Here is a 128,240-nt window from a genome sequence, read left to right as displayed (position 1 = left end):
GCAACAAAAATCTGATATATCTTAAAATTGCATTTTTTAAATTGACATAAACCTCAGTACATTCAGCACCTTATGATCTCGACATAAGGTTGCTAAACAATCACATTTCTGACAAAGTTTGGTTGCAGCTTGTAAAGCTGGACTAAAAATTGATTCCACGCTCATTCTATACATGTGTGCAGTTCAAAAAAACAGCATCTGTGGTGGCGTGTGGGTGTAGTGCACACGGCACGGGTCACTTCCAAGTGTGGGAAAACTCCATTAATGCTAAAGAACACATTATCCTGCAAGTTTTGGAGGAACAATACGCTGCCATCTGGATGACATCATTCTCAGGGAGCGCTTTGCTTACTTTAAGACAATATCACTAAATAAAGGACAAAAAGGCGTAAATCTGCCCCTACATTTTTGAAATGAGTTGCTGGCTTTCATTTAAAATATTTATTTTCAAAAACCACAAAAACTTTTAGCATATAAAATATTACAAATTCATAATTACAACATAAGGCCCCATTTTTGTAAAGGCTCAAAATTAACAAGGGAAACTGACATGATCTTAAATATAAGAATTGCTTTTAATACTTGGATGGAAATCAATCTAGAACACATGAATATCACAAAATGCCGTGTTTCCTCCCTGGAGATACTCTGTCAGGCACTTACTGCAGCTGCCTTAAATTACTGCTTTTTTGTGGCCAGTTTTATACATAGTAGTCCATTTTCAGAGGATCAGAAATAATTGTAATTAGGCTTACTAGCAGGAATATCAGATTCACTGCTTGTGAGTGATGATGTCATTAGGTTTAAAAACAATAAACCTAAATAAGACACTTTAGGAGATTCCCCAATGATTGTGAATACAGAGGATTTACAGCAAAATACAAACCATTGGTTGCACCAGATTGGGCTTTTCCAGGAGTACCAGCACAGTTCTGGAAATAATTCTTTGGACAGCTCAAACTGAGATGACATTGTGCCAGAATAATGGCAAAAGAAAAAGCTCATGATCTAAAGAGTGCCGCATTATCTTTGAAACATGGTGGAGGTGTTGTCATGGCATGGCTGCCTGTGGAAACCACTGGTGTATACGGCTGTACTCTCTGCTCGGATTCAGACAAACGCTGCAAAACTGACTGATCAGCACTTTACTGTGCAAACGGTTAGCCATCCAAAGCACGCCGCAAAAGCAACCCAAGAGTTTCTTAAGGTGAAGAAATGGGATATTCTTAAATGAGCAAGTCACCTGATCTCAGCCTAATTAAAGGCCAGTTACTCGAGATGAAACAAAAAAATGAAAAACCCATTTTTCACTGATTTAAAATTGACTGTGTTAATGTTTCAGATGAAAAACTATAAAAATTGTGTCTTTGTCCAACAAATTATGGATCTAACTGTAAAATGACCCATAATAAATATCTCTGCGTTACATACTGGATCTGTGTCACCCACAAGAGCGGTCAAAGAGATTGTTTCAGCTTTTGCATTTGGCCCCACTAAAGCAGATACGATCTGTCATTAGGAGCGAAGCATCCAAGCTTGGAACGCAAAAGTGGCACTAACACGCTCTCCTTGTGTTCATTGTCTGGTGGACAAAATGACACTGGATTCCCCTCAAGAACCCCTGCAGCGTTCTGGATACTCCTCCGGGACCGCAGACATCAGACAACATTTTTTTTCTGTGAGGCCTTTCGGCAGGATTATAATTGAAACTGACAATAACAAAAACATTCCCATAACGTGACAGACCAAGCCCTGCTGCGCTGCATTGTGAGGCCTCCGCCACCTTCTGAGGAAGTCACACATTACAGATGAAAGTAGACTTTGATAAAGCCCTGCTTAAAAGGAACCCAACTGGATGATTACTGGTTGGATGGGTCTTCTTTCATGCGTCAGATGTCCAGGCAGTCGAGTTGATGTTAATGGTGTCCTTCTCATCTAACCTAGGCAGATGAGATTATGAGACTATTCATTAGCGGCTCCCAACAACGTTCAGCTGCTGCCCCTAACAGGTTATTCGCTAATTATTCAGTGAACATAACTCGCTATGATCTGCCTGGGTTCTGTGAAAGAGCCTTAGATATTACACCGACTTTTATGTTTTTTCCCTCTTCTTTGCCGAGGCAAAGCTTTGTGTGTGTCTGATACGGTCAAGGACATAACACTCTCAAGTATTGAAGTTACTAAGCAATCCGAGATGGACTTACACAGGCGGGGTGTTTGCTTTCTCGCTTTTTTTATGTTTAGAAACTGAAAATCCTAAAAATCTTTTCTTCGGTGACCTTTAATTGTCTGCATGCTGTGCATGTGATTAGCACTGTTTTGAGCTGTTTGCCTGCATGTTTTAAGGAGGTAATAATATGGGAAGGCATTCCCCTCTTTACTATGCAGCATTCTGCGAGCGTAAAGGAAGGCAGGCGTACAAAAGCCTCTATTAATGACCTTAATATGGACCGAAGCAGGCGAGTGAGCCTGTAACGCAAAGCACGAACTTCTAACTGAAGGAGAGATTTTCAAAGAACATGCTGCTGATGTACAGATAGGATGATGTCTTCTTGTTGCACCCACTCTTTCTGCCTGTACATGGTTAGAACATATTATCCTTCACGGTGATTCAGCGCAAAATTAATATGTAGATCCCTTAAACATGCCCAGAGAGCCACGTCTCTGGTCCCACGACAGCCACCCAGAGCGCACAGGTGATAAGACGCATTCAGCCACACACGTCAAATCCCTGCTGACCCTCCCCTCGGCCTGTTGCTGAACTCCTCCATGCTTATTTTCATCGGGATGACAGGCAGACCAGGCTGAGATTCAGGGCGATCCCTCTGCAGCAGACAGTTAGCTCGCTTCCATCCCACTACAATGGAACCAGCATGTGGCCAAGGGCGTTTACGCCTTAATAAATATGCATCGATGCCTCAGAGAAGATGTAGTTATTTCCATCGTTTTGTGTGGGAGTGTAAATTTATGTGCGTAATCCCAGTGTACTATATCAATGCTCCTGGTCAAAATGAGAATGAATATTCACACATGCGCGCACTTGCACGCATGCAGCTGCTTCTTTTAAAGTCAATAAACACACATACGACGACATTACCATCTCTGCACAGATACAGTGTGCTGCACATGACGCAACCTCTGAGCAGATGATCCAGGACACACATTTTGCATGTGCATGTGTGTGTGTGTGCAGTGTTTGCTGCAGATACCAAATTTATGAATGTATTTGGAATTTCAATATGTTTGGTCCTCACAGACAAGAATAATTCTCCATTTTTAGCATCATATAAACAACTGAATATTTTCCAAATCTGATCATGCAAAGTTAAATAGCTCCCTTTTTGAAGGCAGTTGTACTCCTTTTGTTCTCTCTTTCTCTCTCTTTTTTTAAAAGTTTGGTCTCCATTGGTTTGCAAAAATGTTGTTACTACTTTGTGTAAGATGCTAAAGGCTGGCAGATAATAGATGGAGACCCAGTAAAGTGACTACGGCTGCTGTCAAGGAATCCCAGTGGAGTTGTTCCATTATTCACAGTGTGCAGTGTGGCTTCGGGAGGAGGGGGCTGTGTCTAAATGACATCATCATCATCATCATCAGTAGCGTGGATCAGCAAAAAAAAAAAACCCCAAAAAAAACTCGGTCAAAGCTACAGCACTCTTCTGAAAAGTAGCGCAGAATTAGGGTCTACTTTAGGAGAGATTATCTTTTCAGAGTTTCAATCTCCATAAGAAAGGTCATGTCTAGAATTACTTCTGGCATTAAAATGTTGCCTCCTGCGAACATAATTGGTCGTTCATTTCAAACTTTTGAAATGACACGGTAATAAAACTTTCTGAAATCTAGTTGTGTTAAAAAAAATATTACAATTTTTAATGTAAAATAAAAATACAAAATCAAAGCTCCATATAACACAGCTTTGAAATCAGATGCATGAGAGCTGCATGCGCTTCTTCTGATTGTGGCCTGTTATTGTGATAAAGACTTAAAACTGATTCACATGATTCACCTGCAACCTGCACGCACATGTTCAGTTTTGCTATTTGATTTGCAGCCAGTGCATCTCATACAGAGGCGGCAAATTAAGGTCCAGGTAGCCCCCCATCCCCCACCCTTCTTAGACTGCTTGGTCAGGCACGCTGATGCTAATGCAGAGATGGATTCACGCAGGTTACAACTGTCATAATATTATTGGAGATTTCACACCGACTGTCAAACCTGGTGAGCATCAAAGCCTGAAATTTCAGCATTTACTTTCCCCTCTCAGTGAATAACAGCCTTTAATTTTACATTGGCTCGAATGTCAGAATCACCTCCTGTGGATTGATTTAAACTTTAAACTGTGTTAGGTAGAAACTGGCCATTTTTCATATTTAATTCAGGACGGCCTTTCAGCTGCTTAATGTGATAAAACATTATAAAGTTACAAAAAAACAAAAAAAACAAAAAAATCTTTCAGGGTGTGCTGGCCACTCGTAGTTTACACTACATGTGATCACCTTGTTATTAACTCCATCCTTCATTAAATCACTTTAAATTGAATAAAAAATAATGAACCACACAAAATAATAACAGCTGTATAAATGGGGGCTATCTGCTCAGCCATGAGACCGCTAATATGCTTTTTGTTGGAATATATGCTTCTTTGTGACAGCAATTAAATGAGAACCCTTGATTTACAATCTAGTAATAAAGGGAGATAATCCTGTAGAAAGAACAATGCCACTCTCTGTAAGAAAACACGGAAATAGCATGATGCTCCCACTCCACACCTGTGTAACAAGAGTTTGGACATGTAAAGCTTCCAGCTGTGATGGGCAGCTGTTTGGGCGTTCCATTTAGAGAGCTTGTCAGTGAAGCTGTTTCTCTGAAATACAGAAATACAAATAATATGTCATTCTTCTTCTGGTCCCTACCCATTTTTCTGTGATTTACATCACTGTGTGCTTTTTAAAAAAAAAAAATTCTTTAAAGCTGCTGTCAGCTGTGCGTGCATGCATGTTAAATGTTTGTATGGAGGCTGGTTTCGGAAAGAGGAAATACAAGTTTTTAAATCGGGTGCAGATTCCAGTTCGCTCTTCTTGATCTTCATGTCAAATCTTTGCCATGCACTCAAACACTACATGCACATTTGCACATTGACCAGTGTGCAGCCTTTGGCCTGTCTCACCTGTCTCATGGAATAGATATGTGAAATGTTTCTTTGTGCTCTATGGTATGGGATTATATTGTAATATCCCATATCATCTATGGGGATGCCCTGCAACAGACTGATGACCAATCCAGGATGTACCCCACCTCTCCTCCTGACACCATGGATAGGCTCCAGCTCCTCTTTGACACTGTATGGATGGATCTTTGGTGATCAATATTTATTTCTGCCATCATCGCTGATAAGCCAACATTTTCACGTCCTAATTTAAATGTTTAAATTATACATTATATAATTACATGTTCTTCTGACACTTTTTTAGGTACGCCTTGCAAAAACTATCTTGGACACGCTTTTCCTTTTAGAACAGCCTAATTCAGCACGGCATAGATTCAACAAGGTGCTGGACAGATTCCTCAGAGATTTTAGTTCATACTCACATAAAAGTATCACAGAGTTGTTGCAAATTTATCAGCTGCACATCCATAATGTGAATCTCCAGTTACATCACATCCCAAAGGTGCTCTTTTGGATTTCGATCTGCTGACTGTGGAGTTCATTTGAGGACAGTGAACTCATTGTCATGTTGAAGAAAGCAGTTTGAAAAGCTCTGAGTTTTACCACATAGTGCGTTTTCCTGTCAGAGGATGGTACACTGTGGTCATGAAGCAGCAAAGATACTCAGGTGGGCTGTGGTATTTAAATGTTGCTCAGTGGGTAGCAAAGGGGCTAAAGCGTGCCAAGAAAATATCCCTCACACCATTATACCACCAGCAGCAGCCTGAACCACTGATACAAGGCGGGGTGGATCCATGCCTTCATGTTGCTTAATCCAAATTCTGACTCTACCATCTGAATATTGCAGCACAAGGAAAAATCTTCTACTGTGCAATCTGATGATTTGTCCTTAGCTGACAGTAGTGGCATCTGGTGTGGTCTTCTGCTGCTGAAGCCCATCTTTAACATGCTGTGTGCTCTTCTGAATAGATTGGTTGTAACAAGTGGCTATTTAAGTAACTGTTGCCTTCTGCGAGCTTGAAGCTTACTGGGCATTCTCCTCTGACCTCTGGCAGCCTCTTCGCCCACAGGACTGGATGTTTTCTCTTTTCTCTGCAAACCCTAGAGATGGTTATGTGGGAAAATCAAAGTAGATCATCAGGTTCTGAAATACTCGAACCAGCCCATCTCATACCAACAACAATGCCATATTCAAAGTCAGTTAAATCTCCTTTCCTCCCAATTCTGATGCTACCTTTAAACTTCAGCAGGTCATCTTGTTGATGTCTACATGTGTAAATGCTCTGAGTTGCTTCAATGTGATTGGCTGATTAGAAATCTATGTTAATGAGCAGTTGACCACCTACCTAATACAGCTGTTTTCAGGTGTATTTGTTAGCTGTATGAGCAAAATGTAAGTTTCAACGTGAGTCTTCACAGCTGAGCACATTTTTCACATTAATTCCACTATGGCAGTATTTATTACCTCTGTTTACTGTAAAGACACAAAAAAACTCTAATTATAGAGGAATGAAAACGTTTCTCTCCTGGCAGCTTTGAGTTTAGTTAATAAGCTGTAAGTTAATTTGTCTCTTTCTTAAAACACATCTGTACTGATGTATGCAGTTGGAAAGGTATTTTAAGAAGTATGGGTATAATTTCTGTTACTATGGAGTCACTATGGAGATCATCAGCGCTTGTACTTTACTTCTACAGTGAAAACATAGGTAATCAAATAAATGCTATCTATTTCAAAGGTAATTTGCAGCGTGTGTGTTTGTGTGCGCTCTCTTTGAACGTGTTTCAAAGGGTTATAGATAGACATGGTTATGAGGACGGATCTAAGAGTAATATCAAATATTAAAGAATACCAATCTGTCCTTGTGTGTGACTTCAGTAATAACGTGACTGGACGAATTATATTGGAGACATTACAAATTGATCACACAAGAGGAAATAAACTGTTTAGTTTACAGCTGTTTGCAGACAGACATCGTGCCATAGGATAAGAATCAGCATTTAAATCTAAGCTATCGGGGTGTAATTTTTTAATAACAACCTAAACAGCAGTGTTGCGTCTTGTTAGAATATGGATACAGATTTCATATTTTCCAAATGTAAAGATGATTATCCAAAGCCTGCCATTCCGCAACCAAGTTAGCTTGTTGAGTGCTATGCTAGCATGATCTGTTGAGTTATGACAGGAGCATTTTTTTGTAATGACAGCAGACTGACTAATACGGAAAAACTGAGACATACCGCTGGAACTGAAATTTCTTTGGAGATTGTAAGTTGAATACTACGTATTGTTATGCTTATTTGAAAAAAAAAGAAAGAGTGTTTATAGCCTGTATATGCAGTGTTGGGAAGGTTACTTTTAAAATGTATTCCATTACAGATTACAGAATACATGCCCCAAAATGTATTCTGTAACGTATTCCGTTACGTTACTCAATGAGAGTAACGTATTCTGAATACTTTGGATTACTTAATATATTATCATGCTGTTTACAACTACGTGAATGTACTATTGCTGTGATTTATTACTGTTACTGAAGGTCAGCGGCTCCGAACCGTAGTAAAGGGACCTCTGGCTAATACGGTGGGTTCCGTGTTGGGCTCGTAGCCGAAAAATAGCTTTACTTTGTTGTCTGGGTCAACTTTTCTTGCGAGAGACAGAGAGAGGCGTTGAAAGACTGCTTATTGTTTCGGAGGAAAACACGAACACAGCGTACAGTCGAGTCTTAATAGCTTACTTACAACTGGGCTCGTCAGGCACTCTTTTTGGCTGCAGTGGTTATTATTATATTTACATGCTTCCAGCTCCCGTTTTTGCTCGATGACAGCTCGTACTTTTCCTTTTTCTCCCTCCCTCGCTCACAGACACATAACGGGTATGACAGTCCATTCTCCCTACAGCACGGACTACACTGCCTATGATGCTACATTCTTTAGAGCTATACCTGTAGCATTCTGCCTATTAGCTTAGCACAACAACAACAACAACAACAAAAAGGCGCTCTCTCACCCAGGAAACACGCAGAGAGAGAGAGCGTAACCCTGTAACCATGGCAACCGTAACGCTGCCGCCTGGAACAACAGAACGTAGCTGTCAAACAAAACCCAAACAATCCTGACCCGCCACAATATGAAACAGGGAAGTACCGCCGTGTAATCCATTTATTTCAACAAAGTAACTGTATTCTAAATACCACCTTTTTAAACGGTAACTGTAACGGAATACAGTTACTCATATTTTGTATTTTAAATACGTAACGGCGGTACATGTATTCCGTTACTCCCCAACACTGTGTATATGTAAGGTTGACGTGGCTTTCAAATCTAAGAAGACTGCACTAAATGTCAGACACGCGGGTGGTAGCATCATGCTCTGGGGCTGTTTTCCTGCCAGTGGTACTGGTACATTGTAAACAGTGGGTAAAATAATAAAAGGAGGGTGTTTGGTTGATTTTGGTAATAGTTGACATTATTGTACTTAAATTTGTAAACCTTGTCTTAAACTGCATGTTCAGATATTCTTCTGTTCCTCCCCTACATATGTAGGATGTGGGGGAGGCAATTAGTTATAGTGTTTAACTGTAGGCACATCCCATCTAAAGGTTCTGTGCCCTTATTTAGTAAGGATGTTTACTTCTTGCCATTTATGGCCTCACCTATGCTTGTGTATTCACAGAATAAAAGGCTGCAGAGAAGACTGGGGGTCGAAGTTGGCTGGGAAAAGGTGGAGGAGCGTTCAGTTCCAAGATCCTGATCCGATCGGCTTCTCTTGCGCCGCAAGTTAAAAACTGGTTAAGCTGTTTGTCTTGCTTTGTTCATGGGTGATAAGTCTCTGAACCAGCAGGGCCTGCAAGCGGAGACCCAACAGAGGGCTATCTCAAGATTACTATATTTTTTCAAACGAACAGCTAGCAAGATGATAATTTGGACACAGTCTGTTCCAACAGGAAAATGATCCAAAATGAATTAAAGCTGGTTTTGGAGTGGATAAAGCAGGCTAACAATTAGCTTCTGGAATGACCCTCCCAAAACCTTGACCTCAACCCTATTTAGAATTTGTGGACTATGCTTAAAAGCTGGGTGTGTGCCAGGAAAGTAACCGATTTAAATGAACTCTACAAATTCTACCAAGGAGAGTCGTCAAATATCCTGCCAGAATTACGCCGGAAGCTTGTTGATGGATTCTAAAAGTGTGTGGTTCAGGTAAAACTTGCTAAGGGACATTTAATCAAACATTAGTGGGGGGTGAACGTATGGACTATGGATTAGATGGATGAGAGAAAATTTCAAATATATTAAAAGTCTTATGTCATGTTTGTTAAAGTTATTAATGATATATGCTCTACAATTATTTCACTCTGCAAAAAGAACAGTTCAAAGAAATCATTAAAATTCCAAAATGACCATAACATTCATGGCCATGATGACTATATATAGGCAACAAATAGCTATAGACTGAATACAACAACCTCCTGAGAACTGAAGAAAAAACATTTTTCAGTTTAACTGTTTTGTAATTTCCTGCCTCTTTGGAGCTAAAAGAGGACACCCAAGCATGTGAGATATCTTTGGAAAGGCCAGGATGTCCTCTGTTTAGTACATCAGGACTTAGTAGAGTAGTTGAAATAAGTCAAAAGATATAGACCAAAAACAAATGTCCATAATAATCCACTGTATGTAAAACTGTGACCCAGTTTAGATAAACAGTAATCACTTTATTTGGCTGACAGAATACCTTTTAGTTATAACCTGATTATTCAAGTTTAACCATGTTAAATACGATGGGAAAGACATTTTTAAGCAAGTGAAAAATGAATCAATCGGAGACGTTTTGTTTGTAAAATATTATAAAACAAATAAAAATATCCACCAGAAGTTCTCGAAATCAGACCCTTTATTTTTCAGACTATCATCAAATCATCATATTTCAGGGGCTGAAAGAAGAAATGTTTAGTATTTGTTATTCATTAAACAGTATGAAACCATAATTGTCATTATACCAACCAATTAATTTAATGACTAACTGTTTTACAAACTGACAGCTGACACTTCATGTTTCAGTCCGTTGTGCAAAAATGTTGAACATTTGCTTTTTGCTGCCTTTCCTTGTTGTGCACATCTGATGGAAGTCTTTGTCATTAGCAATAGCAAACTCTAATTTTAGAGAGGCGGATGTGAAACACACAGATTCTAGATACGACCGACAGTCACTGCTATGTGCAAAAAGACCACCTCCAGGGAGAATTTTATTCTATTTTATTAGGCAAACACTACAATCAAAGATTCAACAGATCTGTCTGCAGTATAAAACTGTATATAAAGTTAAAGCAGGGAAGGGTGAGTCCTTTGCCCCACTTGTAAAACTGTCAGAACCCAAAGTCCAAGACTAGAGTCGGCAGTACTGTGGGTCACCTAACCTATTTAGCACGCTGACAACTTGCATAGGGTTTGGCAGTCATCGTCCTACATCTTCCACCCTGTGCAATCACCCGCCTTCAGCCTGAAGCATGTTGTACGCCCTGGCCTGCACAAAGAAACACAGAGGAGTGACAAAATGTGAACAAGTGTTCAGGTGGATCTTAACTGTGCAGCTCACAGACCCTCAAAAGAAATATCTATTATGGAAGTGTTGATTTCTAATAATAATCTAAGCCTGGACGGTGTAACACACATGCACTAAACAGCCCCCTTACCAAAAGAAAAAAAGTGACAGTGTGGAACATAAGTAGACTACAGTAGAAATGCAATCAAATACCGTGGTCTACTGGCTCACAGCAACTGTGTAAGACACGCAGAAAACCACTCCCAAATCAGTGCCACTTACAAATGTGGTTAGTTAATGATGCCTGTCTACCCTGTCACATGTGAAGGATGCACTTTGGCCTCTGAAAAATGAAATCAGGTTGTTGCCACTTTTTAAAATAACATTTTATGTTTTCAGTGTGACAATCGATCAGTATTCAGGGAAATAATTAAATAAAACATTTATTTGTGAACATAAGCTGAAAATTGGACAGTGACATCTAGCCTAATGATTATACCTTATACACACACACACACACACACACACATATAGGATTTTTTTCGTTTTACATCCACCTGTCCACCCGATGACAAAATTACTCTAACATATGTACTTAAATCCATAAAAATACTCCAAAAACATTGTCTCCTCTTGAATAGACATTAATAACACAAAAATAATCATGTACATGCAAAACACGTTTTTTTTTTTTTAAAGTAATGGTTTATTGAGTTTGCTAATCAAATTCATACTGAGAGAGCGAGACAGAGAGAGAGAGAGAGAGGGAGAGACGCTCAAGTCTCCCCAAATATCGCTTCCAGTCCGGTACGCATTGTGAGTGGGCCTATCACACAGCACAGCAAACATGAGTAGCCTATTCATTATTCATGTCATTGCAGTTGCCCTGTTATGATACAGTCCTATTTGGAGTGGGCTATACCTGATTTGCTCAGCGCGTCCGTCAAAGCAGTGCGTGGCCCTGCGTCGGCTGGCTGTGCGCGCTCATAGGTCGGACCAAGAAGAATCGGAGGGGGAGCAAGTAAAGTGCGCGCCTACGAGACTGCGCGTCGCAAGGAGGGGTAGAGGTTCAGCTGAAAAAAAAAAAAAGAAAAAAAAGGAAGGCGAAAAAAAAAAATACACCGTGACAATGGCAACATCAAGCATCTCGTAAAAGGTAGATAACAGGCGAGGGGGCGCCACGAATCGGGAGTTTGAGAGGCGACGGCCCCTGTTGGTCCCGAGAAAAGCGGCGATATTAGGACATGCTGGCTGCCCTATAGCGCGTTTCCTGGAATACGAATTCTTCCGTAATTGAAAATGGAGCGGCGGGGGAGAGGAGAGTCGCGCTGTCTCCATCATTGAGAGGCGCGTCCACCTGCTATTACTGGAGGCCCGGGCTGCTGCTGCTGGTGGTGGTGCTGGTGGTGGCGGCAGGGGAGGGAGGGTTGGGGGACATGCAGGGGAAGTGTTTGTATTTCGGGGGAAAGACGCATCTCTGATACTGTCCAGGGCAGCTGAGAAGGATCCCATTGCGACGGGGGAAAAAACGCAGTTTGGGCGCACACGCTCTGGAGGTAGGCAGAGAAAACGCTATTATGCTGCTATTCAGCGTGCCGTGTGTATTTGAATAGAGAGCGAGCTCTATTTGGTATGCACAGGACAGCCTGATTTATACACATACACACACACACACACACTGATTTATATCCCTGCCTTCTTGATTTGGTCTGATCGGACATTTTATTCAAAGGGGGAACTCACACCATGCATGCGGTGTAGTAGCAGCCCTACCTCCTTGGGACAGCTGTCGTAGCCTACATTCATTCGTCTCTGCTCCATCGATTACCTTCTCCCTGCGAAAAAAAAAATACCCCCACTTACTTAAAGCACAAACTCCGATCTATTCGCTTAAAGCTCACAAATTCAATCCAAATACAGATGCCACGTGTGGTTGTTCGCGTTGATGCCAGTTACCTTGCACTGTTTGCATGTTTTGAAGGCAAACACTGGCCTGTGGACGTCATTTTGAAGCAACGTAATGCATCCCGAGCAGTACACTGGCCCAAAATGAATAAGAAATGAATAAAGGGGGAATAATCTATAGTCCAAACTGATGAATGATTCATGAATGAGCTATTGAAACCTAATGAGATAACACATCATCTCTGTAGGCCCCTCCACTGTGATGGCGAATAAATGATTCATAAACGGTTTATAAGCACAAATCCTTAAAATTGGCCTAAACATGACGATAGCAGAGGCTCACACGCAGGTGCACCAAGGCATGTGTGAATGCCTGCACTGTCGGGTCACTGGATCAGTAGCTTACTGTGTCTGTGCTCCCCTGTAAGGATGCTTCATGACAGATGTTTACTGGATGTCCCAGTCTACCACACTGTCAGCCAGAAGAGCTGCTCTGAGAAATAATGAGCTGCAGCCCAAGATAACAGCCTCTGTGCTTGGTTGTTGTGGAGGTGTAACTTTGTTTTAAATAGGGATTTAATTGGATTAAATTTTAACGAGCTAGAAATGTGCCTGCCTGATATTTATTGGAATGCCTTGTAAGATGGGATTTTCAAATTAAAGAAGAAGAAGAAGAAGAAGAAAAACTTGGCAAATTTATCGCCACAGTTAATGATCTGTTCAGCTCACAGTTATTGACCCGGCATGACTTGGTTTTTGATTTGTGTTTGAAGCCTTTGTAGCCTACTTGACAGGGTGCTTTTGACTTTGCTGCACGTTCTGAGAACATTGTTGGATTATTAGCTTAAAGAAAATATGTAATATGTGATGTTAAACTGCAGATGTCCAAGGGTGGGGAGTGGGGGCAGGTTTAGTGAGCTGTTTGTAAAATGTCTGTCCATCCCCACTCCTCTAATGTGAGGACAGGAGTGGAACCCAGATGGAAGGCCATGCATTGATTGAGTCAAAGAGAGCCTATAAGAGGGCCAAATTGAGTTGACACGTTGATGTGGGTGTCATTATCACGTGTGACGGCACAGTGTGCCATTGGACCCGAGGCTATGTGACGTGTGGAGGGGGAGAGGGCCTTGTTTCAGGATCATAGATACGGAAATGATGATAGCTATCATATCAGCCGTGGCTTCGTTCGGCGGCGTGCCACCGAGCGCGCCGTGGAGATTTGTCTTTTACGGCATTTGCCACTCACATCTCCTTCTGGTCAGCCTCATTGCTGTCACCAAAGTGCCATTTTCCGTTCGGTTGAAATTGGGTGAGAAATTGAGCCCAATGACACATTTCAGCACCGTGGCACGGTTCCACGGCAGCGAGGACGGCACTGGCAGGTTTTCTGAAAATGTGTTTAAAATGCTATCCGAGCGTTATGTTGCAGCAATAAAACCAGCAGCTTGTGTACATAGTCTCTTATCTTCCCCTGTCCATGTGTGCACCGTGGCTTCTCCTCTGCTCAGCCTAAAGGCACGTGTTGGGCCTCTACTCTCATGTCTCTTGAATGGGAAAGAATCTCAATTACACACAATGAATGGCTCCTCATTAGTAATCCTTTTCCCTACAAGTGCTCGCATTCTTCATATCTCAGGGTCATGCTTCTGGTTGACAGTGTGCGTATGTGTGTACCGAGCTGCAAACATTTATTTGTGTTATTGATTATTTTTCCGTAATTCCCCAGTCGCTTATGTTGCATTATCCTGCTAGAGCACAGGTGAGAACATCTCATTAGGCATACAGAAAGGCCATTCCTAGCTCGTATGGAGCCCTGCTGTGTTTTATGCTTGGAGCGCTGTGGTTTTCAGTATAGAAGCACCTTAGCCGAGTCTCGGTCTGTGCAGAAGCACGCTGAGCTCACCGGGGCCGACTGCATGTTTAAGCACACTGTGCTTATGCCAGGCCACTGTGTGCTGAGGCCTGCTGTCTCGACCGCAGCCCTGTGCTGGGGTTGTGACGGGCTGGCTGTGGCCCAGCGGAGGCAGTCTTTCTCTGTGCTGCTGCTGCTGCTGAGTTCTGTAATTAAAGGCAGAGGTAAGTCCAGGGGAGAAAGCTGAGCTCTGATTGCTTTTCATGGCCGCGAGGAGAGAGCTGCAGTCTGTCCTGAGGGACTGAGGCGCTGCTGAGCTCTTTCACCGCCTGCTCCGCTCCCCCCCACCCAGACAGGAGCCGTTCCAGGGAAGACACGCACATTTGTTTTCGCATACTACTTGCGTGCGCACAGACGTAAACATACTCCAATGCAATCTGCAGCACGCACACAAACACACCATGAAATGCACAAATACTGTACACATGCACTGGCTGAGAGAGGGAAACATTTTCCCCTGTAGCTGAAAGTCAAACTGTGCTAAACTGCTTTAAAGAACGCCCCGTTTTAAAGAACTCAAGTGTCAGTGTGAGGCGAAAACTGTTACAGTGCCGTCATGTAATGAATTAGAAACAACGCAATCAGAAAGACATTAAGGAACTCACCTTTTCATTGGCTGCTCTTCAGCATTGACGGAGCAGTTCATGTGTGAGTGGGCTTAGTAAGTGTAGAAGTGAGCCCACCCCTCCCCTCCTCTTTCACTTCCATGGCAGCAGCCAAACCTACTCTGCACTCGGAGGGCAGAGCAAACACAGCCATGCTCACGTATAGGATCTGGGTGGGCCCCAGAGCTTTTAAAAAAGATGAGAAAAATGGCCTCAGTGCTCGCCTCTCCTCTTTCTGTGGACTCATTCATGACAGCTGGCTGGTTAAAGCACACTGAGGGTTTAAAGCATCACATGCCTTACAAGTCGTATCAGAGAGAATCCCATGGAAAGCAAAAGCAGAGTACTTTGAGGATAGGAGCTTTAAAAAGAAAGAGAGAGCGAAGGAGGGAGGGAGCGTTTGGATGCTATTTAAATGCCAAGTCCGGCCACATTTTTTTCTTTTCCTACGTGTTCATGAATTAGTTCTGCCAAGATAATTAAAGTAATGCATCAGGATTTCAGCCATTAACAAATAAAAGTCCAATTAAACTGGGGTCTATTAAACCACTTTCCACATTGCCTACTTGATCTCAATATGTAGGCTGGTGGCCACTGGGACCATGAGCATGCAGGCTTGACGTTCATAGCTCATTTCCTGCTTCCACATCACACTCTTATATTGCAGATAGATAGATAATGTGAAATTTCCCCTGTTCTGCTCACACACTCTCCCGGGCCCCCTTGTATTTTCAGCTCGTGGGATTCTTGAAACAGATAGTGAGATGCGATGCTGGCAAATTTGAGAAGGATACTGAAAGAGGCGGAGATCTAACGCAGTGGACACAGGTGCGCCGTTATGAATGGTGTAAAAATGGCATATTCACAACGTGACTGGAAAGAGAGGAAGGTATATGACAGGGTTGGATTTTAATTGGTTTCACACAATGTGCTCCTATGCATTGTTTCCTTTATAATGGTGCACACAGTGGCAATAGCAGCTCAGTTTTTTGTTATATAATAACAGTAATAGATTCCTCTTGTCTGCAGTGCCCCTGGTCTAATTCAAACATGTTTTTTTTTTTTAAACTAGATTCCTCATGTTTGAGCCGTTTGGAGCTCTACATTCATGGACACGTACTGTCAGTGTCCCGAATACTGGATAATAGGCCACATTTGTTAGCCTTATTTTTGATTTGGTGGTTGAAAAAGGAGTGGATGTGGGCGGGTTGAAAAAAGAAGGACTAATAAGGTGAAAAAAAGGGACCAAAACATTAGGTAGGATGCAAAAAAACAACCCAAAACAAAACAGAGGAGCTGCATAGGAGATGGGGGACGGACATGGTGGGAAGATTAGAGGAAGGGCTGGATGGACAGACGGAGGGAGAGGGGACAGAAACAACAAGAAAGACGTAGTTAGTGTTGGTGGTGGGGGTTCGGGGCACGTCTTTCCAGTACAGCCAGTTGGAACAAACAAACGGTTGCGAGACAGACAGTGTTGTTTCTAATGGGAGAGAAGCTCGCTGTGCCCTGGATGTTTCCCTCCACCTTTCATTTTCTAAATGCTGTTTTGTCTGTTCACCACTTAACAAGCCACCAGTGCCTCAGAAAAGAAAACCACGCTTTATTTGCTGCTGTACATAATTACCAGCCATTCAAGACAGACTTGTTTGCTACTCTAAACGATGTTGTGAATTTATGTACAAATAAGAGACAGGCCATATTTTGCTGTAAATCTTCATCTTCTTCTTTTTCTTTCTCTTTTTTTCGCTCCCCAAGTCGAGTATTTAAAATTGATGGCGTGGCCAGCGTTCGCTCAAAGATCTGCTGTAATTCACTTCAGTTTAATTGTGCTGCTGTTTGTGGAGACTGCGGCATTTGTGCCCTAATCAAACATTAGAGGTAATTGAATCAAATGGCTATTTTTAATCATAAGTTGTGGTTGATGCAGGCGAGCATGATGGGAAGAAGCGAGAAAAAAAAAAGGAGGTCTGTGGAGCAGATGCAACGGTCTTTCTGTCAGATGCAGTCAGCTGACGGATGGCGCTTTACTTTTCATTTACCATAGCGCGCCAGAGGCAAAACATAATCCATGCATACTGCTTCTGAGCAGAAGTCAAATGAGAAATGTTTTTGAATATCTTAACACAGAGGATGTGAATTGCGTTGCATACATGAATTTCAAGTTGGATCTGACCCTGATCTGTTGGATGATGTTGCTGATGATACAACAGCATGACTGCTATTCTACTACGGGTAATAATTATAATCATTCACAGCTAGTGGTCCTTGTCACAGGAGTGGGACACAATGGAAATAATAATTAGGACTTCTCATTTCAGATGCATCGCAGGAGAGTGTATGAAGTGTGTACTTTGACTTCTAGGATGAACAGCTGTGTGTATACTCGCCTGTTTCTCAGTGTGTGTGTGCTTTAGCTCTAGCAAGGCCCAGTAAGATTTCTCAGTCTCCTGGTTCTGGGTTTTCTTCTGCTTCGGGACTCCTTTTGTCTCTCGCACACTCACACTTACTGTATATTTTCCATCATGACAGTGACCCAGTCTCTGCTGTCATAAACAAGCAGCTAATTGTAGCGTAAAGATACTTGAAGGGCCAGGATGTCAGCTTCACATTTATTCTGGGCTCACCCCTGACAGCAGCACTGGGTGACGTACCGAAGCTCTGTCATGCGCAAATAGACATTTTTCAACTCACTATCTCTCGGTGCTCTTCTAACCCATTTCCCCAAGTCATCACTCAGCAACACTGACAGAATACGACCCGCATATATCACAGTTGAGCCAGTAAAATGCTCTCCACGAGGAGTCAAATATGCACCTCAGTGTAGCCGCTGCTGATAAAAGGGCTAATTCATCATTTAGTCACACAAAGCCTCAGAGATTCTTTGTAATATTGGTTCAAATTCAGCATTGCTGCATTTCAATGAATAATATCCAGGTTTTCCGATGTAGGTATTTAGCTGCGATTTTGAATAAAGTGCCGCATTTATTTGTTCCGTTTATGCATCTCTTTGCATTTTGTATTCTCATTATGATTGGTTGTGCTTTTGTATGAATAATCACTGAAATTTGTCCATCGCAACAAGCACCAGAACCAGCCAGAAGGCGGGCACCGAATGCCTGTGCTGTTTACTCTGTCTTTTCTTTTTATATCATATACACTGATTAAAATTGTTCTTTCGCTCATTGTAGAGCGTGTAATTTAATTAAAGTTGCTGTTTGGTGGCTTTGGACTAGGGCTCAAGTAATTAGTGAGTCAATCAATCATTTTCTTGATTGTTAGGAAAATAATCTGCAACTAATTTGATATCTGTTTAAGACATTTTTAAGCAGAAATTATTAAAAGAAAAGAAAGAAAAATCCTGCTTCGAGATAGTCGTCTTAATTGAGCGGATCTGCTGCTTTTCTTTTAATAATTTAAGGGTAAATTGGCGCGTTAGTGGCACAAAAGGGGGAGTCTGTAAATAACAACAAAAAAAATCGGTGGTTGCGGCTTGTTTAAGGCAAAATTAAACTCACAATGTACGAGGATTGCTTTGTTTTTTACAAGTCAGTGGAAGGAACAGTCATTATTGTGTGATACAAGAATACAGTTTTTGAGAAGGGGGGGGGGGGGCTACAGATGTAAATGTAGTCACTAGTGGGGAAGTGAAGTGGAAAAATTACATTTAATAAGATGCTACCAGTGATGTCAAGGACATGCTTGGCCCTCATCGCTGTTATTACTTCCAGTGAAAACACATTTTTGTTGCTCCTGTCGTCGTTCTGTTTCTGTCACTTTCGGCTAAATACTTCGGGAACATCACAAGACCAGGTATCTCCCTTTTATATTCAAATAACTTTGTGTATTACCTGCTCCTTTGAGATCTCCCTTTGAGGCGTGAGTGTGTATATGCACTTGCATGAGTGCACGTTTTTTCCTTTTTGCCTTTTGTGTGCAATATTTGGGATTTGCTTATGGTTTATTTATGTGGGTAAGTCCACTGAGAGAAACTCTTTGTCACGGGAGAGCCGGTGTACAGTCTGTATGCATACTTTATAGCCATATGATCTAATAGGTTTAAAAGCCGCTATCAAAGATGTATGCTGCTGCGGTGTTTTGGCTCGAGTGATGAGGCCTCTGGAGATGCGGTGTCTTCGTGTGCATTGTGCATGCTGTACTGTATGTGCTACGTGCTCAGCGTTCGTGTGTGCGTGTGTATGAGTGTGTGAGTGGGTGGGTATTACTCATGTTGTGGGGACCTAGATCAGTTTACACCGTCATATAATGGGGACTTGTCTTCCTTATGGGGACAAGGCAGGTCCAGTACTTTAAGGTGAAGAGTTGTTTTAAGGATAGGGGGTTTGCAGTTATGATTAAGGTTAAAGTAAGTCTCCAGCAACTGAACTGTAGTCAATATAATGTCATCTAGTTATAGAGGCACAGAGCTGTATATGTGTGTGTGTAGATATATAAATATTGCTTTTTAGGGGCTGCCCGTTCTTTCAGAAGCCCTCTGTGCTGACTCTTAAGACCAGTGTACCGTGAGTCTACCTGGACTTACCTACCCGACTGAAGATTAGGAGTAACAAACAGTGTAACACACTGTCTGTGTTTCTCTCTTGTGCTCTTACAAATCAACCCACCACTATTCAGACTCCACGGTGAATGCAGTGACAGTGTGCCAAGCATTCAAAATATGAATGTGTACATGCACGCATGCGCACATGTGCACATGCTTAGTCTTGGCCCCTGACTTCTATGTGGGCACGGAAGTTTGTTTGTTTTTCTGTTGTATATGCATGAATCGGTCATGTAGTAATAAAATTAGTTATGTTTTTTTTTCATCGCGTGCTGCACAAAACGATAACGGGCGAGCACAGTTATTTACCGAGTGCCTACAAGGAAAGCGTATTCAGAGGACAAGGGCTCCATTGTTGAGAGAAAAGAAAAAAAAAATGGTAACAATTTACACTTTGACTCCATCTCTGGGGGCCTTACCAAATGTTAATTTAAGTTCCCATTATAAAATGTATTTAAGTGAGACTAAGAATTAATTCCATTATTCTTGGAGGCAGCTGGGGCTTCTGGATCCGTTGAGATGGTTTTCTGCTCCCTCCTGAGACCTGTGGGTTTTCCCATCACTTTTAAAATCAATTACCTTTCTACCTCCCTCGCCTCTCCAACTCTCTCTAAGTACTCTTGTCATATTCTTCATTAGAAAACCCACCACTTCACCTATAGCTCACTATGAACACCTCAAGCGGAGCACTGTGTATTTTTAAGCGTTCGTGGCACATGTGAGTGGCTCACTGTGATTTATTAATATGTCTTGCACAGTGGCATATAGGTGTAGGACTGCGCAGCTTCTTTCACAGCATATAGACAGTGTTGCTGCCTCAGATATAAATAGGAAGACAATCTGTGGCTGGGTAAGACCTGTTAGTCCTATTTGACACTAAAGCCACAACAAAGGCATTGCTGTGCTGCTGCTGCTGAGGAGCGTCTGCAGCCCTTGGGAGAGATCATGTTATTTTCCCTTGTGCGCCATCTCACAAACATCTCACTGCACTAACTGAGGGGAATAAGCATGGATGGGCTTGACGGCTGCTTCCTATTTTAGTCATCGGCAGGTAGGCGGATGAGTTGAACTGTGGAGGATCTCTGTGCAGCGAAGTCTTCGTCTAATTAGTTTGTCTAATTATGTCTTTGTGCTGGAAATTTCTCAAATTAGTGGTATCGTGCTGAATGTGAGCATGCTCATTATGGTTGTCATGAGAATTGTTGCGGCAGTTGGAAAAGAGACGAGAAAAGGGAGCGCGCGAAGGAGTGTCACTGGACCCAACAGCTCCCCTTGGTCTAAATCCCTTTATCTAATACAAATATCTGGTAATGGGAGATGCAGCACCCTAGCTTTGTCCCAGGAATTCGCGGGGGGAATGTGACACCCCTCCCTTCCTCCGTGTGCAGGAGCTGCACCTATTTGTGGTAGACCACAGAAAGGTCCCCTTTGATTTCCCTTCCTTGTGTGTCAGCTGCAGGAGTGTCAGGGAGCATCAGGGATGTAAGTGTCTCACATGAAGATGTTTTTTGATTTTCCCTCCTCGTGAGGTGCCACTGCATCAGGAATGAGGACCCCCCTCCCTTTTTTTTCTCCTCGCCATCAGCTACAACACCAGGGTGTTTCTCCTGGTGACCAAGTGGAAGGGGGGGGGGGACGAGCGTCCTGCATCACCTGCCAGCGTGCACGCTATTTTCCCTCTGCATGGCTTCTCCTCTTTCTTTCCTTACTTCATTTTTCTCTCCCTCTCTCTCCTTTTCATACAGTCCCTCTTTCTCTCTCTCATTCACTCTTCCCCCCATCTTGGACCTACAGTAATTGGTATTCCGAGTGGCAGCTGGGATCCATACAAACATAGCAGACAGAGGGAGAGAGCGCGAGCGAGGCAGAGTGTGTGCGAAGAAGAGAAAGACATGCAGGCAGAGAGAAAGAGAAAGCCAGCAAGTCAATACGCTGGTTCATTAGAGCACTGAGTCACAGTGGCCGCTGCCTCGTTTGTTTGTGTTTGTCCAATACTCTGTCTTAAGCAGAACCCACTGCCTCTGTCCGCTCACACTGGCAAACCTGACAGCAACACACCCCGGGCTGCCTGGTCGCCTGTGATATGGGCTTTTCGGTGCCTGTGAGTATTTGGACATATCAGCTTATGAAATAATTACCAAATCAATAGCTCTGAATTAAGCAAAGCCAGGCCTTTTCTCGTGATTCCCAGCAGCCGCCGCGGCCAGGGCTGCAGCGAGGCCATTAAGGCTGGTGGGAGTGATGCTGTAAGTGTTTGCTGTGTGCTCTTTAATAATCACGCTGTGATTGAGTTATGTTTAGCATAACTGATTATGTGTCAGCAGTGCAGATATTTTTGACCGGATTACCCGAGGTGTTGATGAGACTCGAAAAAAAACCCCAAAAACCAAAAAAACCCAAAAGCCTAGCTGATCTTGTTATGGCAGCGAACGTAAAGACGGCGGGCCAGTTCTGTGAAATGGAATTTAGAGATGGGGGAAAAAAGGAGAGGGGCTCCATTAGGAAACAAAAATAGGATTCTGCAGTTATTGAAAATATGAAAGTGGATGTTCCGAAAAAACAAGAGAGAGGAGTGTTCTCTGGTCACGGCGAGCTGAGAGCAGACCACTTGTCAGGATATTGAAAGAGAAAGAGAGAGCGAGAGAGAGGGAGAGGCAGGTTAAGAGAAAGGGCTGAAATGACCTGTTCCTCTCTTCGAGGCCTGTTTATTTTGGAGGAAATAGTAATATGTCGGTGGCTGTGTGTTGTCTGGCTGGGCTGCTAGCTCCCAGGGCCCTCGTGGTGCACAGTGACCTCTCATTACCACTGCTTGAGGGAGCGTGGAACGGAGGAGATCACTCCAAAGGGCAGCTGTGTAGATGCGCCTAACCTTTTAAACCATCAGGATACGTCAACCATACAAATAACTCATTAACCTTATCCATTTAAATGAAAAGCTCCCACTTTTATCCCACACCCCGTCTTCTACTCTGTATTAGATTTGTTTAATTGGCCATTGCACATGATGAAAATGGCAAGTCCCTTTCCAATGTGGTATGGTCAAGAAAGCCTTACAGGAGGCCAATGGGGATTTGTCCTCCTTTGCCCCAACACTTAATGAAGCTGGTTTAAGATTTGGGGCAAACAGAAGAAAAATACGGGGTTGTGAAGGTGAAATCGTGTTAGCATGTGTGTGCGTGTGTTTCTATGTTGCTTAGGAAGCGGCCTCCCGCTCTGTCCAATAGCATAGGAGGGTATTGATTGGAGGAGCTCAATAGCTTGGGCCTTTTAATCACCTCGCTCAGAGGCTGCTTTGTCCCACAAGCTTAAAGAATAAGTGCTGGTAATACCCCTGTGCATATGCACACAGCCACCCTCTCCCAGCTCCTCCCAGACTCACACAGGCTCTAATCAATAGGCCTGATTAACACCGGTTCTCATTTGCCCCCCCACCAAATATTTTGCCAACTTTTGCTTTAATTCAGGCGCAGTCTGGTAACATTTGAAGCCCACAGCCGTGGAGTTTCTGCTATTCTGACGAGAGATTTAACCTGCGGCACCTAGAGCTGGATCTGAGCGCATCAAACGACAAATGCTTGTTCAGTGAGTCTAGAATAATGTGCTGTTCTGACCCAGTTGTAAAGAAAACATTTAGACTTACACATCAGATTTCTAAAAATGGCTTTTCTCTCACTCTCACTCTCTGTTTTGCACTGTCTCCATCCCTCTCCTCCTCTCTCAGTCTGTCTCTCTGCCTTCTTGGCTGTCATTTCTCTTTATACTGTTTAGAAATGCTGTACATTGTGTTACAGGGTTGTGACTGATAGCCTGCCAATTTCAGCTGTGGCACATCAGAGAGGCTACCCCCCCACCCCCCTCACCGAACACAGAGAGACACACATTAAAGCCGTGACAGTATGCTCCTTTTACTGCTCTCGCTGATTCCATACTGCCCGATTAAGTGTTTCGCAAGAAAGCTGGGTTTTTATTTATTATTGAGGACGAACACTGAAAACACACAGTGGCCAAAACTGCAGCGCAGAGAGCGTCTCGATGCAGGAAAAACACAGAAACTCCCTCTTGGCGTGGTTTGCGCTGTAGACGTGCTGCAGCTTTACGGGCAGCAGACAAGAATTATTCTTCTTTCTCATCAGCGATTCCGAGGCCATTAATATTTCCATCTGCGCGGCCTATCAATAAGCCTCTAAGCCGGGTTTCGAAAACTAATAACATCAATGACTTTAAAAGGGAAAACAAATATCAAAGAAAGGAGGCGTATTAGCAGCCAGAGATGGTGAATATCGAGATTTGAGTTTGTAGACGGAGCGGTGTTGTTGTTCTGTCCCGTGCCCTCCTCATTATTAGCCCCAAACACATACAAACACATGACTGACACCCTTCTCTGCATTTTCCTGCCTTGTCTCCCTGGCTCCTTTCCCGCTGCCCTCCCTTTCCCATTGCCTCATTCGCTCTCTTTTTCTCTGTGTATCTCCTTTCTTCTCCTTCTGTCCTCTGCTACCCCCCTCCTCCCACCCCTCCTGCCCCTGTCCTTTGGTTTTGAAGCCAAGTAAAGGAGTCGCTTTCTGAAGCAACGGGGAAATAATTTGTGGCTCCGAGAACAAAGGGAAGTCTTTACTGTGAGAGTAATGGAACGGATTTTTGTGATGTGGATGGAACCGTCTTCATTTTAGCCTCTCATTTTAAAAAACAAAATACTCGTAAAAGATTAATTTACTGAGAACAATAATAACTCTGTTATACAGACAAAACAGATTTTTCTTTTATATCAGGATTATGGTTGGTATATTTAAAAAAAAACCACAAACACATAAATATATATATATATATTTGTGCTACAGTTGCATTTTTGGTGATTTCAGCAGAGTTGTAAAAGTTTGCATCTAAATTCAAGCTGCTGCAATATCACCACAGTTCTAAAAAGGCCATGTGCAACCCATTATCATCACATATTGTCTGCAAATTCCTCAAAGCCCTTAGGAGAGCCCCATACCCACTTATTGAGCTGTTATCAATGAGCTGCTTTTGTCTTGGCTCAGGAGACTGTGGACATATAAGCAGGACATTTATTGTGTTGAAAATAAGGAGTTACGAGGCCAGAGATGCAGTGGATGTCTGCTGAAGGCTTACTTCAGGCTCCTCAATGTGTATTTCCTCTTCATTATTCAGGCTTTTTAATCCAGTAACTGGTTTTTTGCTTTCACAAGCAAACTTGTATCTTTCTAGGATCGTAGATGTGTTGTTTTTTTTTTGCAGTACTCTTTCCTGGAAGTAAAAAAACAATAAGCTAACCGAACACCAGCATGTAAAGGACAGAATAGAAATTTTGTAGCTTTTAAAAAATATGCTGGCATTACTGAAGTGAGGGAATTAGTGACCCTTTTGTATTCAAGATTCTCGCAGTAACCTGAAAATCCACTACTTAATCATTAAAAAAAAATATATATATACATAAATAAGATTTGAAATAATTTCCAAAGAAAGTGAAGTAGTGGGTTTAAGTAGAGCCCTACGATTTAATGACCCTCCTCACCTTATTGCTTTCTGGCTCTCTGGTAGGTGCTGAAAATCTCCTGGACTTTTCATTGAAGGCATAAAGATGTGTAGCTGGGCATTCAAAGCAGATTAATGCTGGTAGAAGACCACAGATTTTGTCATTATAATTGTCGGTCTGCTCTTTCCCTTGGATCTATGCGTATGACACACTCAAATAACTCTATCAGTTAGGACTATCAGATAGCGTACTATTTTAGTACCCTGGATTTTATAGTAGTGTAATGTTTCCATTGTTTGCAGGCTGGACCGTGGCTAAACCTTTTTTTCTTACTGAAACTTAATATATATCTTAGTATACATATCCGTATACACGTACCTCAACTCGCCATATTGTTCAATTGCTTGATAATGTAGATATCGCAAGTTCAAATCGAATAGGGAGAAATTATCCAGTGAGCAGCAGTTCTCTGGGCAACAATGCCTTTTTGCTGCCAGAGGTCAGAGGAGAAGGTGTTGAATGCATTAACCTGATAGGAAGGTAACAGTAACTTCAATGACCACTTGTTACAGCCAAGGTATGCAGAAGAGCATCTCTGAATGCACAACACATATCTTGAAGTAGATGAGCTACAGCAGCAGAAGACCACACCAGCCAGTCAGCTAAGAAAAGGAAACTGAGGGTAGCATTAGGAGACAGCCACTCAGTTCCTACACATTTATAAGTAAATTACTACAGCATGTAAACGTCCTTGTAATCCTGCCGTAAAAGAAGAGAGACAACATCCTATGAACGTTTCCGTCTCCACACCTACTTAGGTTGTCAGTTTTGGGCCATTTGAATTGATAAAATAAACTTTTTTAAGCTAGCCAGTGTCGGCTAATTAGCGCTAACGTTACTTTAAAGATGAAGACTTTTTTCGCCCTGCACTTCTAAGCTCTCTGCAGTTTTGTACATTTTCATCCTGGTAGCATCATAAAGAAAGGGATTCTCCACAAGCTACATCAAAGTTTGGGAAAGATGGGGGTCTGGCAGGGCATAGTGACTGGAATACTGTGCTTGGATGCAGTATTGGAATCCCAAGTGCTCAAAACTGGCAGTTTCTTCACATATTTTTATTTTTTGTTCACTTAAAAGGAGATCTAAATATTTATGGCTTTTTAAAAAAAGGAAGAAGAAGAAAAGTTGACAGGCATGTGCTACAGTTCTATCCAGTGTTTGGCTGGCAAGCTACCCTCCAGCTCTCCGCGCCGGTCACATAACCGAAAGCTATGAGCTTAAGAAGTTGCTATTGTTAAAAAAAATAACCTTCTCTCACATCCTGCAAACAAGGAGCAGCGTGATTGTTCTTTTGGAGTTGAGTTTCTGGCAAGATATGCTGGTGGTTGAATATTCGCTCTTATTTCAGCTTTGTCTGGTTTCGTCTCCACCATCTGGGTCCTTAACATGCTAGATGCTTGACTTTGTTCTTTTGATAGGTGCTAACTTTGTCTGCTGTTTGGTTCTGGGCAGGTACTGAGACATATGTGGTTTTAATGGAGCTTTTTATCTTCAAAAACTATGCCTACAAGGTTTAATGACAGCAGCTGTGGCAAAAGCATAAGGGGGGGAGTGCTAAAACACAAAGGCTTAGAAGGTGTGGTGATAATTCTTGTGATTAAAGCGTTGTCAGGGACCCCTTATGTTACACAGTTTAGATTTATAGTAATTAATAATGCAGGTTTGAAGAAACTGACTGCCAACCTACAATTATAACTTAGAGAGTGATATGAATTGCCATCATGTCTCTTTGAAGACATGTCAGTGATACTTTCAACAGAGCCAGGTTAGCTGTTTTCTTTAGCTTTTAGCCTTTATGCTAAGCTAAGCCAAGCTGATAACTAACTAATACCTGTTTGTTCAGCTCTATTTAAAACACCCTAACATAAATAAACTGCTTGTTTAAAGTCTTCCTGTGATGTTTCAGAAATTACTTTTTCAGCAAAAAACATGTTAAGATAATAACGCAATTAAATATATATGATTAGTAAGATGCTAGCAATGCAGTTTACAGTTTTCCTGATATTGCAGAAATACTTAAAAATAATACTTTTTTTTTCATCTCTAAATGAGGTTAAAATACTAAATGAGCAAAATATGACAATGAAATATTCAAAAACTGAATTTGCAGTCTAGACAGTGAGTGAAAGCGCTGAAATGATTAATGGTTTTAGCCAAACCAATATAACCCCCACAGATAAGGTGTGTTTTTTTAATGTTGTGAAACAGTAAATCCTAGTATGAATACTAATCAGAAAAAAAAGAATTGGCATGATTGGTGCAGCTCACGTCAGGCCACAGAGAAGAGGGAGATGTGTTGTTTTTGTAGCAGCGGCACAGAGTCCTGCATCACTCCTGCAGCCTCCTGCCCCCTCAACACTGAGGAGAGTGACTTAGCTTCCTTTCTGGTAGCTGTTAGAGTCACAGCATTAGTCATCTTTAATTCTCAGCCATCAGCACAGTCTGCAGGGGAACAGACCTTACAGTGACACAACTTTACCATCCCTTTGTCACCAATAATTAGACATAACTGTCTAGTGATGTGCTGTTAGCGCACTGGTAACAATAAAAACATAGTCCAGGTTTGAAATGCAGTCATATTCATTGTGTTTAGCGCTGTTAAAGATTCGATTATTAAAATTACACTTACAAACAGTTAAAACATATTAAAACTGTTATCAAGAAAGCTGCAGGGCACACTTGATGGGGTTTAAATCTCCACTGTAGACAAAAATATGAGTGCTTATAAACCAAAAAAGTCAGTAGATTAATATGTTGCTCTCGATGCAGATACCGGCTCAATACACTGCAGCAGTAAAGACATTTAGCACTGATTCTTCTTATTATTTTAAACGTCTTTGTTTTCTTTTCACACACAGCTCACTCCATATACATATCAGCTGTTCATGTGGAGACTTAATTATTTTGCAGTAGGTGAAAGAGATGTTATGGTCAGATGTACGAGCTGAAATAAAAAGGCTAAATTGCAGTTGTTTATGTAACATATGTGCAAACAGCAGCTTTAAAAAATCGATATAGCCTCTGTTTGTGAAGACCTGTTTTGAAGCCTTGATTTTAGTATAACTGCCAGCTTGAGTTTTTGAGGCCAGAATTGAAGATATTTGTGAAAGTGTGTGGAGAGCTACATTATTCTCTGGTACTGCTAAGTTTGGATAGCAAGCCCCATCCACCGACTTTACAGGTACCTGGTATTACCTGGCTAAGTAGCAGAGAAATCATTTGACTGGCTGTTACAATTAACTACACAGCAAGCCATGTAATTAATTAAGTAACGGCATTAAAAATGTTCTAAAAGATGCCATTAGCACAAACACGGTCAAGAGGTCAAGCTGCATGATTTGTTTAGCGGCCTAGTCGGCACCCACTTGTCAACCAAAGCAGCCACAGTCTAAATAATGTATAACTTTGGCACGTTAAATGAGGGAGTAAAAACCCTCGTGAAGGGTCCTGAAGGGGCTAAACTGTCTTAAAGCTTTTGTACCAAGGTGTAATGACTGGTATTTTAAGATGGAGTAACTCACTTTCAGAGACAGCCTCGAGTGGCAGGTCGGCCTTGGCTTCATTTTTTTTAGTTTGCTGCTTGTTGTTTAGTGGAAGTGCCGACACCCTCCAGTGGCTGTAGTGAGCGTACAAAGGACTTGGTTTTAAAAGATGGATCAGCAAAAAACTTTGGACTTTAGTACAAAAAGTAGTCATAGTACTTGGCTAAAGCTTACTAATTCATTTCTTCTGTTCTTAATCCAAACAGTAATCAGAAACTGGCTTTAGAACTTCCTTTTCAGTGGTTTTCAAGATTCAGACTGATGTGCTCTTGTCCGACTGACAGGTGTTAGATGTATTTGCTTTGCGGGCATGAAAGAACAACAAACTTTGTCATTTGTTTCGTATTGTGCAATTCAAAATGTTCAATTTTATTCAGTTCAATTTTATTTATATAGAAATCACAAGTCACAACAGCAGTTGCACCAAGGTGCTTTATATTGTAAGGACAAGACTACAATAATACAGGGAAAAGCCCAGCTATTAAGTGTCCCCCTTTGAGCAAGCACTTGGCGACATTGGGAAGGAAAAACTCTCTTTTAATAGGAAGAAACCTCCAGCAGAACCAGGTTCAGGGAGGGGGGCCATCTGCCACCACGAATGGTTGGGGGGATTGAGGTGAGGAATACAGGGCGAAAAACACACTGTGGAAAAGAGCCTGAGATTAATAATAACTAATGGTTGACTGCAGAGTGCTGTGTAAGCACATAAAGAGTAAAAAAGGTGAATGAACAAGAAACACTCAGTGCATCATGGGAAGTCTCCCAGTAGACTACACCTACTGCAGTGGAACTAACAGAGGATTTAAGTAGAGAGAGTGTCTGTCTCCTGAATCCAAACTGGGAGCTGGTACCACAGCAGAGGGGTCTAAAAGCTGAAGGCTCTGCCTCCCATTCTACTTTTAAATACTCTAGGCACCACAGGTGACCTCACAGTCTGAGATCGATACGGTACTATATGATCTTTAAAATAAGATGCGAGAGCCATAATTTAAAAGCCAGACGAAAAAGGTGTTTATCCTGCATGACAGTGGCACGCCTAGTGTCGTTGTCACATCAGGTAGTAGCTTCAGGTAGAAAAGCCATGAAATAGTTGCCAGAAATGTCTATTTTACTGAACCAATTTACTGAACCATGTGACAAATTTGTTTTAAAAAATTAATGACATTTTAATTTAATATGTGACTTTTAATTTGTATCGTATTTGCTACATCTGGCATTTAAAAAAATTGCTTAAAAATGTATTGTGTGATTTATTTAGAGTAAAATCACACTGATGATGCAGAAATCTCAAAAACTCACAAAGAGCTCTATGTATCAAATATGATGCACTAGGCTTTAAGGGGTTAAATGGTAATCATGAAAACCCAACAGAATGTTAACTTTGAAATCTAACACACAAAAAATACTACCGTACAAATGAATCATCAATAGAAAACAATGTAAAACAGCCCGTAGGTGTTTGGCTCTCACTGCTGCATCATCATCATTCATTAAGCTGTAAAAACACAGTAATGGTGTTATCACAACAGGGTCGTTGAAGCTTTGCTTCTTGTGGTTTGATGTTCTTAGAAGTTTGGGCGATCGGGCCACATCCTAAAGGATCCTCGAGGAGCATTCAGAAGGATCCTCCATCATCATTCTGTCTGTCATTTTCTCCACATCACCTTTACCATCTTCAAGCGCAGGGAGCGAGCATGTGAAATGGGACGTTGTCCGTGCATACAGCCATTAATCACAGGCGCAGAGGTAGTAAACAGTCTTTGATGGTCATTAGAAAACAGTTCTATTACAGAGGTTACTATGTCTAGCGGTTAACCTTCTCCTCTTTGATGTATAGCAGCATGGGTGTTTTAGAGCAGGAGAGGAGGAGGAGGAGGAGGAGGGGAAAGCATCCTCACCTAAGCTTGGAATGTCCCCCTTCAGCAGCTTTTGAATCGTTGTGCAATCATCGTGCAACCTTTTGTTTCCCTCCCCCCAGTGCTGCTCCTGCTACCCCCCCCCCCCCCCCCCCCCCCCAACCATCATTCCCTGCCACCCCTTGTTCTCCCCTCCCTCCTGTCATCTGAAATGTGCCCTGCATAAGTGGAGGCAGCTGCTTAAGTGCTGAGAAAGGGAGGAGAAGGGGAGAGTGGAAGTGGAAGGAGGGAGGTAAGGGCCGAAGAGAGAGAAAGAGAGAGTCTGACTCACAGTTAGCTTTGCTTTCCCTCCCTGAATGCTGCAGCATCTACTCCTCCCATTGCACTCAAGGTCTCTCTCTCTCTCTCGCTAACACACGCACACATTCACTGACATTCATGTGCACAAACACGCGCACAGACACACGCACATTTGCAAGCATAACTAAGCTCGGTTCAGTATTTTACTTGAGGTTCGGTGGTTGTTGAGAATAATTTTGTATTGTGCTGCCTTGGCGCATTATTGACTTGAGAGGCTTTATTGTCATCTTGTTTTTTGTTATGAAATTTTAATGCGGACCCTCGTAATTAGGGTGGCTGTATTTGATGCAGCTGCCAGCCTTATCTGTGTGCTGGTGGTGGCGGTGGTAGATGCAGGGCTACTGATGCAATACAATAAATATCACATGGTTAGTGACAATTGTCTCTGTCAATAAAATGTCAGATGAAATATCTCTGGAGCTTGAGGGCAATTTGGCAAGGGTTTGTGCCTGTGTCTTTAGTGCTCTTGTGACAGTGGGCTTCATAGCTAAAAGCACACTCCCCTGCAGTGGAATTACATAGTGGCGGTGACGCCAGCAAAAGCTCAGGGCTTTTATCAGCTGTCATTCACACAGGAGAAGCTGGATAGAGGCAAGGCCACCACGGTGTGGAAAAGGACAAAAGCCCAATGCTAGGCTGTTATTGTAAAGGGAAAAAACAGCATCTAACAAGGTCAGAGAGGCACTGTGGTGGAGTTGGTGCATTGTTTCAGTGACATAACAGTACTGTGGCCTTGATTTTGAACCACAAAATGCACTTTGTGAGGAAATGCTGATCTTCACGTCTCTAATCAGCTACTTAATTTGCTTTATAACATTTTGGATGTGTCACCTGTAAGGTAACATGTTGCACAGTTTTGCATATGCAGCAATTAAAACAAGGTAAGGTATTTGTTAAAGAATAAAACTGGACACTTGCCATGATTATTTTGATATTTAAAAGATGATCAATGCTCTGCATTTATATGTACTTTAAGCTAATGCAAAGATTTTACTTGAAAAAAATAACACCACTCAGTTTCTATTATATTTATATAGCACCAAATCACAACAACACTCACCTCGAGGCACTTTATAATGTAAGATATGGACTGTTTAACAAAGCTTACAGTAGCTGCATTCTCAGGCAGTCTCCCATCCAAGAATTAACCAGGACCGAACCTGTGTAGCTTCTGAAATCGGGCGTGCTCAGGGTGGTGCAGCTGTAAGAGAAACTCATTTTGACTTTGACTGCAGTAGATTTTGTAATTGGTTTTTCACAATGTGACCCTCATTTGTTAGCTCCTGTATAAAAAGAAAGAGAGAGAGAAAAAAAATCACACAAAAGGTGTTAATTTTTTTTTATTCAATATTTTTTTGAGAAAATGAAAATTTGAAATGCACATGGAGGCAGTCAGCTTCACTGACCTTGGGCTTGATGAAGTAAACTGCCAGTGCTGTTATTGTAAGCTATGACTTCTAGTGTTTGGGTAAAGTGAATGTATGACAGTATCCCCTCAGACATAAAAGCGTCCATTGGCATTTAACTACTGCTGTCCACATTGGTCATAATTTGCATATATATTCAATGCAAAAAATACACTTGATGATCACAGTGTCCATTCAGTAATTATCAAACTGTGTGTCATTAAAACGGAATAGTTCATTAAAAGTTATTGTAGGAAGCTACATACAGTACTGTGCAAAAGTCTTGAGCCATCCCTGTTTCCTTTACATGTCAACCAAATCAAGACTTTTTTGGTCATTTTTTGAGCAGTACTTCCCTAGGCTTTCTGAAGAACTTTCAAAGTTTGTCTTTGGGCAGTGGCTACTTTTTCACTGTCTTTTTTCAGTTCACTCCTTATACCAGACCATTTTCAGACAAACTCTTTTTGTTTGTTTAAATAAATAATTTCAGCATTTTAAAAAAATGCATCTAACTGGTAAAAAGGAGTGTTTTATTTACACATTACAGAAAACGTAGCGAGGGACCATTTTTAATTTGTGTCTTTAGGCACTTTGTTACTAACAACTTGTTGTTAAAACACATAATATTTCCCATTTCTTCTCAAATTTATGAAAAATGTCAAAGATAACAGTATTTTTGCACCAACAAAATGATCCCCAAACGGCTATTTGCAAAACAAACTGCACATCTCAGCATGGTGTGCAGTGTGTCCTTAAAAAAATTGAGGAAACTACAGTGTCAGGCCTAAAACCATCTAAAACAGATGAAAGTCAGAACTATCAAAGGTAAATGAACTGGACTGAACATCAGCGTCAACGGGTTTTATGGCATGATGAATCCAGATTTGAAATGTTTGGTTCTATAGATATGTAGAGAGGAGGTCAGGGGAGAGGTACGACAGTGAGTGTTGAGAACTTGGTGGATGATCTGTCATGGTTTGACGCAACATATCAGTGGTGGTGGCGATCTTGTTAAATTGATGAAATTATGAACGCAGAAATGTAAGGTCAGATTTTGTAATAACACCTAAAAAGCATCTGTTTGGCAACAGCTTCATTTTTCACCATGAAAAAAAATTTAAAAGCATACCTGGACAGGAAAAACAGAATGGACGACCATCAGTCGTGGATTGGTCTCCCCAGATCTGTGATCAAGAATAAGGTGGTGATACCAAATACTGACTTTTGAGCTTGTTAAAATTATCCAAATGATTTTCCCTTATATAATAAATCTGATCCTAGCAAAAAATACAGAAATAAGAGATGGCTCAAGACTTTTGCACAGTACTGTATGCAGCAGTGACAGTGCTCCTGCATTTTTGCTTGTTTTCTACCTGTGATCTAAAATCTTGTGAAAGAAGAAGAGCAAACGTTCGGTTGAGGGGGCTTTACATCTAGAATTACACAGTTCTTTAATCATATGAAAAGCTTGTATTATTATAATTATGTGCTTGAAGCCCGTGTTCATCCTTTCACAACACTGTTAATCCTGATTTGGGAACAATGTTGTGGATGTGGAGCTATTTGGACTTTTGGCAAAGAGGTTTTATCCCAAATCAGTGGATCCTCTTGACCAGGGGAAGAAAACACTAAAAGAAATGAGTGAATGTTGCACAAAGTATGTAAAGCTGATTTTTTAGAAGTTACTTCAATGATAGAGTAGAATGGAAAACAACAGATAGCAACTTACCACCATAATAAGAAGCACAGTATTAAATGCCTTTACTGCTGCTTTATGTGGTTGGAGATGAATTCAGATCCTACATTAGCATTAATTGTTTGACCCAAGATAGTTAGAGTCAAAATTTCTGACTCTTAAAAACCGAACTGAGAAAAAGTTAACGGTCTATGTGATATTATTAGAGTTGTCTTAAATATTCATGACCAGGGGCGGACCCACAGGTCGCTGTAGGTTGCGAGGTTCCCTTGTCAGATCACTTGGACTTAGAAAGAGGAAGCGGAAAATATTCCTTCCTTATTATTCATACATCCCAATGATTATGACACATGCAGAAATGTGGCTTTCAAATACTACACCGGCTTTTCCACCCAACAACTCTGTTTTCATGAAATTGCTTAGAAACAAGTGCAAGCCTCAGGTAGCCATGGGAGCAGTGGAAATAAACGATAGAGTGACCATTAGGTCAGCTGCGCTCCATCTTAAGAGGGTGGGGTGCAATGTCAGATCAGCTCCTGTCACGATCGTCTGTGTTGGGGTTGTTGAGTCTAAATATACACTCAATAATCATTCCTCTTTGTTTGCGAGCATGTACACTAAGCAGTTTTTCAAAGAGAGGGATTCCTGCGCAAGTTTCTGTGTGTAGTTGAAAAGAGTGTTTGGCAGTCAGTGTTCAGTTTTGTCCAATCAAAATACTGTGTTTAGACTCCCATTAGGTTTTGGATCACAACAACTATTCTTCCTGGGCTGCATGTAAAAATATACATTGTGACAATACAAAGCAGCAGCACTTGGGCACAATTACATAATGACAACACAGCTCTCAACATCCACATCCTGTGTGAAAGCAATCGCCTGTTTTACTATAGCAATTTACATGATTGTATTTCTGCTACGCCCTATAACAATCTCATTCTCCTGTTAGAAAAATATTATTTTGGTATCCAAAAAAAAAAAGAGAGAAGCGTCATTGGTTTGAAGAAAAAAAATGCCCTGAGATTTTTTGCTGGGTGAATTTGAGGAATGACTTATTGCTCTGGTCTGCAGAAATAAAATGCATAGATTTATGTTTTTGTTAATTCTGCTCCCACCTGAATACTGCAGTAACCGCAAACCTCCCCAGAGTCTGCCTTCGTCTAATTAAAATTAAGCATGCAAGAGGTTAAAGAGTAAAAGCTTAACACACGTAAGTGTATATGCGAGTAGGATAGGTTAGCATGTGCACAAGTTATACCAGTGAATGCCAAATAGCTTTGATAGCCTTGTGCTAACTTTAGTAAGACAGAGCAGGGAGAAACACATGCAGATTAATGCACAGTTCTCCAGTTCGTATATACATACATATATATATATATAAGTCGATCTAGCAAAAGTCCTGAAACAATAACACATGTCCTACTCAGTATAAATGGCAGGTAACAGTTTTCTGAAGTGTTGATTTTTTTTTTTATAAGTAAATAATTGCAACAGGGTAATTAGTTCCTCTTATGTGCTATTTGGCTTTGAGCCTGCGCCTCACTAGAGTAGATGTGAATTTGTGATGTGACGGTTTTGTCATACAAAGTGAAGCGAGAATAGAAGGTACAAAAGAGGCAAATTACCAAAGACAAGTATAACATTTGTTTGTACAAGTGCAAAATTCACAGGACATATTTTGATATCGCTGCTATGGAGAAAAACAGCGTTCATGTCTTACCTTTTATTACCACATAGTGCATTTTCCTCAAATTGACAAACACAACATTTGACAACAACGGTTCTGCCTTTGTTTTTTGGGGTTTTTTTTTTTTCTTCACTGCTTGCTATATTCAAAATGCCTACAATGACAGACAGACTGCGTTTACACCGGTGTTGCTCAGTAAATATGACTGATGTGACTTTAATTATTTTTAATAATCAGAATTATTAGTGCAAAGGCTAGCTGAAGGAATCAGGACGAGTTGTTGTTTATTGTTTTTGGTGAATTATGTGTAGAAAGATGCTTTTTTTTCATTATCGTTTGGAGAATCAGAGCATAGACAGAAGTTAGGCTAAGCTCTATACACGTCACAGTAATTGACAGGTAAGCCAGGGTAATCAGATTATTTCCACCTTAATTTGACTAACATGAGCCTGGATGTTTACGTGGCAGTTGATATAATTGTAGTAACACCTTAATCTGGATGTAATGATAATGGAAGGAGGCTTACCTACTGCCCTGCATTTTAACATTGAGATCATTGCAAATTATAAAAGCAAAAAAAATTTGCATAAATAATAGAAGCTAGAGATGCTCTTTGAAGGGCTAGGTACTGGGGGGGGGGATGTGTGCTTTCTTGAATTTCTGTGCTTTGGGTGTTTTTCAAAAGGCTCATCAACAACAGTGCCGTTCTGTCGTTATTTGGGATATGAAAGTCTATCCGTGCTGCTACTCGGGGAGCGTCTCTGAATGGCTGCCCTGGGCATTGAGCAGAACAAGGCACAGAGCGAGCTGCAGCAAGCAGCTCTGGAGAAACAGCAACACTCTGTTATTCAGCCCTTGGCCTGCGCTCTAGAACATTGTGTGTACATCTGTAATCTTACCTACCCCCTGGGCTCGCGCAGACCCCCACCACCACCTCTACCGCCATTTTTTTTCCTTTATTCCTTCTCATTCACACTCATTCCTTCTGTCCATATTCTCTCTCTCTCAGTCTCCTTCTTACTCAGTCGCTCACATCATCGCGTCATTCCCTTTTTCTCTTACACAAAGATATAGTCAAGCAAACACACCCACACGCTTTCTCACACTGACACCCATACACACAAAAAACACCAAGGGCCTTGAAGATACGCCACGTGTGAGATCACAGTCTTAATGTGTCTGGGCCACTACAGCCTGCTCGATTTTTCTACTGATTTTTAAAATGACATAAAGACTTTTGGTGTGTTTTAAGGGCCGTCAGCAGCTTATATGTAAGGCTGATAAATATATTATTTAAATGTAAAGTATGTGCTAGAAAAAAAAGTTTTTTTTAGCTGAAATTGAGCTGGAGCTGCGAGTGTTTAAATATACATGAAGGAGAGGGCTACATGAATACGATCCTGTCCTGGATGGTGAGCAGTTATGAGCTGTGTCATGTGTCTGCGCTTTCAACTGCTCTGTGCAGGGCTTTCATCAGCCTTTGCCTCTGTCACTGAGACATTCCTCACTCCCTCCATGCTCCCGGCTCCACTTCACAAACTGCAATAAGGCATCGGTACGCTCTCTCTCCATTGCCTCGGCTGTTTTTGGTGCACCGCTGCATTGCAATGCATGTAAACGTACACTGTAGGTGCGCGAGAACGGCTCTTTTCTCATCACTTCTGTCCTTTTCTGTGACAATGCAATGCTGCACAAAGTGATCAGCTTGTTGAAACAAGGCTATCTTGCGCATTGACAATCCGTGTGATATATTGTCATCGTCTGCCGGTTAATATGTACCGCTGTTTCCTTGGGGATTAGATGTGGCTGTCATGCTCGGGCTTGAAGACATCATATCGTGGTCCTGGCGGCACTTTAATAAATCTTTATTGCTTTCATTGCATTAACAATCAGCCATCATCTGACGCAATTACACGTCTTTACTCCAGCATACACTAAGTCTACCCTTAACTTTTTTTTTTTTTTATTATTTCTTTTTCCTAATGGGAGGCATTATAAAACACATCTTTTAAGCTCCCACAGAGTTCAAAACAACAAGAGTGTATTTTTCCCTCATGTCTTTTTCTTTCCTCAGACAGTAGCAGCTTTCACAATTGAATTTGAATGCCATGCTTTTAGTGCCAGGGTTGTTTGATTATCCACAGACAGGGAGCTGTGCTGGATTCCATTCCTTTCATCATGCTTTAACCAGTGTGAGCTGGCTCCCCTGTCGTATTTTATGAGAGGTGATTTTAGTGCCTCTCCTTTATGCAGATGATTTTGGCTGCTGCTCCCCAGTCTAGTCTTCAAGAGGTGGATATAGGTTTTGACAAGAGAGCTAACCTTGCTACCTTCGCTCTCACCGGGCTGTCTTCCTGACTGCCTCGCCACACTGTGTATTCTGGGCCATATGCTAATGCGAATTACACTTAGTGAAAAGGAGGATGCTGGATGCATCTACAGGTGTTTGCAGAATGAGGCTCAGTGACAGGAATATTACACCGGGCTGGAACCCTCATTGACCCTTTGCACTCCCACGGGGATGACAGCGTTTTTATTTATTGCCACTGGGCCATATATTCTCTTTATGTGCAGTAATGCTCCCAGTTAATAATCACATCAGATGACAGGGATCCACATGAGCGCATTCACTCATATATGTGGGTTACGGTGGATGCGGAGCTTGTAGACGCGATCATGAGCTGTCATATGCAGGATTTGCTCTCTTATCAATCCACTGATAAGTGTGCATGCTTCTTTTCCCTAAAGTAATGAAATGTGTGCAGGTAAGCTAAGCAGGGGTTACCCCTATTCAGTAAAGTTCCCCGGTAAGCTGCTCATCCTCTTCATGCCTTTAAAGAGGCACAGAAGGTTGCAAATGTAGTCAGTGGGGATAATGAGCGATCGGATAAGTCTGGTATATGCAGCCATATATACATATCTGTACAGACACGCAGATGCACTGCACTTTGACACGGTGACTGAACTTTTATTTTGTAGTCGTGCTTGCCTAATTCGGCTTTGTTGAGGGAAACGGAGCAGTCACACAGGATCATGCTTATGTGATACTGAAGCTTGAACTAAGTCAGCCATGCAGTGGGTGATAATCATGTATCTCTCTCACTCTCCATTTTCCTGTTTCACTGACTAAGTAGAGAACTTTGCATGATTGCCTGGATGAGTGTTTCCCCTCAATGCCGCGCCGCTATTGTCCACTTGCCCCTCCTTCATCTGTGTAATTGTATGCGTGAAGTTTCAACTGTAAATCCCAGCTGTTGGCTGATTGTCTGCTCTGTAGTGCTACGTATTCTGGGAAGCCACTGGCTGAGGGGTATTGGTTTTTTCTTAAGCTGGAAAACATAATGAAAGATAACACAACGATGAGCTAGGTAGTTTGTTTTTTCCTTTTTTTGCCTGATTCTCCAGTCGAATAGATTGCAGGGGAAAAAAAGACAGCATTTGTCCCCCCACCCCTTTCTCTCTCCCTTGCTCTGCTGAAACAGATAGAGTAACTGTGTGGAATAAAGGAGATGCTTTTCTCTCTATCACACTCCATCAGCATTATTTACCAGACCTGCCAGTTGCTTTCTACAGCACCTCTCCCTGCCAAGTAGGCGACTGGCGTACGACCAGGGGCTAGTGACAACAGGCTACAGTGGAAAGCAAGGAGAGCTGTGTGGACGAGCCAAGTCTATTCATTCCCCTAGGCCGCTGAGTGAAGCGCAGAACTCTATCTGCTCTCACTGAGGAGAACATAGCACTTTATGGATTTTTTTAAATTTTATTTTATCAGACACTATGCTGGAAATTATCATAAACTCAGCCATCTCTTTGAATCAGACTAGACATACCGGTGGAGTGTGGTGGTATTAGTAGGTTTGTAACGGCTGTGAATAACCACATTTGTTAACCCTGATCTAAAAGTTAAAGGCTCAGGAAAAAAAACTGCGAGGCTATGAAATTGTTGCGTGTGCTGTGTGTGCTGAAAGTGAATCACGCGTGTCAGAGAGGCTGTAATAAACGCATGTTTCCTTTGTCATTCCCAGCCACAGTCCCATCAGCCCTCCCTGCAGAACCTATGGAAACATCAGCAGTCGGGGCTTGGAAACAGAAAAGTGATTTTTTTCTTCTTCCACAGTGTGTCACAGATGGTGGGAAAGCCTTTGTAATGCTAATATAATATCACACTGTGTCGGCCTAGCTCTGCAGTTCGCTCTGTGTACCAAGCAGCCTGGCTGTGGAGTGATTTACCAGTATGGAGAGAAAAAGACCTCCCTCGGTTCACACTGAAAAGGCTGTGTGGTTGGCGGGTCCTGCTGCGACTGGGCCCGCCTTGACTTTATTGATTCCTTGGTCCATCTAGCGCTGCGTACTGTTAATTAACTGTGTTTCTGAATGTTTGTAACATTGTCTGTGCTTATGAGAAAGGATTTTACAAAGAGGGTCCGGGCATTAACAACAGTTGAAAAGGCTATACAAGGTGATTTTTCATAATCATCGGAGACAAGCTGCTTATTAAGGCCAGTTATTTTAATGCACATGGTAGCACAATAAAAGCTTAAATGTTTGCATCTGGCATTCTTTCAGCAAGTATTTGTAGTAAAAATCAACCTATTATCTAATATAGTGCCTCTTACTACCAATGTTATGCCACCTCCCAACAGCTAGCCAATGGCAGGCCACTTCCTCAGATAGTAACCAATGACTCTGTGGCAGTGAGTCAGCTGCTGGAGAGGAGGAGACAGGGACATTGATGTCTCTCTCTAGCTGTGCCACGTCACACTGTTGTCGATTCGATTTCCAGCCCTCATCCCTGGTATTTGAATCACAAGGGGGAGCGTTTCATATCCTTGCTGGGAGAAGAAGGGGGATCTTGTCTATCTGAAAGAGCATGTTGGATTAAGGGGGTTATTTCCCCAGAGGGGGGGATATGAGAGTGAGTGTCACTCAAGACAGCACTCATTCTCACACAGCCTCTGCCTCTGCATGTTGCCAGGGAGCTCTAGCTTTGACTTCTTCCCCTCTCCCCCTTTCCTCATGTAATCCTTAGCGTTTGCTTTTACCCCCCCAACAACTACTCTTCCTCTGTCTTGTATGCACCCTCTTCCTCATCATCGCGACAATCCCTTCACGCTCCCTTCCTTCTTCCCCTGCTGGTTCAGTGCTGCCCTACAGGGAATGGAGAATTGCGTGGTTCGGTGGATGGTTGTTATTCCAATCACACCTCTGATGTAGCGAGGGTCCAGTAAAGTAGAGAATAATTGGCAGGTTCCAGCAGCCTTTCCATTCTAGTAGCGTGCACGTGTATTTGTGTGTGTGTGTGGCAGGGATGAGAGGGGCTTGCTTTGGGTGCAGCCTTCAGAGGTCATTTCATTAATTATTAGCTCCTGTGATGGGTGCATATTCTGTTCTCAGCCTGCGCGGTGATTGTCATGCACGCGTTGACAAAACACCTTGCTTTTAACGATGAAGATAAAAAAGAAAAAGAGCGATGGTCAGTTATGCAAAAATAAACCCACATTTTCTTCAAAGCGCCCAATAACGTGTGTTGGATAGCTGAAATTTGGCTGCAGTCTTTTGTCTCTTAGCTAGCTTGCTCAATATTCAATCCTCCCCTGCATCATAAATCATCAACAGTATTTGTGTCTGTGATTTTGTATTTTAGATAAAAGAGTGGTTTTGGAAGTGGAGCAGGTGTTGGGTAAACACGCAACTAATTAAATGAGGGTCATTCGGGGTCAGGGGGGCAGAGGGCAGAGGTCACAGGTCGCATGTCGAGAGTCACTGACTGATAGGACTCCGAAGGTGATCACTGATACACATCAATGGAGCCAAACAGGGCAGCTAATCAAGCATGTGGGGTATGGGGATGGGGACAAGCATCAGGGAAAATAAACCTGTGCTATCTGCTGGCAAACACATTGACCCACAGACTTAATGGAACATGTCTCCCATAGGTGCACTGCTCTATTGATTAGCCATTCTTGGCAGTTGTAGCCAACACTGATATTGAGTGTGATTTTTGCTTTTTTCCACCATCTCTGCTGTAGGCAGGTCTGTTCTTGCAGAGCTTGAATTAAAATGGTACAGTATATTTTTGTGTTGCTACATGTGCTCCCCCCCCCTTTCCTTGTGATCCAGCCTCACCTTTAAGGGCTTCTCATTATGAGGGACTCTAAGTTCTTACATGAGGAGACGTGCACACTTATGTGCACAGTATAAATGTTAGTACACACACACAGACATATACACACCTGTAGGCAATACATAGCCATAGACAAAGACTAGTGCGTGTTTGTTCATAGCAAGGAGCACACAGACACACACGCAGATCTATTAGCATGGCACACATTTGCTCGAATGCAAAGAAAGAGTAGGTAGTGACCATGAAAACTGCATAAATGTCCATTATTCCAGCGCGCATGTGAGAAAGGTTGAATAAAGTGGTGGTAATAAAAAATATCGATCACTCAGCCCACAGCGTGCCTGACAGGAATCGTTGTGGCAGAAACAGGCATTGACAGAGGGCCTTTGCAGGAATGTAAACCTGCAGGACATTATGTCATTGCGTCAGCGCTGAAGTAACAGCCCCCAGTCTGCAGAGCCTGATTTAGATTCAGCAAAGCAAATGAAGCGTAGCTCTAATAAATGCAGCTGTTGGAAATAAGATAATTGCATCTCCGTTGCTGTTGCAGCAAAGATTATTTGATGCATGCTCTCTGTGCAAGCGTGAGAGCGCTCGGGTTTGTGTGTGTCAGTCAGGAGATCGAAGTGATGGTCATGATTGTTAGTTTTGGCTCCGTGTTTCTGGGGGGTGGAAGCATCTTCTGTATTTATCAGCAGTTACTCATACATCAGCATCTTTTTAACTGTACTGAGTGGGAGCACTGCGTACATAATGAGTGTGTATGGGAATGTGTATGTGTGTGTTTGAGCTCGTGCACAGAGTTGCTTGTATGCAGAGCCTCATTAAATACGCAATTGTTTCATAAGACTGACCCTTCAAGAGCGGTGGGTGGACCAAACGCAGATTTGCTCAAATGAGCAAATGCATCTGTAATGTGGAAGTTTATGGTTTACCGTGTGTGTGTGTGTGTGTGTGTGTGTGTGTGTGTGTGTGTGTGTGTGTGTGTGTGTGTGTGTGTGTGTGTGTGCACGCTTTGTGTGTATAAGCATGTTCAAACATACCATACATTTCTAGTTTCAGTGATCAAATAATTTAACATTACACGCCTCACACAGCCTTCCTCTGTGCTCTGTACTAGGCTTGTTATAACAGCCTCAGGCTGGTCGACATTTTTTTTTTGTTAATGTCATCACATTAACTCGGTACTGCTACGCGCTTATATACCATAAGGAGAAGAGTACATGGAAGCAGGATATATCCATATGTTAGTGAGGATGCCATCGCTTCTGTCTCATTAGCAGCAGTGCTGAGGCCCTGAGCTGCTTCTTGTGCTCCATTGGGACAGCTGATGAGGCCTGACTATATGACCTTTAACAACCTAATCAACTTTTAACACCTCGCCTACTGCCTGCCTTATTGCCATTCTTCTCTCTGCCATTCACCGGGCGCTGCCCCATCCCATATTTCTTCTTCTTCTTTTTTTTGGTAAGCAGTAACCTTGTTTTAACTGATCAGCGGTCCATGTATGAATGAAACAGCATTGTAAACACATGCTGCTGCAGTCTCTGGAGGCACGTAGGGATTTATTGTAATAGGCTGTCTCCCTCCTCACTCTTGACCTTCCCTCTACTTATTTTTCTCCTTTCCTTATCTCTTACTGTCTTCTTCACCCCACTGTTGGAGAGCTCGGGATGTATAGAAAATAAAAGAGAAATATCAAACCATGCAAAATTAATGTACCATGTGGTAGGTAGTTAACTGTGTCGCGTAATTAAACTACAAAGGAGAGGTAATTACAATCTGTTACAGTTACTCAGAAAAATGAAATTACAGCTATGAGTGAAAATGATGATTACACATGCGTATATAAATATTTTTCTCAGTGTATTTTTTGTTAATGCTTGTGAACAAAGCGGGTCGACGCCATCAAGGGCAGGATAGCTTATAAGGAGATGGCTTTACGTCTAGACACGCTCCATTTATCTGGCAGCATGCTCTTAGAGTTTGAGTTTTGTTTTTGAAAGCAAGCAGCCTGCCATGCCTGTAACCAGTCGACCACACGGCAGGCGGTCATGTCATCAGACGAGAACACCTTTCAGTGCTGAAAAGTCAACAGTATTTTCTTTCAGGAATAAGGAAAATGCCAGGGGTGTCAAACATAAGCCCCGGGGACCAGAATGGGCCTCACACAGACTCCAATCCGGTCCACTGGAAGGCTTTGGAAAATGCAGACAAGGTTATAAAGGTTAAAGTTTAAACTGTATTTTCATAAGTTTTGCAGCTTTCCTCCTGATAAAACCCTCACCCATGGTATTTCATATTAAGTAATAGATAAACAATGAAATGACAGTAAAAGTCTTGTTTTATTTATTTTTTTTACAATGGGTGCAAATTTCTTTTTTTTAAAAAAGAGTATTTTCTGTGAATGAACAAAAAAATTCCTGCCTTATAATTACAGGACAATCTGGTCAATGTGCTACCTGAAAATCTAATATAATTTTACAGACTTTTACAGTCAAAGACTCATGCTGCCAGATCTCTTTCTTTAATGTTGCAGAATTTCTATATTATGTAGGAAAACTGAGATGTAATGTTGAAAATGGACTTCTTTTTCTCATATTGAGATATTTTAGGGATTAAATGTTGAATGTGTAAACAGTTAAACTCCTTTACACTGACAGAAAGGATGGGTTTCACTGGTCTGGTCCACTTAAGATAAAAGTGGGCTCCATGTGGGGCATGATGTAAACTGAGCTTGACATCCCTGCTCTGTGGGTACTGCAGAGTAAAGCGTGCTAATAGAGGTGAAATGCTTTCAGCATCAAAATGCTCAAACCTGGGAATCATCGACAGCTCGCAGAGAACTTTTTCAGCTTTGCTGCTCCGTTTAAACATTTGCAGTTTGTTAACAAGTCGCATAACTCTGTCAAGTCTTCAAGTTGTATTTTTTACAGCGTAGCAGTTCTATGCAATCTGTCATATTTTGCATTTGAAAAGTAGCCTCAGTCCATTCCTGTTTCTGCACTTTATAGGAAAACAAACTAAATGTGTTTTTTTTATTGTTAAATGCTGCGTATCTAAGTCATTTAATAGTCCACTTATCTGCAATCTCCGCCTGTTACAAAGTGTATACGTTTCCATAATCATTTTAAATAGGAAAAATCACTTTGCTGCGTCCAGGGTAGAACACCTCCATTAATCTGCAGCAATTTCCTGTATATCGATCATTTTCGCACATATAAATGATCCCATTGTCAGGAGCTTGTATTAAAATAACCTGCAATTATTTTAAATAAATCCTCGAGAACACACGATGATATAAAAGAAATTATGTTTCTATCTGTTTAATATTTAAAAAAACACACCCTGAAACCTGACATGGGGGATTAATGTTGCAATAACAGGCACAATTCGCTCAAGTCATTTAATGGAGTAGTTACTGCGTGTGATTATTACGGCATTTGTGAAAACAGAGCAGCAAACAACTTGAAATGAAATGCAATAGTAACAACAGTAAAACAATAAGGCCTTAATGCTTCTGTATTGTGTCCACAGCGGCTAGAAGTGAATGAACGCTTACTTAAACAATTTATCGAGCTGCGACTTTAACAGAAATTAAAGCGGTATTATGCTGCATTGAATTATATTTCGGCGGCTTTTCCAACAAGAGACCAGAGATTTTACTTAGCTATTCCTGAAGACACGGAAAGCATTTTATCCAGGGTTAGCTAAAGAAAGATTAAAAGCACAGGTTTGGAAGTATGAGCCCTTATTACCTTAATAACTAAATAAGTAAACATTAACTGTAATCAAAGATATTTAAAACGGTGACGGTGCACGCTAAGGCCACGCAGGCTTGGATTAAATCCCATCATCAGTGTCACTCATACTATATTTCAGCAGGCTTGCAGTCATTTTAATAGAAAGATAGCATTAATGGTTTGAGCATTCTCCTGCCATACACTCCTGAGCCTGCACCTTTATTTTGGAGCATGCAGAGGCCTGAGGGGGTAACAGTAGCTACAATTGTCCAGATCTGTCTCTGCAGGTTGTGCTGCGTTGATAAAGATCCAACTCTATAATCCTGATTCATAGTGAATCTTTACCTATCAGATGCTTCCTGGGCTCTCCAGCAGCCCGTGATTGACAGTGATTATCTCAAACGCAGGCCGTATCTCTGCCATCACCGTGGCCGTGTCAGGGGGGTTTTAGGTGTTGGATCAAATACAAATACAGCAGCAAACAGCTGACAAGGAAGGTGCACAGTAGCAGAGGCGCGTGTAGGAAACACCATCGAATTAAGATTTGCAGATAAGGAATCTTTTTTTTCCCTCCCTTTCCATGTGTCAGAGACAAAATCATTGAGATTTCTCCTCAGCAGCAGCAGCAGCAACAGCAGCACCGGCCTAACCTGCAGAGCACGCTCATGACACGAGTTAGCCGGTGTGAGCTTTGTGTTGAAGAGGCAGCTGAAACACAAACAGCAGCACAACACGGGAAGCATATGGTGCTAGCGATGCAGCAGTTGTTGCTGTCAAAAACATAAATGCTGCTGAACACTGTTACTGCAGGTGCAAATTAGCAACACTGCTAATGTGTTCACCGTATTCGATGTCAGTCTTGTATTTCCTGGTCTAATTGTATGAGGGTTTGCATAATGGCCTTTGTTACAGCACGGCATTAAAAGAAAGATTAATACTGTGCCGCCATATCGACCAGCTATAATTGCAAACACCGATGGCTCACTCGTTTAACATGTTGGCATTCAGCAGGCGGTCATCTGCAGCAGTCTTTGCAATGTGTTCATTTGGAGCATTTATCAGAAGACGTGGCAACACGAGTTGATGCAAATGGTTCGATGAAAAAGGGTTTTCTGAGGTTCGCTTGGCCCTCGAAAGCGGAGAGCTCTGACATATGAGCTGCGAGGAGGCCCGCTGACCATTTGACAGAACAAAGCTCGCGTTTGTGAGACAGAAATGGAAGGAAGGGTTGGAAGGGAGTACCTACTTCTTTGTCGTCCTGTTCACAATCGCAGGGCAGGTCCACGTGTGTTAAAAAGCTACCTAAATTCTCAGTGTCGATCACGGTGTGGCTCTAAGCACTAAGGTTTTCTTCCCAAATTTAGAAAACCTGAAAGACGGGTCCAAACTGCTTTTACTCTGTGGGTCTGTGAATACAGAATGTGATATTTTTAAAATTCATGATGTGTGTACAATTGTGTGTGTGTATTGGATTTGTGCTTCTCTGTAGTCCTACCACGTAGTGCTCCAAGCTCACGAGCTCGGGAGTATTACCGTGAGTTGCGTGTGAGGCAGGTTACTCAGCCTGTCTGCAACCAGTGAACCTGCTCTGAAACCGTATACCTGCGCTGAAAACAGGAGTCGCCATTTCAGCGCTGTCTGTTTGGATCAGTGTTCCCTGTGGCACTATGCCCTCTTTGAGAGCTCCTCTGTTGGGGATCTATTCCTTAGCCCCTGACTCTATCCCTCTGTTGGCACAATGGACCCTTTGTACCTACATATACTACTGCTGTGGGACCTTGCCTCGTAGTTTTTGGCAATTATACACAATCCCACTCCATCTATCCCCCTCGTTGCCGCTTCATTGACGAGAAATGCAATTGGATCGAGGAGAAATGCGGTGAAACGGAGACCCGGGAAGAGGCTTGCAGGAATTAGATTGTGGCGCTGATAAGTTCCATATAGAGCAAGTAAACATGTTCTTATCTTGTTATCCAGCTTACACATTAACACATGGCGCGTGTGGAGGAGGGTTTAAAAGGATAAATCAAATTCTAATCATTCTGTTTGGCTTTTTCCGCTTGCTGCTCTTTGTCTCTATTTCAGTTTCTCATCGTGCAAAGGACCCCAGCCCACATGCAAGAACAATGGAGGGGGGTCAGAAGTGCTAGCTATTTTCCTACACCTGCTGAATGCTACAGAAATGAGTGCACAGTCATTATGTGCCCTAATGTGTGGTGTTTAAAGAGTGGTTTCCCGCAGCAGAGTTAAATGGTGGTGCCCTCTGTGAAGTATTAATGATGTGGATGGATGAATCAGGTCGGCAGAAACCTGTTGACGGCAGCCGTGGCGCTCTCTTAAAGCTGCACCCAGACATCAGGCTTAACCGCTTGGCAAATTGGACATGCTTGTTGGCTGTAGCTCCAATTTATGTGCACTCTCTATTGCAGTTAGTCCATCTTCATTATTGAAATGGCCTCTCGTCAGGTCTTGACAGAGTGGTGGAGATGGTAAAGGGTGGAGTGCGCGTGTGGTGGTGGTGGGGGCACATACAGAAGAATCATGAATAATGTGGAAAATAAACACATTTGAAGCACTGGCGCTGGCTGGCAGAAGGGGTGTTGGGAGTGTTGTTAAATGCCTGGCTTTCATTTTCTCTCTGCTCCTCTCTCCCTCTCTCCATGTGATTGTATGTGCAGCCTCTGCCAGTGGATGTTGATGCTGTGGATCCTCAGCCTTGGGGCTTTATCTAACACACATGCAACCGAGCATAAACATAGACACACACACACAAGCAGCTCTCAGTGCTGAACTCTAGCAGCACCTCTGTGGCTTGACCAGCATCCCAGCTGTGTGTTGTGTCACAGCCATGCTGGAGACACATTGCTCGGTGGCCACAGCCTATATTTAATAGGTTGCTGTTGTGGCTTCGCTATTCACCTCGGGATCGTTGCATTGGTGATGGCCGATAAAGCTGAGCCCAGCTCAACCGCGTCATCCCGTTTGGTGGCGATATCCGGTTCCAACTCGCGCATTGTTGCAGGCGACACGTTTATTGCCGGATGTCAAATTTCAGCTCCTCGGTGAGGCGAATTGATAGGAGATGGCCTCAAAACCATTTCATAGCTCTGTAAATGTACACTTAAGCCCAGGCTTTGGGTATAACAGTGCTTCTCTTTGAAGAGAAGAACAGGATCTAACTGAGTCTACCTACAGGGTCCCTGTACCTGCTGCACACATGAGTAGATGTGATGGCTCATGAGGTAATTACCCACTGAGCTGGTCTGTAAGCTGAAGCAGGGGTTCCCTTCAGGTAGCGCTCTCACTCAGGTCAGTGAACAGCTAATGACATTTAGAAGAAATAGGATGAAAGAGGTGGCAGTTGGTTGTAGTCAGCCACACACTACCTTTGTCTTATTGTCTGCCGTCTGTCTTAATCTCCCAGCCACCCTTTTCACACCACAAGGAGATCGTGTTATTAGATCCCCTCCCTGGGCTCATTTGTCATCCTGCAGCACCACTCCTCTAGAGGAGGACTGGAGGAGAGGAAAAAAGAAAACAATATAAGCAGGCAGGAGGCCACAACATCAAATGTTCATCATTTACCAGCCCAGAGTCTCTCTTATCGCCATTATTCTTTCACAATCACAGCAGATTAATATGCTTTCTTTTTGTTGCCCCTCTTACTGTGTCTATTTTTAAAAGGCAGACAAACTTCAACCTCTCTTCTCTCCTCTACCCTTTAACATGTTATTTTGTATTACGCCGTACCCGGCCCTCGCACGCGTGTACTCTCAATCATCCCCCACCCCCACTTTTCACCATCACTTGCTACAATAAAAAGTATTGTCAGTGTTCACAGTTTGCTGTCACCGCCTCAGTCACATCTCTTTAATCTCTCCTCTTTGAGCTCCTTCAGATTTCTTGCTGCTGAGGCGCACCGGAGGGAGGGAGTCAGCTAATTACAATAAACAAATATGCTCAGAGCCGCCTATGTAAGGTTGGCATAGGTTAACAACTCTGCTATAAATGTTAAATGAAGCTTAAAATAGGATCGTATGGCATACAGTTGCCATAGCGATCCAAGCTGCGATTCTTTGTGTACTTTCGTGGTTGGCAAAGTTTAAATTAATCTTAGACACGAATCTGTGATACGGAGAAGAAATGAGTGATTGTTTGATGCCCCAAGGGCCTGTTTGATGCCTCTATCACGTTTGGAGCTTTTTCTTGAACCGCCACAACTTTGTTTGTCTGTGCTTAGCATCGGTCTTTTGTTGTAATGAAATCTAATGCACTGCCGTTAATGCCTTTCTGCCTCAGACGCATGGCGGTCGCCCTTTTTTACCGATTGCCTTCTTACTCACGTCTCTTTCTGTTTCTCTTTGTCTTTCAACAGGTGGGACAGTCAAAATGATGCGTGGGTGGTGCAGCGTTGAGCCGTATTGATGGATGTGTTAACAGACAGCAGTCTCACATTGATTGTGAAGACTTCAGAACCCGAGAATCCAAATGCAGTGGAGAGCACAGGTAACTATTCAGGTATAGCTCGTTAACACCATGTTTTTTGTGTTTTTTTTTTAAGTAACTCACATGAATGCTAATTTTGCTCTTTATTTCTCAGCTTTAAACATTTAGAGAAACTTGGTTGCAGAAGAGAGTTTTTTTTAATTTGCCCAAGAATATTTTAGCACTCATTAAAATAAACGAAAGCTTATTAACAACAGTTTCTCTCACAACACATTTAAAACTTTGAAAAGACAATTAGTATTAGCACATAGCACAGAATTAGCTTTTCTTGAATTAGCTTTTCACCCTCAGTTTTAAGCTCTTTTACAAGATATGGGGAGCGTGAAACACATCCTGTGTGTGTTTTTTTTTTTTTAATGAAAAGTGGAAAAGAATTATTAATTGAAGCTTTTTAAGCTGTTGTTAATCCTCTCTGCTTATGCTTCCACAACTCAGAAATATAAATCTATCTTTTCTCATAAAAAGCTGCAAATATAAAAGTGGGTGGAGCCATTAATTCTCTCACACACATTTATTAGCATCGTGAACACAAAAGGTCTGCATCATTGTTTTAATAATAACTGTATTGTTATTGTATTTTTTTGTTATATTTCAGTTTTGGGCTTCTGTTTTTCTTTCTCTGCAAAATCTCAGAAACCGAAACCTTGATTAGTAATTATATATTTGCAGGAAAAAAGGTTGCAAATGCTTTGAAACTGCTAAGATTTCTACACTGCGCATTGTCGTCTGAACTTCATTTACTCTACATAGTTTCACTTAACTCTTTACCCCTTGAAAGCCTACGAGGAGTAACCCTTGAAGTTCCTGTCTGACCTGAGTGGTTTCTGTCATATTTCAGGCCTGCCTGTATAATGCAATGACTTGTTGGTTCCTAAGAAGTTAGTGAAGGTGGTCCCTGCCTATGCAGCTACCCTTGAAAAAACGGTCTTCAAACCACATCTTTATTGCGGAGTGCACTTCTCGCCCTTATGGAGGATAGTCAGATGAGAGTCAAATGTTGTGATTAAGGAACACCTGACTCCAAAGACCGTCTGCAATTTGATGTTGGAGTGCGAGATGGAATCGAGCCTGTCTCCAAATAAAGACAAACATCTGGTTAGTGCCAAATTCTGCCCTCATGAAGAAAGAACCAACTTTCACAGGACTTTAAGAGGACTTTAGGAGGAGTGTTATGAAGATGGGCATAACTGTGTCCAAGTCGAGGAATTTTAGGACTTTTGTAGCTTTCCTTGCAAAGATCATACCAATGGCACCAGAAGAGAGACAGCAAAACACCTTCGGAAAGTTATACAATTTGCTAAATTCACTTGTTCCCTGTCCACTATGAAAAACACACACAATTATTTATGAATTAGTCCAGTTGGATTTTGTTTTTTTTACTTTATGCAACCACATATCGATTTAGAAATCCTGGTATCTCCAAAGGGTTTACAAATGTTTTCTTCTAAAAGGTATATGAGCTACTTTTTGCTGCTGCCTTATTCACAAGGGGTCTCCACAGTTGCTAGCTCCACATGTTTGATTTGGCAGAATTTTTATTTTTGTTTTACACCAGATGCCTTTTCTGATGGAACCCAAAGGGATCTGCGTCTCTTTCCTGGATCATACTGGAGAGCTTTCAGTGCTAGGCGAATGTGTAAACCATTACAATATGGGGTCACTTTTCTTTTAGCTGAATAAATGGTTTTTAAAACCAAATCTAACTCAAAAGAAATCAGGTAGCAGTGCAATCTCTTCCTTTTTACTGGACAATAAGCCCTACTGCTGCTGTGCATATTCAGTCATTCACCCACCGCCTACTTCTCCCCATAGTTTCTATCTACCAAGCACCACTGATCCTTCGATGAGGTTTATCTCGGTGTTTCAGTTCTGGTCAGCCTCAGTTGGAACTGAGACAGATTATCCCCAGCACTTGCCTGCTCCTTGAGAGGCAGCAAGAGGAAAAGAGAGCAAGAGAGACGAGGAGAGGTGGAATGAGAGCATTAAAAAAAATACAGGAGAGAGTAAAAGCAGCTCCATTGAGCAGGAATACGGCAGTTCTTTGAGGAGGATGGCCATGAATCATGCCGCAGTTACTCACCACTTATTACGAACATCCTGTACTGGCCGGATTGATCCCCCCCCCCCCCCCCCCCCCCCCACCACCACCACCACAACCCCCACTACCATTCACAAAATGTCATATAGTGAAGATGGAGCAAGCGGCTTCTGTGGCTGGCCTACCAGCTGGATGACTGAACGCCCCGGGTGGCTGAGCTGCAGAATGGCTAGCTCTGCATTTTACGATTGTAAAATCCTCCATGTAATGGGGATAAGAAGCAGGAAGTTGGAAGGAAAAAAGGGTGGAAGAAGAGATGAAAAGGGGGATGGGAAAAGGAATGCTTTCTAAAAGCCATCGCAAAAGGGGAAAAGGCCATGTCAGCTGTTTTCATTTGCATTGTGTGTCGTATTGTGATAGCTGAAAAATGTGTTCCTTTGGCCATTCCTTTGGAGAAGATGCATGAATTTAATTTAATGTCAGTGACAGGTGTTTCTGTTGTTCTTAGGCTTTTCTGTTTTCTTTGCTTTATAAAGTAGCTCTAATTGGAATGTAATTAAAGAGAAAAAAGGCATACATGTGTATGCGCACGTGTGGCATCTGACACACTAATAGATAGGCACACAGGCGCCAACTAGTCTCTCCCCTCATGTCCATGACCGTGTCCCTCGGCATGGGCTTGTTACCGTGCAGAGCTGCCTGGCACAAAGCAGCCTGGGCCTACCTCAGGTGGACGAAGCCCCGAATGTTATGGCTAGAAAAAGAGATGTGTCTCGGAGAGCTCCGAGCGCTAACTGGTCTGGTCTGGTCTGGTCTGGTCTAGTTTGGCAGTGATCGGGCTGTCTAGCATGGCTGGGCTTGGCAGTGTTGGGAATCAGAAGATCACCACCACCTGCCAGCAGCCGGGGTCCTTCCATATGCTCAGTGGTGAATGTCCACGCCAGATTGCATGAGCCATGTCACATCCAGCCTCAGTTTCTATTCGAAGAGCTTCTCTCCCGATAACACCATTAGAAAAGTACAGCCGTGCTTGGAGGATCTCAGAGTGTATAAAGCTTGTTTTTTTATTTTTTGCTACTCTTTCTGTAAGCTAAATATTGGATTCTGGCAGCAGCGACTATTTTGGATGTGTATCTTGTTTACATTTGCCAGCTCAGATATTGTAGTAACATTATGCTGTACCATATCAGTGAATAGGAAGCTGCCGATCCCCCCTTTGACCCCAAATGTCAAACTCGATTTGTCAGCTACAGTCATCGCTGTAAGACCCAGTGTGTGTGTGTGTGTGTGTGTGTGTGTTTGTATACCTGTCTGACTGACTGATCTGTGGCACATTCTGAACAGCTGAAGAGCTAATGGTCCAGCTGGAGACAGATGGCCTCTCGATAACACTATACCCCCAAGCCAATACTCACACTCTATCACTCTCCCTCTCATACACACACACACACACACACACACTTTCTGCCCCGCTCAGCACATACAACACACACACACATTGGACAGGATAGATTGTTAATCCATTATAAACCCCGAGGAAACACATTTCTCAATATGAGTTTAATGTTTCACGGCAATTTTGACCAATCTTTCGGCGATATTTGGTGGCAGCTTAAGTTACACGTGAGCACAGAGGGATGAAGGAAGTTAATAACCTCTTTCCCTTTTCCTGTAACTTCCTCATTTTGGTGGCTTCACACCTTTGTAGGGCCAGCGATAACTAATCTCTGCTTTATATTTGTCTTGTCTCCGCGTGCTGGAAATCTGCTCTGTTTACATGTAATTCAAGATGAAGTGTGCTCACGAATAAAAAGCGTTTCCTTTTGTAGTCCTCCTCTTTACAGTAAGCGACCGTGTAAATTTGCTAGTATTCTATCTTAAATATACAAAAAGGGTATCTGTCATGACTCTCCGCAGAGAACATGTGTCAGTCCCATGCTTTAGCTCTGAGGTCATTTTGGCTCACAGACTGAGAGGACCTGATGGCAAACGCCTCGCTATGATGCTTCTGCAGCCTCTGACGAGTTGCTGCTATAACAGTTCTCTGATGATGAGAGGGAAAGAGAGGATGGATATTTCTCTAGAGGCTTTCTTCATTAAGAGTGACAGTACCGTAGTCGCATGCTTTTAGTAAGCACTGTGGCTGCTCCGGTGTGTCTGCAGGCCGCAGACCCGTAGAGACCAGCTCTCAGAAATTTCATTACCTCATTAAATCACTCTCAAATCATATCCATATTCAAAGATTTACTCACCGCCAATACAGCAACGTTGAATACGGTTTGCTAAGCAGTCTTCCCCTCAAGCATTTATCACTACCTCAATAATGATTAGGCGCATCCATTCTAAAATGGGGGTTGTTGCTAGTTAACCTCTGTGAACACATTAATTGCTGTGCTAGGGTTTTCAATTTTATTTATTTTTTTCTCTCCCTGGCATCGTTTTAAAGAATATCTGGAAGGCAGCAGCTTGGGATTGGAGAGGGAGGCAGGTGTGGATGGTATTGGTTATACAGTCTCCAACATATGGGCCTGTCGTGTCCCATGTGTACATACCTGCCTCCGCTGCTGTCATCTAATTATGCAGAGCAAACACAGCGATCTGCCTGCTGCTGCAAGCCACTCCTGCGAGTTTTGATTGTTACTCATCAGATGGATGTCTTCAACTGATTAAGACATTGTCACAAGTGACCTGTGGAAAATCACCAAAATCTACTTTCATTTGAGTCATTGTTTCGGTCGGTCTGTGTAATTTAATGGTATCTTGTTACTTAAAAGCTAGTAGATCTGCGTCTGCACAGAAACACTGCAGGGTGGGGGACATAAAGCAAGGTGGCTGCATTAATTTGATCTCGTATATACTGCTCGGGCAGGAACGACAACAGGCTCTTTGCATTGTCACCTGCAAGCATGTGATACAATTGCTCATTTTGTTCTGTCAAATAAGCCAATTAAAATTCTTGCAGCTCTGTATAGCTTTCACTTTTGCCAGCATGCTAACATTACATAAAGGTGACTCCATTTCATCTTTGATCTTCTTTTTGTTTTAAGTGCTCTCAGAGTTTGGTGGGATTTCTTTATGGCTGTGTTGCTACTTGCCGAGTCTCGGCTTTCACATTTGAACATCAAGCAAGTAATGAGTAAGGAATTGTCCAACTTGACATTGCTAATACCTCTTATTGAATCTGGAACCAAAACTGAATTATTAATGTTTAAGGCTGGCATCATGAAATGACATTTTGAGCTCTAGGGGGTTAATTGACACTAATTGCGTCTGAGCAGCTTAGAAGAACGTCGGAGTAACTAAAAGAATAAAAACAATGTAATTTAACTTCACGCTTACATTTCAAAGAGCTGAAATCTTTTTTCTTTTTTTCCCCCTGCAGGGCTATGTGAGCAGAGTAGCGATCTGAGTCTGTGCGGGCTCGTCGATGCTGCTCTCCCTCCGTCCTCGCCTCCACCTGCCGCAGAGACTTCACAACAGGCCTGCCCAGCGCATCAGAGGACCACTCCTACATCGCCAGCCCTCCCCTTGCCCCTTGGGACTGAGCCCTCTCTGGGCCTAACAGTAGCCCCTTCCTCCAATGACCCTCCAACTGTGGTTCCCCATCTTCACCACACGCCCGCTCCCTCATCACTCTCTAGCCCAGCTGTAAGCTCCTGGGCGCCGACAGGAGACAACCAGAAAACGTCCCTTCCATTACCCGTGGCCCTCCCTCTATCAGCGACAATGATGGAGCCTGGCACTGTGTCTGGCCTGACGGAGGAGTGTCTTCTTCAGCCTAACCGAACTTGCCTCGGCTGCTTCATTGAAACACGTGATGCCACTGACCCTAACACCATCCAGAACACACCCCACGACCCTACCGCCAACCCTGACACGGAGACTGGTCTAAGTGTAAGGATAGGGGATGTGAGCCGAGAGGATTTCTCTGACATCAACAACATCAGCATTCAGTGCCTGAGCCACGCGGGGGAGGCAGTGAGTCACTATGGAGAACAGCTCCTCTCTGACCAGCTACTTAGCTTTCCTCTGCCAAAAGCCCCAGGTGAGGGCAAGAGAGGGGATGCAAACAAAACAACAGGGGACTGCGATGACCCCGAAGATGATGCAACAGCTAAGAATTTGTATGAAGGACTGTTACTAGACAAGGTTAGTGGAGAAGAAGTTCTCCTGGCTAACGCCAGCCAGGACTGGGGCTACTTTGAGTCTTTTATCAGTGAGAGTAAGATGGAACTGCTGGACCTTTGTTCTAAGAATGAACTGTCGGTCAACCTCTTCTCAGAGGAAGATGTCGACAATCTGTTTGACGACGAAGACGACGATTCGACATTAAGCAGTGATGTCTGTTCGCTCAAGATTCGTTATGAGTCTTTCCAGGACAACATGAGGGAAAAAACAAATGTTCTGCAGGAGGAGACGCAGTTCAACTTCTTCCCCAGCGTCCTGGCCAACTGTGCCAAGAAAGAGGAAGGAGCAGCAGTCTTGAGGAGAACCGCGGAGGATCTTCAGCCCAAAACTGATGAACTGATCCTGGAGGGAGCACAGGAAGGAAAGGCCGGGGACTGCAGTGCTAGGAGTCCACTTGATGGTTCCCACGGCTCGCCTATGTCCACTCCCAAAGTCAGCTACCTAATGGACTTCAATTCCACAGAGGAGTCAGGGGAGTTCAGTGATGACAGCTCCTGCACTGGCTCGTCCTCAGACACCCTGCAGGAGGGAAAGTTTAAAAAGAGCCACTCAAAGAGATTCCTCAGTCCCTCGAACCCTCTCAACTATGGCTTGCGTTCCAAAAGAAAGGTTCGATACAGCGATGATTACTTATATGATGTCGACTCGCTTGAGAGTGAGAAAAATGCGGAGAAAAAGGAGAAAGCCCCTGCTGGTCAGAAAGAAGAGGAGGATGTAGACTGGTGCCCCAAAAAACGCCGGAAATCCTGCCGCAAAGAGCCACCTGTGGTCATCAAGTACATCATCATCAACAGGTTTAAAGGAGAGAGACTCATGTCAGTGAAACTGGGCAAGCTGGACCCTGTGGATGCGACTGTGAGCTTAAATGCCGACACAGTAAGCAAATATGAGACACTGGCTCCTCTGAAGCATTTCTGGCAGGAGAAGCAAAGAGAGAGACAGGAACAGCTTAAGCTGGCTGCCAGAGATAAACAGCAACGCGGTTTTCATCTAAACGGACGCCACCATCGCCCTTTTAATTCTAGTCATCCCAAAAGGAAATACAAGATTGCAAACCGGCTTAAGGTTCAGAGGATTCACACTGTGGAGCAATCAGCAACAGTACAGTCCTCCCCTCTCTCTGATCGGGGCCAGGGAGGTGTCACTAAAGAAGAGGCCACCCCCACGGTAGGAGGAATAATAGCAGCCCCAGGCCTCCCAGTCACATTAGACACAAACTCCATCACACACACAGTCACAGCCAAGAGCCGCTCCCAGGAGAGGGAGGAGAGGGAGGGGAGGAGATTGGGAGGAAATAAAACAGTCAGGATAAGGAAATTCAAAAGCGAAGCCAGGCTGAGGAGCAAGAAAATAAAAGAGGCAGAAGGAGAGGAGGGGAGGAGCGTGACGAATGAAACGGATGCCTGTGTCACTGCGGCACAGATTGAGGACCCCACTGCTGGGTTAGAAGAGGCAGGCATTAGCTCAACTACAGCCAAACCACATTTCTCTGACAATACCGCCACCGCTCAAGCCGCTGAGGAGAAATTCCCCTTTGTTTCATCCACCTGCTCTCCTGACAAAGCTGCCTCCTCCTCAGAGGAGGTGGAGACGGGTGTCCCTGTCATCCCGGGGGGCTACCTGCAGACCCTGTTAGATGCCACAGACTCCTCAGGTGGAGCAACTATCTCTTATTTCCCCCAGCAGTCCTCTAGGCAGCAGTATTCTCTTGGGCTGTCCCTGGAGGAGAAACAGTTTTCTTCTCTGCAGCTCGCTCAGAGCTGCGTCCTCTCGCCTCCCTCTGAGTCCGAGCTCCAGCAGTCTCCTCAGAACTGCCCCAGCTTCCCCCAGATGTGGCACCCACAGCTCTGTGCAAGTCACAGCCAGAGCTTTGGGTCTGAGACGCCCGAGACTCCCATCTTACCCAACAACTTCCCAGCTGCTGTTCCCCTGAATGACAGCCTGCCAGTGTCTAACTACAGCCAGCTGAGCCCTGAGGCTGACAGGCTGCTTTATGAGAAGAGCTACCTGAGTGAGTCTGGGCTGCAGCCCGGGGCAGATCTGCAAGTGTGTCAGTCTGCCTGCGTGGAGGGCCAGGTGCAATACCAGCGAGGGTCCCTGTGCACAGACAATGGCAGGCTCATCAGCTATGACTCAGTGGGCTCTCTGTCAGCCTCCTCCAGCAATTACAGCTCACTCAGCCTCAAGTCTTGTGAGCGAGAGGGTGAGGAGGAGGGCCGAGACAGCTTCTTAGCTCATTGCAGTCCTAAAGTGGTGATTCAGCAGAGTGTGGATGCCCTTACCCCACTCAGGGAGTCCTCAGACCTGCTGGATATCTCTAACTTCACCCCTGACAAGTTTAGGCACTCATCACTCTCAGAGCTTTCCCCTCCTGAGACCCCAAATCTGTCCCCTCAGGTTGTTGGGCGTGAGATGAAGATGGCAGGGAATGTTGGAGAATACCAGGATGTGAATGATATAAGCATGGACTGCAATAGGGAGGTAAAGTGGAACTGTGACGTCATACAGCAACAGGAGCGCACGGCAAGCGCATACCCGGTGGAGGACAACCAGTTTCCGCTACACAACTTCAACAATCAAGATGTCTTAGGTTTAGATAAAAAAGAGATGGCAGCTACAGAATTTGATGAACAGAATGGCGCGAAAAGCATAAAGTCAAAAAGGAAAGGCAGCTGCAAACAAACAGCAGGAGGACAGAGCCCGAAGAAGGTCCGGGCTCCGAGAGCCCCCAAGTCAGAGAAGGTCAAGACTCCCAAACAGAACTCTCGTTCCACCAAAAAGATAAAGGCCATGTTAGAGGGTAAAGCAGCAAAGAACCAGGCAGGTGGCACAGGCCTGACTGACAGTAGCAGCACTGGGGACTGGCCCGGCACCGGATGGTCGGAGAGTAACAGCCTGGTGGGGGATGACCAGAGAGAATTTGAGGAGCCCTCCAATATTCTGTCCAACATTGTCTCTGGCATGGCTGAGGTCCAAAGGTTCATGATGGCCTCCATTGAGCCACTGTGGAACCCCATGTCGGAGGCCTGCATGCCCTCTGAGGCCAACAGTCTCAACCTAAAGACCCTCAAAATCTTGGCAGGTACTGAGGCTGACCTGAAGAAAAAAGGAGCTGTGCTCACAGGGGCTGGGAGAGGCAGAAAGGCAGGGGGGAAAGGAGGCAAAAACCAGGCCAAATTCAACCCCTCTCATCCTTTATTCCCTCAACTTGCTCTAGGCTGTAACATGTTTGATAAACCCAACTTTATTAACCCTGGGCCTGCTCACAAAAAGCTGTACCGCCACAAGACGAGTGCAAAGTTCCCTCGGATTGAGACACTGAAGGGGAAGCGAGCTGAGAGAGACCCAAATAAGGACATAGCACTGATGACCTCTTTTGAGAAACTGAGGTAATATTTTGTTATCAGCTGCTGTTGTACCCCCTCCCCTCCCCCTCTCACTTTCCCCCACTACCTGCTCAGCCCTCCCTCCCAAACATACCTACACTGACGCTATGCCAGAGCTGCATGAGTTCTACGTTTCCCCCCTGACTACTCCCACTTCCTTTTAACCCCCTGAAGAGGAAATTAATATCTGCATGAGAAACTTCTTGTACTTTGCAAACTACCTATTGAGTGATTGTGTCAAGCTTGATTGAGATTTGAAACGACCATGGCTGCATTTTTCTTGCTTTTGTTGTTTCTGCTTTGTTTGTTCTTCTTATAGTCGTTTTTTTTTCTTTCCTTTTTTGTTTGATTTTTGTCTGAAAAAGAGAAATAAGCCTTGAAAAAAGTTCTGTCGCCTTTTTGAGGAACTTTGTTTTTGAATTTTCTCAGCAGAACTAGCTTCCCTGAATTACATATTTATTTCCCTTTTCCCTAAAGATGTAGCTATATACATAAATGCATTGAGTGACATCTACGCACCCCTCCTCCTCATCTGTTTTTGTATGCAGAATATGGATGTCCTGTTGTTGCTGTCCGTCATACACTGCCTGGCTCATTTCAAGAGGGAAACCTTCAATAAATGAGCCCAATTTAAGCCCGAGACATCTTAAACACGAGATGGGACCATTTTGTATTGATGACATATCAGACATTGTCTTTTTTTCCTCCCCTCAAAGTTGGAATGGCTCCCCCTTTCCTTTTGTCAAGTTTTTGTTTTCTTCTTCTGGAGTTTAGAGGAACTGGTTATCTAAATTAACATTTTTACGCCTTGCAAATTCATAAAAGCTCCACCCTCAGAGTATTTTTGTCAATGTTGTTGTACAGGGACATGCAATATTTGCAAAAAAGAAAAAAAAAAAAAAAAGAAAAAAAGATAATTATAATCTTAAAATCATTGTGCCAAAAGTAACAATGCTGTGTAAATGACCTCTTATATATGTGTGAATATTGGCTGTTCCTCTTTTCTATCCATTGGGATATTGGCTGCTCGGGTTGGAGACTCCTTACAGAGACTTGCAACTACAGGAATTCTTTATTTGAGACTTTTCTCTCTCTTCTCTGATGAAAGGCACCAACAGCTGGCAGTGGTACACCACCACTCACTAAACCAAATCAGAAAGACTCTGAATTCTCCTCGTTTCCCCCCACTTTGTTTGCCAAATTCAATTTACCTCAACATCGCCTGGCACTGAGAAGCAACAAAAGAGAGGCAAAGGGGAGATCTGCTCTGAAGGCTACTGTAGAGGAAGGAGATGAAAAAAAAAAGAGAGAGAGATGTTCAAATGAGCTTTCTCTGGACCAAGAAGAGTGTAGCGCAGATGTCTGAGGGTAAGGAAGAAGATGATTTGTCATTTGGGGCTGTGCCTCACCGAAAAGCTGTTTGTACTGGAAATTTAAGGCAGTAGAGATTCTGATGCGCACATCAGTCGCCAATGGACATTATTGCAGTCAATGTGAACGTGAAAGCAGTTTTCAGTACAAATAGAAACAGTAATCTTGTAAATGAAGGAAAGCATGTCTTTGCATTCACTCCATGTGGAATTTTTACTTCTATCTTACCTGAAAAAAAAATGGTAATTTAAACAGTAACTTTTCTTGACATTCTCATGTAATTTATTTCATGGCGCTGCTGTATTTCAGTCTGATTATTTAGCTCAAATTTCCCATAATGTCCATAATGTTTCTTTCTTTTCATTCTACTTCATTTTACATCATTGACTGTCCTGATTCATGGGTCAGAATTCTGGCAGAAAATATTGTGACCAGAAATTTAAGGCTAAATACAGGCACAAATTGAAAAGAAATATATATTATATACATTGCGTCTATCTGATCCAGCGTATTCACAGGCCATTGCTTTTAATTACTTTGGGCTCATTCACTACCTCACAGCTCTGAAATAAACATCTAGAAAGCCACTTAAAAATGAACCATACAATCACGCTTAATCAGTAATAAAATCGCTTTGATTTTATACACTAAACGAATTTCAGGAGAAATGCAGATCCAATCAAACACTTAGTATATTGTGTAGAAATATGTGAAATTATTTTCACTGTCTTTTAAACAACGTTATCATTTTTAGCAGTAATTACATGAGACTGCATGGAGATGTACGGACAAACTGATTGACTGATTGATTGATTTTAAAACAGGCCTTGTCACAGTGGATATGGCAGTTCTGACACACAGGTTATATTAATTGATTGCTTGCATACGGCAAGAATCGTAATCAATCTTTCTGTGTCTCTTTTTTTTTCTCTCTCTCCTCTCTGCCATGATCCTTTGTTTCTTTTCTATAGTGTATCAGGGTTAGGACCAAGACAAGCTGCTGATGGGAAGCTCCACATGGGCTGCAAGCCCATTTAGTCTGCCTTCTCTCATTTCTGCCTATTGTCAAATTGAATGTACTTCTCTGAGTTCATAATTTTCTTTCTTTCTTTCTTTTTCAGTTTGTTTTTAAAATGTGCCACTGTTGAGCTGCCTCATGTCAATGGTGCTAAGAAAGCTGACAATTGTTTTCTTTTCTTTACCGTTCAGTTTCGATTTTTTTATTTTCATTTTTCGGTATGTTTCATTTCACCAGTGTTAATGAAAAAAAAAAGAAATGCAAAATAGATTAGGTTCCTAACCCTCTTTATGAATGTATATTATAATGTTATGTTTGATGTATTCACTTCATGATTCTTTGACACTGATTGGAATTACTTTTGCTCTTTTCATTAAAAGATTACCGAGCTTTATATATACTGTCTAGAGTTGTTACCAGAAGGAATCTTAATGAACTCTTGACACTACAAAATCTTGTATATTTTTTGTGTGCCAATTTGTAACATATTTTGTAAGTGTATATTTTTCTTAGAAAGTGCTGTGAAGTATTTGTGTGTGTGAGTAACCTTTTATGCGCCTCTATGGGCAGTGGAAAGGATATACAATGACAAGTTTCTGGTTTTAAAAACCAAAATATGAAAGTATCAACAGAAAACTAGAAATATTTACATTTTGTTGGGAGTTTTGTAATAAGACCATGATCTTGTTGTGAGAGTGTTGTGTTACTGTGCAAAACACAAATAAGCAAAGAAAAAAAATGAAAACTTGGAAAAAAATATAATTTGTGAACAATTTGCTGTTTTATAGATTTTCATGTAAATTATTTGAGTATTATTTTGTTTTTTTTGTTTTGTTGTAACTGTTGCAAAGGTTTTAAATATTTGTGATCAAGCCTGTATGGTGATAATGTAATATTGGTAACTTGCTGAGTTTTGTAATAATGTTTATGGAGTAAATATACAAATTAAAATAAGATTTTGAATGCTGCTTTCTGAAGAGAGTTGGGTTGTGTTTTTTACCACCCACTTATTGCTTTTAAAAATGAGCTACGTTATATGGAGTAAATTTACAATTCTCTGTTAGCTTCTCTAGCTTATCTGCTAGGTTTTACTAGCTTCGCTAGCTACTCTTCACTCCAGTAGGTTATTTAAATCTTATTTTAATTGAAATTAAGATTTTGAATGCTGCTTTCTAAAGACAGTTGGGTTGTGTGTGTTTTTTACCACCCACCCATCGCTTTAACCAGGAACTACATCACATTAGAGTAATAAAGTAGTAGTCGTACAAATCTCGATTCTGCTGGCTTCTCTGTTAGCTTCTAACGGCATCTTTAGATTATCTTCACTCTACTAGCTTTTAATTTAATTTAAATAAAATTTAAATGTATAACTTAAAACAGTATTTTTTTGAGAGTTGGGCTGTCTTTTGTTTTGTTTTTTTACCACCCACCCATTGCTTTCAAAAGGAACTACATCACATTGGAGTAAATTTACAAATCTCTAATAGCTTCTCTCCTGGCTTCTACTAGCTTAGCTTCACTCTAGTAGCTTATTTAAAGCTGATTTGAATATAGTACCCATCCATTGCTTTAACCAGGAACTACTATCACGCTGGAGTACATTTACAAATATTCACTCTACCAGCATATCTGCAAACAGCTTCACTCCATTCAAAACACAATTAGTAAAGGTTGTGATGTGGAGTATTGTGGAAAATAAAACTAATATTGCAGACACTACATGAAGATGTCAAGAGTAAAGGCCACGTAGCATCTCTTCTAAGTAAATATTCCACCTTTCTCTGTGATACTACTAAAATAACAGTAATGTGGATAAATGTGATCAATTCCATTCAGTTTGTTCGTGCCGCAAAACGTGTAAGTGTAAAAACAACCTTAATAATTCCAATTAGTCTTTCCCTGGTTGTTATATTGGAGGATTCTTAGACGAAAGTTGTTTTAATTTCTGCACAAGTCTGGCTTTGGCTCATGTTATTTTAATGTCATATCTAATTAGCACTCAGGGTCAGGCATTGCTAGAGTGACTGCTCATCCATAACTCTGAGCTGGGCTGCTGTGGTCCACACTGCAACTCATTCTGGCATGCTTAATTGGAGCTGGAGATACAGTCTGAGACCATAAACAGATCCTGTGATGTATGCCTCCAAAATTGTCAGCTGGTATTAGCATTGTTTTTGTTCTTTAGTCACCCGTAGCAGATAAGGGAGCGAGCAAATTATAAGATGGAATGTCTAATGCAATGGATCAGGTACACCTGTGGCTATTAAATGAGATGCTAGTTGTTTTGTCAGTATGTGCTTATGCTGCATAGACAGCCATAAGCCAGCTTTGTCATTAGGACAACTGTTTTTATCTTTAAAAAAAAAATTATAGAGCTATAAAGCAACATTTTAAAGGGATCGGCATGTTTTCATAGTTCAGGTTTATTGAGTGCAATCATGGGAACCAAAAAAACAAAATAATTACGCAACACATTGTTATACATTTTGGCAGATTTGCTGTAAAACAAAGGGAGTTCTTTTAGTAGAACGCTTTACGGGCTAATCTGATGTGCGGAGTTCATTAAAAATGACACAGTACTTCTGCTGGGTAATCCATTCTCTGTGTTAGAACAATGAAGCTGAAGCCATTTCAGAGGCTTTCAATAGCTGCCCAGTGGGTTTTCTTGATGGTATTTCCAGGTAATTTTCACAAATTTGTGTCTTGTTAGTTTGTGAGCAATTTTTCCCCACGCTGGTTTACAAATTACCTGTAAGCACTACTACCAAACAATCATCACTGGGTTTCTTCTGGTATGCTGTAGCAATAATGCTCCCTCCTGGCCTTAAAAATATATACAGGGACTGATATAAGTCTCTGGTGTTTCTTCCTCAACCCTTACACTTGGGTTGTTTCAGGACTTTAAATGCTTTGACTGTCTTTTAGACCCATTTTTTGTTTGTAGTAGGAAGCCATTTGAAGTGGTACTACAAAAGCTTTATTTCATTTATTACAAAACACATCTTCAAAGACACAACAAATGAAGACATGGCTATTACTTAAAGCAAAGAATCAAACTATAGACACTGTAGTTTTGTGGTGTCTTAACTGGTAGGCCACATCAACGTAATGGCATAATGAAGTCACCCTACAAGATAATAACTAACTGGTTTGATAAAATGACATTTTCCTGGCAAAAGGTAGGTAGAGTAAATCTTTCATCTGATGAGACTATGAGATGAAAAATACTTTATTTATCCCAAAAGACTTTATGCATTTATGTCTTTGGTTACAGCAGTTGAAATTTTGAACTATAAACTTGCATCATTCAGTCCCCACATTATTATTACATTAAATGCATTCTATCTTGTTTTTATGTACAACATCCACAGGGCGTATAATTGTAAAAGATGTAAACAATACGAACTATACTGTATGAAACTAATGTTTCATAAATTCTCAAAAAAGATTTTTCTTTTGTCCGCCAAAGAGCTAAATCTCATTTGAGAATTTATGCAAAAACACAGAGATTTTTTTCATTGTTTTAATGTATTAATTTCTAACTTTCCTAAAAAAACAGCTGTATTATGCTGGCCATTTAAAAATTCAAAACTCTACCTATTATTTTGAATTAGCGACCGCACAGCGACGCTACAGCTCACCAGCGGAGCCCCCTCGTCAACAAACATCCTTGTTCGTCTTTTTTTTTTTTATCCAAAAATATTTATCGCCCTGATTTCAGTCTCTCAGGAACGCTGCGCCTGTCTCACCCGACCTCCATCGCTACGCCTAAACGCGAGACATTTGCCAGTGCCTGTAAGGAATCACTCGGGGTAAAACCTAAATGTTTCGTCCGTTTCCGGAAAATCATTTTAGGCTTCCTACAAGAAAGAAAATGGAATCTGGCAGTCGCACTTAGCTAAACAGTGTATCGTTTCTGGGAGAATATTAAAAGGGCAGCTGGGTTGTACGATAACGCTGCCGTTAACATCGCCAAGCAGGTAATTATTAGTGGTTTGGTGACAGATGGTGTATCCGTTCTAATTAACTTTACTCTCTTTAGCTAGCTAATTTTAGCTGGATCGCTTTGGTTAGGTTATGGCTATTAACGTCACTGGTTGACGTCGTTAGCTTGCGGTGATACTAATGGTAGTTCAATGTATTTTTAATGAAACCGTGATGTTTATAGTCAATGTCCAGTAACGGTAAACAAGAATAATATCAAGTTCAAAAGACGATTCCAGCTTCAGCTTTGTTTTGCCTCATATATTCACATGGGGCTGATGTAAAAGCGAGCACTAGCACAAAGTTAAAAGCTAATGTTGGGTAAGACGTTTGTAACGCTTCTAACTCGGCTAGTTGACGTGGAAGCTAACTAGTGTTAGCGCAGCATAACCCGGATTGCTTTGTCATTGAATAATCTTGTTTGGATGATGTTGCAGTCACTACACAGCGAGTTGCTTGTTGTTTGATTTACAGGTCATTAGACACACGATGGGTCCTCTTTTATGGTTGAAAATGATGGAAGTAGCCGGCGTTAGCACCTATGTAGCATGCTAATTGGTCGCTAGCCAGCGTAAGCTAAGCTAGATGATGCCATTTTGTTTTTATCTCGACTTTGACTTTGAGCAACATACGGCTTCATCGTACGACTTACAGTCACATAGATCATTATATTATTTGCGTTATTTATACGACTTTAAAATACATGTGACATTTTCGAGGAAATCGTATTTTGCGTTTCGATATGGGCTCAACTTACAAGTGTGGCTCCATGTTATGCTTTGAAGACGTTACCGGTGCTAACATTTGCTAATGTGTCGTTATTCTTATTTGATGCTGCGTGGTGCCTGGTTATGCCTAATTTTGATGCCCAGTTGCCTCTCTTCTTAACTGTCATCACTACAATACCTGCTATACTTTGTGAAAATACTTGATGTATCAAATAATACATTTCATGAGTGGTTGGTAATGAATCCCAGTTGCAGGAGGGCATGCTCATGTCTTTTAGATCAACACCTAATCCTTTGTTTACTTTTTTCTGAAGCAACTGGATCTTGCTGAATATTGGATCATCTCTAGTCCGCCCTCCCTTCTGAACCAATGGAGGGGTCTGACAGCGTGGAGCAGAATGGCAGTGACCTGCCAGAGTCACAGCGCAGGAGGCAGCTGGACCGCCTGGACAGGGAGGAGGCCTTTTACCAGTTTGTCAACAATCTCAGTGATGAGGACTACCGTCTCATGAGAGACAACAACCTTTTGGGCACTCCAGGTAGTAAATCTTTAACCTGTCTATTCTTTAGTCTTGTTAAAACCTCCCAATTAAAGTAATCTTTACCTGTGTAAATCATTTTCTTTTCTGCGCTCCCTTTCCATGTTCTCTGCTGAACTCGCACCTCTCTTTAAAAGTTTTCAGCTGTTTAACTGGGAGGAAGTTAGGAATATGCTATTGATATGAAGAAAGTTAAATAATTTCACACACAAGGCACCATGATTGAGCAGTAAGCATTGAAAATCACACTGACAGTGCAGTATTTTTCACATACAGGCTTTCTTTTTGTTTTTTGTTTTCAAACCCAGATTTCTTGGTGGATAAATCTCTTGGCCGTTTGTGGAAAGTAGAGTTAGTTTGTCTTTGAACAATCTTTTGTAGTAATTGTAGTTGGAATGTGTTTTGCTTTTGTTTTTTTTTAACAGTAGCTTTACCTCTAATGCTGGGCTTACACTGTGCAATTTATTTATTTATTTTTTTCCCCCAGTCGCGTTATTCAGCTTCTGCTCAAACTGCACGATTGACTCGCAGGGGTTAGAAGTTTGTAGGTCACGATGCAGGGTCTCACACTATACGGCCCGATGCTCTGATGCGACCTGAGTGCTCACACTGTGCGGCCATAAAAATGAAGGTTATAACAGAAATTCTGTCGCTCTCTCTCCCTCTCTCTTTCACTCACACAGACACGCACACCACCACCATCAACTTTGCTAAATTGCTAATGAAAAACACTGATCAGGCAGCTGTGATTGAGCAGCAGTGTAGATCCAACTATTTTCACAGTTGTTGTGGTTGTGATAATTTTGTGAGGCCACATCGAAAAGGCTCGGATGAGCTTGCCATAGTTCTACAAGTTGTGCCTCCATCGCTTGTGTCCAGATCACACGCTGCACTGCCGTGCTGCGCCGTCTATTTCGCTGACATTTGTGTTTGCGCGTGCGCAGTGTGAGAAGCTGCGGTGACAGCCTCACGGCGGTCGCGAGGATTTCAAACCTGTTTGAAATCCTCACGACCAAGCGATTGATGATCGGGAGCTGGTCGTGAGGTGTTAATAGCTTTTCGTTACCCCACGTATACTACACAATGCACGACGCACGATGAAGGCCAAAATCGGCTCAAAATGGGCCAAAAATCGCACAGTGTAAGCCCAGCATTAGTTAACTAAAACACGAACTGTCAACAGGCATTTCTTATAAAACACTATTCATCAACCACACAGTTTAAAGTGTACAACTTTCTAGCTATATTTTATTGCCTTTACCAAACTATGTGAAATAGTCTGATGCCCCAAATTATGTTTTGAAAATAAAATCTGATGTAATGGAATTTCCTGTACTAAACTATATGCTGATGTCAATATGGTTTTCCGCATCATACATATCATGTGTAGTTTCTATTTTCAGTTGTCCTGTCACTGAGTAATTTTCTCCTACTTTGTCATGAGAGAAAAAGATGGTCCTTCTCGAAAGCCCCTCTTTTGGTTCATCTCATTTTAGCTGTCTTCTGCCAGTTTTATTGATATAAAAATTTATGACCTGTTGGTCTAATCTCTGTCCTCCCATCTTTACATAGCTCCTGCTTGTCAGTAGAAGTTAAAGTAAATGTTAAGCTTAAGTACCTACAGCTAGTTTTGGATTTGCCGCTATCCTTGAAATTTCACCTCCTATGGACTATTGAAGACGTCCAATCCATTTCTGTCCCAGGAGAGTGGGAGTGGGAAAGTAAGTTTGGAGCGTGTAGTGGAGCACCCTACAAGGAGAGGGCTATGACTGGAGAGTGTCGTGCCCTGGTAAGTCTAGAGGTTTTGAGTATTGTCCTGTTGCTGTGATCAAAGAAAAATTAACAATCAAAATATATGTAATGATTATTATTAATAATATATTTTTAATGTATTTATTTTAGGTTGCTAGCTGAAAGATATGTAGTTCTATGTAGCTTGTTCTTCTGTCAGCTTCCCCTCTTTAGTTGCATTAAATCCAATATTTGTTTTTATTGTAGGGAGTTAAGTTGGCACTTTCTACCAGCTGCTTGAGAAGAGGAAGCGAACTTAACCCTTAAGGAGCAGATGGACTGCTGATGATTTATTTATTTATTTTTTCTTTGTTAATAACAGAATGTTATTTTGTGATGTTTCTTCCAGGTGAGGTAACACAAGATGAGTTATTCAATAGACTTCAGCAAATCAAAGATGGTCCTGAGCAACAGAATAACACCGCTGGTACTGAAAGTGTAGAAGATCCAGTTGGTACGTTTGATATTTCTCTATATATTGTTTTTTTTTTTTTCCTCATTCTTTGACTGTGCTTTTATGTCAGAATATGATTTCTCACTTGCTAATTCTGCTCATTTTCAGAACAACCGGAAAGCTCAGAGGATCCTGCCAGTGGTGATAGTCTGCTTGACTGGCTGAACACTGTGAGGCGCACAGGCAACACAACTAGAACTGGTCATCGTGGGAATCAGTCATGGCGGGCTGTGAGCCAGACCAACCCGAACAGTGGCGATTTTCGCTTCAGTCTAGAAATCAGTGTGAACCGCAATCTGGCTGAGCAGCAGGCAGCTATTGAGGGAGAGCAGGAATCTACAGAGCAACCTCCAGAAGAATCATCAGAGCAACCTCCAGAAGAATCGCAATCGCCAGAAGAATCGTCAGAGCAATCGCCAGAAGAAAGGTCAGAGCAACCTCCAGAAGAATTGCCAGAACAGTCTCCAGAACAAGCTCCAGAGGGTCAAGAAATAGTGGCAAATGCTGAACCACCAGTTCCCATGGAGACAGAAGTGGTAGAAGAACCAGTTGTAGATGAGTTGGCGGTCATAGTGGAACCAGAGCCTGAACTAGAAGAGGTTGTTTCACAAGAGCTTGTAAGTGAATCTCCCACCTCACCTTCTCCCCTGCCAGTGCAGCCACCACTCTGTCCTTCTCCACGCAGAGGGCAAAGGAGACCCCGCAGCCGAAGTCCAGAACCACGCAGGACTCGGGCCCGTTTAGCCAGGAGCCGCTCCCCTCTCAACTTGGATCAACTTGATGGACTCCCTAATCCACGGCATTCTTACATCTCTCAAAGTGGCAGTTCTTCCAGCAGTGCTCCCCCTCTACCTCAAGTGGAGGGTAGCTCACGGACTCGACAGCATGTTCTTTCAAGACCAAGCCACACTGATGGAGATGCGCAGCAGTCTAGGGCAGTTGCAGAATCCATTCCAGAGGCCCACAATGTTGCCTCTCAGGAGGTAGAAGCCTCTGGGGGCGAAGGGGGCGCAGCAGGGCGCCGCCCCCCTACTATTATGCTTGATCTTCAGGTGCGCCGTGTGCGTCCAGGTGAATATCGGCAAAGAGACAGCATTGCCAGTCGTACTCGCTCGCGCTCCCAGAACTCAAACAACACATTTATGTATGAGAGTGAACGTGGTGGATTTCGTAGGACTTTCTCGCGCTCTGAGCGTGCTGGTGTGAGGACCTACGTCAGCACTATTCGCATCCCCATCCGAAGAATCTCCGATGCAGGTTTGGGAGAGGCAACTTCAATGGCTCTCCAGTCTATGATACGGCAGATCATGACTGGGTTTGGTGAGCTTGGCTACCTCATGGACTCGGACTCTGACTCTTCAGATTCAAACCGTGGAGCCAATGCTCCTGCAGAAATAGAAGCCCTCCATAATCCAGATGCTACACCTGCCGATGCTCCTGCTGCTGATGTTGACGAGCAACCGGTTGCTGCTGGAGGCAGAGGAAGGACGGTTGAGACTGATATGGATGAAGGCCTTGCCACTGGTCCGCCTCCCCCTGGTGGCAGGGCTCGACCAAGACCACCTATCGGCCTGGAGGAGCCCAGCTCCCTGCCCTTCCTGCGACTTGCTCACTTCTTCCTACTAAATGATGATGATGAAGACCAGCCCCAGGGGCTGACCAAAGAACAGATTGACAACCTCTCCATGCGCAACTTTGGAGAGAGTGATGCCTTGAAGACTTGCAGTGTGTGCATAACAGAGTATGCAGAAGGGAACAAGCTACGTAAGCTTCCCTGCTCTCACGAGTACCATGTGCACTGCATAGACCGCTGGCTCTCCGAAAACTCCACATGCCCCATTTGCCGCAGGGCTGTCCTAGTGTCAGCCAACAGAGAGAGTGTGGTGTAATGCTTTGACAGACTGAAGGCCTTTTGTCTCAGCCGAAGTAATCCAATATCTCCCAAGTCTGTAAGAGGCTGTGAGAAAACGTGTTTCCGCTGTTGAAATGTATTTCCTTCATACTATTTGTGAGTTTGATCGTATCGCAGACAACAGGTTTTATTTGGGGTGCTCCTTACAGTGACGATGGAGAATATTTAGTTTTTAGTTAGACATTTATTATTATTATTGCAGTCCAAAGTGGGGCACAAGCGATGCATGCTGTCTATCAACCCGTAGTGGCTGTGCAGTGTTGCGTTGCATCAAGCCATGCGCACAAGTAGACTGATATCTCATAAAAATAAATCCTCTGATTATAAATGCTGCACACTTGCAGGTAGTTAAGGCACTTCAAATCTGTTCTGTTCTCTCAACTCCCGAATGGCCCCTTGTATAACATTAGCTGGGTGTAGGTACAGTTGCTAGTTACACCAGTTCAAAGTATTAGCTGTAAATAAGCTTGTAAAATAATTTTGAATCATACATTGTATCACTGAATTGGTTTCGGATTGTAAATGAACTCATTTGAAGATCTGGGTCATGATGGTCTGCAATTATTCTCTGAATTTGATTTTAAATGTTTAGGTGCTAACAATGTATACAGCAGAATTATTTACAGATTGTGATGTCCAAAGGATGGAGGACAAAGTGTTTTGCAATTTACAGTGTGACTTGTGCTCTCCATTTTTGTTCACCCTAAATAAACAAACACTTTTTTTTTTTTTTGAGCGGGATATACCATAAACTCGCAGAGGAAAAACCCCCAGAATGTTGAACTTTTTAGGTTTGTTTTTTGTTTTGTTTTGTTTTTTCAAAGTTAAAGTCTGTTTTGGATTAATATTGTATTGTTACTTTCTTGATTATTGTAATGCCAGACGTAATCGTATGAGAAAAGGAAAGCTTTTTCAATATGGGTAATGGAGGCTTTGTCGGTATCAAGTTGTGAGTTCCCCACCTCTAAAATATTAGCAGGCATGACACAGATGCAAAAGGACATTTACTTTTAATACTAAATGATGTCACAGTTGTGATCCTTTTGTGTGTTATTATTCTTCTCGATTCTTTTTTTTCTACTAACAATTGGATTAATTAAATATGAAATAAGTTGTGGTCTTGGCAGAGTGAAATAATCACAGATTGAATAAAATGGCAATCCAGACTTGCCTCCTCAGCTCAAGCCACAACAGATCTCTTTACCTGTCAGTCCACCTTCATGTTTAAGTTGCAGCTTAAGTTATTACCCCAAAGGTTTGATATATACCAAGTCTGGGGTGGGAAAGTTTCCATTATTGTTCATTGGGTTTTGCTTCATAAGAAAGTCAAGGTTCTTGACCACTGTGCCCTCCTGCCTCACGAGCAAATGCTCCATATCTGTGTGCAATACATGCAATTGTAAAAGTAAGGAAATGAAGACTTATTACCCATTATGTGTTGAATTTATTTTATTTAGAAGTTCTGTAGGTTTTAATAGCACTGTTGATGAACAGGGACACTGGCTAAAGGAAAAAAAAAAAAAGCAGCACTCTTAAAGCCATCCTGTCACATTTCTTATTTTATTGTTTGATGTCTTAGCCACAACTATTACTTCCCTGTGTGGAGCATAAAGGTTTGAATGCAAGATGATGTTGAATACCATTAACATGTAAACAATGTATGTTCCCTCATAGGCCGTGCTTTAGTTTTGGCCTTGTTCTGTGATCCACCCAGTGCAGTATGTTAACTGGGTGTTAAATGAAAACTAACCGCTGAATTAAACAAGTTGTTATGCTATGAAATGCTTTGCCAGTATGCATTCTCTACACTTACTGGGCTGTCTGATCAAATGAACACGTCCACAGCTGTAGTCACTGGCCACTTCACTAGTTACACCTTGATGGACCCCCACCCCAATTTGACTCCCGAACTGCCTTACATCTTCATGGCACAGATTCAATAAGGTGCTAGAAACATCTCTCAAGAGATTTTGGCATCGTCATTGACATGACAGCGAGACTCAGCTGCTGCACATCCATGATGCAAATCTCCCATTCCACCACATCCAAAAAAATGCTCTGTTGGATTATGATCTAGTGACTGCGGATGCCATCTGAGTAAGGCGAACAGTTTATGATGATCTGAGCTTTGTGACACGGTACTTACCCTGCTGGAAGCAGTCCTCTGAAGATTGGTACATCGTGGTCATAAAGGGACGGACATGGTCAAGTGAAACAACGTTCAGTTGGCACTGAGGGGTTCTAAGTGTGTTAAGAAAATATTCCCCACACCATTACAGCAGCAGCCTGAACTGTTGATGTGAGGCAGTTAAACTGTTGATACATGCTTTGATGGCATTTATGCCATATTCTCATCCTACTATTTGACTATCGTAGGAGAAATCGAGACTTATCAGACCAGGCAACATGTTTGAAATCTATTGTCCAATTTTGGTGAGGTTGTGTGACTTATAGCCTCCGTTTCCTCATCCTCTTCCTATTGGCTTTATCAGTCTAAAGCAGCCTAGCCATTCTCCCCTGACCTGTGACATTAACTATGTATTTTTCACCCAGAAAACTGTGGCTTACTGGACATTTTCTCTTTTTCAGACCATTATCAGAAACACTCAGATCAGCCCATCTGGTACAAAGAGCAATGCAACTTTCCATGTCACTTATACACCTTTCTTCCTGATTATGATGCTTGGCTTGAACTTCAGCATGTGATCTTGACCATATCCACATGCCTAACTGCACTGCAAAGCTGCCATGTGATTGCCTGATTAGATATTTGCATTAACAAGCACTTGAACAGGTGTACATAATGAAATGGCCAGAAAGTGCACTTTATTTGTACTTTGCCAGTCATTTATTAACGGTACTCTGAGCAGATCCTTAAAGCACCCTGTGATCAGAACAAGTAGATGGATCATGAGCCTGCCTGTCAGCAGGCTCTATATCACCCCTTTGTTTGAAATTCAATACTGCAAATGTTATAAAGGTGGAATAGTGTGAGCATTGTAATGTGTGCATTAAATGATGGGCTTAGTGTACTTAGTAGTTTACCCTGAGCACCGTCCTTATTTAAATAGAGGAAAGCAGTACAGCAATATGACCTCAATAACAATAACAAAACTCAGACTATTATTTACATTAAACGCATGATTACACTTTACGGCAGGGCAGCCGTACCTGCACAGGTGTACCTGTCAAACGATTAGTGTTGTTATTACCCCTCAGAATCCCAGCCGACAGACAAAAAACAATGGTCCTTGTTTATGCCCATGCACTCTGTATAAACTGCATGTTTCGACAAGCAAATAAACCTACGGCCATTGTGCTGTGGTAAATGTTTCACAGGACACGAGTGGAAAAAACGAGGAAGTAGCCTACCGCTGTCACATCACGGCAGGATGGCGCTCCGGGCAGCTGGAGGTCGTTTATGGCATTTTCAGAAGAGCTGTCGGAAGGTAAAATGCGCTATTATCTGGCTAAAGGGCTAACAGTGCACACCTATCACCACTCTTTTCCCGTAAACTTTGGCAGGCTGCAGATGTTTAGACGTAAAAACAGTTTAGACTTCCGTTTTTAGGGAAGCGACGGAACCGAGTTGTGAAGTTGGTTAATGGTGTAAGTGGCTCGAGTTTATATTGACGAGCTAAGGATATGAGCTAACAAGCTACGAGAGCTAAATCGATTTTTTTAAACCAGTATATACGGCTTCCTTTCACCTCTCACACGTCTACGGGCTGAAGCACACACTCACCACGGAGTGTCGCTGTTCGCACTCAGCTCAACTACAGCCACTTCGATTCATGGCGACAACTCCTAAATCAAAGTTTGTTCTCTTTTCTCTTGTAGATTACCAGCTTTCAAACACTAGGAACTGTCAAATACAAAAGAAGCTGTCCCGTTGAAGTGAGCCATCTGGATCATTTGGTGCTTACAGTGAAAAGTGTGCCAGATACCATCAGTTTTTACAGCTCAGTTCTTGGCATGGAGGTGGTCACTTTTAAGGTATGCACAGTAAAAACCCATTGCTTTTATTATTAATTCTGTTGAGCATGTTTCTATTAAATACGCTTGTTTATTATAATGACAAATCATTGCATTGCAGTAGAAAAAGTGAACTGCCATGGTTTTTAAAAAAATGTCCACTAGGTGGCATGCTTTGATTGTGAGTCTTGAGCCTGGAGTCTTCTGTACACCCACTCACATCTTATCTGCATTTTCAAGGGAAACCGCAAGGCTCTGAGCTTTGGGCAGCAGAAGTTTAACCTTCACCAGCGGGGGCAGGAGTTTGAACCAAAAGCTAAGCATCCAACCTCTGGCTCTGCAGACTTGTGCCTCATAACCAAAACCCCTCTAGCTGAAGTAGCTGCTCATCTTAAGGTAGTTCACACAATTCCTTAAGTGGTTTTGATTTTACAGGTCACATTATGTAACCATTTTGAGGAAAGGAAGTTAGGAAAAAAAATCAGGGCTTGTTAAAATGGTCTGTGTCCTTTTCTCCTCTTGCAGGCTTGTGAAGTCAAGATTGAAGAGGGTCCCGTGGAGAGGACGGGGGCTGTGGGGACCATCACCTCGCTGTACTTTAGAGATCCTGACCAAAATCTTATTGAAGTGTCAAACTATAACCAGTCAACAGCAAAGGACTCTTCTTGATACTTCTTTGGCCTTGGTTACTGACATGTCAAACAACTCACCAGCCCACCAAACTCATTCTAGTCTGGTATACAACGCAAAATTATTGCTTTTACTATAATTGTATTTAGTTTAAACTGTTATTTTAGAGTCTGTTATGAGTCATTAGGACAGGGTGTGGGTGTTCAGCTCTGCTTAAGTTTCTGTTTTAGTTGTGTTTGGACAAGGCAGTGCAGGCACAGTTTAGCAGAAAAAGTGAAGAATACTACCAGAGGATGTTTATCCACAAGTTTAAATGGGCACTTGTGAAGGTTTTTATATAACTCTGTCTGTGACATTACTTTGCAGAGGAAAATAAAAGGTTATAATGTGCACCAAAGGCTCTGTTGGATTTCTGCTTCTTTTTTTAAATAAAATATTTGGAAACAAGATAAATATCTGCTCCTTCTGTTACCATTTCTTGTGTTGTTTTTGTCACTATGAGTTCTTAAGCCATTTATTAATGGAGCACTACAGTTGCGTTACTCAGCAATACAGCGTTTAGCTGCACATTAGTTTAAGAGTGAAAAATAAAATCCTGGGATTTAAGTTATTTACATGCAAGAGTAGTACTAAAACCATTTTATAAGTGTGCTGTGGTAGAGGCTGTTAGTTAGATAGTTACGGCACACTAACATAAGGCATCTAATCAGATGAATTTGTTGGAGAAGAATTACAAAAAGGTCTGATGTCGACATTATGTAGTCAGTGTTGATTTATCGAAGAGCCAAAACACTGAAATGGCCAAAACATTTGAAAAACCCTACCTAAAAAAGCGCTGTATGAACTAAAGTACTGTGCCACTTTCACGTTGCATCTGCAGTAGCTGCTTGGCCACGGAAATCCACGCCATGAAGCTCCCGGAGTGCTGTGTTTGTGCTGATGTTAATGCCAGAAGAGTTTTGGAGCTCTTCTGGCAGCTTATATTGAATTGCTAAAATTACTGCTGTATACTGAACTGTATATAATAATAATACATTTTATTTAAAAATAGCGCCTTTCAAAGCACCCAAGGACACTGTACAACAGATAAAAACACAGAAACTGGAAATATACACAATAATAAAAATAACAGATAAAAGTTAAGAGCATACAGAGGATATAACATAATATTGAAGCCTTTTCATGAACAGATAAGCCCTTTCTCTAGCTTCTCAACCCCACAGTGAGACCATTTTTTGGCTCACATATGTTATATAACAATAAAGAATATGTTATATTCTTTATTGTTGCTTCAGACATACACAATGTCCCATTTAAACATGGCACATGAGCTACAGTTATGGCCCAGAGTTTTGGCAGTGGCACAAAGTACATTTTTCATGCACTTTGCCTCTTTAGCTTTTGTTTAGATTATTATTTTTATTTAATTTTTTTTACACATTTCTATGATTTAGTGAAGAACAATCACAAGGATGTTATAAGTTAAAAAAAAAAAACTTTATTAACAAATAAATACAAATTTAGTTCTGGTAGTGGTGCCACAGCTATTGTCATCTTTTATATTCTCATTTTTTTCCCCATTCAAAGCATTCAAACGTGTGTGATTTCTTTTCATGTCTGAAACAAGACACTACAGATGACACTACAGTTGCTGCAACCCAAAACTGCACACCAGTAATTCACGCTTAGAGTTCATGGAGTAGTAAATATACAAGGGCTGTGTTACATTTCAGTTTTACAGGGAAGTTTGCCTTTAGTTATAGTAATTCACCTTGTTCCTGAAAATCTTCTTGACTACCTTAGGGACCTCAACCATCCATATTAGTGAAGGGCCATTGAGTCTTCAGATGCCTAACAATATCCCCCAGCTCAGGTTAGCGGTTTCTCTTTAGTCCTGAGCATGAAGGCCTTCATTCACTTCCTGAGTCATCATCTTGTGTGTCAAGGTTCGGTCACCAAACACTCAATGGTCAAGTCTCTTTCCAAAAGGAAGCCTTGAATTCATTTTTCCAGGGAATACATTACAGCTACTTCCTTGCAGATTTGTTTAGATTTTGAATTTCACATAGTCTTTATGCTTTAAGCTACAGGCTATTTGACTCAAGTTTTTACTCATGAAAAACTGAAACGAAGTCTTATATAACCTGATTTCTTTCTCCAGAGCTCTCAGTCAGTTTGCAATTCTCCCATTCAGGACTTCCCCTTAAAGTTAAAGTGACGTTTGCATAACAAACATACCTTTTATTGTCTTCCACTGATTTTTAACCCTTTAGCATGAATGCTCATTGTTCTAGTTTTTTGTTTTGTTGTCAAGGAAAAGGCCCACTGATGACACAGATAACCCCCTTTAAACACCCCCTCTGCTACCTGACAACAGAAGCAGTATCGATGAGCGTGGGGAGGGTTGATGTTGCATCACCGTTATATTGTCTGTTTTGATGTGGGTGTAAAAAGTATAATAGCTGAACCTGTGGTATTCGTGCTTATTGTGTTTGAGTTCTCGGACTTGTTGATCTGTGTGTCCCAATACAAAAGGATTCATGTTGCATCATATTAAGGGTTTTCCTCATCGTAGATGATATTTTTAGCTGTAATCCTTTTCATGATGAAACAGTGTAGTGTCCATAGGAATGGAATTATAATGAATGATGTGTGATACAATGGAGCCTATCCCAGCTGTCATAGTGCGAGAGGCGGGGTACACCCTGGACAGGTCGCCAGTCTGTCGCAGGGCTCCTTCCTTCTATCATTTCCTTATTATTGTTATTGCTCATGTCAGTAATATTGTCTTTATAAGCGCAAGGACCAGGTATGAGGAAAAAAAACGATATTTCCCAGGACTATTTCGTGTTTTATAACATCTTTTTATGATCTTTATTCCACATGATAACCCCCTCAAACACACAAATTCTCTGTTAATATTTGTGTGTAGTTTTCTAACTTTGTCTGGCTTTTATCCACTTCAACAGCTAGACTGGATTGTAGTTATATAAGAATGATTCATCAACAAACTTTTTTTTTTCAGTTGCAAAAGGCCAGCACAGCAGTTAAGAATGTAACAAGTCTTTATCTGTTAAACCCAAAGTCTTTCCTATCTCACTAATAGTTCTTTTTTTTTGGCAATTATTTGCTTGCATCAGCACATTTTATGACCTTTACTTCAACTGATAGTGTTAGTTAAAGTACACAAGCATATTTGTTTTTATAATCAAATCAGATACTAAAACATGCATTTGGCTTTTAAATTCTCTAATGGGTGCGATTAATTTATTGACAAACCAGTTAGGCTCTACTTTATTGCATTACTAGCTGGCGGACTGTTTAAGCACCTCTGGGATATGTAACACAGAACATGTCAGACAATTCTTTTTTTTTTTTTTTTTTTTGCGTTTTTTGTAATTATATTTAGATGAAAACACACAAACAGAAATACTGAAATTATCTTCTTTGAATGACAATAGAAACAGATATATAGATTAAAACCAACAAACTTTTACACTGTTTAGCAATCCATTGCTCGGAAATGCACAAAGCATTGTTAACTCTTAATACACTGTATATACAGCAGCAATACAGGAAAGCATTCGTTAGATAGAACCCACTTATGTTCCCTTTGTAATGAAACTTATTATCTCAAAATATTGATTTCTTCATGAATCAAGATAATAATAACATACATCTATATTACAAATATTAAAAATAGTGAAATGGCTCAAAATTTATTTTGCTATATTTGAGCTCTGCAATATGCAAAATGTAGATTTTTTTTTCATATTTTGGTTTGAATATATTTATGTGCAAGAATATTTGTGTTGTTCTTATGCTTATGTGTTACTATAAAATAAATGTATCCAGCAGTTCATAATATCAGCTCCTACAAGTGTTAGCAAACTCTCACCTTTTTTTTTTTTTCCGTTGTGAAAGGCCAACACAGCAGTTAGGAATGTAAGTCTTTATCTGCCAATCTCAAAGTTTTTCCCACCTCACTAATAGTTCTTTTTGTTGGCAATTATTTGCTTGCATCAGCACATTTTTGGACACACGTTTAGACCTCACATTAATAGCTACTAAAGGGAAAAAATAGAAGAGCATTATCCAGCCTTCGTCTTATAAAGGAAAAATGTTAAAAATTCTGTTGCGTGCCCACAGTTAAAGAAAAATTTACATAAATAAAACACAGTTGTCTGTTATGAAACTGTTTATCAGCGATATAAGACCCTATTGAACCGAAAAACAGAACAGACATTGTGTTTTAATGATGTTATTATTATAACTGAAATCAAAACGCTCTTCTTTCTGCTAAACAGTGGACCACATCTGCCCATAACACTATTTATTACTTCATTTACTTAAATTATTACTTTTGAGCCCTTGGTGATAGAGGGACATTTTTTTTGGAATTATTGTAATTTTTAAATGGTTCATCAAATATGTTTCTTAAATATTGTGTATTAAGGTTCAAAGTTTACATTTATGTCATACCTGGATTGGTTCCTTTCAAATCCATTGCACTGGGGTACAGAGGGAAAATGACAAAAACTGTCTTTATCAAATACTTATTAAAGACATACCTTTTATGATCAGATAATACACCATAGTTTTTCAGTTTTACATAGTTATATAGTTAAATGTTTCCATGTGAAATAAGACACTTAATGAACTGACAACCTGTTCAGGTGTCCCTTCTTGCCCTATGATAGATAGGTGGGACCCCCCCCCAACACAACCCTGAACTGGATAAGTGAAAGAGAATGGATAAATAAATGAATAAGAGGTTGAATAAGAGACAAAGGTTTATGAGATCGGGGAAACCACTGAAATTGCACCAAATGTTATTCATTAACGATCCAAACACAGACACCTTTGTCTATTGCAGTTCACTGTGTAAGACTGAAGTGGACACATCACACACATAAGCTCAAGGAGCAGGAACAAGGAAACCAGCCTACATTCCCCAGCACTATTTTGCATTTTATCACATCTTTATGTTTGCACTCCAAATAAACACACTTGAAACATAAAACCAGCTATCAACTTTTTCTTTCACTCTGTAGATGTTCTGATGGTGTCAGTTGAAGTATATGTGCATATTTCTTCTTATAATCAAATCAGATACTACAACATGTATTTGAACTATCTAATGGGTGTGATTCATTTATTGACAAACCAGTAAGGCTCTACTTTATTGCATCATTAGCTATCTAACTCTTTAAGCACCTCTGGGATATGTAACACAGAACATGTCAGACAATGCTTTTTTTTTTTTTTTTTTTGCGTTTTTTGTAATTATATTTAGATGAAAACACACAAACAGAAATACTGAAATTATCTTCTTTGAATGACAATAGAAACAGTTATATAGATTAAAACCAACAAACTTTTACACTGTTTAGCAATCCATTGCTCGGAACTGCACAAAGCATTGTTAACTCTTAATACACTGTATATACAGCAGCAATACTGGAAAGCATTCGTTAGATAGAACCCACTTATGTTCCCTTTGTAATGAAACTTATTATCTCAAAATATTGATTTCTTCATGAATCAAGATAATAATAACATACATCTATATTACAAATATTAAAAATAGTGAAATGGCTCAAAATTTATTTTGCTATATTTGAGCTCTGCAATATGCAAAATGTAGATTTTTTTTCATATTTTGGTTTGTATATATTTATCTGCAAGAATATTTGTGTTGTTCTTATGCTTATGTGTTACTATAAAATAAATGTATCCAGCAGTTCATAATATCAGCTCCTACAAGTGTTAGCAAACTCTTAACTTTTTTTTTTTTTTCAGTTGTGAAAGGCCAACACAGCAGTTAGGAATGTAAGTCTTTATCTGCCAATCTCAAAGTCTTTCCCACCTCACTAATAGTTCTTTTTGTTGGCAATTATTTGCTTGCATCAGCACATTTTTGGACACATGTTTAGACCTCACATTAATAGCTACTAAAGGGAAAAAATAGAAGAGCATTATCCAGCCTTCGTCTTATAAAGGAAAAATGTTAAAAATTCTGTTGCGTGCCCACAGTTAAAGAAAAATTTACATAAATAAAACACAGTTGTCTGTTATGAAACTGTTTATCAGCGATATAAGACCCTATTGAACCGAAAAACAGAACAGACATTGTGTTTTAATGATGTTATTATTATAACTGAAATCAAAACGCTCTTCTTTCTGCTAAACAGTGGACCACATCTGCCCATAACACTATTTATTACTTCAGTTACTTAAATTATTACTTTTGAGCCCTTGGTGATAGAGGGACATTTTTTTTGGAATTATTGTAATTTTTAAATGGTTCATCAAATATGTTTCTTAAATATTGTGTATTAAGGTTCAAAGTTTACATTTATGTCATACCTGGATTGGTTCCTTTCAAATCCATTGCACTGGGGTACAGAGGGAAAATGACAAAAACTGTCTTTATCAAATACTTATTAAAGACATACCTTTTATGATCAGATAATACACCATAGTTTTTCAGTTTTACATAGTTATATAGTTAAATGTTTCCATGTGAAATAAGACACTTAATGAACTGACAACCTGTTCAGGTGTCCCTTCTTGCCCTATGATAGATAGGTGGGACCCCCCCCCCCAACACAACCCTGAACTGGATAAGTGAAAGAGAATGGATGAATAAATGAATAAGAGGTTGAATAAGAGACAAAGGTTTATGAGATCGGGGAAACCACTGAAATTGCACCAAATGTTATTCTTTAACGATCCAAACACAGACACCTTTGTCTATTGCAGTTCACTGTGTAAGACTGAAGTGGACACATCACACACATAAGCTCAAGGAGCAGGAACAAGGAAACCAGCCTACATTCCCCAGCACTATTTTGCATTTTATCACATCTTTATGTTTGCACTCCAAATAAACACACTTGAAACATAAAACCAGCTATCAACTTTTTCTTTCACTCTGTAGATGTTCTGATGGTGTCAGTTGAAGTATATGTGCATATTTCTTCTTATAATCAAATCAGATACTACAACATGTATTTGAACTATGTAATGGGTGTGATTCATTTATTGACAAACCAGTAAGGCTCTACTTTATTGCATCATTAGCTATCTAACTCTTTAAGCACCTCTGGGATATGTAACACAGAACATGTCAGACAATGCCTTTTTGCATTTTTTGTAATTTTATTTAGATGAAAACACACAAACAGAAATACTGAAATTATCTTCTTTGAATGACAATAGAAGCAGACATATATATTAAAAGCAACAATCTTTTACCCCGTTTAGGAATCCATTGTTTGGAAAAGCACAACTCTTAATGCATTGTATATACAGCAGCAATACTGGAAAGCATTCAGTAGATAGAACCCACCTAATGTTCCCTTTGTAATGCAACTTCTTATCTCAAAATACTGATTTTATTATTTTATTTTATTTTATTATTATTTAATATTATTATATTATGTACATATTTTGATTTGCATATTTTTATGTGCAAGAATATTTGTGTTGCTGTTAGGCTACTGTGTAACTCCAACAAAACCAAAGTCTATTGCAGTTGTGAGAGAAGGTTCCTGCAGTCCCTGAGCTGGTCCAGGTCCTCCACCACTTCAATCAGCCGCTCGACCTTCTCTGAGGGAAGCACCACCTCTGCGTTGCTCCTGAACTTCTTCCTCAGGCTGTCGTTGGACAGTGGATTGCGCCAGTGACCGTAGAAGGTGTTGCAGCGTCCCTTCACAGTGTCGCCCCCAACCAGGGTTAGCTGGACTTCACCGTACATGCGGTTGAAATTAGCGGGGTTGTCATTGGGATGCTCCAGGCGAACACGGCTCAGCAGAGCGTGCAGGTCAGGGCGGCTCATGGCAACGGGGGTGAAGGACTGCACAGTCACTTCTCCATCCAGGAGAGCAGTGCAAGCATTGAACTGGAAGGAGTGGCGTGCCTCGTGCTCAGACTCTGGGAAAGGTCTGTTTATGTACTTCGATTTGGGGACTCTGAGCAGGATGTCCTCCACCTGAGCTGGGGAGACAGTGCCAGGGCCAACTCCAACGAGAACCTTATGGACTGAGGCTGCAGCATCTGCCACCCAGTGCATCCCCAGATGAGCAGGGAAGCGTTTGAAGCCAATGTCCTGTTCCTCCAGCAGGAACATATGGCTGTCATTACCGGGTGATTGTAAAGGCTGTGGTACATAATCTTCATAAAAAGCACTGAAGCCGGCTACCCCTGCAACAGCATCTAGGACCAAAGGACTTGCCTCTAAGCCTCTGGAGGCCAGCAGAGCTGCTTCTAGGCCCAAACGGGAGGCATTGCCAATGTGGAGGGGTTTGGACTGAGTGGCAGCATTAGCCATTGGGGCTCCTGCTAGAGAAGCAGCTATAGCCAATGCATGACTGCTCTGGATGGGGTCCAGAGATAAGAGGCGTGCACACGCAGCAGCACTTCCCATGGTGCCTACCACACTAGGAGGGTGGAACCTGTTGGAAAATTCATCAGAAAGAAACAGAAACTTTGGTTAGATGTTTTTAAATTTTAAATGGGTGCTACATATCGTAATGGTCATAATAGAGCTCCTGTGTGAAAGATTGTTTTTCCAAACAGCCTCTCACTTGTGTAACTCAGCTCATTTCATGAGTGGTAAGAGATTTTTAGTCATTTTAGTAATCAACAAGCACATAATGTGGTGACACATTTGAGGGTGTAAGCACATGGCAAAAAGAGTCCTCTGTCATATTCTGCTCCACATGGCTAAGCAGTGCTAAAACTACACACAGAGTCTCAGCTGTCCACGCATGAGCATGAAAAGACGCCTTTTAGAGCTTGTTGACACAATTCATAGAGCGTGCATTACACCTCCGCAGCCTGCTTGGAAACTGCAGGGTAGAGATCAGCAGAGCCAGAGTCATTTATGCAGAATCAATGATACAATCAGTTAAGGATAGCATAGTGTAATGTAGCTATAGAGCTCTAAAGCACTCACCTCTTGGGGATATTGTGGGCTTCATTAGAGAACCTCAGTAGTCGGCCTTGAATCTCAATGCCAACATTGAAAGCCAGTAAGAAGTCCAGGCCACTGGGCTTATTGTTAGCTGGCATCATGTCACTGAGAGCTAACACAGCAGGAAGGACAGCTCCGGAGGGGTGAGTGGCAGGGTGCCACGTATCATCAAAGTCCATGGAGTGAGTCTGAACCAAAAAGATTTTAATGATCAAATGATAGGACATCAAAACCCAGCACAGCATTAGTTTAATGTTAAAATGAATTAGATGGCTACTGATACATTTCCTGAGCTGATGGCAAAAACAGGTTCTTGCTGTAAGAGATATAACCCAGTACCAAGCATCATGTTTGTGCTTAAATGATGTAATTTAGCTCTCTACACCCAAATTATTATTTTTAGTGCGCACACTCTTCCTGGCTAAACTCAGTCACAGGCGGTTTTTCATTAGAAAATCCTCTCACTTTACAATCTTTTACTGTCTGAGACTAACACAGGCAATAGAAATGAGTTTGGCACCCTGATGGCATCTTTAAAAAGCAATGTTTGCAGATGTCCTGATGTAATGATGGAAATTTTTGGGCTTTTCCACCAAGTCCTGCTTTTGTTTACCGTCCAGGATTGGACCAAAAACTGAGCACACACACATGCAACTTTTTAGGAGTGGTACGGGTTTCTGTGCACGTGAAATTGTCTGGTGCACGCTGACACATCTGTTCCACTTATTCATACTCACCGCCACTCCGTTGACAAAAGCTGCCAGTATCGGGGAGAGTCTGATGCCCCTGTGTCCATACACAGAGCTGGTGTCACCAGGAGCGTACATGTTCTGAGGGGAAGCGACGGAGACAGGTAAGCACAATGCAACATTTGACACTCTCAGTGTACACAGTCACACACACAAACACACACAAACTAAATGTTTAAAAGCTTTAAATAACGATGGGACCTCAACAGGTTTCTTTGTAAGTTATATGACAAACACCTAAACTAAAAAAATCATCAGAAAGAAAATTAAAAAAAATAAAATAAAAGGTGAGGCTTCTGCTTTCACCTGTCTCACTGCCTTATATGGGAGGAAACATTAATAAGAAACCTTTATTTTTAATTCCTTTCCCCAACTCACCTGGCAGTGCTGGAGGGCCAGTTCAAACACATCTGTTGTGCTTCCGATCAGCCCAACTCCAATGCTGTCCAGCACCATTCTTTTACTGCGGTGCAGCACTACAGGGGATAGATGCTGGGGCTTAATTTCACTGATAAACTTCCCAAAACTGGCTGTGACTGTGTCCTCGGGCGCTGGCTGCTTCAAGACTGCAGGGAGGAATGAATGAATGAAAGAAGAATGCAATGGGGGGGAAAAAAAACACGGTCTGGACTAAGCAAAAGGAAAATGTGAAACAGAGAAATGTGTTTCCTGGTGAACTGACACAACAAAGGTTTTACCTTCCACTGCAGATTTATGGATTGCTCTGGCAGCCCACACAGGTCTAATGGCTTTCTACAGGACAAAGAGCGCAGAATATTATTAGCAACACCCATGCTGAAATTAACACGCATTGTACTTTCTTTTTAAAACATCTCAGATCTATTACGCGCTCTAGAGACAGTTATTTTCTACTCTGGCTTTGTTAAAGTCTCAGTGGACATCGGCATTACTGCAATGAGTAGAACTCAGCCCGTGTGACTTTTTTTGAAAGAGCTGTTGTGCTGACACGATGCTGCTGTAACAGGTGTAAGACAGCATGACTAACCTGCTGAAAATTTACCAAGAGCTCATTTAAGTATCACTCTGCTGTCTACTCAGAGAAACAACTACTCACTGCAAAAATATGATATTAGGATTTATGTTTTTCTTATTTACTAGACTGAATTAAGTCTGCCAGACAATTTTAAATTAAGACTTAACTTAATTAAATTAAGTTGATTGGACTTATGAATATAATGTTCTCTACTAAAAATAGTAATACAAAAATAACTTTAACTTTTACCTTTACAGTTGAAATCATGGTTCCAGTCTGGTGTTTCTGTCAAGTTGACTGTCCTTCTTTCTCTTTCTTCTCAATGCAGCAGTTTTACCAGCAGCACTTTGTCAGGGATGCTGATGCTTCTAAGTGTGAGACGATACCTGCCTTATATAGTCTAATCTTATACCTGACTCAAAGGAACAGGGAAGGGCAGGCATATCCATAACAAAGACTTATCATTTAAAAAAAAGGAATTTCCACTGTGGGCAACGTCTTCAACATCACCATCGTCACAGCAGGAGGAGGAGGAAAGATTTACTTTACTGTCCAAAGTGCAAAGATGATGTCACATCTAAGGGCTTTGGGACAGGGGAAATTACAGCAACTCCTCCTACATGTAGCAAAGCCTTATTTATGTCAAACTGTCATTCCTGCTTCACAAGAGTTTGCCTGTTCATCTTTCTAAAGATTCTCTGCCAGGTATGACTTTATTTTCACTTTCTTTATTACTTTATTATTTAGAGGAACATGTAACCCAGCTACAACTTAAAAAGCTGTGCTGATTAAGATGATGTTTTTACATGAGCTAAATAGCTTTACTTGGTTAAAAATATGTAACCATTTAAAGTTAAATATGAGCTAAATGACTCTATCTAATTGATCTAACAGATCCTGTTTTCTGTTAAATATTCAGTAAATGTTTTTCATTAGATATGAATAAAATTCCCTGTTAGTGCTCAGTGACAACTTTCCAGATACTGGAGCAGGAAAGTTGAATACGAGTTCTCTGTGTGTCTCTGCTGCCTTTAGGAGAGCTTGTAATGACAGCCCCTCAGCCTTAAATGTTTAGTGAGTTACATATTGTTTTAGCCTAACTATAGTTAATTAACAAGATGTAAGTGAAGTTGTGTGATTCAGTATGCTTTATAGTGTATTTTTGGAATATTTCTAATCATTATAATTTACTTTTCTTTCTATTTTTATAAATGTGAAAATGACTCATGAATCTATAAATAATTATTTAGAATTTTTATTCATTTATTTGTGTATTTTTCCACAATGTTTAAGTTGTTTTAACACTACATTACATTAGCCAGATAAAAAGAAGATTAAGACAGATTCTGAAATGTATTTTGAATGATTTGCATTGTTTGCCTCGTTTGCTTCGTTGCACATCTGTAGATTGACAGCAAAAATATCATGGCAACACTAGAAGGGTTTCCTGCCAGTTTCTATGGGGAACCAGGAGTACTGGGCATGCTATCCAATGGGATCAGTGCATTCCTTGTACTTCTGCAGAATTTCAATACAGCCCACACTGGCAAAGAAGCATATGGGGTGGAGAACATACTTGCAGGTACATATTTTTGACAATCAGCTATAATAATGTAAAAAAGAAAAAAGAAAAAAGGAAGAGTTAGCTAAGTCATTTTTATTTTATTTAACAGGTGTTCATCTCATCCTGATTGGAGGTATATGCCAACTTATTGCCGGGCTACTTTCCTTTAGAAAATACGATCACCTGAGTGGCACTGCCTTTATTGGCTATGCTGCTCTTTGGGCTAGTTATGGGGTGACCCGAATCTACTCTGGTGTCTCTGACAATCAAACAACAAATCAGACAAGCAATTTGTCTCTGTCCACTGACCTCATGACCAACATATCTCTGAATGGCTCCGCAGAGATACCAGGTGGCTATTTCTTCCTGTCCATAAAAGAGTCAGCCATTGCGGGTCTGATCCCCTACATTTTACTGTCCTTTCTCCTGGCATTTTGCTCTGCCACAGTCAACTACATCATGCCTTTTGTTTTTGGGGCCATCACTGCCACTTTAATCTTTGAAGCAGTGGGTATAGTAGCAAGCTCCTGGGCTCTCGTAGTATCCGGGGTCCTGGAGTTGCTCATTTTGATCTTTGCCATCTACGGTTCAGCTGTACTGCTCCTCAAAGGTTTGACCCAACGTCTAGCCCTCAAAGGCTTTGGGACCCCCCTCTTTAATGTTCTTCTCTTAGGAATCGGAAACTCAGCAAGTGCCCAGAGCATTGGCCAAGAGAAGAAGAAAAACACCAAATATGCTGAACCCATGGCGTTGGGTTTCTTCTGTGACTCTATAGCTCCTTTCATCTTTGCTTTCTACAGCTTCGGGTACATGAAGTCATTTGGTTTAGGAGCTGCCTGGGTCTCAATCATCTCATTCGCCCAATTGTTCTCTAGCTACTATGCCCATCTGCGCCAAGACTGCTACCACACTACAAAGTTTGGATTTCATGCCACATATTGGCTGATTAAGGCTTGGGGTGAGTTTGTGGCGTCTACTCTGATCGGAAATAAGAGCGAAGTAGGCTCTGCTAGAGAAGCAATGGTGGGAAACTGGTTCTTTGTGGTGGCAGGCTTGATTCTGTGTGTGGGAAGTCTGAATATGGACATCCTAGAACTGATCCACAACATGCTTTTTGTCCTAGTCACAGTTTCAACAGTACCCCAGATTCCACTTGAGGGTTACTACATCTTCTTTGGTGTAGCTTGCGCTCTGTTTACCGCAGTCTCCATCTATGGCACCTTTGCACGTCTCGTCAACAGTATAGCAGAAAAGTTACTAATCCCTGTAGGGAAGCAGCCTGTCTCCACTGCAAATATGAAGAGGGCTTTGAAGTGGGGCAAGTCCCAACAAGTAGGCAGCGAGATGGTGCCCCACACTGACCAGACCTCCGATGTTCTGTTTTACCTTTTAAATGGGGTCGCAGCTCTGTCAGCTATTCATTCTAAGGTGTCCAGTATGAATCCCACGTTCCTTCATCTGACCATCCCTTGGGTCCTGATCTCTGGAGCGATCATCCAGGCTTACGTCAGCAGGTTGCAAGTCACAGGTGGTGGTCGGTTTGGGTCAGTCATCTCGTCCATCTATGTGGGAGTATGGGCGACATGGACCTGGTTTCGATTCGCAAGTATGCCAGTACAAACACTAGTGTGGACATTTCTCTTTCTGATTTAGAAAAGATTCTTAACCCAAGTTATTTTTTTTCTAGGTACCCTGCTTCAGCTCTCCACAGGGGCAGCTTATGCTTTCACAGCAGGAGCCATTGCCCTCCTGGTCATTAATAGTTTCCTCATATTGATTGGTAAGATTAAAATTCACTGTTAGTCTCAATAGAAGATTTGTTGATTGGATTATTTGTTTCAAGAAGGATTTTTTTATGTGTCTGTGTGTGTTAGCTGCCTATAAGAACCTGGTTTTGCTGCTTCTGACGACTGTGATGGAAGTTGCTCTTGTCTGTTTCCTGCTCTCCACCCTCCAGCGACTGCCATATAGGCTGGAAAGTAAGTATAGATAAAGCCTCATTTTTAAACATAGGATTGACTTTTGATTAAAAATGATATAAAATGTTATAGAGACTGTCAAGCTGATTATTTCTAAAACTCTGGCTTTTTTTTTTTTTTTACAGTTGCCATGCTTGCACTGGTGGCAATAATTTGTGTATATGGCATTCTGGCAACACTGGTGAGCGGCATCTTCTCAGAGAGACTCATACCTATGGGTCCTCCCTTACTAAAGGTAAGCAAAGATGAAACTGACTTTGTGCTCCTTCTCAAAGTCAGTTTTTCAAACATGCCCTCTCCACTGTGTCCTGTCTTAGGAGGTAAAGAAACAGGAAACATCACCAGAGCTGCCATGTCCGATAGCCAGCTCACGACTTACCAGCGGTCTCTTGAAGATCGCTGGAATTCTGGAGGAAGGAGGAGTATGCGGCATTCCGACAGACACCGTGTACGCCCTAGCTGCATCCTGCAAAAATCCTCAGGCCATTGAAAAAATATACAATATTAAAGTAAGAGTCATTAAAAGATTGGCAAATTAATTCAATATTCATGTGTCTGTAATGTATAAAGCTTATTAATCTGCAATCTATAACCTGTTCCAGGACAGACCAGCCGAGAAGCCCATATGTGTTTGCATTTCTAGCGTGGAACAGCTGGTGGCAGCCAAGCCTCCTTTCAGTCCTCTGCTCTGGGAGTTTATGAGGAATGTGTATCCTGGAGGCATCAGCTGCATTGTCAAGAAAGGAGACTGGCTGTTCCAACTCGGTAAACTGTGTAGTGCAGCGTAAATATGGTGTTACTGGAATCTGTGTCATTTATCAGCACTCACCTCAGCTCAATCTGTCTGTGTAGGAGTGGGACCAGCTTATGACCGTGTTGGGACTCGGGACAGCATCATGATTCGTGTCCCTGACCACACGGTTACCGGCCACTTGTGTAATATTACTGGACCGCTTGCTATCACCTCAGCCAATCCAAGTGGAGAGGCAGACAGCACCCACCACAGCATGGTCATTGAGTAAGAGCTTGCAAACAGCTTACAAAGTAGTAGACTGATCTAACCTGTGACAGTATGTGCAGCCCTTTTACAGCAAATGTTTCTGTAGAAGAGTGACAAATTATTTATTTTACGATGTGGAGTATTAGTAATAGATGATTGCTAACCGCTCATTTACCCTCCCTTTTCTGGCACAGTCGACTCGGACACAAGATCCAAGGAGTTCTGTGTGATGGAGACTCTAATGAAGTTGTTGCTTCCACTGTGGTTAACTGCTTGAAGATTGATGAAGGTGAACGCAAAAGAAGTCACATAAAATTCAAATTTGGGTGTTTTATGAAGCACCATCTAACTTATCTCACTCTTTCTGCAGGCACCATCACCCTTGTGAGAGAAGGCTGTGTCCCTGCAGTTAAAGTTTACCAGATCTTTGAGCGAATAAAAAGCACTATGTTGTGATTGTTACGATTCTTTTCTTTAAGGGAGCACATACTTGAATGGTTGCCTTCAGGATCAGCAGCTTTATCTGTCATTCTGTCTCTTTCTTTTTAATACTCTCAGGAACTCTCAATGCTCTTATTCATGCTTTTTTTTATGTAGTTGTAATTGTGGATGTAGGGGTATATGTTACAATAAAAACTCCATCTGTACCATCTATTAGCTGTAGTAGGAACTTTATCTTGAAATTGTATGAAAATTGTATGTATGGATGAAGAATCTGCTGTGATACTACAGCTTCATGAAGATAACATGTCTCGGATGTGCCATTATAAAAAATTTTTTTATGCTAACTACAGTTATAGTAACACACATATATGTAAAATTGTTATTGTTTGCCTAATAATTTTAAACCTGTATATATGTATTTAAATTATATTATTTTCTTGGGTATGTATATGTATTTAAGTTCTTTATGTTTAATTAATTATGCTGAAATAAATAAATACATAAACTGATGTTGTCTTCATGCTGTTGTTAATATTCCATAGTCATATATTATTATATATATATTTAAAGCATTTTGACCTGTTTTTATTATTCAGCATTAAGAGAAAACAAACAGATTTTTAGAAAGATCCTTTAGTGAAGCAGAGACTGAACCGATATGCACCAAGTTTTACTTCTTGATACAGAAATAGTCATGAATATAAATGAACACTTTGCAAAAGTCTTGAGCCACCCTTCATTTCCTTATATTTTGCTTCCAATGAGCAAAGCTTTCCGGCCACTGTTTTTAAAGCGGTCCTAAGTGACCAGTTTTTAGTTCTCCAGCCTGTCTGAAGGTCTTCCAGTGTTTTTCTTTGGACATTAGCTGCCTTTTCACTCATTTTCAGTTCAGCTCTTGTACCTGACCATGTTCAAAGGAATGACCTTTTTTCTGTGAATGAATCACTCCAGCATTTAAAAAGTCATCTAACTGGATGAACCAGTGTTGCGTCTACACATAACAGACAACTTTCCAAAGAAGCCATTCTACTTTGGGCAGTTTGTTGCTAGAGTAGCAGTTGGAAATTAGTTGGAAAAACATATCATTAGCCCTCTTTTTTTTCAGGTAAATGCTATGAAAAATGCTAATGATAACATAGCCTAGAAGGCAGGAAATTGTATCTTATGTGTCAATAAAGTGATTTCTAAAGAGCTATTAGTAGAAAACTTCAACAGATGAGCAACATCTGAAAATTACATCCTTAAAAAATAGGAAAGAAAATCCAGCAATGACCTGACACAGGACCTGAGATATAGATCTGGCCCTGCAGTGGATCCATCTAACGTTGACTGAAGCCTCATCAGTAATGGTACAACGGTGTCATTTGAAAGGAGGCTGAAAAGAAACCATTCAAGCGTTCAACAAGCTGACAGTTTTCCAAAAACATGTCAAGACAGCTTGTGTAAAACATTTGGGCACTTGTCTATAGAATATACATTATTAGGTTCATTGCTTCAAGCAAGCTGTCACTTTTTGCTTTCTCTTGATCAAAAACATGAATTGTGCAGCTATGGTAGTGTGCGCAAAAGCCTCATTTTCTTATCTCTTTATATTTTGCTCCCAAAGAGAGAAAATTTATTGTCATTTTTTAAAGTGCTCTTGAGCAATATTTTTTTTTTTGAAGGTATTTCAAAGTTTGTCTTTGTACATTGCCTGGTTTTTCCGAGGTTAGAGGTTAGGAGGCTTTTGTACTTGACCATTTACAGAGGAATATTTTCTTTTATTCGTTAAGCCACTTAACACTGACCTGTGAATCATATGTCACCATGCAGTCTTATTGGAAGATTGGCTTTCAGGAAGTCATTTTTTAAAAAGGGAAGGAGGAGAATAGGCTGAGGTATGCCAAATTACACAAGAACTGGACTGAAAATCAGTAGTACCAGGTCTGGGGTGATGAGTCATTTGATCACTATGTACAGATGGAAAGAGGAGAGAGCTACAACATTGAGTGTCTACAGTCACCTGTTAAACACAGTGGAGGCCGTATCATGATGGTTGTCAGTTGGAGATCTTTGTCAGTGATCCACAACACACTGCAGTAAAAACATACCTGGACAGAACACACACCACATAACTATTAGTCATAGACTGGCCTCCCCAGTGCCCAGACCCCAACATTATTGAAGAAGTGTGGGATCATCTTGACAGAGAAGGGACAAAAAGACTGCCAGCATCCAGAGAAGAGCTTTGAATGTCCTTCAAGAAGCCCAGAGAACTATTCCTGAAGACAACGTAAAGATAGCAAGAAACAAGAGAGCCTGCCTGAGTGAGTTCAGGCTTTGCTGAACAATAAAGATGTTCAAAGCAAATATTGACTTTCAAGCTTGTTCAAATTTTACAAACTCTATTTTTGGCTTACATACTACATTTCCATTTATTTTTCAATAAATTGCTGCACCTGCTGCTTATTTTTCAGAAAAAATAAAAATAAATGAAGGCTAGTTCATGACACAGTAGTACAAACACAAACATGTTTAAAATTGAAACCAGAAAACACAAATACCCTAAGAATAATGCCCCAACTAAGGTCCACACAAACATAATATGATATAATTATGTATAAAATTATATATTATAATAATATAAAAACATAGTACAAAGTTGCTTTAATTGTATACAATGTAGGGAAGGGAAGAGGGTAACACTACCTGGGTCTGGGTGCAGTTTCCACCCCAGGGGCAAGGGTACCTAGACCTGGGACTTAGAGTACGCCTGGGGAGTGTGATTGTGTGTACGGTGTCTCTTTATGTCTTTCTCCACGTTGGGTGAGTGCTGAGTAACTGCATATGAGAGCATGAGGGTGGGAATTGATGTTGTGTGTGCCTGTTTTTCTGTGTCTATATGTCAGGTCGGGTATCAGACGCCACCTCTCTGGGGACATCTCAGGCCCTCCAAGGTATGGAGGCCTATCTACCCCCACCACTCCCCCTGCCAGTGGCAGATGCCCTCAGACATCGGTGCATTGGTGGTCCTTGGTGTCCGGGGATGGGCGTCCAGGTATGCACCGGCTCACTCCTGGTGGCTGTTTGTCGGGGCCTGGAGCCTGGGGCTCACTCGGGCAACTTCGGGGGGTGGGGTACCCTCGGCCTCTCGGCCTGGGACTCGGTCACTCTGGCGCAGCTGGCTGCCCGTGGAGCTCACGGGCACGTCACTGCAGCCCCCCCTGGCTTCTGCTCCGCGGCTGCTGAGTGACCCCTCATCTGGGGCTCTCCTCAGTTCTTTCTGGGATAGTGGCACGGCTGCCCCTCTGTTGGTCTTCCTTGGTCTCTTGTGTTCTGAGGGCCTCTGGATGTCTGGAGCCTGGATCTCCTCCATACCTGCTTCATGCCCTGGAGGACGGGGCTATGGCCCCCCACACCCTCCAGCAGATCGTTATATGAAGGAACCTTTTAAATACAAGCGCGTTCACGCTCACAGGTGTACACACGGGTGCTCACAGACACAAACTACACTCTTTTTGGCTCCTACCTCAAAGCACACTGTGTGCTGTCGATCCTGTGCTGCACAATAATATTCAATATTTAGTATTTACTGTTATATTCACATAGATCATCGTAATGATGTTGTTTATTATATTGCTCTTTTTTTTTGCTTGTTTTCTCTTTTTTCTTTTTCAACAGGTGATCCAGGTGATTGATATATGTATTTTTTGTCTGTAAAAAAAAAAGGTATACTATCCACACAAACATAATATAATATAATTATGTATAAAATTATATATTATATATTATAATAATATAATTGTATACAATGTAAGGCCAGAAAAGACAAATACATTAAACCAACCTTAATGACAGGTTGGAAACGCGACACTGTCCAAATAAAGGGTCAATATCTTTGTTAAAGATGCAAAGAAAATAAAAGAAATATAAGTCGAAATATGCCAAAGAAAATGTAATTAACACCATAAATCCTAGCAATCCAAAGAAAAGCATTTTAAATCTATTTTTTTCTTCAAATTTTTTTCTTCACTATTTTATTAATGAAGTGTGTTATACTTTTACTGTAGGTTCACTAGAGTTTAAGCTGAGAACAAAGGCATCGAGTCATTTTCGGATGCACGTTATGTAAGCGATGCCTTCATGCATGCAGTCATTGTACACTTTTCTTGTCTTTCATGGAAGCTCATTTTTCAGAAATTCCCTTGAAGGTATGCACGTGCTGAAGATTGGATACCACACATCTATCACACCTTGTTTTACAACACAATTCTTCTTTTGTTCACTGTATTGTGCGAACTTCCTTGTGGGTAGTTGAACAGCTTCAGTTACTTAAATTTTCCTCACCTGTTGCTTAATGAAGGCTGAATAACAATTTAAATTTAGGTGACTGAAAATAGCTTTTACCTATTATCAGTAAACGTCATGTAATTTCTTAATTTAATCAAAAATTTATTTATGTAATATTTGGCTTTGTGCTCTTTAAAAGAACACAAAGGTGCATTGTGCAGTCCCACAGTTTTCCTCTAAAGGAAATTTAGACCCTTGTTTTTGTTGAAGTAAAGTGTTGTTTTTATTCACGTCAAAGAATCTTTCGGATACCGTGTCTCATCTTTGTATCTACGAGGAAACACTTGTCAAGGAAGGAGTGTACATACTCATGTCATCTCCTCTATCATTATCTCAAACATACATTGAACAAAGCATCTTTTTGTTTAGAAAAAGAATGCAGACTAACAAAGAACAAAGACACTGTTGTACTAAATGAGTAAATTTGTTACCAGGAACAGTTACTGTGAAATTCTTTCACAGCTGTCACATCGCCATGGCCTGCAGTCCATCCGAACAGTATTCACGGCACTTCACTTGTTGTCAATTGTGTTTGTTATACATCTTCTCAAAGTCCTTGGGCCACAGGGATATCAGTGACAGTAAAGAACATCACTGGATTTCCTGATGTCAGCATATACTCACCAGCCAGTTCATTAGGTACACCAGTACAGTTATAATAATAATAATGGATTGCATTTATATAGCGCTTTTCGAGACCCTCAAAGCGCTTTACAATTCATTCACTCTCACGTACTGGTGGAGGCAAGCTACAGTTGTAGCCACAGCTGCCCTGGGGGAGACTGACAGAAGCGAGGCTGCCATATCGCGCCATCAGCCCCTCTGGCAATCACCAGTAGGCCATCACAAGACGAATTGCCAACTCTTGAGCCACGATCGCCTGATAGGCTGGTCTGAGTATTTCAGAAAGTGCTGATTTAGTGGGATTTTCACACACAGTCACCTTTAATGCTAACAGGGAGCAGTCTGAAAAAGAAAAATATCCAGAGGCGAACAGAAAAACAAATAATCACTTTCACAATCATATATATATATATATATATATATATATATATATATATATACACACACATATATACATATATACATATATACACACACACATATATATATATATATGTGTGTGTGTGTATATATATATATATATATGTATATATATATATATATATATATATATATATATATATATATATATATACACACACACACATATATATATATATATACACATATACATATATACATATATACACACACACACATATATATATATATATATACACACACACACATATATATACCACATATCACCATGGCCTGCAGTGCATCCGAAAGCTATTCACTGCGCTTCACTTTGTTGCACTTTTTGTTAAAAATGTGACATCAAATTCATTCTACAAACAATACTACATAATCGTGAACTGAAATGAGTTTTTTTGCATCAAATTCTTTCCCATAACCTATACATTATTATATTGCATTGCATTGCACAGGATTGTTTGTAGTTTTAGGTGAAAAATGACTTTAATCCAATTTGGAATAAGGCTGTTACATGACATGACATGACATTAGAATACAGCTTAAAAAACAGAAAAGCTGGTAAGGCAGTGAAACAAAGATACATATTGAGCAGAATATTACGAATGTTTGCACATGCACATATAAATAGTTTGACACTATTACTGCTGTGTCCACACCTAGAGATTTCTGAGACTTTGGGTGGGAGCTTGCTCTCACTCTGCACTACAAATTTCCCATCATAAAATGAGTCAAGAGGGACTGTTGCTGCTCAGAGAAGGAGGAAAGTACTGTACGTTTCCTGCTTCCTTACCCCAAATTAGGTAACTGGTTGATTATACAGTCACAAAGTTCCTATAAAGAGTAGATCACCGAGTATCGCTTGAGTTATTGTGCTAGGTAATTATTTGCAAGTAAGGAAGTATTTAAAACAATTCTGATTTTATCTAAGTTGCTTAGAAGCATTCAGGAAACAGCTGTGTTTTCCTCTAAATAACTACAACAGCTTGTTTCATTTCGTCATGTTTTTTCTTTGTGCTTCTTCTTCGAGCACTTTCTTAGCTACATAATTTATGTTTTCATCTACATGACATAACAAAGGCGTTGCTAATCATAATAACCAAATTGCTGAATTTCCCACCAAACCTTAGCTTAACATTTTCTTCATTCCCAGGGCATCAAAGGTTATTGCAGAGCATCCAGAAATCATTTGTAACACTTCCCTTATTCTACATTTGATCATCTTACAGCCTTATTCGAAAACATGATTAGTCATAATATTATTCATTTTTTTACATCAAAATTCTACAAAAGATTGCTTGACATTTTTTCAAATGCATTAAAAAAAAAAAAGGACACTTATGACACTCAGAACCAAGCTCAGGTGCAGCCTGTTTCTGCTGAACATCTATCAGATGTTTCTACAGGGGATTGGAGTCCACCTGTGGTAAATTCATTGGATACAACATGATTTGAAAAGGCACACATCTGTCTATGTTAGGTCTCATAGTTGACAGTACATGTCAAAGAATAAAGCCCAAGAAAGTCCAAGGAATATGAACTCTTTGGCCCGAAAGGCAAGTGTCATGGCTGAAACCAGGCACCACTCATCACCTGGCTAATACCATCCCTACAGTGAAGCATGGTGGTGGCACCATCATGCTGTGGAGATGTTGTTTAGCAGAAGGACCTGGTAGACCTGTCAGGGTCGAGGGAAAGACAAATGCTGCAACATACAGAGACATCCTTGTTGATAACCTGCACCAGAAAACGCTGGACCTCAGACTGGTGAGAAGGTTTATCTTCCTAAAGGACGATGCCCCTAAACAATCAGCCAAGATAACAAAGGAGTGGCTTCAGGACCACTCTGTGAATATCTTTGAGTGTCCCAGCCAGAACCCAGTCTTGAACCTGATTGAACATCTCTGGAGAGATCTGAAAATGGGGGGAAATGGACGTACGCCATCCACCCGTTGAAGCTCGAGAGGTTCTTCAAAGAAGAATAGGAGAAACTGTCCAAAAATATGTGTGCCAGGCTTGTAGCATCATACTCAGAAAAAAAATGCAATTGCTGCCAAAGGTTCCCCTCAAAATATTGAGTAAATGTTTTCACTACATGTTTTTATATAAATGTTTTTATTTTATAATAATAAATAATAAACTTGGAAGAATTTCAAGAAAACTGTTTTTGTTTTTCATTTTGTCATTATGGGGTATTGTGTGTAGAAAAATGAAAGTAATGCATTATGGATGAAGGCTGTAACACCATTTTACGTCAGTGGTGTTACTCATGAGGATATGGAAATAATGCTTTACAACAGCTACTGCTCTCAGCTTGCCATACTGAGTGTGACAAAGTATGCACGGTTGCTTATTCATGGAAGAGTATCACTTGAGTTATTGCACAAGTCAGGAAGTATTAAAACATCATATTGCCTCTAAACAAAACAAAATAGAACAAAAGGCTTTTGTTTCTTCATGTTTCTTCTTCGTGCATTTTCTTAGTTACATAATTTATGTTTTCTTTTATCTACATGACATAACAAATGCATTGTTAATCATAATAGCGAAACTGCTGAATTTCCCGCCAAACCTTAGCTTAACATTTTCCTCATTCCCAGGGCATCAAAGGTTATTGCAGAGCATCCAGAAATCATTTACAGCACTCACCTTATTCTACATTTTATCACGTTACAGCCTTATTGAAAAACTGATTAGTCATAGTATTATTATTATTTTTTTTTTACATCAAAACTCTACAAAAGATTGCTTGACATTCTTTCAAATGCATTAAAAATAAAAAAAAATGACACTCATGACACTCAGAACTGAGCTCAGGTGCAGGCGATTCGATTCCGCCTGTGTTAAAATCATTGGATACATTATGATTCGAAAAGGCACACACCTGTCTATGTTAGGTCTCATAGTTGACAGTACATGTCACATTTTTATTTTTATTTTGTCATTGTAGGGTGTGTAGAAAAATGAACGGAGAGGAGTCACGGGAGCTGTGTGCCACAAGGTATTAATGTTTGGAAAGGAGTCACTGCGTGTGTTTTTCACTTCACGACCACGAGCACTGCTAGGAAGAGAAGGAGGAGACCACACCTGTGCACCCACCACTATATACAGACGTGGACAAAATTGTTGGTACCCTTTGGTCAATGAAAGAAAAACTCACAACGGTCACAGAAATAACTTTAATCTGACAAAAGTAATAATAAATAAAAATTCTATAAATCTTAACCAATGAAAGTCAGACATTGCTTTTCAACCAAGCTTCAACTAAATTATTTAAAAAATAAATGCATGAAACAGGCCTGGACAAAAATGATGGTACCCACAACTTAATATTTTGTTGCAATCACTGCAATCAAACGATTCCTGTAACTGTCAGTGAGACTTCTGCTCCGCTCATCAAGTATTTTGGCCCACTCCTCATGGCCCAGTTGTTTCCGGTTTGAAGGGCGCCTTTTCCAGACTGCATGTTTCAGCTCCTTCCAAAAATGCTCAATAGGATTGAGGTCAGGGCTCATAGAAGGCCACTTTAAAATAGTCCAATGTTTCCCTCTTAGCCATCCTTTGGTGTTTTTCGCTGTGTGTTTTGCGTCATTGTCCTGTTGTAAGACCCATAACCTGCGACTTAGACCAAGCTTTCTGACACTGGCCAGCACATTTCTCTCTAGAATCCCTTGATAGTCTTGAGATTTCATTGTACCCCAATTTTTGTCTCATCTGTCCACAGGACATTTTCCCAGAAGCTTTGTTGCTTGTCAACATGTAGTTTGGCATATTCCAGTCTGGCTTTTTTATGATTTGTTTTCAACAATAGTGTTCTTGGTCGTCTCCCATGTAGGCCACTTTGGCTCAAACAACGACGGATGGTGCGATCTGACACTGATGTTCCTTGAGCATGAAGTTCAGCTTGGATTTCTTTAGATGTCTTTCTGGGCTCTTTTGTTACCATTCGGAATATCCGTCTCTTTGATCTGTCGTCAATTTTCCTCCTGCAGCCACATCCAGGGTGGTTGGCTACAGTCCCATGGATCTTAAATTTCTGAATGACATGTGCAACTGTAGTCACAGGAACATCTAGCTGCTTGGAGATGGTCTTATAGCCTTTACTTTCAACATGCTTGTCTATGATTTTCTTTCTAATCTCCTGAGACAACTCTTTCCTTTGCTTCCTCTGGTCCATGTTGAGTGTGGTACACACCATGTCACCAAACAACACAGTGACTACCTGGAGTCCTATATAGGCCCACTGACTGATTACAAGATTGCAAACACCTGTACACAACTTGGATTGACACGTCCCTTTGGTCACATTATTTTCATTCTTTTCTAGGGGTACCATCATTTTTGTCCAGGCCTGTTTCATGCATTTACTTTTGAAATAATTCAGTTGAAGCATGGTTGGAAAGGAATGTCTGACTTTCATTGGTTAAGATTGGAATTTTTATTTATTATTACTTTTGTCAGATTAAAGTTATTTCTGTGACCATTGTGAGTTTTTCTTTCATTGACTGAAGGGTACCAACAATTTTGTCCACATCTGTATATATTGAACTGTTGTTGTTGTTGTTGTTACCTTTGCTTCACTGTAAATAAATCCACTGTCTTCTTCAAAGGAGCCCTGCATACGAGTCCTGTCTTTCCAAATCAGCCCTGACAATCAGCTTAACATTTTTCCCATTCTCAGAGGACTCCTCAAAGGCTACTATTTCCTCTCGTACATGCAATATGTTTCTTTGGTTTCTTTTGTGTCAGTGATGTTAGTCACCAGATACAGAAACACTATAAAGTCACTGCATTAAATTTAAATCATTAGAATTATGTTGCAAAACGACATATTTAACCCAAAACACAAAACTTCCTAAACCTAACAAAGCAGTTTTCAGTGACTAAATGAGGCCATCACTTGATCTTTTTTTTTTTTTTTTTTTTTTTTTTAAACAAAGTAAAAGACTTTGAGTGTCCGAGCCGGAGGCCAGAAAATGGATGAAAAGCTTTGCTCCCCATCCACCTGTTGGAGTTCGAGTTTTCTGAGACTTTGGGTGGGAGCTTGTGCTCACTCTGAGCTACAAAATTTCCCATCATAAAATGAGTCCAGGGGGAGTGTTGCTGCTCAAACAAGGAGGAAAGTGTAGTGAGGGAAAAGCCCGCTGACACCTGTACGTTTCCTGGTTCTTTTTTGGTAACTCGTTGATTATTCAGTCACAAAGTTCACATAAATATTAGATCACTGAGTATCACTTGAGTTAGTGTGCTAGTTAATTATTCGCAATTAAGGAAGTATTTAAAACAATTCTGACTGTATCTAAATTGCTTAGAAACATTCAGGAAACAGCCGTGTTTTGAAGCACCTGAGCTTCAAAACTGAGCTCAGGTTCACCCTGTTTCCACTGATCGTCTATCAGATGTTTCTACGGGGGACTGGAGTCCATTTGTGCTAAATTCAGTGGATACGACATGATTTGAAAAGGCACACACCTGTCTATGTAAGTTCTCATAGCTGACAGTGTATGTCAAAGCACAAACCAAGCCATGACGTCCAAGGAATTGTCTGTAGACCTCCGAGACAGGATTGTAAGGATTGTATTGAGGCACCGATCTAGAGAAAGGTACAGAAATACCAATCTGAGCAATCAGGGTAGAAGGGTCTAAGTCAGGGAGGTAACCAAGAACCCAGTGGTCACTCTGACAGCTCCTGCACTGCTCTGTGGACAAAGGAGAACCTTCCAGAAGGACAACCATTTCTGGAACGCTCAGGCCTGTATGGTAAAGTGGCCAGACGAAGCCACTCCTCAGTAAAAAGCACATGACAGCCCACGTAGACTTTGCCAAAGGGCACCATGAGAAACAAAGACTGAACTCTTTGGCCCAAAAGGCAAGCGCCATGTCTGGATGAAACCAGGCACCACTCATCACCTGGCCAATACCACCCCGACAGTGATGGTGGCAGCACCATGCTGTGGGGATGTTTCTGACATATTTAACCAAAAACACAATACTTTCTACTTCCACAAATTTCACCAGCAGGGCACAACCTGCTGTCTCGTGATTGATAATCTATGCACTCCTAATGCAGTTTTATATGATGAGTGTCTTTTAGTGTCACAATATTACTGCTGCATCATAGCATTGAGGGTTTTTTTTTTTTTTTGAGACTTTAGGGCCATCCACTCACTGTGTTTAAAAAGCCGTCCATCATCAAATAAATCCAGAGTGCCTGTTGATGCTCAGAAAAAGTGACCTGTATATTTCCTGGTTCCAGTATCAGGTAATAGGCTGTTTACATGGTGACAAAGTATGTATAAAGAGTTGCTTATTAATACACAAGTATCACTTGAATTGCATTGCACTATTCTGAAAGTATTTTTAAAAGAGATTTTATCTAGAATTTGCTTAGAAACAGGAGTGAGCTGTGTTTGCCTCTAAACAACAACAAAAAACGGTTTAGTTTCTTCACGCTTCTTCTCGTAAGACTATATTAGATACATCATGACATTTTTTCCATTCCCAGGTTGACAAAGAGTATTGTTTTGTTTCTTTCATGCAAGGCATTCTTTTGTGTCAGTGATGTTTTTCAGCTACTGTCACCTTGTTATGCTTATGAAAGACTGCTTGGCATTAAATATATAAATCATTAAGTTAATGTGAAACATTAGTATTGGGAAGGGAAATATTTGAACCAAAACTACAAAATCTTTGTAGTTTTTAGTGCCTAAATGTAACCAGGTAGATTGTGATGCCTTGACTTGATCGAGTTTGCGAAAAGACAAACATTCCTCATGCAGAATACAGTCTGCTGTCTCCTGACTGATAACCTGGTGACTATGCACCCTTAATACCTTTTTAAATATTTAAATATTTCTAATATTGTGTCCAGCTTTTAATTAAGGAGTAAAAACAGTGGTATACTTGGAACAGTTAACACGTTGATATGTTTTCATTGACAGGATAAAATCAGCTTTCACAGACAGAAAACAATTTCACAAATGGTTGGATCCTCTGTTTTTTGAATGTCTGAAATCCGTCCACATACTCTAACTTGCCAGATGTTTGCTGATTATATATATTTATCTGTATACATTTAGATGCTAAAACAAAGAAGCTGCAGAATAACTTTAGGCACAATCGCAAAGTCACAATTTGTATTTAAAATACAAATCAAGTAAGCTGTGCCTTGAGTCAAAGCTTGTTTGGTAGATTTTAGACATATTAAGTGCAAGTTAACTACAGGTTAACTACAAGTTGTACCAAATTAAGATCTGAGGACTCTCTTTATACCTTTAAAGATAAGCTTAAACAGAAGACCTACCTGTGCAGGCTTGCTTCTGTTTAGTTTTATCCATTCATGCCATTTTATTTGTTGTATTTTATTTTATTTTGTAATTTACTTTGTGACTTTTAGTCTTCAAAACTGCAATGTAAATGAACTTTACATGTATCAAGCTTATTTTATCATCACAAACAAAAAATCTGGCTTGTGTGGCGTTCCATATATGTGATTCTGTGTTTGGTGACTCTCAAGGTTATTATAATTAATTAAAACTGTCCCCTGCTAAAGACTAAAATTAGCACTGAAATTAATAAAAACAAAAGTATAACTATACATTTTCAAACAATAAAAACTAAACTGAAACAAGCAAACTGCTCTGGAAACTGATAGTAAACCAACTTGAAAACAAAAAGCCAAAACTAAATAAAAATTAAAGCTGATTAGAAGTTTAAAACTATAATAATTCTGATGGCTTCAACTAAATTCTCCCTTGGAAAAAACATTTGGTGACTGTTATACGTTATGTAGTTATAAGTTATGTACGCTGCAGATGTAATAAATGCAAACAAACGTAACATCGCATTTGCAGGGGAATTGTGAAATGCATGGAATTTATATAAAAATCCACAGTATTCAGATTAGCCCTGTTAAGGACATACAGACATGCATACATGGCATATACATCATTATAGTAAGATTAGATATTTGTTACTAATTTCATTACTTATTGTTATGCTTATTGTTATTTTTAATAATGCACATTAAAAATAGAATATTGATGAAATCTCATGACACAATCAGCTACTTTCACTATGAGCAAAAACCTACATGTCATTTTGAACATTATGACTTTTCAAAGAATAAAAGAAAACACAACTTTTTTCAAATAGTATTTTATGAATAGGGACATATGCATTTAGAATCAATCAAATGCAGTTTTATATTTCAACATGAAAAGTTAAAAGGTGCATTATTGTAATTTTGTAATTTTCAGACAAAAGGGAAACATCATAAATAACACTTTATTAAGTACATTACAAATCACCCAGTTAGTTCCACAATGTGATTTCCCTCATTTAATAACAGCTTTACACATCAGGTTTATTAGAAATGGCAGCATATTTTAAGCAAATGCATAGAAACTACGATCCATTCCCGAGGACTGGATTTTCTTCAAGTGAAGGCGGGGAGGGTGTTGAGTTTTCAGACTCTCTTCCCGAATCTTCGGTGCTTCCCACTTCTGAAATGTCTCTTTCTGTAAGTGGTAGCTCCATATCATACTGAAAGGCAGGATTGGTCTGCCCTTGTCTGTGCCGCCTCTGAACCTCCTCAAAGATTTGAAGAACCTTGAAAGCAGACAGAAATAGCAGGTTTCAAAGTAAACAACCACCAAATTACTACAACAGAGAGAATGACTGTGTGATCTTTATATTACCTTTGATTTTGGAATGAGACCGACTCTAAAGAAACCGATTTGTCCAGTTTCAATCTTGGTGCAGTCAACCACAGTAGATGCAATGTTCTCTGGGGAGGGTCCATCACATAACACTCCATCCACCTAAAAAACAAAACCACGACCAGTTCAGTAAAAACAAAACAAAACAAAAACTTTAGGAATCAGCACTTCCTTTAGTCTTTATTAACTAAATTATCATGATTACCTTGTTTCCCAGTTTGGCATACACTTGGTTGTGGTGAGTTGTATCGGCTTCACCTGTGGGGTTGGCTGATGTTACTGCAATGGGCCCCACCTGTAGGAATAAGTATTAGAAGTTTATATTCACTGATTTTGGTTCATTTTTGGACATGCAATGATCAATATTGCTTTCCCTTACCAAACCAATGAGATGTGTGGCTACAGAACAGTCGGGGTTTCTGATAGCAATGCTTTGTGGAGTCCCAATGTGTTTGGCAGCATCTCCCAAACCAAAGATTTCCATCCACGGGCCTGTGTGAGAAAGCAAGAAACAAAAAATGATGATAATAAGAAAAATCCCACCAGCACACAGTCACACCCACACACAGTCTTACACTCACCTCTTGGTATAACCATGCTAATGGAAGATGGCCACGCAGCCTCCATGAAGTCCAGAAGCAGAGGGCTCAGCAGGTGTCGCACCGGCTCCAGCTGCTTGACAGAGGAGATCCACATGGACATGGGACGGTCCTCTGCCTGCTTCTTCACCCTGAAGCCAAACAAAATAGCGAGATTTAACAGGAATTAGACAGCTATAAATACACTTAGGGACAAGTGAAATACATGAAATAGGAAACTCACTTGTAAGCTTTGATTACAGCATCAGGTCTGTTGCAAGCGGCCACCAGCACATAGACGGTGTCAGTAGGCATTCCACATATGCCGCCATTTTTCATGATTTCTGCATGAAGAAAGAAGAGGGGGTGATAGTAAAATGAAACCCACATCCAGCACACTAACATCTGCTTATTTGAGAACTCAGCATCAATGTATCCTATGTCTTACCTGCAATCTGTAGGACAGATGTGGCTTTACGGGCTGGTAAATGTGGACAGACAGCTGCCCCTCCCCCTGCTCCAGTCAGCTTGATAATAGGGTTTCCTAAGGGGATCTGAGGAGACTTGAAGGTGCTGTTGAAAATGTGTGCCAAGAAAAAATAAAAACTGACAAGGCCAAAGATGATTGTGACTCCTATGTCATAGCCATAAGGCAGCGAGCCCATGGCATCCAGCAGGAAGCTGATGAGTATGAGATGGAAGGTAAATGCGTAGACAAACCATGCGACGTTCATAAACAGCGCTGCAGCTGTCACTAAAATGTTGAACATAAGGAAGGTAATGATCCCAACAGCAATGTTAAGACCTCTGGTCTCCCCATACAGGCCGCCATATCGTGTCAGCCCCCACACCGTCCACATCACCCCATAGAGAATAAAGACTGTGCTCTCAAAGGTTTTACCCCGAGCAAAGGCTACTGCGCCGCACAGCAGCTCCAGTGCTCCGCCAGCCATGACCACCCAGGGTAGAATCAGCACAAAGAGAGGATTTTGGCTACCTACTGTGGCTGTGATTGCGAAAGTAGCCAGCACGTTGGATGCATGGCCTAACACCTCTGCATCTGCATATTTAGAGTAGCCCAGGTAAGGTGTGTGCAATTCTTTGTCATGTGCCCTGAGAGTAACGCTCTGCATCCTGCCAACTAAAGCCTTGAAACAGCTCTGCCCTGTGGGAATCTTGGTACTAGAGGCCATGTTAAAGGTGGTAATCAAAAGCATGCAAGCAGAAGCCACAAATATAGCTGCCTGGACACCTTGAGTGCCTGCTTGGAAAAAGCCTTGAGGCTGGGCTGCAAGAGCAATAGAATAGGCGACAAAGAATAGCTGGTAGAAGCCCTCCAGCAGGTCCTTCTGAGTACTGAACAGAGCCAGTATGAAGAAAAGAACTGAGAAGACAACAGGAAAGGGAACAGGTGAGTAAGGCCGAATGGAATAAAATGACAGCAGGGCGCTGTAACCCTCTGCAAACGCAAACAGGGAAGTGAAGCCATAAAAAGTGGCAGCAAGCATGTCCATACCTCTGTAAAAGAGGATACACATGCCGAGCTGGAACACGCCAGCTGTCCACAGCCAGGGGACATGACCGACAGAGAGCTCAGGGACCACACCTAGCAGGGGACAAGCTAATACAGACGCAGATAATAAATTCATCGCCAAACTCACTGACACGGCATCATTACACCCCTGGTTCTGCTCTGCTTTCAGCTCAGCTTTCTTCTTCGCACCTGTTCCAGGAAGTTCCACTTTACCGTGAGTGATCACAGACAGCAGACGTCCAGAACCAAAGTAAAGACACACCAGACAGACAAGGAAGTAGTTAGCAGCTGTGGCATACAGGCCAAAACCTACCACTGACAGACCTGCGATCTGATGGGCGGAAGCTAAGGAGATACCAACAGCTATGAGAAAGAGAACTGCTTTCTTTGCTACAACAGCAGCAATGCCTATGATGAGCAAGGCCAAGATAAATGCCGCAAGGCCTGGGACAAATGCGAATCTCAGCTGTGTGGGCTGTATGACCCTCTGCCCTCCCAGGATATACACCAGACCAGAGCCACACCACAGAGCCGAAACAGTGAGACACAGGGTGGAAAACAGGCGGCCGTGGGACAGACTGTGACGGATTCCTAAGAAAAAACAAGGCAGGGTCAGGAGAAACACTTACAGCTACATGACAGCATGCAATAATAAAACTCAAACCTAAACAAACCTGAGTAAGCCAGAAGCGCTGCAGTGATGAGAAGCAGAATTCCCAGTGCAGTGTGGGGGACCAAGTCTTTTTCAGGAGTGCTGCCATAACCATTCACCAAAAGCAGGAGTGAACCTGTAGGATAAAATCACTGGCTTTATCTTTATTTCTCATCTTTACCTTTTTACTTAAAAAAAAAAAATCTGTTCATTTTTGGTTAACTAAAAATTTTTTTCACATCTATTTTTAGTTTGTTTTTTTAAGTTAACTTAACAACCTTAAAAGGATCATCATTAAATATTGTTTCATTATTATTTATATTATTCTTTAATTATTAAATCATAATTAATAATTAATTAGTTTTTTATTATTATGAACTCTTATTTATTTACAGCAGACTGGATAGTTTAAAAAATAATGCTAAAAGTGATTTTCAGCTTTTCTAAGTGTGTGTAGTTGTTATTTCATCTAATATTTTTACTTATTTTGGTAAATAGGCTGTATTCAACAAGATTCTCAAAGAGGTTATAGAATATAAAGACATAACATCTTTGCAAGTATCCTTGTGACTGGATTATTGTACCTACCTACTCTGTCTTCTGCACTATATTAACACTACTCCTTTTTCAGCCGTTCTTTCTGGCTTAAAATGTCTTGATATCGTTCACGACAGGCGGCTGTTGGAGGTCACTTACAGCAGTTTAAATAAATCACTTTATTAAAATATACTTTATTATTTTCACCACATGTTAATGTGACAATATGAGTTATGATTAATATGAGCGCACATTTCGCCATGATAGTCTACATGAAAAAAACAAAAACAAAACAAACACAAAGCTGGTAACACTTCGGAAAGCAAACCACAAGCTTACCACCGGCGATGCTCAGGATGCCGACGGATATGTGCAGAGAGCCGCTTTGAGCCATGGCTGTAGTGTCTCCCTCTGTCGACGTGAGGCTGTTTTATACCTGTGGGCGTAACATCAGCAGACACTTGAGAGGGCGAACCGTGTCTCACCGGGAAATAACACGGGCAGCGCCCATGGAATATCCAACAGACATCTGTTGTGTGTCTAAAATGAATCACTTAGGTTACATTGCATAAAAATATAAACATGTCATTATTTGGAAGTTTGCACATGCAAAATACACAGATAAATACATAAAAGTTAACCTGAATCATCGAAATGAGTATTATTAATAAATTAATAATTATTAAGCATCCCCCCGCTGCAAAAAAATCCAAATCAGGATAAGACAGATATTCCTATCACAACTCACACACTTCTTCCATTCCCGGTGGATTTAATATGCCACTTTTTTCAAAAGTTAGCTTTAATGTCAATGCGGTAGCTTTGTGGCTTATCTTAATGTTTTCTTTTCATAGCTCAACATTTTATTACAATTTTATAGCAACGCGGAATGACTCGGCGTTTTCCTCGTTATCGGTAACGCGGATGATGTCAGTCTGTCGGGTTACAGAGTTATTGGGGGAGGAGACAGCGGGAGGGATTATAAAGAGTCTGCTTCTGTGTTCAGTCGTCACACCTCTATTGGAAAACTCTACTCCGCACAGCTGAAGAACTAGCCGACCGAGAGCCGTTCAAGGTGAGAAAATCCATCCGCATTGTCTTTGCTTGTACTGCCTAAGTTGCGTTTTAGAGACAAACATTGATGAATGAAGGATAATTCCAACTGATAGATTTTGTTTTGTCAGCCATTTGCTTTCAGTTTTCTTTGCAGACAATAAAGGCATTCATTCATTCATTCATGACATGCAAAAAAGAAAAACTGTGTACAGACGAAATTAGCCTTTGATACAGCTTCATTATTCATCAGATTAAACACCTGATTCTGTAACTCCAGTTTACTGGTGTCAAAAGTGTTACCTGGCAGCAGCAGCACACCTGGGACTTATGTCTCACCTGCTCATGTAAATATTTTATGTTAAGGCAGAACAGGTGGCACAGAAGCAGTAATTAGCCAACTACTTGGTTATCATATCAGACTGGGAAAGAAATAGTCCATGCTGGCTGGTGTTCAGTTAAAGGAAGATTGTTTTGTGTGTGTTTTTATAGGAATCATGGCCAAGCGTGTTGCAGTCATTCTGTCAGGCTGTGGAGTGTATGACGGCACAGAGGTCCACGAGGCCTCTGCCGTCCTTGTCCACCTGAGTCGTGCAGGAGCAAAAGTAAGGGCGAAAAAAAGGCTTGTTACACATTCATCTGTGTGCTTATCTGAACCCTGTCACATTTGGAAGTATTTGAACTCCTACAACATCCCTCAATCTTGCAGAGGCTAACCTCTTATTTCATGTGTATGCAGGTGCAGATGTTTGCTCCAAATGCAGATCAGATGCATGTTGTAAACCACTGTGAGGGGAAACCCACAGAAGAGAAGAGAAACATCCTGCAGGAGAGCGCCCGTATCGCCAGGGGTGAGGTGACTGATCTGGCAGAGCTAGATGTCTCAGCATTTGATGCTGCCATCATCCCAGGTGAGACACCACAGAATAAAACACACAAGCTGTTTCTTTCTGTTGTGCTAGTTGCACTTTTGTGACATTCTCTTGTACCCATTTAGGGGGCTTCGGTGTGGCTAAGAACCTGAGTGACTGGGCAGTGAAGAATAAGGACTGTGCCATCCAGCCAAATGTAGAGAAGGTCATCAAGGCCTTCCACAAAGCTGGAAAGCCGCTGGGCATGTGCTGCATCGCGCCCATCCTGGCTGCAAAAATCCTGCCGGGCTGTGAGCTCACCGTGGGGCAGGACAAAGAGTGTGACAAGTGGGTGAAGTATTTTATTATCAGATGTTAATGTGGGTACAAAACTATATCAGTCAGCCGCTCTGACAGTCCCTTTTCTTCCTGTCATCAGGTGGCCATATGCTCAGACAGCAGGCGTCCTGAAGGATTTGGGCTGCAAACACGTGAACAAAGATGTGGAAGAAGTTCATGTTGATGCCAAAAATAAGCTGGTGACCACCTCTGCCTTCATGTGCAACGCTCCCATTCACAAAGTCTATGATGGAATAGGTGTCATGGTCAAAGAGACACTCAAACTGGCTTAACAAGAGTTTAATCACATTATTGATTTATGAGGGGCTTTTTTCTTTCCTTTTTTCTATCAAGCTTATCAAGTTTTGACCTGATGTGAAACTTTGAATGCAATAAAATTTCAATAAAAGATTATCTAACAAAGACAACACAATTCAGTTGTTTTTCCTTATTTATACGTCATTCAATAATGTCCTGACATACCCATAATACAAAAATCTATAATGTTCAAACCTATCATGTTAGAAACTGTCTGGTTTATTACACCAAGGGGTTTACTGGATGAACACACTGGAGATTTGCATTTGTAGGCAAAAGTCTGTCCGTACCCTTAAGCAAAATAACAGATTAGTAACTATTTTTGTGGCCAGCTAAACCTTTTTTTATTTTGTTGGAATTATTCACGCACTTTTTCTGTGTTGTTTCAATTGGCTTGTTTGCTCGAGGTTCCCCATGCAACCCTTTTCATACGACTACAAATGGAGTAACAAATATGTGTACCTACTAAAATCCTTAATGATGATTTAGTTAATGGAAAGGAGCCCTCTGTCACCAGTAACATTTTAACAGTATTGTCTCACTGCCTGTCAAATATCCGGTTCAACTGTTGTCGCTGGGAAACACTGGGGAACTGAAATGGGGTGTAATGGGTTAAATGCTGGCGGGTGTGTAGACTGCCACCTGCCATCTTTCCTAGAGTGAGTTAGACTGCTTTACACACTTGTCTATTTGCTTCTGGGTCTGGCAAACTAACTGGACCTTTATCATTTATTGTTCATTCAATCCATTTTCCTAATCTCTCATTATACTTTGCATCTCCAGGAGCTGGAGCTCATGTGAGCAGATATGTGAGAAAAGACAGTTTGCACCCTGGACAGGTTGCCAGGGAAACTTCATGTGTCAACATGGTTATTTAAAGTGCCCTGACTTCCTCATGCAGAACCACAGTTCCTCTCTTGATATCCTATTGTATGCTTTCTCTAGATCTATAAAGACTTCTCATTCTCTAAGATTGCATAAAACAGTCTGGTTAAAACGCCATTACCTCCACAGGTATCATCTGGACCAGCCACCTTTCCACTCTTTATCCTCTTCATAGCTGCTTTAATTCCTCATTATCAGTCCTCTGCACTTCCTGATTCACTGTCTTCCACTTGTCCTCCTCTCTCTATCATTTACTTCATTCGTGAGCTGCTCAAAGCCCTCCTCTGATCTTCTCAACACACTCTCTTCACCTGCAATGAGGTTTTACCTGTAACTGGTAACTGTGTGTTGTTGTCACTGCAGTGTCAAATATTCTGACAGATCTCCAAAAATATCTCAGAACGACTTGTGTGGAACATTTAGGAAAACAATTAAACACTTCCTTACAATATTTACAATATTAGCATCAGTTCTTGTCATTTTAAGAAGAGGATATTTCATGCAAGAATGTTGATAAAGGCAAAGTTAGCGGTCTACACTGTCATCGTGATCTCTCAGGGTGATCTCATTTAGTAGCTAACGGTCTGCGCCGAGCATGAGCTGCTGTCTGAGTTTACCAGAGAGACACAGGGTCTTGTCTGTCACTGAAAGCTGTGTGGCAAATTAGCGAGATGATGCGTTGGCAAAAATGGGCTCATGGGAATGAAAAGTTCTTTGGGTGCTCTAACAGTGCCCCAATGTATAAACGAGGATGCAGTAGGTTCAGTTCGAGTTACCTACCAAGAACGGCACAAATTAGCGGCTCAGAAACGAGCACTGAGCGAGGGAGGGAAAGGATGGGATTGATGTCGTAACTAAAATAATACAGCGTAAGCCCGTGATTCTATCAGACAGATGAACGAGATGAGGATGGAGAAGAGTCAACGTGTCGTCTGTTAGAAACTGCTCGGGACTGTGAGACTGCGGGCTAGCGCAGAATTTATCCAAATTTATCCTTCATTACAAATTATTTCACCTTGTATACTTGAAATCTGTGTTTACCAGTGACTTGCATTTTGTAAGAGCAGCAAATTATTATTTGCTGTCAGATCTCAACCCATCCTTGTGTTAATAAAGATTACTGTGCCACCTGCGTAAATGCGCGCATTGCTCGTTTTTTCGGCGAGGTTGCAGGTACTTATTAAACTCGGACACACTAACAAAGTCACATTCATTTATGTGCTTTAGAAATGTTAGTATGGTGTTAGTGTGTGGCTCTGATAGAAATGAAACCACGAAAATCGAGAAAAGACGCACAAACACGTTGTAATTATGCACCGATTTCCGAGCGGACATGCAACTCGAAAAACTGCAAATGTTTAGTTTTGTTCAGTTGTGCTCGGCAGTAGTAAAACAGTATCAACACTGAGAAAGGGACTCAGCTCTAAACACTCTGTGAAGAGTTACAGGACAGAGTCAAGGTTTTAGCACTGCGCTCACAGCTTCGAGCCATCCACCCATCACGTTACCCACTTTTTTTGGAAACATGTCCTCGTCTCCTTCCAAATAAATACATTTTAACACTATATATATATATATATATAAATTTGGACCACATTAGGGAAAAAATTGAAATATGTAGTGATCACGTTGTGTAGATGAGTCAGAGAAATAACTCGATCTGCTGGTTTATTGTGTCATTGTGTTGTATTGTGTCACAACATACCCTCCCTTTACTGCAAGAGGGTGTAGTGTAACCATCGGTATAATTGCGCGGGTGGTGCCAACTCTTCCAGCTCTGCCCGAAGCTTCGTAAAACAGCTTCAACAGGGAATGGGGGGGGTTACGCAGTCAACACAATTACAGTCTAACTTCGATACGAGGAAGGGTCAGGAGCTGACGGTATACTGGTCAGGTCAACTGTTACACTGTTACACAGATTTCACGGTGGTATGGTTTGTAACAAAACTATTCTGGATGAATCCTGCGCTGGACCTGCGTTGTCAGATATTTCTCTAACTCTGACATTAACTCTGTGAAAAGCGCTACAAAACAGAATTCACCAAGAAGAGAGAGACAGTATCAGACTTAGAGAGAGCTGAGTTCCACCCCACAGGAAAGAATAAAAAAGCAAGATTCATGCAGGGAGGAGTGAGGTGTAATGTACGAAGATGGTCAGATAGACCACTTTATGCACAGCTGTAGTTAATAATGTGAACTACTGTAGTGAAATAGTGTTTGAAACAAATTAAAACTCAAACATACAGTACCTGCTCACAAACAACACTGCACCTCTGCAGATTACACAAGAACTGGACTGAGCATCAACCACTACAGGTGCAGTGATGAGTCCGAATTTGAAGTTTTGGATAAAGCTGTCATTAATGTGTACAGAGGAGGTTATGAAAGAGGTACAACAGTGAGTGTCTACAGCCATCTGTAAAACACGGTGGAGGCTCTGTCATGGTTTGGGTTGCATTTCAGCCAGTAGTGCTGGAGATCTTGCAAATCACTGATTCATTTTTCAGTATGAAAATTATCCCAAATACACAGCTGTAAAAGGGTACCCGGAAAAGCCCTATGCAACACTATCATCAGCCATGGATTGGCCTCCCCAGAGTCCAGACCTCAACAAGCAGTGTGGGATTATAATGACAGAGAATGGAACAAAAAGGCAGCCGACATTCAAAGAAGAGCTTTGAGTGTCCTTCAAGAAATCTAGAGAGCAATTCCTGAAAACTACTTAAAGAAATTACAAGAAATCTGCCTAAAAGAGTTCAGGCTGTTTTGAAGAATAAAGGTGATCACACCAAATATTTAGTTTCAAGCTTGTTAGAATATAAAATCTAATTCCATTTGTATTACCTATTAGCCATTTTGCTAGGAAAATATACAGAACCGAGGGTTGGCTCAAGCATTTTGCACAGTACTGTTTATAATAACAGCTGTATGAGCATCTCTGTTTATGATGAGAATTGAACAGGAAAATGCAAAAATTTAAGAGTTAATAAGTTTAATTTCACAAAGTAGACTTCACTCTGCTTTGTGCATTAAATAAGAATGTAACAGCGCTTTGTGTAAAAAAAAAGAAGTTTTTACTGTTGAACTCGGTCTAAATTTATAACAAATCTGTTACACCAAGCAAACATCCTGAATTGGCTTTTGGCATATTGTAGATTTTTCGTCATTAATATGATATAAAGATTTTAGTTGGAAAGCAGAATCGCTGTGAGTCTCTTTTGTTTGTATGCAATTTGTCATTTATTTAAAATTTTACAAACCAGTTTATGGCACAAAACAGTTTCTACACATTCAATTATTTAATTAATTCATGATATAGTCTTAAAGGAATTTAAACACAGCAAATTATGTCAAAAAATTACGGAAATGTGATAAATTTATCAATAATCTGAAATTTGATTTGATTATAAAAACTTAAACATTTGCTTTAACAACACATATTTCTGTAACATATATTAACTCCTGGTCTTGCAAATTGGACTGTAGTCACATGAATACTTATATTCATGTGCTTTTGTTGGAGAAATGATTGAATGCGTCTGTCCCGCTGACCAACTTTGTTGCATGAAACTTCCTTGGACGATCAGGATCCTAAGAAACAGAAGTAAAATAAGTAAGTAAAACAGTAAAACAGAAAAATACAAGATGAAACTCTGATTCTTTCAAAACAGGGAAAAACGTCGGCCTTACCTCTGTGGGGTAAGCACAGGTGGGAACGTAACGGATCACAAACCCACAGCGTCTCTTTTGTGATGTGTTGGCATCACTTGCATGCACAAGGAGTCCATCATGAATCTATATGTTAAAGAAACAAAAGGTCATTCATTCAACATACAATGTCTTTATCCTCATTTACAACCTTTTAAGTTAAGAATAAAACCGAACTCACAGACATCTGTCCAGCTAACAGAGGGCATAACACAGCTTCCTCCACTTGCACCAGCTCCTCTGGGATCTCCTGGTTCACTGACAGCATGTTCCCAGGGCGGAGGGCTTGGCGATGGGGCAACATGCCTGAGCAGTGGCTGCCTACAGAAGGCAAAGCTCAACACTGTGAGTAAGACTGCTGATTTTAGAAAGCACATTTTATAGCAAGTTGTATAAAAGAAAAACAAAACACTAAAGCCGATGAAATACCTGGGATAATCCGCAGGGCACCGTTTTCTTTTAGTGAGTCATCCAAAGCAAGCCACACAGAAAGAACAGGGCCGCCAGTGATACCCCAGTACCTGAACAAACAATTAGAGTTAGGCATAGGAAAGCAAAACAAACACGTGTTTGCTTCTTTGTCTGTTGAGTAAAATTGACCTCATGTCCTGATGCCAGGCCACGTATGGAAGTTCATCTTTTTCAGCATGCCCATTGCTTTGGGCAATCTTTTCCTCCTTGGCTGGTTTGACCGATGCTGGGTATTTGCAGATGAAACGGGAATCCAGCAGGATCACATCTGGGCCCAAGACGGCTGTGATCACTTGCAGGATGTGAGGGTGTTTGGTCAGGTTCATCACCCATGGATACTGGAGGTGAGCATTGTGAAGGCTGTACTGCGTGTACTCTGTACCTGGATATATGTATAAACATAACACAGCTTTCCTTAGAAAAAACAGGGCAACATTTAGTCTACTAGTTTTAATTACTTTTATGCATATTCATACTTTTAGAAGATAAATTCAACTCATTAATGATCTGTTGCTACTTTTTCCTGTCTTTTCTGCACTAGCATTGTCTTGTTACCCATCTCTCTTCATCGCTGTGTGCTACTTACCAAATTCCATCTCCAACTTAGAAAAGGCATCTCTTGCTTCCCTCAGCTCTGTCTCATTCAGCACAGGCAGTGCAGAGAGGAAGCCCTGCTGGTTGTAGCTCTCTCGCAGTGTCTCTGTGGATGCAGTCATCTCTGCAGGACTTGTCTCACAGACGATGGCTAAGGCTTTTTCAGAATTTATAATGTAGAAGCTGTTTGTTGAGGTGGTATTTAAGGGGTAGAGAAGATATAGAAAAGTTGGTAAGGCAAAACAGTTCCTGTTTTCCTTCGTGTTTTCAGCGACATAAAAATAAAAAAGTCCTGCCCACTTGGTGAAAATAAACCATATAAACAATGTTTGTTCTGTGGACTAAAGCAGATTAAGAAAACACCTTCAGAGATACAAAACTGACTTATTTTTCTGGAGTGGCAAAACCACAGTAAAAAAAACAAGTAAAATAAGAAATGTATAACTTGGTGAAATGTGGAGAATGTACCACAGGGAATACAGCTGTTATTATTAACCATAACTGCTGGAGTAAATGTGTTAATAGCATCATACCTGTGCACTGTTCAGTCTTCAGTCAGTGTCTCTCCGAGTTTGGATCCTGGATGCTCTCCAATGCTTCTGCTGCACAGGTTTATATAGTGTACAACCCACCTTTCAAGGAACTCCTCTCTGTGTCGTTGTAAAACTTCTTTGCTTTGAAATTGTGCCACACAATGATTGTCACATTCCATCCTTTTGAAGTCAATGAATACCAGAGCAGTGAATGATTTTACCAACCAGGAAAAAGAAATTGTATCTTAAAGGTGTGTCATGCTGTGAAACAATAATATTTCAAAGCAACATGAACTCATTGACTAAATTCCACCGCTCATTACAACCTTTTATTCAACATGTTCTCTTCCTTGTCAGGAATTTACAGAATGACGAATCGATGAGACAAAGACATACTTCATATTGTGCATAATGATGGTGTGAAGACGTTTTATTTTTCTCTGTTCTTTCCTATTATATACGTGCTGCTGTGTAAAAGTTTTGAACCAAGCGTCTTCTGTCCTTAAACAATAGGTAAAAATCCATGAAAGACTTGAGACAAGATTTCAAGAATACATCTGGTGCTTCAGTTAAACCATCTACTCTTCACTGAAGCCTCATCAGAAATGGTCTCTGTGAAGGGTGGCTGTCAAGAAGCTATTCATAATGAAGGGAAAGAGGGAGAAAAGGGTAAGGTATCCCGAATTATATAAGAAGTGGACTGACAGCTATGCCCATATGTAAACTTCTGAGCACATCTGTGGGCAGCAGGTCAAGATAGACGTAAAACAGTGAGTTTCTACAGCAATCTGTAACACACGGTGAAGGCTCCGTCATGGTTTGGGGCTGCATTTCAGCCACTGGTGTTTGGGCTCTTGTCCAGATTGATGTCACTGATGTCAGTACCTCTTTTGATCCACCGTAAAACACCATCTGGAAAGCGCCTGGTTGCGAACGGCTTAATTTTTCACCATGGCAAAAATCCCAAACACAGTGCCAATGCAATAAAAGCATAACCTTGTAACCATAAACATAACTTATGTCATTTTATTTCAATGATAAAAGCTGATAAAAAGACCAAACTAGATTCAACAAAAGGTCTTGTGGGAAAATTAATAACAATATATTTTATTCATAAACTGGAAAACAGGGATAAATAAGCAGCGTAGAAGCAACCCATCAGTTTGAGGATGCAGATCGGTTTCAGTGTGACAAAGAGCAGCTTCCACAGTGACTTCCTTCTATCACTTTGGTGCTGACAAGCAATTGTCCTTTTAAATATACCTGTGAAAATTAATGAATCAATGACCGAATAAACGTAACAACCCTTTAATACAAAGACAGGCAACCTTTCACAGTCTGTTACAAAAACCTAGAAGTATGCAGTGGAAAATCTAGTTTAGGAAAACCCCTCCAGTCACTCTTTGGTGACCTCTGGTTTCAGTGACGACAAAGACCACTTAGCAGTAAAAAGGCGCAGCAGCCCTAACTGCTTCCTTCAGACTGCAAAGATATTAATCTCTGAGGAAAAAAACCCACTCAACCTTCCTTGTACAACTTTCTGAAATTGCAAATAGGTTTGATGGTTCAGTGCAATGCGTCCACTGAAGAACCACATAAACGGCACAGCTGTGTTGGTATTCTGAATCAATGTGAATACATGTATTAAAATTGATCATCAAATCGTGCTTTATTTTATAATGTTTACTAATTGGCTAATAACTGCTTTGTATATTAGCCAATTAGTATCTATGAACATTACACAGATAGTTTAATAAAGCCACAACTGTCATTTATGAATCCATATGAGAATAAATAATTTGTAATGCATATATAAGCATTATTATGATGACTAGTATGACGCTAAACCTTATGTTAATAACATAACATAACACCTTGTCTGTGTTTGTGAGATGTCAGGAATGATCATTGATCAGTAAAAGCATGAATGTACTACAAAATATCCATAGTTACAACACCATGGTATATACAACATATGCCATTTAAACAATCTTTAATTACACAAACTAATGAAAATATAATTGTTAGTGATATTAATTATCTGTATCTTTAATTAAACATTATAGATATTAAATGACCTTTTACAAAAAAGGGTTACACAAAAGTGTTGCAATGAAGTGAACGATTCAAAAGGCGACTTAAATATGTTAATCCTAATAAAAGCATATTTACACTTTATCGGAAACATGAAACGATGCAAGTGTGATGAATTACACTCGTAAATCATGCCTGATTTTGACTAAACTATCTACACAGGCACATCTTCAACCAATATCAGTCCCGCATTGCTAAATTATTAAGTTATAAGTTAAGTTATGTGGGTAAGTGATCGAGTTAGCACAGCTGAAAACTGTCATGTTAAGTAACGACGTCATTATAGTTTCAAAATATTCCTTAAAAATAAAAGAAAGAACCTTCTTCTGAAACTTGTCTGGTTATGTTTGTTCTAAGTGATGATGTCATACGTACAGCAGTGTGTAACTACTTCCTTTCACAAACCAGCACATTCGTGCACAAACAGTGAAGCTGTCAGCTGAGGATCTGTGAGGTGTTTGTTTAGCTCAAACTACAGTTTTTGGTTCACTCATCTTCTCAGTTCTGGTCTCCTACTTTTCTTTCTGTTCTTTTTGTTTCAGTTTCTCTTTGACTGTGAAGGGAATATTTCATAAGGTTGTTCTTTTTACACTATAAGGAAATTTCAAACTTGCAGCAGTGAGAGTTATGTACACACTGGCAAATGTTTACATAAAGAGTTTTACTTTGTCTAATGATGCTTTTCCAGACGAGACTTAGTACTCAAGATCCTTTGAGAGCTGCTGACACATTTAGTCATTTTCTGTAAACATGGCTCACTTTCCCTCTAAGTGTCACACTGACTCTTTGTCCCTGTTTGGGTGCTTTGGGCAGAGTGGGTGGTGCTGTTTCCTTTTCTCTCCATTTTGTGGTCTCTTGTCGCCCCCTAGCAGCTGCTGCTCATTATTACAGCGGTGGATGAGCACAGGGTTTTTGTTTTCAGACGTCTTCTGTAACAGCAGCCTCTGCAGCATCTGTTTGTCCGACCGCTCCCGTCTGAAGTCATCCTCATATATCTTAAGCTGATGAGAAAAACACACGAGATTCCAGCGACAAACACATCTTTAAGACATTCAGGTCGAAGCTGAAAGGGGTTTAATCCGTATATTTTTTTATTTGGAGCAGCTGTGGATTAATCATATATGCCTACTACAATATGAATTTTCTGTTGCTTCACATTTATTTTGCAAGGTTTGGATCAAGATCAGATAGCAGGCAGGTTTCATAATCTTTGCTTAAGGGATTTAAGTATGAATGTGGGTGTGTTCGCCTGTGTGAGTGTGTACTCTTGTGCATAGACAAAAACACTACCTGTTCTTGCAGTAGTGCCACCTGTTGGCGCATCTCCTCTCTCTTCTTCCTCAGCCTTCGGTTCTCCTGCAGCGTGTGCTTGTGGTCGTTGTGCTCAGTCTGATATTCTGCCTCATATATCTCAGTCTGCTGACACAAGACAAAAACATGGCAGCGAGCCATCGTTAAAGCCGTATCTTGCAATCTGCGGACGCTTATTATTATGAATGTCTGCGCGGCACAGAGCCACCACTTGGTGGTGCCGTTCACCGCTTCATTGAAGTCTCTTTCAGCATTAAGCAAATCTTTCCCTGGCAACAGTGAGTCGACATCAATTCTGCTCTCCTCTCATTAGAAACAGACACATTTCTGGAAGCTGTGCAGAAGAGAGCAGCCCACCTGACATCTCAGTGCCTCCAGCTGCTCTTTTAAATCATGCACTTCTTGCTTGGAGTTTTCCAGCACTCCCAGTGGGGAACTGCTGGCCTGGCCTTTTCGCTGATACTCAGCCTCTGGGCTGGTAGAAGCTGGGAAAAAGGAGGGTGAAGGGTTTTGCGCAGAACCGCAAGACAGGTCAGGATGACTTCCGGGGCCCAGAGCGGGACCTCGCATCACAGTAGTAAAGCTTCCCTTTGATGGAAAAAAAAAGACAAAGAGATGAGCAACACTGTGATCATACAACTGAAAAAAAAGAAAAGAAAATGCACAATGCGATCAGGTACAGGTGAGACCCTCTGACAGGAGCAATACCGGTTTGGCAGGTGTGAAGTCTCTCCCTGGGTGGTGCAACCTGCTCTCCAGCAGCCTGATATATTCTTGCAGCTCTTGGTTCTTCTTTAGCTCCTGCATCAATGCTTGCTCATAGTACTCCTTTGCACTCTGCAATCCCAAATATAGCAATAAATATCACACATGCAAACCACATCTATTATCGAACTGTTTAGGAATCCCCTCGTCTGCGACACCCACTTCTCAGTATATAAGCAAATGCCCGGAATAAGTCGTGCGGTGGTGTGTTAGCGCTTAAAGTATTGTTGCATTTACCTGCTGATGTTCAACTTTGAGGAGCAGTCTGTTGTTTAGCTGTTTGATTGCGCTGTTCTCCAGCTCCAAAGCCTCCAGCCTGTGCTGCAGACGCAGCGTGGCACTGCGGTACACCTGGTCCCAGTCCTCGTTCAGCTTCATCAGCTGTGACACATCATCATGACCATCATCATCACACAACAGTCATCACTGCCAAGGCCTCCACTGCAGTAATCAATAGCTTCGTTCATTTAATCTTTACTGCCGTCACTCTGTCTGTCGTCACAACAATGCTGGCATCACAAACTGAAGCCGGGCACTTCATTCTTACTCTAAATGCATTAGAGTTACACCCCTGGTTTCCTTTTTTATTAAGAAGCAACTAATTAAAATCAGGAAGCCCTGGTTGTATAATAGTGAAAAATTGAACTCAAATGATGGTTCTTCACAGCTTTGCAGCAATTTTAACACAACACCCACAGTTCTCCTCTGGTTTTCAGAGAGAACTAAATGTAATTGCCAACATCAGCAATAAAATGCGATGCTGTACCTCCTTGTTGACTCTGCGGAGCTCAGTGTTCTTGTTGAGCAGCAGCAGCTTTTCCTGGTCAGTCGAGGTGACTGTCAGACTCTCTGTGATCAGAGTCACCTGCTCCTCTGTGGACAGCAGCCTGTCAGCCACGGGACTCTCCTCCTGCACCCTGCACACCGACACACAGATGCTGTTTACACATGCATACATACCAGACGAGGATATGGAGTTTGCCTTAAATAAAATCACGATGAAGAACATCAGAAAAGGATTTCCATTAATAAGCCAGCACATGTACACTTAAAAAAAAGTCAAGGTACTTCTGAACGCCCACTCCCGTAGAGTGCACTTACAGTGAATCGAATAGGAGCCATTATGCACACCCACGCACACACACACACACACACACACACACACACACACACACACACACACACACACACACACACACAAATGCATAGTCACATTATGTACTCAAAATACTCAGGCGCACACACACACACACACAGAGCGATGTTCTTCTCAGTGTCTCTCCTGGCATATCAAAGTTTGTTTACTATCCGATGTATCTGCGCATTGATAGCCCATGGAAACAACGTGGGTGATGATCCCTGGAAAATGCACTTTTCTATTGAACTGCGCGCAGGAACGAAAAATATTTGCAAGGTCTAATTAGTCAAACTATCTTCCTTTCTACCAGCTCTGATAAGAGCTCTACTTAAAAAGAAACAGCTAAGGGAGAGGCAGTCAAAAGGGGGAGAAGAAGGGTGGGGAGGTGGGGTATCTGCTCACAGAGGAACACACAAAACAGTGAACGCAGGCCGCAGGGCTTCTTAACACAAAAATACTGCCGCAACCTCACAGAGCTAAGTACTACAAAGAATAACAATTTGCGATCATACCTCATTCCCCTCAAGGCTAAACTCCTCCGCAAACACATGCTTTCATCCACTTATGTTCAGTGTCCTGCTATGTGAAAATCTGTGTTACACAATTTCAGAAAGCAGCAAGGCAATAGCCACAAATAGGAACATGGAAGTCTAATCATGAGCAAAATGGCACAATGGGTTAACTTTTGAAGCTATTACTATTATTACTATTGCTACCAAGACTCTTTTTATATATAAATGTGATGTGATCTGTTAAAATGAATAAATCTAACCATACATCCATTTTCTTCCATTATCCATTTCAGGGTTGCTGAAGCTAGTGCTGTGCTGCACACATGGTATCAATCTGATACCAAGTAAATACAGGGCCAGTGTTGCTGATACAGTACTGATACCTGTGAAGACGGCGTATGCAGGAGAGAGCAGTGTATGTTAGTTCTCTTCTCGTGTCTAGTCTCTTCCTTGGTTTCGTCTCTGCCTTGTCATCAGTGTCTCTTGTTTTAGTCTGTCTAGTCTCTGAGTTTTGTTATCCTTTCCCATATGGAAAAGAAATAGTAAAAACACATATGATTTACTCATGAAAGTGGCCACTTTCATGAGTAAATCATATATAAATCATATAAGGCTTACATGATTTACTCATGAAAGTGGCCACTTTCTCATTACTTTCATATATTTTTTTAGTAAGTATCCAAAACATACAAGTTTCATTATATAATTTTTCAAGGGATCTTATATGTGTTTTCACTCTTGTATGCTTTTCATACAAGTTTCATACAAGACAGATACAAACTTTATAAGATTTATATATATCTTTTCCATATGGGTTATCTCCCTGGTCATGTCCCCATGTTTGTCTGATTTCCCTCTACTTTCATGTTTATTCATCTGTGGTCCAGTACTATGTGAAATCCATGTGTCTCGGTCTTGATCGAGTGTGCTGTTTCCTGTTTTACTTTGGTAGCCTCCTGCCTGTGTACCCCAGGTGTGTCCATTCTTGCTTCTGCTGTGCATCTATTGTCTCCCTTTGTTCTTTGTCGTGTTCTCCCTCATGATGTATGAGTTTACATCCATGCGTACATCCCTACAGTAGTTTAGTTAGTTGTTGTTCTCTGTTGTTTTTTAAGTGTTGAGTAAAACTGTGATTTTTACTTTACTTTTGTCTTCCTAGTTCTGCATTTGGGTGACAGAAACTGGGATTTTTGGAGATTTTGGTGATCTGGAATGCAAATGTACCTTTCTCTAAAGCACTTTGGGTTGGCTTCTCTTGTTTAAATGTGTAAATCTGCTATAGGCTATAAATAACATATGTTATGTTTGTGGTATATTTCTTTTAATTTCCAAAGAATTATTATCTGGTTCGATCTGCCCACCTCTAGCTGAAGCCTATCTCAGCTGTCAGAGGTTGAGAGGGCGTAGTCAGGGCTGATAGAGATAGGACAGTGGGAATCCCCCCAAACCTGGCTACCAGGAAGTCAAAGTACATGTAAAAAGGCCCCAGCTACCAGATTCAAACCCTACTTGGACTTACTTGGTGCTCTGCGCTAACCTTTATTTAAATAGATAACTTTGCTGTCAGGTAAATCAGTTTCTCTAATGGGACTATACATTCTGTGTCCTCTCGTGATTATAGGAACAGTATTAAGGGAAGTTTTTTTTTTTTTTTTTTTCATTCTATGTCCAGTGTTACTAATTTTGGGCACCAGCAACATTTTAGTTTAGCTTAGCAACGACAAAACAAACCTCAAAAGTTCCTCCAAATACACCAGTGCCCTGTATAACCTCTCTTAGTAACCAAAGTTCATTTAAAAACTATGCTTTTCTAAGAACTGCTGAAAGCCCTGGATAACAAAATAAATGTTGTTAACAACACTCAGAACAGTGACTTTTTCCTTGTTCTCTGAAAAGGTGATATTTTCAAAAAACCTTGAAGAAATTCTGCAAAAGTTCCTTTGGTACATTTAAAATGCTCAAAGCCTGTTCTGAGATTTGAAACGGTTATTATACAAAAAGCAAGTGTATCCATGGTTAAAACTGCTTGTCTAATTTTACACTGTGCCATCTGTCATATTTCTGGGCTCAACGAGAGCGCAAAGGGCTTTAGCACAGACTGTTTATGGTCACTAACAGGGAAATCAGCTACAATGAACCCTCTGCTCTGCAGTTTGGGAGGTGCAGTATGAGGGCAGAAGCTGTAAAGAAACACAATGAAATGAAACAGAGCCTAACTTTAGTGGCCACTGTGGCATTAAATACAAATGCACCCATGCCAAAAACCCTGTCTTGGCAAGCTAACACTGTGTATTCAGCCATCCCACTGGGGCAACTATACTCCATGTCTCCCTGATACAGAGCTTTTTCTCTTCCAGCTTTGACAGCCGATACACACTCCATGACCCAGTTTCACTAAGTTTTCAATCATATGCCATCTCGGAAGGACACCAAAATGCTACTGCCTTCTGCGGCAATATGGTAATTTACTGTCATGGCATATAATAAAGAGGTAGACAGAAAAAAATCTTTCCTTCTTGCTGGTAACCCTGACAAATATCACTCTACTTGTGCGTGGGGTGGCCACAGTTAAAGCCCCACAGGAGGAGGCGGACGAGGCTGTTTTAAGACTCATCATATGGGTAAATACTGTGGTAAAGTGTACCCACCCCCCATTGAGAAGAAAGAATATTAGTCACACACATATGTTTTATATGTACCATAAAATAAGTGTAAGAAACATAAAAGACATACTTTTTTAAAGTTTGATTTCTTGACATTAAGCAAGAAATGACATTTTGGTGGTATTTCTATTTAAAACAAGTCTTGTGAAACAGTGAACTGAAGCCTACGTTTTTTTGGTGATCTCATGGGAAACTCCGCAGTTACTCTTTATTCCTCCTCTCGCTGAGGGGAACTTCCTCATAAAACTACACAAATATCTTTAAAAACATGTCACTTAAAAGGACTTTATCTACAATGGGACTTTGAGTCTTTTTAAAGCATTTCTAAAATGGAAGGGCTTACAGGCACTGACGCGACGACTGTTAAAATGACACCTAAATATTTATTGTATACCTCGGGCTCTGAAACTATGTACTTTTTTAGGTGGACAGAAACTCAGCACCCCTTGTACACTATAGGTAGCCATCTATCCAATCCTGCCAACATAAATCTTACCATGAGTGGATTTGAGGCTGTGATTGACACAATTTACCGCATATTTTCCTGTTTTTGTTTCTATTTCATACGTAGAAATACACACACACGCACTCACACACACTTACACACTCACCATAACTCTTCTTCAGCTGATTTGGGTTCCTGTTGGCTCTGAGGAAGGCTGCTGTCACTCTTAGGTGAAGCATCTTTCTGTCCTCCTGTTGGTTCTCCTTCTGCTGCTGAAGATGATAACGAGGAGGAAGATGACAAAGACAGCAGATCTCCATCCATTATAAATCGAATATGTAAATCGTCATGAAGTCCTCAAACTAGTTGTTCTTCATACAGCCTCCCCGGCCCGTGTGGTGGAAAGTAAATACTGTCGTCTAGTATTGATACGTAGTGAAAAGAGGAAGTAGCCGAGACCATGAGCCACATGATGCAATGAATAGGAAGTGACAAGCTGTTCCAGCTCTTTGCTGAGGAGGGTCTGTCCCACCGTACTTTAGCTGTTGAAAGTATTGTAACCCCCCACACATGTGACCACACATTATTCAAATGTTTTCTCAGTTGGCCTTTTTGGTTTAGATCATTTGGAGAATTTGGGAAACTCCAGTTAGTGTCGATTGTGTGAGTCTGTGCATGTGGGTCTGTGCTGGGGACTGCGTGCCCGTTAGCTGAGCTGTTTCTGAATAAGCAATTCAGAAAAGAGCTAATAGGTGAGGAGCTGAATAGATATGCATAATTTATGCATGATTATGTATTGTAGGACATGTAATTGATAATAATGGTAATGCATACATTTATTCATAACGCATAATGACAGAGTCAGGCTGATTGCATTCACCGGTCTGCTCATTACTGGGACTGAGGGAAATTGGCTGCAACAGGTTAATTAGTAAATCACAAGTTCATCCAAGGGACAATCAAGTAAATTAAAGGATTTTTGTTAATTATGTTCCTCTTAGTCAGGCTAAGCTGTCTTTTATTAACACTAAGGAAATTAATTTGACAACCTAGTTTGCTACACGCTGTTTCCCATCGTGTCCAAGCGATTCGAGGCCAGTCGTGGTAAAAAAAATCAATTCCTGAGAAACATTTTACGTACATACCAAACTGCAAACATAGTATTTTAGCATTTTAAGCATTCAAAGGTCAATGGAAATAAATCTCCTGATCTTTTACTGGTAACTCATTAACTGATGACTACTTCCCAACTTCCTTTTTCCTTGTGACCAATAAATATTTTGTAACCACA

At 41.1% G+C, this 128,240-nt stretch overlaps 9 protein-coding genes and 1 long non-coding RNA gene across 14 annotated transcripts; 5 read left to right on the top strand and 5 right to left on the bottom strand.

The window, feature by feature from the left end:
• Positions 1 to 10,404: 10,404 nt before the first annotated feature.
• LOC146392224 (uncharacterized) lies at positions 10,405 to 15,448 on the bottom strand. 3 transcript variants are annotated; one of them, XR_014801645.1, is made up of 4 exons: positions 15,129 to 15,448; positions 14,473 to 14,669; positions 12,480 to 12,541; positions 10,405 to 10,688 (listed from the first exon to the last, which is right to left on the bottom strand). It is a non-coding gene; the product is annotated as an uncharacterized LOC146392224 (long non-coding RNA). The 3 variants fall into 3 exon arrangements; XR_014801644.1 differs by having other exon boundaries at positions 14,515 to 14,669; XR_014801646.1 differs by lacking the exons at positions 14,473 to 14,669; positions 15,129 to 15,448 and adding an exon at positions 12,663 to 14,455.
• On the top strand, positions 12,142 to 63,126 carry nexmifb (neurite extension and migration factor b). Of its 2 annotated transcripts, none has more exons than XM_084943729.1 (3): positions 12,142 to 12,262; positions 50,027 to 50,157; positions 55,578 to 63,126. In XM_084943729.1, exons 2-3 carry the CDS (start codon positions 50,076 to 50,078, stop codon positions 59,774 to 59,776), a joined length of 4,281 nt encoding a protein of 1,426 aa, XP_084799855.1. In that variant the 5' UTR covers positions 12,142 to 12,262; positions 50,027 to 50,075; the 3' UTR covers positions 59,777 to 63,126. The 2 variants fall into 2 exon arrangements, with proteins under 2 accessions (XP_084799855.1, XP_084799846.1); XM_084943720.1 differs by having other exon boundaries at positions 50,027 to 50,169.
• Positions 63,127 to 65,903: 2,777 nt separating this feature from the next.
• Positions 65,904 to 73,348, top strand: rlim (ring finger protein, LIM domain interacting). 2 transcript variants are annotated; one of them, XM_084943757.1, is made up of 4 exons: positions 65,904 to 66,138; positions 67,185 to 67,409; positions 69,550 to 69,654; positions 69,763 to 73,348. In XM_084943757.1, exons 2-4 carry the CDS (start codon positions 67,241 to 67,243, stop codon positions 71,541 to 71,543), a joined length of 2,055 nt encoding a protein of 684 aa, XP_084799883.1. In that variant the 5' UTR covers positions 65,904 to 66,138; positions 67,185 to 67,240; the 3' UTR covers positions 71,544 to 73,348. The 2 variants fall into 2 exon arrangements, with proteins under 2 accessions (XP_084799883.1, XP_084799893.1); XM_084943767.1 differs by lacking the exon at positions 65,904 to 66,138 and adding an exon at positions 66,198 to 66,463.
• A 114-nt stretch (positions 73,349 to 73,462) lies between these two features.
• Positions 73,463 to 76,604, top strand: glod5 (glyoxalase domain containing 5). Its single transcript, XM_084943805.1, has 4 exons — positions 73,463 to 75,015; positions 75,407 to 75,562; positions 75,782 to 75,937; positions 76,067 to 76,604. The coding sequence occupies exons 1-4, from the start codon at positions 74,959 to 74,961 to the stop codon at positions 76,208 to 76,210; spliced, it is 513 nt and encodes a 170-aa protein (XP_084799931.1). The 5' UTR covers positions 73,463 to 74,958; the 3' UTR covers positions 76,211 to 76,604.
• Positions 76,605 to 83,392: 6,788 nt separating this feature from the next.
• irg1l (immunoresponsive gene 1, like) lies at positions 83,393 to 87,456 on the bottom strand. The gene is made up of 6 exons (XM_084938698.1): positions 87,144 to 87,456; positions 86,599 to 86,653; positions 86,279 to 86,466; positions 85,889 to 85,981; positions 85,134 to 85,339; positions 83,393 to 84,630 (listed from the first exon to the last, which is right to left on the bottom strand). The coding sequence occupies exons 1-6, from the start codon at positions 87,159 to 87,161 to the stop codon at positions 83,703 to 83,705; spliced, it is 1,488 nt and encodes a 495-aa protein (XP_084794824.1). The 5' UTR covers positions 87,162 to 87,456; the 3' UTR covers positions 83,393 to 83,702.
• A 730-nt stretch (positions 87,457 to 88,186) lies between these two features.
• On the top strand, positions 88,187 to 92,310 carry LOC146392219 (uncharacterized). The gene is made up of 10 exons (XM_084938697.1): positions 88,187 to 88,476; positions 88,568 to 90,064; positions 90,146 to 90,238; positions 90,333 to 90,437; positions 90,563 to 90,672; positions 90,755 to 90,946; positions 91,040 to 91,202; positions 91,290 to 91,455; positions 91,632 to 91,726; positions 91,808 to 92,310. The coding sequence occupies exons 1-10, from the start codon at positions 88,320 to 88,322 to the stop codon at positions 91,891 to 91,893; spliced, it is 2,664 nt and encodes an 887-aa protein (XP_084794823.1). The 5' UTR covers positions 88,187 to 88,319; the 3' UTR covers positions 91,894 to 92,310.
• A 12,857-nt stretch (positions 92,311 to 105,167) lies between these two features.
• LOC146392218 (uncharacterized) lies at positions 105,168 to 109,780 on the bottom strand. Its single transcript, XM_084943710.1, has 9 exons — positions 109,609 to 109,780; positions 108,755 to 108,868; positions 106,995 to 108,671; positions 106,791 to 106,890; positions 106,550 to 106,698; positions 106,348 to 106,460; positions 106,174 to 106,263; positions 105,948 to 106,070; positions 105,168 to 105,858 (listed from the first exon to the last, which is right to left on the bottom strand). The coding sequence occupies exons 1-9, from the start codon at positions 109,661 to 109,663 to the stop codon at positions 105,655 to 105,657; spliced, it is 2,625 nt and encodes an 874-aa protein (XP_084799836.1). The 5' UTR covers positions 109,664 to 109,780; the 3' UTR covers positions 105,168 to 105,654.
• Positions 109,781 to 110,262: 482 nt separating this feature from the next.
• LOC146392217 (glutamine amidotransferase-like class 1 domain-containing protein 3, mitochondrial) lies at positions 110,263 to 111,939 on the top strand. The gene is made up of 5 exons (XM_084938696.1): positions 110,263 to 110,344; positions 110,815 to 110,927; positions 111,062 to 111,233; positions 111,320 to 111,521; positions 111,613 to 111,939. The coding sequence occupies exons 2-5, from the start codon at positions 110,820 to 110,822 to the stop codon at positions 111,803 to 111,805; spliced, it is 675 nt and encodes a 224-aa protein (XP_084794822.1). The 5' UTR covers positions 110,263 to 110,344; positions 110,815 to 110,819; the 3' UTR covers positions 111,806 to 111,939.
• Positions 111,940 to 116,149: 4,210 nt separating this feature from the next.
• Positions 116,150 to 118,982, bottom strand: LOC146392216 (uncharacterized). The gene is made up of 7 exons (XM_084943697.1): positions 118,022 to 118,982; positions 117,481 to 117,671; positions 117,024 to 117,276; positions 116,853 to 116,944; positions 116,605 to 116,744; positions 116,406 to 116,510; positions 116,150 to 116,306 (listed from the first exon to the last, which is right to left on the bottom strand). The coding sequence occupies exons 2-7, from the start codon at positions 117,608 to 117,610 to the stop codon at positions 116,220 to 116,222; spliced, it is 807 nt and encodes a 268-aa protein (XP_084799823.1). The 5' UTR covers positions 117,611 to 117,671; positions 118,022 to 118,982; the 3' UTR covers positions 116,150 to 116,219.
• Positions 118,983 to 119,665: 683 nt separating this feature from the next.
• Positions 119,666 to 127,487, bottom strand: LOC146392215 (uncharacterized). Its single transcript, XM_084943684.1, has 7 exons — positions 127,116 to 127,487; positions 122,958 to 123,108; positions 122,429 to 122,572; positions 122,135 to 122,263; positions 121,784 to 122,014; positions 121,406 to 121,531; positions 119,666 to 121,116 (listed from the first exon to the last, which is right to left on the bottom strand). Exons 1-7 carry the CDS (start codon positions 127,271 to 127,273, stop codon positions 120,889 to 120,891), a joined length of 1,167 nt encoding a protein of 388 aa, XP_084799810.1. The 5' UTR covers positions 127,274 to 127,487; the 3' UTR covers positions 119,666 to 120,888.
• Positions 127,488 to 128,240: the final 753 nt, after the last annotated feature.

The sequence above is a fragment of the Perissodus microlepis genome, chromosome 2, assembly GCF_051167445.1.
Source record: "Perissodus microlepis isolate ML-2025 ecotype Zambia chromosome 2, ASM5116744v1, whole genome shotgun sequence".
Classification (NCBI taxonomy): domain Eukaryota; kingdom Metazoa; phylum Chordata; class Actinopteri; order Cichliformes; family Cichlidae; genus Perissodus; species Perissodus microlepis.
This window is presented reverse-complemented; position numbering and strand designations above follow the sequence as displayed.

Bases quoted from the DNA above. Each gene is read 5' to 3' on its own strand.
- nexmifb (XM_084943720.1), top strand. From the start codon at position 50,076: ATGGATGTGTTAACAGACAGCAGTCTCACATTGATTGTGAAGACTTCA. The intron at 50,170-55,577 runs GTATAGCTCGTT...TTCCCCCTGCAG, and splicing joins GAGCACAGGTAACTATTCAG to GGCTATGTGAGCAGAGTAGC.
- LOC146392217 (XM_084938696.1), top strand. From the start codon at position 110,820: ATGGCCAAGCGTGTTGCAGTCATTCTGTCAGGCTGTGGAGTGTATGAC. The intron at 110,928-111,061 runs GTAAGGGCGAAA...ATGTGTATGCAG, and splicing joins TGAGTCGTGCAGGAGCAAAA to GTGCAGATGTTTGCTCCAAA. The intron at 111,234-111,319 runs GTGAGACACCAC...GTACCCATTTAG, and splicing joins TGATGCTGCCATCATCCCAG to GGGGCTTCGGTGTGGCTAAG.
- LOC146392215 (XM_084943684.1), bottom strand. From the start codon at position 127,273: ATGGATGGAGATCTGCTGTCTTTGTCATCTTCCTCCTCGTTATCATCT. The intron at 122,573-122,957 runs GTACAGCATCGC...GATGTGTCACAG, and splicing joins TCCGCAGAGTCAACAAGGAG to CTGATGAAGCTGAACGAGGA. The intron at 121,532-121,783 runs GTGGGCTGCTCT...TTGTGTCAGCAG, and splicing joins TGGAGGCACTGAGATGTCAG to ACTGAGATATATGAGGCAGA.
- irg1l (XM_084938698.1), bottom strand. The intron at 85,982-86,278 runs GTGAGTTGGGGA...GCTTCCCCTCAG, and splicing joins TGGCCCTCCAGCACTGCCAG to AACATGTACGCTCCTGGTGA. The intron at 85,340-85,888 runs GTGAGTATGAAT...TTTTTGGTTCAG, and splicing joins CTTTTGTCAACGGAGTGGCG to ACTCACTCCATGGACTTTGA.
- LOC146392219 (XM_084938697.1), top strand. From the start codon at position 88,320: ATGGCAACACTAGAAGGGTTTCCTGCCAGTTTCTATGGGGAACCAGGA. The intron at 90,065-90,145 runs GTATGCCAGTAC...TTTTTTTTCTAG, and splicing joins GACCTGGTTTCGATTCGCAA to GTACCCTGCTTCAGCTCTCC. The intron at 90,673-90,754 runs GTAAGCAAAGAT...GTCCTGTCTTAG, and splicing joins TGGGTCCTCCCTTACTAAAG to GAGGTAAAGAAACAGGAAAC.
- rlim (XM_084943757.1), top strand. From the start codon at position 67,241: ATGGAGGGGTCTGACAGCGTGGAGCAGAATGGCAGTGACCTGCCAGAG. The intron at 67,410-69,549 runs GTAGTAAATCTT...TGTTTCTTCCAG, and splicing joins CAACCTTTTGGGCACTCCAG to GTGAGGTAACACAAGATGAG. The intron at 69,655-69,762 runs GTACGTTTGATA...GCTCATTTTCAG, and splicing joins AAGTGTAGAAGATCCAGTTG to AACAACCGGAAAGCTCAGAG.
- LOC146392216 (XM_084943697.1), bottom strand. From the start codon at position 117,610: ATGACTGCATCCACAGAGACACTGCGAGAGAGCTACAACCAGCAGGGC. The intron at 116,511-116,604 runs GTGAGTTCGGTT...TTTAACATATAG, and splicing joins TGTTAGCTGGACAGATGTCT to ATTCATGATGGACTCCTTGT. The intron at 116,307-116,405 runs GTAAGGCCGACG...TCTGTTTCTTAG, and splicing joins CCTGTGCTTACCCCACAGAG to GATCCTGATCGTCCAAGGAA.
- LOC146392218 (XM_084943710.1), bottom strand. From the start codon at position 109,663: ATGGCTCAAAGCGGCTCTCTGCACATATCCGTCGGCATCCTGAGCATC. The intron at 106,891-106,994 runs GTAAGACATAGG...TTCTTCATGCAG, and splicing joins ATCTGTCCTACAGATTGCAG to AAATCATGAAAAATGGCGGC. The intron at 106,071-106,173 runs GTAATCATGATA...TTTGTTTTTTAG, and splicing joins ATGCCAAACTGGGAAACAAG to GTGGATGGAGTGTTATGTGA.
- glod5 (XM_084943805.1), top strand. From the start codon at position 74,959: ATGGCGCTCCGGGCAGCTGGAGGTCGTTTATGGCATTTTCAGAAGAGC. The intron at 75,016-75,406 runs GTAAAATGCGCT...TTTCTCTTGTAG, and splicing joins TTCAGAAGAGCTGTCGGAAG to ATTACCAGCTTTCAAACACT. The intron at 75,563-75,781 runs GTATGCACAGTA...TGCATTTTCAAG, and splicing joins TGGAGGTGGTCACTTTTAAG to GGAAACCGCAAGGCTCTGAG.